The sequence below is a fragment of the Strix aluco genome, chromosome 10 (genome assembly GCF_031877795.1).
Source record: "Strix aluco isolate bStrAlu1 chromosome 10, bStrAlu1.hap1, whole genome shotgun sequence".
Lineage (NCBI taxonomy): Eukaryota > Metazoa > Chordata > Aves > Strigiformes > Strigidae > Strix > Strix aluco.
Genome location: NC_133940.1, coordinates 27,043,994 through 27,188,172, shown reverse-complemented (window position 1 = coordinate 27,188,172; position 144,179 = coordinate 27,043,994). Strand labels below are relative to the sequence as shown.

Here is a 144,179-nt window from a genome sequence, read left to right as displayed (position 1 = left end):
GCCCGTGGGCAGTGCTGCCACCAGCTCCACTGCCCGGGGCTTGATGTTCATTTTCTTGGCTGCCATTGAGAGGGTGAGGCTTTGTGCTGACTGGGATACAATTGTCTAATGTTTAGTTTTACAGCTAGGGTAATAACATTTTCCAGCTCCTCCACTGGCAAAACAACACAGCTTTCATACCCCTGCAGGTTAATTAGACAAATGCATGGAGATAATTTCTCAACCATGTATGAAACACTGGGAAAGGAGCTGGCACTTGTCACTGAGAAACGTGTTTCCTTCACCTCCATCCCCGCGTGCCTCACTAACCCACCCGTCTCCCCTTGGTGTGGTTTTTTGTGGCCAACTCAAGGTTTTGCACCTGGGTCTGTGTCCAGCAGAGCAGGGGTGGTGATGCTCTGGTCCCCACACAACCATCAGCCACCCACACCAGGGCCACCTCAGCTCTGCTCGCTGCTGGCTTCAGCCCAGTAATGCAGAGCAGGATGACACACCTCCGCTTTGGGGCTTCTCGGCTAATGCCAAAGGCTGTGTTGGTTCACAGAGAGACAAAGGAGCTGTGCAAGGGCAAGAGGGGTTCACCATGGGTGCATGGAAGAGTCCAAAAGGAGGGTATAGCTCGCTCTGTCTGGCTTTGCCATGCAGATCACTTGCCATTTCAGTGTGAAAATATAATTTACCTTCCAAAAAACCGCAGCAAGTTTGTCACGTCATAAAAAAAATATCGAAGACCAAACCAAAAAGAAGGGACAGGAATGGGGAGGCAGAGATGGGTGCAAATCCGTGGTTGAGCAGGATGTTAGCATGTGCCAGACAACAGATGGAGATTGTTCCCCTGACCCTCCTGCTTACTCCAACAGCCTCACTATGAAACTGAAACTCTTTTCCCCAAATATTTGAAATACTGTAAACTTACATCAATAATACAGGGCACAGTTTCTTGATGGTATTAACCAGAGTGTGGCTTTTCATGACTCCTTCGTTTTGCCACTGTAACTGCATTAAAATGAAGAACTTTCTGTTGTAATGCAAAGTGTCTTATGGAAACCAGGTGTTCTGCTGGTCCTTGCTGTCCTGCAAAGAAGGAGAAGTGCTTTCACAGTCACGAAGCAGGTCACGTTTTGCAAACTATTTTTTTCAAAGCAGCTCAGCTGACGTCTTTTGCTGAACACAGTGACCAAAACAACCTGTTTGTGAAGTCCAGTCACTATATCCATTAAATATGAAGAAACTGAAGGAACACAAATTTTACGTTATCTATTTACTCACATCTCCTTGGATGATTGTTTATTTTGGTGGGCTTCCAATGCCCTGGGCAGACAGATCATTTGAGCCACTAATAATATTTCTTTCTCCTCTGCTCAGTCTACAATGACTACCTCCCCCTCCCTCTTTATCTCTCCTTATTTTACCCTCTCTGTAGTAATAAAGATCTTATTCTTCAGTTGTACCTGAGGGTGTCCATCCTACAAGAGATACGCCCAAGGGGGTGAGCTGCCACCAAAGCACTTGACCTAAGCAGGATACATCTCCAGCTGAATTTTAATGGGATGTTGGCAAGTCAACAAGAAACCTGCTTTTTCTTGCTACTCAGATGGAAACTTCCAGGCACAAGGAGATCTTGCACAGTGAAATGGGAAAGCAGGAGTGCTGCTGCACGGGGAAATCCTCTGTGGGCACCAGTCGCTCGTGGGCTTTATGAAGTGAGAGGAGATGGACCACGCTGTCAAAGTCTCCCTGGCTCACACTTGCCACAGGGCTGACATTGTCCACATGCAAAGTGTATAGTGTGGCGATCACTGAAAATAGCTTTATATTGTCACGTTTTACTGTATTTAGCTGTGTAGTGTGGAACGCATTGAGAATACTTCCCTACTGGCTTGTTTTATCCCACTTTAACTGTGTCACCTTGTCATCAGATACCACTATTCAACCAGCTGTACACTACAATTCTTCAAGAAGCACCTTTTCCTCTCATCCAAAAGTCTCTCCAGCTCTCAGATCTCTGTGTTTGTGCAGGAACATCCTTGGAAAAGCCATCACTTCAGCTCAGCTCCCATTTTACTCAGCATCCAGTTCTGCGTTTTTTGGGAACTTGCCTTGTTTTGAGGCTGCCAGGTTTGGCTTTTGGTTATCCTGTGCTTTCTGAAATATGTTAAAAGCACCCGCCAAAATGATGATCAGGCCAGAGACACCCTGCGAAGAGGGCACCTTCCTTTTCTGGATCCTGGAGTACCACAGGCTGGCAATTTCAGTAGTGCCAGAGAGCTGAGGGCTTGTGCTTCATCACATTTCAACCCCTGGTGCTCCATAAAAACCCAGGTCTTGTTTGACCTTAAAACTTTGCAGTCAATACTTGATATCTCCTTGGATCTGTATTACACAGACAATAGATAAAATATTACAAAACTCAGAAGGATGTTTATCCTGAAGAAATTAGTGAAGGCCAAGTAGCTACTTTCATCTTTTTCTACTACTAGACAGATGTTAATCCTTAATGAATTACGTTTGCGTGAATCCAGTAGCACCATTTATATTATCTGACCTTTGTTGAGTTGACTTATGAAGTGTTATAAATAACTACTCTTAATATGCAGTCAGTGTACAAGTGGTTTGTATAATGATTCAGGAACAATCACAAACTAATTTCCCACAGATAATTCCTAAGATATTTGAATAAAAAGAAGACTGTATTTGCATATCTCCCCAGAAGGAAGTAATCTCCCTGAAAAATATTCTGGTTTGCAAACTGCATTAGTCAGTGACTTTAGAACAGTCACTTTCGCAAGACATTATGCTAATATATGTGGAAGATTTCACTTTCCTTAAAAAAATGTAAGCGCAGTAAGACACAGAACAGTCTGAACGACTGCAGAGAGATACACTGCCCTGAGTAATTCAAATTATTATCCATTCAAATATATCATGCTTTGTTAGGGAAAAAATTAGGCCAGTTAAAATCAGATATAGTTATAGCTTAATCTTCAATAAACAAATAGCATTCAGGATTTAATTAGAATATGCATGCCTTGTGTAACACACAACGTGCACGCGTTTAGGACTCGCTGCACCTAGCTACTGTAAAAATAAGCACTTTTGAAATACCCGAGATAGCTGGAATACAACTCAAAATCTCATGTACCATTAAAAATAGCAGCAGAGGAGACAGGCAGTGCTGCTACGCGTGGCTGAGCAGCCAAGGCACACGCCCTGGCTTCAGCTGCGGGGGTGGAGAAGGTACCCACCCCATAGCAGCGCGGGGCCAAGCCATCCCACGTACCCACACAAGCTGGACACAAGCAACGGGGCATGAAAATAATGTGATAACCTCCAGGTCACCCATATCAAAGCACTGTTGGGTTTTTTTTTTTTTCCTTTATGTGTAAGCATTTCTAGACTACTTAATTTTGTATTCAATGAGGGAGATGTGGAAAAAAGCTGTCCCCTGGGTGGCCGGTGCTGATGACCCATGAGCTGTGCATGGCCCCATCGCAAGGCATCTGGGGTGAGCTGCAGCACTTACATACAGTGTTTACTCCTTAGCAAGTGAGACAAACCCCAGTGCGAGCACAAAGTGTTGAATATTTCAGTAGTGGGCATGTGACGCCTTTGCCAAAATCCCAAGTTCTTAATTGCTGGTTTTGAAAGTCCTATCTGTTTGAATAACACCATCAAGCCATGCTTTAAACCAGCTTTTTAGTCAAAGGAAGATGCAAATATTCTCATGTCCACGAAGCATACCATTAACTAAAAAAAATCATGAGAAAGACTCTTGAATGAAGCCGATGGTCTGGTTTGTGAATCTTTAATATGCATTTCTGCAACTCGGTTCAACACTCAGCAAATTCATATTCCCTTTGACAGAGCAGACATTTTCATGAAGTATTTATAGCAGCCAAGCAAAATAACCATATATCTGGAGATCCTAATTCACAAGCATTGTTTCTAAAGTAATGGCTTTTCAACGGAGGTTTTTGGGTGTCTGTTCCAAAATCCCGATCTTCCTTATTTACACTATAAACAGTAAAGAGATCAAATAATAAAATGGAAGTGCAATTAAACTGTTTTTTCCAGTGGAGAATACCTGAATCTGTAAGAATATGTGTGTAAATTCTGACTGTTCTGTACAACTCAATTATTCACGAGCAAGGAGGATAACTGAGGACCGGGAAGGGCTAAGGCTGCCCAACCCTGCTGAGGCAGGAGGAAAGAGCAAACCCGAACACGCTCTTCGGTCGTTGAAATGCAGCCAATCCTCTGGGCACGTCCCCAATGTGGTGAGAATAGCTTGTTCTTCAGAGAAAATGCCTTTAATCCATCAATTGATAAAAATCACTACACGCCACAACTGACAGCCTTCTACTACACAGACATTTTTTCTACAGCTACATTTCTTTCGATAAGCCAGTAATACCTAAGTGAAAGAAAGCACTACAATAAAACACTATTAATCTATATTTTTTTGTTATCATACATTGTTTTCATTTGCTCATAACTCTCTTCACGTTTCCAAATGCAGGTTTCAGAGTGGAAATGGCAACTGAAAATAATGTTCAAAATCCTCTTTGCTGCTATGGTTTCTCTGCCTTGCCTGCACAGACCTTTGCAAGGCAGGTTGATGCTTCATTTCAGCCAAGCACCAGTTCCAGATGCTGGTTCCAAGTGGTCGCTTCCCTCCTCATCTTCCACCAAACCCACTTCACCCTGACACAAAAAGCAGGATCAAATATTATTGTCTCTGCACAAACTTCTGCAAATGCCAACACAGAATGGTTTGGGTCATTTGGTTTTTTGTTTTGCGTTGGTTTGTTGGGATTTTTTTCTCTTTCCTGACCCAAAGGTCTTTTCTAAAAATTTTTTTTTTTGGCCATTTTTGGCTTTATCAGTGATAAAGTCATGGGTGTCACCAGAGTTCCTTGTTTGATAGTCTTTGAACAGGGATGGAGAGATGCTTTTGAAAGAAGATGTTTTGCAATGAGTTATATTCCCTCTTTCCTCTAAAAGGAAAAGACTCCTGTGAAGTTAATGATAGGGCTTATATTCAAGGAAACATTATTTCACAGACTCTAACTTTCAAAAGTCCTTAGAAGGCTTGTTGTAGCACACTGGATGACGCCCCTTCTCCAGCTCTCAAAGGAAAGTCTTTGTCTCCCTGGTAAAGGTGAAATATTTCTCTTTTCTCCAGGATTGGGTGGCAGTGCCAGCCAGGGACACAGCTTCATGAGTCTTCTTTGGAGCCACCCTGCAAAAACAAGTGCTGAGAGCTTCTTCTCTGAGAGACTAACTCACATGCTAATGACTCATTAACACAGGGGGGGCATTTCAGAGCTAGTCCTGTAGCCATGGTGAACATTTTTCATCAGGTCTATGTTTATTTTCCACCTCTCGCCGATTGCATTACGGAAAGTTTAATTGAATACATGCCGATTCAGGTCAGACTTTGCGTTTCAAGCTAGCTGCTGTGCAGCATCCTCAAACGCAATGCCCCTTTGACATTTAGAAGTCAATAACCTCAGCATATATTTTTCTGCTACTCAAAGACTGTTATTCCCACCCCTCAAAAGGATGTTCCAATATAGACAACATAGATCTGTTTTTATTTCAGATGAGAATTACCATAATGGAGTACTTAAGGTCTGGTCCAGACTGCAGAGGCCACAAGTGAGATACTACAACTGATTTTGGTGGTGTGAATTTTTGCTCTCTTCCTCCCAGCTTAAGCTCCAGGTTAAGACCAGGGTGCAGCTGGTTTGTCTCCAGCACCGATTTCCAACAGCTCCCAAACCCTTCTTTTCTTCCATGGGGGTCTCAAGTTTCAGCTGATCTTCCAGACCAGGGTGTGTTCAGTAATCCTTAAATAATCCGTTTTCATTAGTGGTTTGCTCTTCAACGTCTTTTATCTGAGCATTTCAAAGACCTTTAATTAAGCCTCACAACCCTCCCAAGCTGGTGGCAGTATCCCTGTTTTACACAGGCTTCATTGAATCACAGGAGATTAAAAGGCTCAAAAAAATAAATAAAAAGACCTGTGAACACACATTGGTTTCTCTATTTACTCTTCCACCAAGGGCATGGAATAGCATCAAGGGAGCAACTGCAAGCTGGGACCAGAGGTACAATTTGGTTTTGTTCACTTTTCACTGGGATGCCTCATGAAACACCCAGCCCTGAAGCTGCCCCACCTTGGTCTGCTCTCTTGGTGCCCCAATATTGGGAATAATTAGCTTTCTCGTTAGCAGACTCAGAAAAGCAGGGGAGAGACAAGATTCTCCATCTTACAGATTATTTTATTTCCTTTTACTTGATGGAAAAAGTCCTGTTGGTTGGAGGATGAGACCCTTGGAGATGTGTGAAGGAGCAGGGCTGCTCCTTAACCCTTCCTTCTCCAGGGGCTCGGTGGTGACCGAGTCCTATTTTTGTCCTTCATAATACCACAGATATTTCAGGCTTCTGACCGATCGGCTCTGTCTGCTCTAAGCTCATAAGCTGCAGGGATATGATTTTCTGCCATTAAAGTTGTTGTTTTAACTTTGATTTCAGTGGCAGGAAGATGAAAATCTAACAAATGCAAAAGGCTCTGCCTGAGCATGTGCATTTTATAAGTCACTTGATATTTTTCATTTTAAATTACTCCAATAAATGCGGCTTGCTGGTCAATTTAGCAATATAAGTGCTTCTGATGAGCTCTCAGTGCAAGACAAATAAGCAGGTTTCAGCAATACGACTCTTAATGTTTCATAGAAATTATTAAAAAAATCATAAGTGAGTGTTGCTTCCCACTAATTGCCAGTTCACAGTCATGTTCCCATTGCTTCCTTAAGGAGTTTCACCATTCAGACCTTTGAAAAATACACAAGGAACTGAAAGGAGACATTTGTTATGATTGATTGGATGCAGACATCTATTTAAAAAAAAAATATAGGAAAATACAAGCAATATCTCTGAGTTTCTGTAAGTTTTATGGGCAGCAGAAGACTTGGCTGCCGTTGTTTCTGAAATACACTGCCTGTAGGCGAAGATTTCCATTACCAGCGTATCAGTCACATGGGCAGAGAATGAGATAAAAAATTGGTCCTTTGTACAATGTTCAGCAGAGGTAATTAATTGGGGATCGATTCAGAAGTAATCTAACTCCTTTTAAGTTTACCATGATAAAGTCTTGACGGATGGGATGGAGCAGGAGAAATTCCAGCCTGGCTGGACACAAAATGAGCTCTGTGTGCGGGAGCAGCCAGCCTGCCCAGAGACTTTCCCAAGTATTTCCAAACAGGGGTATTGGCGGTTATAGTAAGTTGTAGCAAGTTGTACTAAGTTGTAGTAAGTTGTAGCAGCCAAAATAAACGAGTCAGTGTTCTTCTTTCTTTCTGCAGGGCAGGGGCCATTTATTTTCTTTAAACTCTTTTTCTTCTTACAATAATACATACTTATGCTCTCATCCAAGCTCTCACTTCATAATAAGCAAACCAACACCTAGACAGTCATCAAACCTCTCTCCCATCAGACAGTTCCATCCACCTTAGCACAGCCTGGCAGTGTTTTAATCTCTCTTCCAAGGCCTGTTTCTCCTCAAAGCCTTTCTCCTTCTCCGGGCCTGCCCAGAGCAGAGCTGGCGCTTCTCCGAGCCAGCGCAGGACAGAGCTGACCTGAGCAGAGCTCTCCAGCCACTGTCGACTTGGCTCTTAAACTATTGAATCCCCCACAGCTGCGCAGGGCTGACCCTCCCACACCTCCCCCTGCTTTGTTTTACAACTGCACCTGCAAAGGCTTTAGCAATTAAGGTTTAGACCAACTTCAGATAACACAATATATATAAAATAATTACAAAATAAAGAAGATAACTCCTTGAGGGGCTCCTCACTCCAGTCACACAAGCAGTCTCTCAGCAGGTTACACACTTTATTAACATCCATGCATTTGCCACTTCTGCACTTGAATTTGCCAGGTCCAGAGCACTGAACGACACTGTGACAACTGGCTTCATCAGAGCCATCCAGCCAGTCTCTCACACCGCCATCACTGCCAGCACCACTGATGGGGATACACTCACGTGAGCTGCGTGACACCTCCATCACACTGCGGCTACCAGAGTCACCACATGTATTCACCGCCCAGGCCCTCCCCCAGGGGGCGCCGCCATTTTCTGCACCACCCAGGCCCTCCCCCAGGGGGCGCCGCCATTTTCTGCACCACCCAGGCCCTCCCCCAGGGGGCGCCGCCATTTTCTGCACCACCCAGGCCCTCCCCCAGGGGGCGCCGCCATTTTCTGCGCCGCCCAGGCAGTCTCATTTACCACAGATCCACAACTGCACGCTCCGCAGCTGGGCTGTGTCTCACACACACAAAACAATCACACAAGCACACAAAGAGACCCCTTACACTTATTACCCACACAACATAAAATGACAAATACTACAGTCTGCATTATAGACAAACTTCCTTAAGTTTCAGGACTTTTAAACATCAAAACACCATTAAGAATTACAGCAGCAACTTCTGGGGGGTGTCTCAACCACAACTATAGGATCCGTCTGAGACTCGAATCCACTAGGTGAGCTGGCATCGGCTGCAGCTGCCGCAGCAGTCCAATCACTTTTTAACTGTTTCAGGGAATCATTTACCAGTCGCCATGTAGTTAAAGATGATGCAGCAGGGACCCCATTCCTTTTGCACCAAATAAGCAAAGTACATATCACCTTTTCCTCATATTTGAGTCCCATCTTCTCCAGAGTTCTTATCAAAATATATAAAATGGACTTTTTCTCTGCAGAAACTTTCGCCCCCATCTTTAGTCCCCAGCTGCTCACCTTCTCTCCAGGTGCCTTCAGCTACTTGTCCGGACTAGTCGTCTCACCTCCGCTGATTGTAAAGTTCAGCTGGGCTCCGCTACCACCGCTCGGCTTCTGCGGTCCTTGCTCTGTCCCAAATCGAGTTGGGATTCGCATGTCGGGGTCACCAGTTATAGTAAGTTGTAGTGGCCAAAATAAACGAGTCACAGTATTCTTCTTTCTTTCTGCAGGGCAGGGGCCATTTATTTTCTTTAAACTCTCTTTTTCTTCTTACAATAATACATACTTATGCTCTCATCCAAGCTCTCACTTCATAATAAGCAAATCAACAACTAGACAGTCATCAAACCTCTCTCCCATCAGACAGTTCCATCAACCTTAGCACAGCCTGGCAGTGTTTTAATCTCTCTTCCAAGGCCTGCTTCTCCTCAAAGCATTTCTCCTTCTCCAGGCCTGCCCAGAGCAGAGCTGACCTGAGCAGAGCTCTCCAGCTGATGTTGACTTGGCTCTTAAACTATTGAATCTCCCACAGCTGCACAGGACTGACACTTCCACAGGTGGTAATTTTTTGTTTAACTCTCAGTGGGGGTACTTCTCTCTCCATTTCAGCTGTGGAGCCCACTGATGCTCTCACAGCATCGCAGTGAGCAGCGGTGGAGGGCTGAGGCTGCAGCCTCGTGCCTTGTTCTTTTGAGACAAGACTATTTAAAGCATGTAAATTGTAATTATTTATAAACTACCTTTATAAGCCACATCTGGTTTTCCATCTTCACATTTTCCCTGCCTCTGAAAGACAATCCAATTAATGCTGTTATATCACTAGACTGTCCCGTCCCTTCCCATAATACCTATGGAAAAATTGATGCCGTCTACTACTACTTTTTCAGCACAGCATCCCTGACTGCTGTCAACATAAGAATTACTTCAAAGGATTATTGCTGAGTGTCTGCTCTGCAATTTTAGCCTACTCCCTCTCTTTCCTCTTTGCCACACAGCTTTACCAACCTTGAGATTCCCTTAATTGGGAATTCCCCAATTAACAGTGTCCTCATTTCTTGTCCCAAGCCTCCCAGGGCCATGATTTCACCACCCTGAAATGTTCCCTTTGATATCCACTTTTGATCCAATTATACATCAAGAAACTCATCCAGCAGTGAAGCATCCCTGCGGCTGGTGATAGTCAGAGCAGGCACCAGTGTGGATCTGCACATGCGTTTGAAACCTGGGGATTGAAAGTAGATTAAAACCAGTCAATAAAGTCCCGCTGCAGAATTTAATATTCCCATTGCCAATTTTTGAGGTGTTGCTACAAAACAATAATTTTAAGTTCTGTTATTCCATAACGAAGAAGGCTCAAGCCTGAACAGGGACACGGTGAAGAACCAGACCGGAGTGACAGCCCAGGATCTGAAAGCAGAGCTTGGTTTTTGCATTAGCATGTCCCAGCTTGGCTGCTGAAAGCAGCATATTTCTTATGAGTTCAATAAAAAATAATAATGAAGTTTCTTGACGGCTCCTGGGGGAAATAGTGTTGGAAATAATGCATTCATGTATATTGGTTGTGTGCTGTAAAATAGTAAAGCAGTACTGAAGCAAATGAGATTTTTCAGCACAATAACTCTGCAGCAAACCTTTCCCAAACTTTCCTGTGAAAATTTCTCATTCCTTGAGCCCTCTGGATATCTGTGACAATACTAGCAAAAGTAATCCCGACTCTTGTGTTTTGTCTAACTGATGTTTCTTCTTTATATTCAGATGTTGGTTATAACTTGGTGCATCATCAACTCCCAAAGCCTAGTGGCTCAGAGCACGTACCTTAGGTTTTACCAGGATGCAGGACTGTGATGTATGGATAAAGGAAAATCTTTTAATTTTTTTTTTTTTCAAGTCTTAAGAAAAACACATTAAGATAAGAGTTCAGCCCCTGCATGACTGTTACAGTGTTGGTGGTGAGGGAGGCGGCTTCTATGCTATGTAAGCAAAAAGAGTCTTTTTCAGTTTTTATGTGTATTTCTGCATTTTGAATTGTACATGAAAATATAGAATATCAACCTATCTTTCAAATAATTACAATACTCCACTGTATGCTACCAAGCTAAAATGTAGCCATTTTTGCAAGTGTTTTGCAGCTATAGGTAATAAAAATGCGTCAGAGCTAACTGCCTCTCTCCAGAGACAACGGAGTCATTACAACCCTCTAACTTTATAGATTCTTATTTTCATTATTTTTTTTATTTAAAGAAAGAATAAAAACCACACACTTCAGTTGTACAGCATGCTCACACATAGTGCAGAAGCAAAGCCCCAGGAAAGTATTTTAAATAAGAAATCAATTTAATATTGTGGCACAACTCCCCTCCCCAGTCTTCCCAAAAATCTGCTCAGAATTATGAATTTCAGGCGGGACACTGCAGCTGTGAGCAATGCTGGGCAGAAGATACTATAAGTATAATGCATTATAATCCATATTATAATTATAATGCATTATAATTGATGCCTTATAATCTACAACTGGAGATAGACAGATGGATTACCCACCTAGCAGGTAATCCTTCACCTTCTCCCTGCTGAAGGGATTGGAAGCATCAGTGGTTTCTGTGTTTCCTCTGGGGAGGGTTTGAGCCCTTTTGATGGGGTGGAGCCGTGCCACTGATTTCCTTGACTCTCGTGTGCCGTTCGAGCTCTCCTGGATGCATCCCTGGATGCGCTACAGCCCTGCATCCCTCCTGGCAGCCCCCGCTGCTGCCTGGCTTAGTTAATGCCTTTTCTCCTTCCCTGACAGGCATAATACTAATTTTTATTTTTGTTTTCAGGTGGTGCTAGAATATGGGCTTTGCCTTGACACCCTGGCAGTTGTCCATGTGATAATGTCAGCGTAGTGTAAGGGACTTCCCAAACCTTTGCCTGACATAGGCGACCTTAGGACCTGGATTGCTTGGTAAAGGCATGAACAAAATTATTTTCCACTAATATCAAGGCTATTAGTAGCAAGAGGAAACATTTGTGCACTTTGAGTCAGCCTCTAATCTCATTTAATGGGCTGCGATGGGCTCCTTAAGTGGGAAGTAAATAGGAGAGCAGGGTCGAGTCTCTTCTCCTCCTCCTGATGCTCACAATGGGAGATCAGCACTGACTATGTTTCCACACCTATTAGTACTCTCTCAAATAGGAAATAATTACAAATATAACAGGTTGCAGGGAGCTCCTTCCTCTCTGATACCACAGAAGAAAGACAAAAGGTAGTTTTGAAGAAAAAATAAGCTTCATTTGTCCTAATAGTATAAAATTAATGAGAAAGCTTTCACCTATTGATTCAAGGCATGGCATAATGTGTTGCAATGATCCGTTTCCATGCTCTGAGGCTGTATGTTGAATTAAAGAAGCATTCAGCATGCTCACACTGAGTCTCTGAAACTCTCTTTTCTTTCAAACACGTGTTTTCTTTGGCTATTTGTATGAATTGTGTGCATTGTTTCCTTGCTAGCAGACTGTCGGAGCAAAATGCTTTTTAACATGGAAATTGTTTGCCGTTTTATGAATAAAATTATTCTATTGTACCCAGTGATGGATTTCAGAAAAAGGGCATTTGCTGCAGTTTTCATCATTCTCAGTTTTGCCTCTCTGAGTGCAGTTTCATGGCTTCTTTCCAGCATTAAGATAAAGGGAAACATTGCATGTGGTGTAAATACCAGCTCAACCTCTGCCCTTCTGCAGAAACAGAAGCACAAGCCCCCATGCTCAGGCTGCCCAGAAACAAACCTACCACAAAAATGCACATTTTTGCCCCTGTTATAAAGCTCCTGTTATGCTCCTGTTATAAAGCTATTTTCCAAAGAACGTGTGTTTAGCTGGGAGGAGCTTGAGCAGTTTTGCTCCTACCATCCTATGCTGAGGTCACACTGCCCACCCCGGCAGCCGCGTTTGGCTGCCCCCAGTTTCTGCTATTAAATGCACCCTGAAAAAACACATGCAGCGAGGACATCGCTGATGCTGAGGTTTGCATTCGCTCACCACTGGCTGCCAAACCGACCACGAGCTTCCCAGGGTGAAGGGGGGGTCAGCAAGCAAGAGATTAGGAAAGACAAGTCCATGGCATCCGCGATTACCAGCCACGATGCTTCTGAAGGGTGTAAAAAAGCACCTACCATCAGCAATATCAAACTTTTTATTTTCCTTTTGCCTTCCTAAAACTTAATGGTTCCTGCATCACTTTAAAGTTTCGAGGGAAAAAATTTCTTCCTAAGCAAAGACTTGGACCATCACAATTCTGAGTAAATCTTTATGACTGAGCTATAAAGTGGTGGTAATGGAAATGCTGATAATCCTTTAGCCACAGTGGTCCCAGCTGGCCCCTCTGATAATAAATTACATGAAATGAGGGGTAAACAGGACTTTCTGATTCACCAGGGCTATGTGCAACAGAGTGGTAAAAACAAGTTGGATTTTCAGCACTGCCACGTGGGGTTTTTTTCCCTCAGCTTCTATTTTGACCCAATGGCTGGAATGCTTTAAATTAATGTTGGGTGTGTGTTAAGATCTTATATTGTGAATATTTCAACATGTATGAATCTTTAATACACCGCTGCTCAGCTTAGCTCAGGAAATTTGAAAATTATCGTGTAGCAACGATACAGTTTTCATAAAAACATTGTTATATGATGTACCAGCAAAATAACAAGCTTAAATTTGTCATAGTACTGGCTGCATGCTTGCAATCAATTTAGCTTTGTACAAATGCAAAAATGTTCCCCTTGGGAATGTACTAGATATCACATTTTTCCAGTGCCTATGGAACACTATAAAAGGATCAAAAGTGACCCAAACCAGCATGCATATGGATGTTTCGCTGCACAGTCTATTAAAATGTTGCCTGTTTAAAATACTTCTGGCCAAACAAGTAAAAACACTGTCATACATTCAGCACAAAATGGAAAAAGATGGGGATCATCCAGCTTCAGAGCAGTGAATTTGCAGGTTACCTGGTAGAGTCCGCCACAGTCAGGCACCAGCGCTCAGCCACAAGCATCTCAGCTGCACAACATATGCTAATGAGTTTCATTACTTAATAATGAACAGCAATGTTTAATTAGTGCAACCATTAGTATGCATAAAATACTTTAATTACACTAAAGAGTGGTGGAAATAAGCCTGTTTGGGGTGAAGTTGAGTGGGAGGCTCAGCTCTCATCTGTGCACGGAAGCGTGGCTGTCAGCAAAGACAGGGACGGGTTTTGCCTTTGGTGCCTTCACTCACAGGTTAATTATACACTGAAATTGCATCAGTTTGGGTTTTAATTGGTAGGGGGGCATTCTCAACATTCTCTTGCTTGCTGTTGGGTGAGAAAGGGCGGCATTGGTGGCTGGATCCAGCCGTGCTCGTGCAAGTGTGCGAGTGCGCAAGCGTGCAAGGTGATGACAGAGGGCCCCTCTCTGTGTGACCACGGGCCCTCTTGGGTGGTGCAGAGAAAACAGAGTTCAAAGATTTTTAGCTCATGAAATGTCGAGACTGACGTTTCACCTATATTTTCAGGATATCACCACACTTTCCAACTATCTCCTGCCTTACTTGAGATTAAACCGCTCAGACAATTAGCAAAGGTGCATGCAAAAAAAGCAAAAGTAGTTGCAGTCGCAGCCATCGTTTTAAAACATGTTGGGTGAAGACAATCCACCACTCCCCATCCTTCAGCTCAGGAGGGGTCTAAGTGAGGGATTTGTAGCTTTCCAGAGCGGTCCGTCTGCCAGGGCTGTTCCAGGAGGAGCACATGTGAATCCACACATAAATAATACCTTGTGTCATCACCGGTGGAGACATTAGTCCCCGGTACCCACGCAGCAGATGGGCTGGAGGAGTCTCATCAGCATCCTCCATGTTGCCAAGAGGCTAAGTGGCTGCATGTGTTGTCACTACACAGGAGAGTAATTTTGGGACGCTGCATGTTGCCGGCTGAAAAAGCGATGAAGCGGTCAAACTGGAGTGAAATTACAGCTCAGGGTTTATCCTCAGCCAGATAAATTGAGGCAGGATGAGAACCCCAGGATGGAGCCCACCAGAAACCACCACTCAGGTTTTCCTTCATGCCGAAGCCTGTGCTTGTACATCCACCTGCCACAAAATTGGCTGCCCCCAGACCCAGAGGATGTTTTAGTGCACAAGAGTGAATCGTACCCTTCAGCTTTGCTAATGTTACACTTGCTCAGGGATATTTCAAAATTTTTTTATCAGTTAATTGAATATTTTATGGTTAATTTTATTTGTTATATTGCTTTTCTCAAGACAGTATTTTGAAATTGCTGAAAACTTTTATTTTAGCCTTTTCTAAATGAAAAGTAGCCTTTTAAAGAAAAAAATCCCACCCCCAAACCAACCAAAACCACATTTAGCAATAACAGACATATGAAAAAACAAATTACGATGAGAACACTTGAAAGAAATGGAACTTTTTAACTTTCTGATATGGGTCAGGGACATTTCAAGACCTTAAAAATGTTTGCGGAAGGAGAAAACTAGTGTTTGCTCAACTCCCTGATGATGCTGGTGTCTAGAAATGGGGGATATGGTGAGAAATGTCTATGGTAGCCGTGGCCCAACATGTCGGGTCCCAGAGTACCACCCGGCTGCGTGCTGGGCACGGTGCGAGCAGTGAGGTTTGTGTAACACCTCCCACCTACCCGGGAACCCCCAGCTTTGCTGGCAGATGTAAGAAGAGGTTCCACCAGCTCTTCTGGTTCCTGCCTGGATGGAGGCTGGAGAGGAGAGGACACGCATTGTTCATCATATTTTCATACCCATTAATTATGAACAGCTTTTGCCGCCCAGGCTACACATCCTGGCACAAAGACGTGCTGGGCTGAGTGACTTTGTGGAAGTCACCGTGGGCGGCCATGCCGGGAGCAGAGCGACAGTAGTGTCACCTTCTGCTCCTCCAGCCCAGGAGGAGATGTATGGCTGCTAAAACCAGGCTGGCATCCCAGAAAGGGGAATTTGCAGTTCCCAGCTGGCCACACTTGCCCCGTCTGCCCTCTGCTCAGCTGCAGGACCGGATCTGCAGAGCAGAGGAGAACTCAAAATATGAGGCTGTGCCTATGTCCTTTTCACCTTTGAGAAAAGAGCACATGTAGCTTGAATTTCTTCAAAGTCTTCCCTGCTCTCATGGTTGCATTCAGCTGTCCACATCGACTGAGAAGGGGGCATAAATGGCACTGGAAGAAAATCTGTTCTTTCCCTACTGACTCTGTTGTTAGCTGCCACATAAGTCACAAAAACATTAAAATAAATTATAAATGTCTGGTTTGATAACAAATTCATATTTTACAAGTTTGAAAACTTCGGTTTCTTGTGGAACATATTTTCTTCCTGGAACTTTGTGCTTCTGCCTTTATTCATCAGAAATGTTTTAGTCTTAATTTAACATTATTCTGTTGCTGCTTTATGGTTGAGAAACACATTGCTCTCTCCCCTGCTTGCATCTGCCGCGAAAACAAAAAGATGATATTCTGCACCTGTCCCTGCTTCACAACCAGCTGAAACGAAATTCGATTCAACAGTCGCTAAACAAAGTGCAAGCAATGACTCAGTATGGAAATAAGACTTATTTCTTTTTAACTCTATTATGCGACAGCACAAGAGAGCGGGCATGATTCCTTGTACGGCAGTATATATATGGTGTGCCTATTTCAAAATCTTCTTCCAATGCTTTCTCAACAACTATGAGACAAAAGGAAAAAATACTGTATTACTCTCCTGCACATGATACTGATGCACATCTGCTCTATTCGCTATTTACATTTTTTAAACTTTAACTAGGCATGGTTAAAATACAAGAAAATGGAACAAAACCAGAGGAAATGTCTCAAGTCCCAGCCTACAGCCAACCTGCACTTGAATTTTCCCAGTATCCACCAAACTTTTAATAGAAACTTGTTTAAATGACCCCCAGAGTGGCTTCCCCAGAGACAGTGGAGTCTCCATCCCTGAAGGTTGTCAGGACTTGGCTGAGGGAAGTCCCAGCTGACCTGGGCAGTAGCTGGGTGCTCAGTAGGATGCTGGTCTGGATGAGGCCCCAGGTCCCTTCCAATCAACACTGCTATGATTTTGATTTTCTACTGCTGCTATTATTAATAAGGTTGAATCAAAACCATTTCTAAGTGTGTGGATTATAAATACCATGGTCTTTGCATGCTGCTGATGGTTATAATCTACCAAATCCCATCTGCACTGCAGATGTGGCATGCTGAAGTGGCCTAGCCACTTAAGTCTAATTGCAGGTTGGAGCTTTAGGCTTTAGAAAGCCAAGGTTAATTTTCTTATGATGACCAGATGATGGTGTTGCCTGTTATTATCTGTGTTGTAAGAATATTCCAATGGTCCATTAAAAAGTGGGAGCCTGATGAGATGGGCACCTTCCAGACACACAGAATAAGTTTCTGCCTAAGGACACTCACAGGAAAAAGAACCAACCCTGAAACTACTCCTTGTCTTCAAAACCAGAGAAAGAGTGGAAGAAGCTAAAAAGTACATGGATACAGCAAACAGATCAGAGATAGGCATGGTGTAGGGTACTTCGGTGCTTTTGCATCTTCATTTGTCTCTGCTACAGAGTTTTCAGTGGAAAACAGCCTTACTTTAGAAAAGAAAATGTGAGAGAGAGACATTGCTGGAAGAGAAACTGATTGTGAGCAAAGATAAATCAGGGCAGAACTAGGGAAGACAGAAAGGAGAAGAGAGGGAAGGTAAGGAGCATCTACAGGGGGGTGTGCGTTGTGCTGGGGTCCATGGTGTAGGTGGGAGCCTGCAGAAGGAGAGAGTGGATCCCGCTGTTTCTGAGGAAACCCAACTACCGAGGGTGGGTGAAGGCTGAGTCCAGAGGACCACGCAGCTCACCCAGGGCCTGATGAAGAGTAGCAGAGATGCTCAGGGGCCTCCCTGCTCTCTCTGACTCGACATGCTTTGAGGAAGAAGCCGCTGGGAGATCAGCTTGCCACGTGTCTATTCATATGGCTTGTTTGGCCAAAAGAGTCGGGCCCTGGTCCTTTGGCCTTCCCGGGGGACCTTCAGTGACCGAGAGGCGAAGCACCGTGCTGCATTTTCACTTCTGTTCTGATTTTCAACCATATGTCGAGACACACTTAATATCTGCGTTTTGCCTTAACCATTCATATCTTCTTGACCTGAGTCTCGTGGGGGAGCTTTCTCAGGTGCTGTCTGGGAGTCATAAATGCTGTGTTATACCCACTGACTATATATAGTTATAGTAGGGAATGCACCTACATGTACAACACATCCACTACCTGTGAAATGAAGATGAGTGCAACATAGTGAAATAGTACCTCTGGGAACATTTAAACTCTGAGGATGCTGGGACAACAGCTTTGGAAATGAAAAAAATATGGAAATTTCTGTAGCAAACTTATTCATATCTGCTGTCCATCTTAACCAATCTAGTTTCCTTTTTCATTCGGATTTATATATTCACTAACTTTCAACAGAAGTTTGGGTTTCGAGTCTTTTATCTGTTCCCTGTCTTAAACAAAATCCATTTTGTTATAGTGAATAAAACTAATACATTCCCAACCGCAGTAAACACGGCAATTTTTTTTTGACTGCATAATATAGCTATTTAAAAAGTGCTAATTGCTTCTTTTGGAAAAAGTGCCTGAATGTTCTCGCTCCAGCACAGAACAAGCAGCATATGTACGGTGCTATCAAGATTGTTTATCTTCCCTGCTCTTCTATTCTTAATATTCTCCACTTCAGTTATTCTGAAGCCTGGCAGGCTCCGTATAAAAAATTGGGTAAATGATTTAAAAAGTAGTCCTTTCAGAGCTGAGCTGAGTGTAAAATAGCAAGCCAGATAGTCTTTTTACTGTACAGTTATGCCATCCCAGTGTGGAAAGCCATGGAAAACCTTCCCACTTGCTGCCATCGCTGACAGGTCATCTTCACCCCTCAGAGAGGCGCTGACATAATTATTTCTCTTCCCATTTGCACAATGTCAGAATTAAATGCAGAAGTATCCACCTTCTGAAGAATATAGCTTGGAGGCAAAAAAAATCAGTGAAGGTCTAAGGACCTGGCTTTGCTGAGGTCTACACGATGTCACCCAAGCGCACACACAAGGAGAAGGAGGATTGCTTTTGGAAACCACTCCTCCAGTTTTGCAACTTCGTGTTTGATTCACATCTCACAAGCTCCAAAATGCCTGTCAAAAATTAAATATAAGTAAAAAGTGTTCTTTGCGGCCCACAGAATTATGGACTTCAATAATCATGCTTTATGATATTGACCGCCCCTGTTTTGTTGTTTTCTGCCCACAATTTCATCTGAAAGCCACCAACAGAAGTTCAATAGCCATCAGCCAGTGCCTCCAAAGCTTTCTACAGGTCTCAGGTTTATTGCTGTCCTAACGTTTTGGAAATAGGATTCTCTATTGAGGAATATAAGGGAAATGATGGCACTTGCCCTAATTTTGTAAAGAATAAAAAGTACTGGGACTTTTCTGGGGGACAGAGAGGCCTCCTCCTTTTCCCATAAAATGCAAACGCCACAGGGCACCTCTCAGAGACAGACTCCTCCAGTCCAGACAGCACACTTGAGCTGTAAAATAGCCTCTCATGACAAATGGCTTTGTATCATTACAAATGGGAGGTAAAATTCACTCTAAAGTGTTTTTGTTACAACAAAGTTCAGCTTGACCCATTAGCTTTTTTTGCAGGGAAAAAATTATGCATATTTCTAAGTCAAAATGAAGACATGGAAATGGACCTGGACTTTTCAATAGAAAAGACCAAGGAAAAGTCTTCAAAGTTTTCCAGTCCAAATTCACAGACACACGGTGTGAAGCAGCCACTGGAGCAAACCAAGGAGTCCCAATAGCAAGCTCTCCCAGATGCGTCTCCCTTGGAGACCCCCTCAGTCCTAAAGACCTTGTATCAGGGTACGTTTCTGTGTGCTGCAAGGAGAGAAACTGCTAAAATAAGAAAACCTGAATTAACAGTTTCCCGTCTTGTGGCCAGGCCATGGACCATGGCGACAGGTCATGGACCCAGACCTCACCGTGGGGGACACAGGCACCAAGAGGAGGCAGCCCCCGCCCCCGGGGAGACCCCACATTCCATCGGTGCCTTTCCTCATGTGGGGAGAAGGTGAGTTGGATGGGGGGTGGTACAGGGATGCTCTCTGCCCCTGACCAAACTCTAGAGAGGGGCAATAACAAAAGGTGAATTTCTTTTATGTTTTGGGACAAGCATTAAAAGGCAACTCCAGCAGCTACGTCAGCTGTCACCACAACTCAGTGTTCAGGGCAAAAGCCCGTGTTTCACGGGGATGTGCGCACAGCTGGCGGGCATATCTGCAGACCCCTTGGAAATGCAGATGTTGAGCTCTGCCCGACCCACACGAACATGGTCTGTTGTGCTCAGAGAAGGCTGCAGGGGCTGTGCCCACTGGAGGGAGGACACGCTGCCTCCACCACCGACCGCGCTGCTGTTGTGTTCCCTCCCCACAAACAGGACACACAGGTATGAGTCAGGATGAATCAACTGCTGACAGCAGGGGACAACTCGCTCTGATTCCGACCACGCTGGCAGCTGGCCGAAGGGCCGGCAGGCTGAGGAGCAGGTCTGGCTGGAGGCAGTGCTCCCACATCACGGCTTTCTGTCGCTCGGGCAACACTGCGAGGATAAGCAAAAGCCATGAACAACCCTTGCTGCACATTTAATCCATAAAAGGGGTGACGGAGTCCCAGAAATTTATATTAGCACCCCTAAGCTACCCCTTCCCTCTTTAGCAGGGCACAAAACTGCACCGAGCCCATGGCTGCCTTTAAACTGTAAGTGAATGTCCAGATTTTTGCCTTCTGAAATAGCAATTAAAGTGACAACAAAGATATAGGAAGAGAGAGGAAAAAACCTGATATTTCAAGATGCAGAGGGCTCTCCTAACAGACGTGTTTTGACAATGAATGCTAATGTGCACATCTGTAAAAGCAAAAATAAGACTCCCCTAATAAAAACCCTGCAACATCCTGCTCACATTTGAATGTGCCAGGGATAAAAGAAAGTCCACACAAAAGTCAACCAAATTAATTTTGTTATAGTGGGTTTTAACCATTCTCCGTTTTGAAAAAATATTACAGAGGTGCCCTTGCCACTTCAATGTGGTTTTTAATATCAAGTTAAGTAGCTGGTAATTATTCTGTGCAATGAGACTACCTGCGGCTCAGGCTGAAAACCACATTGAGATGTCAGACTGATGCCGATACCCCCTCAACAACCCATACGTGGCAAGTCTGACAGCTCCCACCCAGTGCCCCTAGCGGAGTCAGGCCCCCGCCAGAAAGGCAATGCACCCGAAAGGATGCATACATCAAGGTATCAAGAAAGCTTGCAGCTGCTCCAGGTGTATTTTCTTTTAGTACACGGCTGTAAGTAGATGTTGGTAGCAAGAATAAATCATTGAAATGGGGCGCAAGTTGAAATGAGGGAGGAAGGCTCTTCCCTGCAGCCGAGGACAGCCTTGAATACGTGATGCTGCGGTACTGATGCATCCCCATCCCTGGGTCACCTGCTGCCTCAGCACAGCCTGAAATACTCACATTTCACACACAGGTACAGCAAATATTGTAGTTTTCTACCACAGCTTAGAGGGCATTTATAGTCGACACTTCTAGGTGGATATTTTTTTTAAATATCATTTGTTATGGCTTTGAAGTCAATGAAGCCTTGTTATTTCACGTTATGTTAGGATCTGAAAATACTACAGGAAAACTTTATTTATTCCTATCTCAACTGTATTTCTTGGGAAATGCATGTATTTAGGCTAATGGTTGGACTGGATGATCTTCAAGGTCTTTTCCAACCTAGACGATTCTGTGATTCTGTGATATTTAAAACAGCATAGCTAAGTAAAGTAACAATGATAGAAAAAAAACGGCCCAATACCAGGTACTTTTCTCCCACCCCGCTGGCCGGTAACTGTCCTCCTGCCCACCGGACGAAGTGACTCATGCCTTCGCTTGGCTCTATTTTAAGGCACCAGAATATCCAGCTGCTGCCTGAGATGGGGAATGGTTTTCTGTGATGTGGATCTTTTGTACCTGTCGGCTCCAGTCGCTTTCCTGTTTACTCTCACTAATAAAACGCTGACATCAGGAGTGAGTTGTTCTGGTACTTGGATTTCAACATACGCGCTCAACGGGACCTCCTTATTCAGGTTTTTGTCTGTTCCGCGTCTGCTGTACCTTGTTAGCCTCCTCCCTTAAATAAAATCTGCCTTTAAAGCTGCTGGTGATTTTTACAGTGAAAACCACCGTGGGACTTGATGTTCTCTTTCAGCTTCTGCCAACTGTATTTCCCATGCCTGTGCTCCTGCGAACCTGTTTTCCCATAAGCTATAGAAATAACTTATTCTGCATTATAAAACCGTGTAGAAAAATACATATTAAATGGACAGAAATCCTTAAGGATGAGCTGCAAGCCATTCCTATATACTTAAGAAAACAGCTCAGACAGAAAGCAGCTTTGATCCTCTGATTAAACCCCAAAAGCAGCTGATGAAATGCAGCTTCCCCAGCAAACATCGTGTGTTCAAGAGGCACAAGGAGCCATGCTGGGCACCAAACCCCCCTCTCCTCACACCGCTCCCGCACACAGCCTATGGTGAATAAACAGGAATTCTTTTCAACACTGTTTTGCAATGTGTTACAATGGCAAATCACTGAGGGGGTTCAGCCGAGAACGGTGGCATTTACTCTGCTTTGTCTGCGCTTGATTTATACCCATCAAAGACAAAAAGCAGGTTGTGTACAAACAGCGATGAGCAAAGCCAAGGAAGGTTTCAAGGAGAAATAAGCAGGGAGCAAAGCACTGAATCTGAATTCTGTTCAGAGCAGGCAAGAAGCCCAGGCAAAAATGGGGAGCTACTTAGAAAGGATAATTTCCAGAAGGCTGAAAGGCAACAAGTGCCTGGTACCATAGGAGGGAGCAAAACCACGGCCCCTCGAGCTGGGAGTGTCATGCATGAAGGGAATGTCATGGGCTGAGGCTGTTTTGCGGGTACCAGGGATGCAATTGCACTAACAAGATGATGTTTGCTGTTATTTTGCTCTGGCAAGTGGCATCCGAGTGCTGGGACAGGACACAGGGGCCCCAGGTTACCTCCCCAAACACTTGTGCAATAAATCATCAAATGTCAGGTAATGGGAACACAATTTGCTAAAGGAAATTCATAGTCGATTTTTTCCCTCTCACTGTTAATCCAACCTGAAAAATTATGTATTCAGAGTGAGTGAAAGTTTTATTTAAGACTTCCATTATTAATGGAGATTTTGTAGCGGTTGGCTACCCGGGCTGCATATGGATTGACAAAACTACAAAAACAAAACCCATTTTCAGAGAACCAGACATTAATCCAAATTACAAAGCCCAGAGGGTTTGCTTTGTCGTGAAAAGCCAATGAAAAACTACCTGTGAAGTCAGGCTTGCACCAGAACTTTAATTGAGGGACCACTTAAAGCCCTGGTTAATACTGTGCACTCCGTGGGCAGCAAAGGTGCCTCTGCACCCCATTTCAAAGAAAAGCCACGGCATCGCCATCGTGCGTGCGTCACACCACAGCCACTGTCCTGTCCCCTTGCGTGACTCACTCCCGAGCCTCCAAGTGCTTCATAATGCAGATTGCTGGCGACAATATGAAACTGTCCTCTGGATCTGTCTTGAAGCTTTAGAAATAGCAGTTAAGAACCAAATCATCCCCGGAGAAGCTATTATCTACTCGTCTCATCATCTGATGCTAATGTGAGATCCTGGCAGACCGCGACGCGCATCCGTCGTTTCCATTCAGAAGTGGTGTGATGAGAGAGTTGCGAGTACAATAAATTGTCATGAATCCCTTTTCTCTCTCTCCCATCATGAGTACTTTGCCCTCCCAGCCAAGCAGAGACAGTAAATCAGCCCCACTGTAGAACTTCTTAGGTCTCTGCTCAGAAAAACAAAGAGATTTGTGCAAACGAGGCTTCAAGCTCCGGTAAAGAGGAATTTGCAGCCTGAGCTGCCCATCGTACTGTTTGTGTGATGGTTGGATCCCGCCTGAGCCAAGCAGGGCAGCTCAGGGCTGTGCTGATGCAGGCATCTGGTCTTCCTTGGTTTCCACCTGTCCCCAGTACCGCATCGCCCCAGCAAAATCCCAGATTTGATTCATTCCCCTGATTTTGCAAAGAAGCAGAAGGATTGGAACAGGCTGTTAACATGCATATTTATGCCTTGCATTACTGCCTGTGGGAGAAAGCTTCTTGTTAACATAGGCAGCACCCTTCTAGATGAAGAAACACAAACCACAAAATTTTAAACATACACATTCCTATGAGAAGTATAGATCAAGTAATTTAAACAGAAGTCACTGCCCTCAGTATTAAAAAAAAAAATAGTCATCCTACTCACTGTTAATACAAGATTTTAGGGTTTTGCCTTACCTTAAACTGAATATAAGTCTTGCTGTAAATTCAAGACTTGTTTTTACTGCTTGAAATTGATCGGCGACACAGCCATTTCAAGACAGTGTAGGAAATTAAGCAAAAAATTTGTGTTCATTAGTGATCAGTTTGAAAGATTTCAGTTCATCATTTATGTCAGTGGAGTTGTGGAGATATTTTTCTCTAAGAATTATAAAAATGTATGTTCTTGACACAGCCTCGCTCAAGAAAATGGTAAAAAAACGTGCTTTGCATGCCAAGATCAACACACAAAAAAAAGATGTTCAACATGGAAGAAAACAAGAATAAAGAAAAATACCCCTATTCTGCTTTTGTAATAGCTAATAAATGGATTTATTGGGGAGCTCAGGAAGCACCAAGTGTCTCCCCGTGGGAACAACTGTATCTGAGCCTTGGAAATGGGCACGTTTGAGAGCACAGGGTGGGCAGGAACCTTAGAAGACCTCCTGAACTTGGGTAGAGGTAGGCTCAGCCCTTGGGTCCCCCATTCCCCACCCCGCACAGGGACCATCTCCTACAACCAGAGCTCACAGAGTGGGGCAACGCTCCCCTGGTTTTAGGGCTTAATTGCACAAGAGGGACCCGTGAGGACTCTGCTCTCTGCGTGTCTATTTTTTCCCAACCTGGAGAGTGAATTCAGCACACACAAGATGATTATTCCATGACTCCTCTCACAAAAGCTCATTGTGCATCTTTCTCATGCAAAGCTGCTCGGGCTCTGCCAGTGCAATTTTACCGAATGAATGGGAAGAGGTTCGTTGTTAATAAAAAAAAAGCTGAAAAGGCGCTGAATACAAAGAAAATCACAACAAATTACAATTATTTTGGTCTCACTGGGAAGAGGCAGAGGGTTGCTACCAGTCACCAGCACGTACTCCCATCACTACTATCACTGTTAACTCTGTGTGCCCCCAGGGGTGCTCAGGGTCCTGGGCATGTGGTGCTGTCATCTTTCAGGACTCAGAAAGGGCTTTCACCCCCAAACTGGAGAGACAATAAACAACAGGTGGCATCCCTGGGTCTGAGCTTTGCCAAATTCCCCCTCCATTCGCCCCATAACCCCCATTTAAACTTGACCTTTTGTCCAAAACCCCACAGCTGGAACATCGCCATAAGCATTATTGATTGTTGTGTTCTTTCCATTCCCCATTTCCCACTGAGGACATAGTCAGACACCGCCTTGGCAGGAGTTTAGTATCTCCCTTTCCTTAAGTCTTTTCAGATTTGCTCTTCTCTGGAAAACTGCTGCTCAGTCAAATTAATTTCATGCAAGGCCTAGCTTATTCCCTCAAACCTGGGTCTAAAATGCTGATACACACAGTGCTTCCCTCTACACCGGTACGTTGGAGCAACACCTCTGTGAAGACCCACTAGAAGGCAGTGTTGGAGAAAACTTCATAGAAACTTCTCATTCTGAAAGCTGCAGATCAACAAACCATGGACCCCTGTAAAAAATGTGAACTGCTTCGTCCTGAATTATTTCTGGTAGACTTTGCATGAGTTGACTGCAGTAAGAGGCATGGAGATCAAACTTCATCCCTGCCAGGGAAATCTAACAGCAATATTTTAACACTGGAAAACACAATTTATTTCATGCCAGTTAGAGAAACACCCTTAAAAAGGATCTAAAATTGAGATGTGACCACGCAGATCAGGCTGCTGGGACACTGAAGACATCCAGTTGAAATAAGCACCAAATAACACTGAAATGAGCCCAATTTGCCAATAAAAACCGAGAATGGAGTTTCCAACCTGTTGTTAGAAAGACAAGAAGTGGCTCCCCTGAATTTCTTGGCAGTGCTCCCTACTCCTGCAGAAAGGCTTGCGAGCCAGATCTCTGCATTTTTCAAAGACAGGCAGCAGCAGGAGATATTTGATGAGCTCTATGAATAGAGTTGTTGATTCACTGGAAAATACAGGAAAAACTGGGGAAAAACAAATCAAGCCAATTTAAACTGCTGACACATTTTTGTATTGGTGAATGAAATGTAAAAAGTGTTTTGAAGCATTGCAATAACTTGGTAGCCCACACAGAAGAATGAATTTCTGATTTGGCGCTAAATGTACTCAGAATAAAAATACCAAGTGTGATTTGGTATACAAAGCCTTTTTGAACAAAACCCCCACACACTTTTCAGAAAATCTCTGGAATTGGAAATATTGGGTGATGGTTTTCAATGGGAGTAGTCTGAGGAAAATGAAAATATAATTCATTAAATCTCTCATCTTGAATTAAAATATATAAATATTTTGAATTAAGAATTTATCCTTGCTCTCCTACCAGGGCCACTGGAGTACAGCACAATGGAATTACAGTCTTAAATACTAATGCAACTTTCCCCTCCAATTTTGCCAATGAACACGTATGTCTAGAGGTCTGGCCAAACAAATGCTGCAAACTGAACCAAATTCAGGGAACTTAGTTCCTATTCAACGTTCAGGAGGCTTTTAAAAAGCTGCATTTATGAGAAATTATTCTGTTTGGGGAGTATTTGTTGTGACATGAAAAATCAGCGGTGTTGAAGGGATAAAAATTCAGTGTTTGAATTGGAATGCACGAGTCCTCCCAGGGTCTCTGAGCAGGAACGACAGACTGTTAAGCTGTAATAATCTACTTTGCCTTAGAAAAAAAGTTCTATAGGGTAATTAAATTGTTCTGGAATTAATTTCTTGTCTAAATGTCAGGAAAAGGTTTTATACTCTTCAAAAAAATTCTTTTCAGTGACATTTCTTCAACTGAAAGACTTTGCGAGTGAAAACCAACGTGTGCTACCAGCACAGTTATAAAGGCTTTGTACTTTCAAGCCAGCTCCTTTTATCTCATTTTACTAAAGGGTTCCTCTTAATGAATCTCATTCTGAGCATGTCGTTACAGAACAGAGCTAAGGGGTTTGGGTAGCCTCATTTTAACTTAACATGTCTGGCTTTCTCTTAATTTTCCCCTTAAATGTGAACTTCCTAAATTTACGATGCTCATTTGGGAAATAATTAGAACAGCCCTCTCATGTATAATCTTTGAATCATTAAAGCAGGTCCTCCACCTTGGCTTCATCATCTCCAGGGATATCGATAAAGCAAACGTGCTCCAAATGAAGTCCCGACCTTTACTCAGAAGAGGAAGGAAACTTCCCCATCCTGTTGAATGTTCATGACCACATTACAATATTATTCATTACTTTGCTATACAGTAATCAGCCTCCATCTGAGGCCAATATTTAATGAAAGGCAACCAAGCATCAGAAGAAACCCTGATGAATAAACTCACAAAGTCTCATAAACCACTGAAGCCTTCAGTGGAAAGATCTCCTCTGAGGCGCAAAGCTTCTCATCTTTTTCTCCTACTTCTTCAGCTTCTCACGGGTCCTCGTAACACAAATCAGGGCTATTTTCCTGTTAATTCTGTACGCAAGAAAGAGCCACCAGCTGCTGCTGCCAGCAGAGAAAGCTGCAGCCCCACCAGCAAAGAGCCAGCACTCGGGGACCATCACTCAGGAGGAGGTTGGGAATACGCCCTGGCTGAAAGCACTGACGATAACATGGGTTTTTTTTTTCCTTCGCTTTACGGATAATCATTTACTGAGCAGCTCAACCAGTTCTGCAGGGCCGCTGGCACCGGGTGCTGCCTGGTGACCCAAGCCAGGGCTCAGCCAGGGCTCTCCCGAGGCTGGTGCTCACTCTCCAGAGAGGTTGTTATCCTGCATTTGGCTTTGCCGCCTTCCCTCCCTCACTGAGGATTTTTTTTTTCCCTTGTCTGTATGTCCTGGGAGTCTGTAAATAGGCTTCAGTGTTTCCCAGGAAGTTGCTTTTGCATCTGCACATAAAACGGGTTTTTTAAAATAAGACAGAGAGAGTGTTTCCCACGGTCTGGCCACAGGTGATGGGAGAGGGCAGGCGGTCCCTGCCCCACGCTGGAGAGGCTGGTTGGGAGCAGGAGCCACCGCGGCACAGCACCATAACACAGCAAGTGTGAATAAAGCTCGTCCTTCTGCTTCTTGCCTGTATTTGATTTCCACTTTGGGAAACTTCCTCTGGGGTTGTTGGATGAACAGGAGAGAAATGAACCAAGAGAAGGCCACTTCTCCCTGAAGCTTTGTTGACAAGGTTGTTACTCCCATCTTTGTCCCATCATACGACATTTGGGACGCTGAGCCCAAACGCAGTGCTTCGGAAATGGCATAATTAAGGCTGCATTTGCTCCCCTTGTACATTTGCATTTTCATGTCATCTTTAATTACATGATTGCCTCTAGTTTTTAGCAACTAACACAACCTCTGGCCCCCTTCAGTGCCCGTACGGCCCATCCTCACTTCACGAGCAGCTCCGCAGGGTTTTGTTTGCTTCACTTCCTGGGCTTCCCCCTCCTTCCCCACCGCGCGGTGCTCGGGGCGTGCTCCAGGCAGCGTGGATATGGGAGCTCAGCCCCGAGCCAAGCACATCCCCAGCTTCAGCACCGGGAACAAACACCAAAATTATGGTCCAACCACAAAACTCTACAGTTTTGGTGGGTTTCTTAGTGCTGCTTGGGAATGACGTGTTGGGGAAAAGGGGGCGCAGGTCTTGGGGTGCCTGGGCTGTGGAAGCATCCCGGGATGTGGTGATGTCTCAGCTACATCCTTCCATCACCCGTACATGTCCCTCCTGATGCTTGCCCAGCAGCGGTGCTGTTTGACTTGTGCTTTCTACAAATTCCAGAGAAGAAACACAAAATTCAGATGTTTAAACCACATACCTTTGTTGTGCTCACCATCCTGGATTTCCATTGTGGTCAATTTTCTATAGAAAAAAATATAATTTCTTCTCTCAGATAAAAAGTTGTGGGGTTTTTTAAATGAAAATGATATAAAAAGGTAAATTCCATTCATTAAGTGTTGAATGAAAAAGTAATACTCGTTTAGACCTCAAAAAAAACCCAAAAAAGAGAAAACAGGCAGGAGCGGAGACCACTCAGCCTGGCTCCCCAGGGTACCACTGCTCTTGCAAGGATGGACATTCTTGATGCTGGGAGTCTTCCAGGTCAACAGAAAATATCCAGATGGAGAAAAGAGGTGCATTCATCATCCTGAAAATTAAGTTTTCTAGATTCATAAGAATTCAGTCCAATAGATACACCAAGAAGTTGTTCCATTTCTGCTCTTCATTAGCTTAGGGCTCCCTGCTGCACAGAAATAACTCACCCATTCACACTCAAGAGGTTATTGAGAAATTGTTTTATTAAGGCTCAGTCAGAAAATGAAAATAAACCCAACGGTGACCAAGACAGGTGGGACCTGACCCCAGAAACTGCCAGGACACAAAGGGACCTTCCATGAAGGGTTCCCAAGAAATTCAACCAGGCCCTGATCTCTAATTTGAGTGACTTTGGGAAATTCTGGTGGTATCGCAGGGACCGGAGAAAAGGGTCACACGAATTTTCCAGCCCACACGTGATACTGGCTGGTTTGGCAACGTGCAAGTTGAAGTAAGGACCCGTCTCCTGCAGCCTCCCCAAAAACTGCATTGACTGCGTGAACCCCCTCCCGGTGTCACAGCACGGGTGAGCCATGCAGGACGCCTGGCCGCCCAGCCCAAACCTGTGTACAATTCAGCAATGACGAAAATGCAACGTTAATGCATGTAAAAAATGCCCAAGAAGTAGAAACTGGAGAAAGCAAGGAGAATAAAGATTCAGATGGGCTGGAGGAGCCTTCACGCTGCTCCATGGTAGCACCAAGCCACTGGGTCCCCTCGCATGTAACAAACAAATGTGCCAAAACTTCAACAGGCTTTTTTTTCCCCTTTCTCCTTTAAATTAAAAAAAAATAATAAAATTAAAGTTTTATGTTAGGTTTCATAGTATTAAAAGTGCTTTTCCTTGTTGGGTGCTACAGTGCTGCAGCTGCCTGTCCTGCAGTGCAAGTGTGGTCTCCATGCTGTAACATGAGGCGTGTGTGGTCCCCATGCTGCCGTACAAGGTGCGCGTGGTCTCTGCACCATCGTGTAAAGTGTGTGTGGTCCCTGCACTGTCATATAAAGTGTGTGTGGTCCCTGCACTGTTGTGTAAAGTGTGTATGGTCCCTGCACCATCATGTAATGTCTTCGTGGTCCCTGCACCGTTGTGTAACTTGTTCGTGGTCCCCACACCATCGTGTAAGGTGTGCGTGGTCCCTGCACTGTCGTGTAAAGTGTGTGCAGTTCCTGCACCATTGTGTAAGGTGTGCGTTGTCCCTGCACCGTTGTGTAATGTGTTCATGGTCCCTGCACCATCGTTCAAGGTGCGCGTGGTCCCTGCACCGCCGTGCAAGAAGTACAAGACAGCAGCAGCCTCTCACGACACCAATTCTTGCACAGACATGGGGAAACGCACGAAAGCTGCTGTAAAAGCCTCCCAGCGCGGGCCGGGCTCATCGCAGGGTCGGGTTGAGGCAGGGCAGGCAGGCGCAGCAGGCGCAGAGGCTGAGCGCGGCCGTCAGCAGGGCCGAGAGCCGTGATGGCCGCTGGTACTTGAAGGCTTTCTTCACCTCGCCACCGGTCTGGGCGACGTAGTCGAGGGTGCGCAGGACGTGGTGCTCCACACTGTCGGCGGCCCCGTGCCGCTCGGCCAGCAGCCCCTCCAGCTGCAGGAAGAGCCCGCGCAGCTCCGCCATCTGCGCTTCCAGGTCGAGGAGCTGCCGTTGGCGCACCTGGGCCGCGGCCAGCTGCTGTTTGGCCTTCACCTCCTCCAGCTCCCGGCCCACGATGCGGGGGGCTTCGGGGCTCTCAGCCAGGTGGTCCAGGTCCTCATCCCCCAGGTCGATGCCTGCCAGCTCCGCCTGCCTCTCGATTTGCTCCTTCAGCCGCTGCCGGTAGCAGCTCTCCCGGGCATAATGGCGGGCGAGGACGGCGCGGTAGCGCCGCAGCAGCAGCCACAGTTGGGTCTGGCGGACGCGGAGGCCCGCTCGCCCCGTCCCCCCCTCCAGCGCTGGCGGCAGGGCGGCCAACTGGGGCTGCAGGGTCACGGCCTCCTGGGCAAAGGCAGCTCTGGCGGCGTCGAGCCCCTGCTTCTCGCGGGCAACGCTCTCCCGGGAGGTGCAGCACAGCACCGTCTGCTGCGCCCTGTCGATGACCTCGGAGAGCTGCTCCAGCCGGTCCAGTGTCCGCCACAGCTCGGCCGCCTCCCGCAGAGCCTGACCGACAGGGCTGGCATCATCCCTGACGAACGCCGGGTTGTCAAAGCACAGGGTGTCCTCATGCGGGTCCCCCTCGGCCGCCGCTCGCTGCCGCAGCTCTGCCAGCCGGTCCCTCATGTTCCGCACCGGTTGCCGGCACCATCTGTGGGTCCAGCAGCACATCAGCCCAGGGAGGGGAGGTGCGAGGCTGCAGCTCCCTGCGTCAGCTGGAGCTGTTAAAACCTTCCCTTCCCAGTCCCTGAGCAAATATTGATGGAGGCGGGCAGGTTGGCCTGCGTCAGCTGCCGGGCCAGACCCCAGCGCCGGCGGGAGGGGAAAAGGGTTTCGGTGAGAGGCAGAGCAGGAGGAAGGTGGCCTGGGGCGGGAGGGCTGCCAGCACCGCCGGCGTCTGCGTCACCAGAGAGGCTCTCCTGGCTCAGCCGCTGATCCTCTGTGGCGTAAAACAAAGGGCTTTTATTCACCGAGAAACCCCAAAGTTCAGGGGACAGAGGAGGGGGCTGCCCGCCCGGTGCTCCCCCAGCCTCCCCTCCTGCCGCAGGGCCCCAGGGTAGCACCTCTGTCCTGCACCCCAAGAAAGGGCTTCAAAGGAGGGAAGGGCATGGACACACACACACACGCTGCTGTCTGCCTCCGACCTCTTAACGTGCCTCGAACAGCAGCTCCCGACGAGGATAGAACAACTGAAGGGAAGAGTACCCTATTTCAGGGCTTATTTTGAAGTTAAAAGTTGGGATGGAGGCAAAGTTTGGCTCCCCCTGTCCCACCGACGGCACCGGCAGCGCCCTGCACACGTGAAGCAGCTGATGGGTGGATGGAGGAGGGTGATCCCAGGCTGGAAAGGAGCCTTGGGATGACCCAGCCGTCCTGCACATCAGGGCAAGGTAGTATTTAGTCCACACTCTGCTGAAATGCATAAAAATCACAATTTATTTCTGAAACAGTGTGCAAAAGTTATCATTTAAAAATAATACTTCTATAAAATGCATTTCCAAAGCGCATTGGAAGAGTAATTGAATTGTTCTCTACCACATTATCATATACTGAATTATTACATCATATATTGAATTATTATATCATATCAAATTATTATATCTTATAGAATCATATATTTTATAATATCTATTATCATATATGACCTAAACATATGATGATATGAAGTATGTAACATCTATGATATAATATCTACGGGAGTGACAGCGAAGGGTGGTTTTATGGAGGTAAAGCAGCTCTGAAGAGAGCGTCATTTCTTCTCTCTAATGCCGGTTGATGGATGTACATAGCGGGGGGGCTTCAGCATCTCTGCAATACGAGTTTAATTTTGTTCACTGTAAGCAACAAGGCCAAGGAAAAAAAAGCTCTTCTGTTCCCTGGGCCTGGAGTACGAGTGTTGCATTAAAAAGAAGATATTCATTCACATCTGAAAGGAATGGCCATTGGGCCTGTTTGAATCAGTGCAGCAAAATGAAACTTCAATTAAATCAGGAGATTAATGAGGGGAAAAGGCAAAATATTGTGAGAGCAATACATGGCGAGATGGGCCCAAGAGCGAGCTGAATGGCAAAGAACAGGTTAACCATGGGGAGGCTTATCCTTACTTGAACACCTTTAATAGCAATTTTTGAGTATTAAAGCCTGACGGGATGCCGGGGCTCTGTGCACCTGGTGACAGTCCCCAGCCCCTCCCCGCTCGTGTTTGGGCCAGCGCCAGGTCAGCCTTATCCACTTCACTGTTGAACCGCTTGCAGGTGACAGTCAGCAGCTGCCTCAGCCAGGCCTGGAGGCCCCTGGGCCCACTGGCCACCCCTCAGCTTGCGCTGGCCACCACGCCAAGGCAGCTCTGAGCCAAAGTCCCGGCTGCGGGTGCTGCTCGCGTAGCTAGAAAAGCCCTGTTTAAAAAATATTATCGCTGCTATTTAACAAGAGGGCAAGAACAACGATGAAAAAGTAGTTTTTTGTTTAGCATTAAATACCCCTTAAAAATAGGTACGACCTCCTCCTCCAGCTGAATGTCACCGCCTGAACCAACCTGGCCCCCGCGCTGGCAGGAGGGACCTCACCCAGAAATCTCCTCCTCCTCCTCACCCGCTCTGGTGCTGCTTGGGGAGGCTCTGCACAGACCTATCGCCCCCGACAGCACTTCTCACAGTTTCCCAAGAAAGCATTAGCTGTCCCTCTCCTTTTCCCCAGGAAGATGGTATTTTGGAGCCAGGTCGGACGATAATTTGGGTGGCAGACCCCCAGCGAGTCCTCGCCCTTGGCCAAGGTGAGGGTCTCCAACATCTCCTGCTCAAGATGTGCACAGTTTATAAAAGTTTCTATATCCAGTTTATAAAAGTTTCCTTTTTTTATAAATATAAAATTATCCAGTTGAATCAAAAAGTTATTTTCTTTTTATGTTGAAAACTCAGATTAGCTTTTTTGGTCTTTTTAATGTCTAAACTATTTAGGAAGTAATGCAAAACCAAAGTAAGAGTTTATCTTTTTTTTATTAAGACAATCCCACAGCTGGAAAATGAAACATCCTAGATTACATAAGTGACTTCAAAAAAACTCTAGAAAAAAATCTTTACAAATTTACATTTGTACAATACAAAAACTAACAGCTCATTGCATATAAATATTACATTTGGTCTGCCAACAAGTGGCATCAAAATCCCTGAAGTATTCATTTAAAGGGACCTGAGATAGCAGATGTGAAGATATGGGCATAAATATCACCTGAAAAAAAAAAAAAATCAATATAGAAAGTAGACATAATTCTAATAGTTTTGTGCATTTTTGGAGTATTTTAAATCATCCAGAACATGAACTGTAGAGCCTAAATCACGTGAATTTTCTCACTCCAACATCAACTGATATTTCTAAATGAAGTCTGCTATAATGACTCATGGAGGAATAAATAGCCTGTATTAGTATTTCTACAGAAAAACAATCATCAGACTTTGATTTCTGAAGATACCCAAGCAGCCACCACTCTCCGAGGAGGCATTTTTAGGAAGAAAAACGGAGGATTTTGATTTTCTCTGCCCAAGAGCGGTGCGGCCGCGAGGCATGCGGGAACACCAACCCCTCCTGCGAGCACTCAGGCCGCTGGAGCAGCTCCTCTCGCCATCCTGCCTGCTTCTCACAGAGCCAGAAATCAGGAAGATATGCAGCGCTTGCCAATTAAAAAAAGCCAAAAACTGAGAAACTGCTCCTAATTGTCCACCGGTTTCAATATTTTTCCAAAGAGTTACACATTTGTCAGTTCCCAAACGTGGCTGCGGTTATCTGCCAGGAGCATTAACTCACAAGTGCAGCACTAAGCTGCTCGGTTTTACTTTAAATTCTCACAAACTCTTATCAGGTACCCACATCCATGCACATAAATGTATTTAAGCACCATTTTCATAATACTAGAGTTAAGGCTGTGACAGCAATTCCACTGGAAATCTAATTTTTCAGGGATTCATAGCACAGTTGTGTAAGTTTGCTGTGGGCTGAACATGACATATTAAAAATGTACAAGCTTCCAACAGGTCTTTGCATTTCTAATACTAAAAAAGACAACTTTTAGACTAAATTTTGCAGGCTGTTACTTACTGTACAGGAGGGTTTTTTTTTTTTTTCAATGTGTAAACCTCTGATATACTAATATTTGAAAATTATCTATCGCACATGCGCAGTAATTTTCTATAATACATACTTGTAAGAACACAATGACAGCTCCCTACAATACTAAATATAGATTTATCCTTGGATTGTTAACTGCTCCTTCAGTCTATCATGTAAATAATTAGCATTTTATAAAACTTTGCATGATGGTTTAAAAAAAATTAAAAAAAAATTAATCAAGCAATGTGAACACACAAATACATTTTTAAAACATTGAATTCATGACACAGACCAACAAAAGCGCAGGACACCCCGAGTCAGGGCTGACAAGATATCCTTAAACCTACAGCTATTCAGTTTTCCCTGTCATTCACCGCTCAGATTAAAGATGAAATTTTAATCAAGTTCTTATCAAAAATTAGTGATTTAAACTTATTTTCTCAAGTTAATACTGTGAGATTTTGAACGGTTGTCGAAAACATTCCAGAGACACTCAGGAGCTGCCTTTTCAAATGCTTGACAAGGTTCATCTTGCTGTTTGCAGTCAAGAGAGCCTCCAAACATTGTCAAAAGCAATACATCGTACTTAGTCTTTCCACATCTTTTAAATCACTTGAAAACTCTCTTCACTGTGCACCTGGTGTCAGTTCTTTTCAGTGCTCTATGTACTACACAGTCTTTCCGCTTTTGTGCAGGAGAAGCAGCTGAGGTGGACATTTACGAAAACATTCAGGGAAAATTAAAACACACAACAGGATGCACAATTTTAAGCAGTCAAAAATCCTCCATAAATTATTTCTTCATGATTATATTTAGCTTGTTTATCTGCAGGGTGGGGTTGGATTGGGGTAAGGGGGGTGGCCTCTGCTTAGTTTATGGAGGAAGGAGTGATAGAAAGAGAGAGAGGAGTGATAAAACCGCCCAGATCCATCTAACTTCAAGCACCAACATAAGAGTTTCACGGATTATTTAAAAGACAAGTATCTCGTGAGGCTGGAAGCCGACGATTTCTACAAGCGTTACGTTAGCTACAATTCACATAGCAAGGGGGGGGGGGGAAGGAGTAATTCAGTAGACACGGAGCCCACATGTTAGGGGATACCGGGTGCAATTAAGTGTTGTTTTATGTAGCTGTGTGTAAAGCAGCGCAACGGCTGCCCCGTCTGACCTGGCAGCATTTCCACTCGGGGTATGGGTGGGCACAGAGCAGCCCAGAAACCAGCCCATAAACTTTCCATCTTCATTAAATCCGCCCCCAGCAATTTGGGAATGCTGCTAGTAAAGTAAGGCAGATATAAAAAAATATGGAAAGTCTTGGGGTAAAAAGAGACATAAAAAGAATTAAAATTTATAGTCTAGCTGAAATACAATTCATCAAGATATCATAAGTTTCCAAAAGCATATCCTAAATAACCTACGGGGGCAATAAAGGGAAGCTAAAGAGAGGTGGAGCATGGCAAAAAGAAAATCGAAAGGTGATAAAGAAAATAAAAAGCAGGTGAAGTTTGGGCTGAACTAAGACAACAGCACATCACTTCTGCCCAATGAGCTTCTCCATTCACACCCTGGCTGGGAGGAAACGGGAGCGGGGCAGAGCGAGATCTGTGGCCAGGAGACAGCTGAGAACAGGCGCACCCGGGACCTTCAGCCCATCTCACAGAGGATGGAGCGCGTGGGGCTAACGCTCTGCTGCCAGTAAAGCCCCTCCGGGCATGGGCACGGTTTTTCAAGGGGTCTCCAAACACCCTCAAGCGCCCCGGTAACTCGGGAGAGGGATCTGCACATCTAGAGAAAACTCGGAAGCACTGATGAAGCCCGAGAATTAATCCTCCAGCAGCAGAGGAACCCCCGGCCTGCCTGCATGCCTTGTTAGCCTTCAGGGATCCGATACATAATCAGACCCTCAAACCCTTTTCTTAAGCAGAGTTCTGGAGTTTTTTGTTAAAAGTGCAAGGAGAGAGACTACGGTCCTGACTCTGCAACCCACCGGGCAGCACGGCCTCGGCAGCTTCAGGAGATGCTGGCTGGGCGCCCAGGGTTTGGATCAGGGAGCGAGACGGTACAAGGTTTAAATCATTTTACTGCTTCTGCTGCACCTGTTGGGTTGATATGAAGTTTTCTGCAGCCGTAAGTGGCTCCTGATACGATCTGGGTTTTGAGAGAAAGTGTCCAAGTTACTACGAAATGATAATTATCCCACAGAACGAGGCTATGAGAAATCAATTGCCTAACTCAGAGAAAGAATCCAGATACAAAACCAAGTAAAAATAACATCTCTAAAACCAAGTTATTTCTTTCATGCTTATAAAAGGTTCTCATGCACAAAAAAGCTGCTTTTTTTTTTTTTTACAATAAGCAATAATTCTGTTGTTCTAGCACACCCTGCTGTCTAGCTCTTAATCATGTAACACATTTGATTAATACTTACGCCACAGCAAAGTGATGCTTCACTGTTATCTTCACAGTACTTCATTACATAGAAAAGATACATTTAAGAACATATTTAATATTATTCTAATTGCTGCTAAAATACACAAACTTATAAAATGATTTCTCTGGAATCCGCGTGTTTTATCTCTCCCCAACCCCTACACAAAATAAATAAGTAAGTGGATCTTCGGCCAGTCAGAAATATAGGAAAAGCATTTCTTTTGCATTTCAAGATTTTCAGGCTTTAGAACAGAAACCATAGTGTTTACATTAGCTCAACAGGACTGATCTAAAAAGGGTATGATTCTGACTATGAACTGATGCATACATGCTATTTCTGGTTACCATATGTAGAAGGACCAATCAGTCAAAGAAATAATACATTTCTTATAAATATATATGTGTGTATATATATACATATATATGAGAGAGATGATAGGACACGTGTTTATATTTTAAAGCCCAATACAGAACTAGGAGAGCCTCTGCACCCTTTTTTTCCCCCATCAAAACACAACTGAATCAAGTCCAGAAATGGATTATGGCCGATTCAAAACACTCTTTAAAAAATTAAAAGTGTGATTTTGTACTGTACCATAAACTCATATTAATGCTCTGAGCAATTTAGGATATACTCTCCTCCATCACAAAACTAAACCTCTGCATTTTTTCAAGTCATTTTGCATCTAACTAGAATTTTTGGAAAGCGAGATAAAATAGCTAGTGCTTAATATAGAAAGTCAAAAATTAAATTCCTTCTGCATCTGAGAATATACATGGGTCACTCTTTGCTGCCTGAGGTTTTCCAGAATTATTGACCAAGCTGTGCACAGAAGAACTTAAGGATATTGGATGAAAGTTTATAAAAAAAAAAAAAAAAAGAAATCTTGAAAAACTCCATCAAAATTTTCTAATCTCTTTTTTCATTTGTTCTCTGTGTGTAATCTAACCTGCTCTCTTAACCAAGCTAGAGCTGTCAGGTTCGTTTAGACAACGGGAAAAAATTGAAGTCACTACGAAGTAAGAGGCTGCTCACCTCCAGCTCAGCCCACGCCAAACACCCCTTTCTGTTCACCGAGGAGCAAGACTACAAACGTCGTCACGTACTGTACTACCACTACCAAAATGATTTCTGTTTTCAAGTTAGCATTTCTCAGGATAACAAGAGTACAGTGCACCAGGAAATCTCTTCTGGAAGCTGGAGATACAAGAGCCCGTCTGGAGGACGTGAGCGGGAGCTCAGCCGTGCTGCCAGCCACCCGCGGTACCCCAGCTCCGCTCAGCTCCCTCATCACCTTCCAGGGGCAAATTAAACCAAATGCAGATTTGCACCGAGCAAGTGGCAGCAGAAATGTGTGGGAGACAGTCGGCCTATCTGCACAAACCAACCACCATCTGCTGAAAACATTATGCTTCTGAAAACTCTGATGATTACTTAGATTTGTTTTCATCGTGTCAACATAACGAAGAAACCGTTACTCTACACCTTCGCGAGCAATTCCATCCCTCTACGCTCCTTCTTGCCTCTTCTTCAACACGTACTGAATAATAGCATCTATTTTCTTTTAAGTTTCCAGTAGTTGTAAATAGAGGTAGCTGAGCTACAATTAAAAATCATGTTATGCTTTGAAGAGGAGGAACCTTTCAAATGTTGAAGTTACCCCTTAGCTGCACAATCTCTATTAATACTATAAAAATATGAGCGGACAAAAAGAAAATAGATGCAAGTAACTTTTGCATTTGGCACCTTTTGTCTAGATATTCATACTTCTCAAGTATTCTCTTTTTAATAAAGTTAATGCACACATAGGACACACCACATCAAAGGTTTGCTACATATTTACAAGGCACCAACCCTTTGTCACTTTTTACATGAATAAAGAACCGATAGAAAGCACATCAGGACCCCCGTAACTGTAGTATAGACATACTTCAGTTCAGCACAATTCATGAACGTTTGGCCTGGGAAGATTAAAATAATCCAGATCCTTCTTACAATATAGAAACTGTAAACATTTTATAGCTGCCTTTAGGATTGGTGTATTGTGCAAAAGTTATAATTATTACTGTGTATAAGGATTTATGGCAGAAACCACATAAAAACTCTGTAAGAAGGTGCTATTTCTATAATACAAAAACAAAACAAGGGAGAGAAGTCATAATCATGACTCAGAATGTCATGTTCTTATTGAGAAGCTGGAAGCCTCTTTAATGTGATGAACTTGTAGTGTGTGGGGGAGAATTTCTGTAATTTAAGGCCTAATGAATAAGGCTTGTTTTGACCAATGAAGTGTGGCGATCTGAAGTTTTAAAACAAATGCAAACTGACATAATGGAAAAGCACCACTGTGAAACGTGAGTGGAGTCCCCGCACAACTTGCTTGGTAGATTTTCTGGTAAAATCCCTGCAGTAGAAGGCCATTGAAGTTCTTTTAAAATTGTTCCAAAGTTTTTCATCTGTCAATAATTCCATCCCATGAGATGGCTGACCCTGGCTTTTTCTGTCATTTTCCGCACCCTGCCTGACCTGGAAGTACCAAGGTTCAAAGGATCCTCGGTGTGCACAAAATTGTCATTATCAGAATCGTCATTGTACAAGACAGTTCTCCTGCCCTCGTTCCTTGTTTTGATTCGAGGCGGTCTGCTGAATCGCCCTCCAAACACGTTTTCACCAAACTGTCCTCCAAACAGATTTTCGAATTCATCGTCTGTAATTCGGGCACGTTTTGCTCTGGTGGCTCCTCGTGAGGCTCCTCTGCCTCCCCGGCCTCTTCTTCCTCCCCTGCCGCCACCTCTTCCTCTGCCACAGCCTCTTCCGCCTCTACCACCTCTTCCCCCTCTACTCCATCTGCCCCACCTCCCCCATCTACCTCTCCTCCCTGTCCCTCTGCCCTGCCAATTCCGTTTCCCACCGGTGATTTTTCTTTTGAGTTTTCTTTTGGGTTTTTTGGATTGCACAACTTTGCTGTAGTCATGGTCTCCATCAATGTAATCCTGGTCTGTTCTAGATGTTGATTCAGAGTCTGAATCGGAACCACTTCTGCTTTCAGAACTTGAACTGGATCCCGATTCCCCACTTTCTGATGAAGATAAACGAGATTTTTCCTTTAACTCTCTCTTCTTCTTCTCCTCTTCCTCCACCTCCTCCAAATGCTCATCTTCTTCTGATGCACTTATTAACTTCCTCTTGACTCCTGTCCGTGGTTCTCTGCCATCGCCATTTGTAAGTGGTCCATCAGGAGAGTGATCTAAGCAAACACAGAATAACCCTGTTGGTTATCACCATCACACCCGAGCCAAATAGGATACAAAAAGTGGAATTCTCCTCATCTGCCTCTGTGCTCTGGGGATGATCCAGCTCTGAGCTACTCACCACAGATGACCTTTACGTGCTGTGGAGACAAACAAGGTGCTCTAAGGGGAAAACTCATCAGAGAAAGTAAACACAGTTCATCTTATCTGGAGGCAAGGACTGCAAACTCTCTTGACAAAGAGTTCAAGCGAAGATCCAGTCAATAAAAGGAGCCCAGAGTGACTAGGTTAGACACAAACATCTAACATTTCGTCAGGTGAATCCTACCTAGGATGCCAAGGCAGAAAAAACTCTAAAATCCATTTCAAACCCACATACATTAAAACAACACTCTGCAAGCAGTATTTCTTCCCCGTCAAATGCAAGTTCACAGAAGGCTTAGTCCAGGCAACGCTTGCGGCAAGCACAATTTTGAAACAGTAAATAACACAAAAACCTCACTAGGATTGCTGAACACCTTAACTTAAAAATATATAAAGTATCTGGCTGGCTGGGGACCCAGAATACTACATGTTTTCAGAGTTACAAGTCTGACAATGAAGATTAAATATCTTCTTTAACATGGGATACAAAAAGCTCACCTGCCCTGCTACAGCACAGCAGTATGGACTCGACAAAGGCTTCAGGGTTTCAGTTGATGCTCATTCAACGCCCACCTCAGTGGCAAGTCTGGTTACCACATCCCAGATACCACAGTTTTCACACAGTGTTTCCCTTCTAATCACGACAACTTATAGTCTTGATTATGATAAAAATATTTAAATTTTTTAAAACTTTTTTTTCATCTTTGGTTTCAACTTGATTAATAAAAGGACAAGGTTTTGGGGTGGGGATTCTTCTGGTTTGCTTTGCTTTTTGTAACTCCTGAAGGAACTGTAATTCTCAAGGATTTTAAGCGCAATCAAGCTTTTCCATCTGGAGAAATTTTGAAGGACCTCACTGAACTGCACATGGCACCACGTGCACACCACACTTCAGACAAGAGACCACAAAACTGTAAGACGTAAGGTAAATTCAGTTCTTTAGTATGGCTTGGGGATATAGCATAATGCTAGACTCAGGCAAGAATATCATAAGCATCAGACAGAAACAACATCTTTCATTTCTAGTGAAACCAGTCATTCAAAGAACAGAATACTTGCTATTTCTCACCTTGTTTCACTGGTGTAGATTTACTCCTGATTGGTCTACTTTTCCCTGGATCAATGGTACTTCCACTTCGGTTCTGTGCATTTGAGCCTGAGGAAGATGGCTGACCCTCCATCTCTTCACCAGTGGCTGAACCCAGAGGTTCTTCTGCTGTATCTGAAACTTTAGACAGGACACCACTAACGTGACAGAGTAATTTTTATCCTCTTGTTTATAATGCAAGGCATTCTGGGGAGGTTTTGTATCACCTGAGTTAACAGCCCAAGTCCGGAGGTTAATCTCACCAAGCTGCCTCTGCAGTCATAAACACAGATTCCTCCAGGGTGCAATCCAAAGTAAGCTTAACATATTTGTAATGGCTGTATAAGAGAAGCCTGTAGGAAGTCTGGGCTCTTGCCGTTAGATTAATTCTTAGCAAGGACAACCCCAGGTTCCCTGTTCTCTGACTCTTACCAATAACGTACCAACAGCTGGAGGGCCAAGTTCAACTAACACAACCTACAGACAACAGATTTCCATGACCTTGCTACTTGCCCTTTCAAACAGGTGGGTTTTGCATGTGTCTCATGAATTTAAGCTTTAATCTACACGTACAAGTTGCTGCAAGAGAAAGGATGCAGTTTAGAAAATTTCTCCTCACCATGAGATGAAACTGAAGAACTAGTCCTAGTCAAAGGCAGTGAGGTATTCTGGTTGGGTTTAGGTTGAATCTTCATTTGCTTCTGTTTCCCTTTTGGGCTGAAAGCACAAAATATCCCAAAGAGATAAAACTGTTAGTAGCAAAAGATTCAAACACAACACCAATTTCCCCTGCAAAGTGCCTTGTTTTTTGCAACAAATGCATAACACAAGTGATCTCTATTTCCCAGTGCTTGCCCAGGTGTAGTAAAACTAAAAATACTTACAGTATCATTCTGTTTGCTAAAAGCGTTAGGAGTTTGCAAGAACAAGATTTTATCTCACCTTTTAAAACAAATACTCAGTTTACTTAGACAAGGTATCACACAGAAGTCAGAGAAAGTGTTATACAACACTTTTTTCAACAGTTACTAAACAAAGGCAGAAGGAAGCTTGGTCTTCCATTTCCTCCAGACAGAATATTTCTAATCGTACAGTCTCTCACTCGCTAGAATTATGCACAAACTACAAACTGAGCATGGCCTTTGAACTCATGATTTTATCACTCAAAAGAGCAACTGCATCAGGAAATGAGCAGGGCTGCTACTGACTGCTTATTCCGGAAGGCCTGTCTGCCACTGCCATCTCAAACGACACTGATGGTTACGTTACCTAGATGCTCTGCTAGTCGAGGGTGAACTGCTACTGCTTCTTAGCCGTTTTCGGTACCGTGGCCTTTTCCTCTTCTGACATTGCATTGCTGACTTGTACTCAGAGATTATATTTTTCATATGATTTTCAAATAAGGCAGATAGTCTAAGTGTCATGCTGTAAATCTGGAGTGAGAAAGCATGGTCATATTGATTAGAAGTGGAATAACTAGAAGACCAGGGGAAAAAAAAAAAAAATTAAAAAAAATCACAAAGATGCCCAGATTGTAGCGCAAAAGAAAAATGCATGGTGACATTCAACTACAAGGTTCTTTATAGATAATTTCCTTCCATGGAATTTCCTTCCATAATTTCCACAGAAAGCGTTTTCATAAAAGGATTTACTTACTTACAGTGCGAAATATTTACAGAGTTAAAGGAAAATGGGTATCTAGATTACTGAAATATAGCCCCCTTTTCTAACCTCCATAAAGCAGGGAAGCACGCCGCAAGACAACCTGAAGTACCAAGGAAAAAACAATTGAATTTTGCTGCCCCCTCACCTTTGTTTTTTGCTTTAATTCCCTAGTGATGAGTCCTTACACCACCCCTACAGAGCTGCACAGAGAAGCCACCTAGAATGTCCTCATTTCTAATTTCTGTAAACCAGATGTTTAAATCTTTAAACCATTTTCCTGTTCTCTTTCTAGGCCTTGCCTCTCCATAGCCTCATCCACAAATTCACTCGTCGTTTCTCCATATTTCAGACTGTATTTACTTCTGTTCACAATTTTACCTTGGATGTGTTTTGAGTTATGACAAATGGTTCAAACTCAGCATAAAGAAAACAAAGATCTTGATTCCTTCCTCATACCTATAACCCTTCTGCTGCATCCAGTCTTCTGAAAACTGTGTAAACACCATCAAGATGTTATCATCATCTTATGCTCAGCCTTCTTCCCATTTCTTGCAGTCTGAATATAAAATCTCTTTGATGTAGAGTTTTCTTTACATTCATATAACTTAATTTTTGCCCAGACCCTTACATTTTAGCAACGTCTCCTTCTTTAGCTCTGGTATGTCGTACCCTGCCCTTCTTGCCTCCATTCAGAATGCTGTTGTAAAGATGGGAAAACGGGCTAGAAAACCTCAGCATGTTGGCACACATTTGGCAGCAGACGAACCTGCAGTGGCAGAAGGCCCAGCTGTGTGCTCCAGCCCTCCAGCAAGGATCACCTCACCGAGGCACTTCACAGTATTTAAGCAAATGGATATTGATGGGCCACTCTATTAAAGTAATTTGGGAGTTGACTCACAAGCTGTTCCGTTATTAACACACAGGGAAGTTCCCAGGGAGTGCGCAGCAGTAAATAACTCACCGAGATTACTCTGATGTCAACATGCATAAAACACCCTCAAATCACTTGTCTTCTAGCAATCCTCTACTGATTTCCCTGCTATTAAAGTGAGCAAAAGTTACTGCTCTTTACCTGCAGAGCCTGCCCGCAGCCCTCCTTTCAGCACCAGCAGTTCAACCCACCTTCAGCGACAGCAACTCTGTGCTTTCTCTCACACTCACTAACACTGGGCTGGAGTTCCCCTCTCCCACAGTATCATCCTACTTCAAGCTTACTCTCACCATCCTGACTACAAAAAACACAGTTATTTCGCTGACGAGCTAAGACTATTACTCTTCAAGTGATGAGGTCACACAACCTCCTGCTTCCTCCCATCCAGCACTGAGAGCTCTCTGCAGCACACTCTGCTCCTCCTCCTCCTTGACAGTGCCTAGCGTAACAAAACCTTGTGTCACACCAAAATTTTACAGTAATATTAAATTCTATGTATTATTGTGCTTTAAGTAATAGTCTCTCAGTCTAGTCCCAAATGGCATGCATTTCTTAGAAATTTATATGTGCTCCTGTTTCTACACAAGAAATATTAGGCAACTTTGTGACCAGCAATCTTATGTGTGCTAAATGACATGTTTCAGAGATGTGATTTTGTCACAACTTAAGCATCTTGTTGAATATACAGCTTTTCTTTATAATAACATTACGATTTAATGTCAGGAAACACAGTCAGAATTCTGTCTGCTTTATATTATGAAGACATCAACCACTCAAATTATATTTTGCATCAACAGTGGTGAAAAATGCATGCGTGTCGTCGTGCCAACTTGTGATTTTTTGAGCACAAACAATACATCATTAAAACATTTGAAAATTTTAGAATCATTTGATCATTTAGCAGCTTAAGAAAAGTTGACAGGCAATGTACTGCACAGGAACATGTATCAAACATAGCCATGTTTACATGCCAAACATTGCATACACTTCACTGTCATTTTACCTAGCTCATATAAAATATCTATATTTTAACATTTTGATCCCCCCCTTTCCCTCTTGCCATATCATTCAGGGCTCTAATCCAATACATTTTTTCTGCCTAAGTAGATTCATATTCCTGCACGCAGAAAAAAGCAAGGTTAATACCTGAGAAACACAGGCAACACTGCGTGAGTCTTGCCAAGTATACTAAGTACACTAGAAACAGATTAAATATTATAATGCTCTCATCTCCTCCAGTAGTGGAAATATTGCACAATACTTACATTAGCAGTAGATTAAAAAAAGATCCTTTCATATATATATATATATATGCATGCAGTTATCAGGCTGATAACCTTGTTTCCAGGAATAAATGATTGAAAAAATAAAAGCAACTGGTGATCACTTCTCTGCTACAAATATTCAAAGAAATAGTTGCAAAAGTAATCACACAATTTCTCAGAAGCTTTAAGTTCAGAAAGTTCAGATGAAAATGAAATTCAGAAGTGATCTGCATGAGCAGAACAAAGCAAATTTATAACCACAGATTCCAGAATTGACACATACTACTTATTTTTATTTCACAATGCAGTGTTTTGCTCTTCAGATACAGACCTTACTTCATGCACTGTATTCATGTAGGGCCAGGGTCTTTGTAAGGAAGGCATTAAAATTTATTACTTACTCGAGACTTTTTATTAGGAGTGTAAGCTTTAGAGTTGCAGAATATTAAACGAATATCCTTGTAGAATTCCAAGGGACTAGTGTAGTTTCCTGCTTCCAAGGTTTCTTTCACAGTGCTGAAGTCCATAGGAGTATCTACAATATCTCGATAATCCTGTAAGAATACACAAGAAAATAATAAAGGCTGTCAAATCCTACAGCAATAAAAACATCTAAGTGTTCATCCACCACACTGGCATTCAAATAATTATTTCTACTTGAGAGTTACTGCAGATAATTCCCTGAAAACATCAGTACACAGAACATGCTGCATTCCAACTCATAAAGGGAGAGGTTAGAAACAGGCCCAGAGTGGATGTTTTGCCAAAAGATGAACAAGAGGCTTTTTTAATTTTTAATATGGAAGTTGTACTTACAGGATAGGAGAAGAGATCAACGGGCTGTCTAAAAGGCTCAGAGTCCTCTCTTTCATAAATCAGGTTTAACAACTGCTTGCATTGCTCTTTCCAAGCATCAGGACTTGCTTTCATGGGCTGCCTTTTTATTCGTCGTCTTACCTGCAGGGAAACAGATGTATGTATTTCGTAATTTTTCAGAATATTCAAGTTTTTCACTTTAAGTTCCTATTAATTTACCAGTGTCAGAGCAGATTTCCACAATTAAAACCAGAATTGCAGTAAGATTAAAGCATAGCTGATGGCACAACAATATGCAGTATGTGAATTGCAGAAATATGCCTTTTCTGGTAATATACAGACACTCAAACTCATGAGAGCTATGCAATATTTCAGACCCAGCCTTGCTATTTTCATCAGCTTTCACTCAAATTTGACTGAAAATTGAATCTGTTCTAGCTGTCTTTCAAATCAAATGAAAAAAAAGATATCAGCAATTAAGTAAATTTTCCTGCACAATAACTTCCTTAGGCTGCCAACACTTACAGATACATGCAATCGAATTCACACAGTTAGTCCCTTAGACTACTGGCTATGACAATTTAAAGCATTCCAGCCCTAAATGAGTGTTTCAGTACCTGGTCTACCTCCCTTCACAAGCCAGACCAAGCACAAATGTTTACTCACTCGTCTTTTTCCAGAGGAAGTTCCTGGAGCATCTGAATCTACATCTACTTCTGCCACCTAAAGGCAAAGGTAATGATTACACACTTGTACGCACCCTCAGCGATGGAAAAAGGGTTAAAAACCACACAGCCAACAACAACAAACACAACTTTAAAACTACTCAAAAGCAATGAATGGTTCAAGCAAAACAGAAGTTAGTTTCAAACTAGAACTTACATAAATTAAAAATAATCAGGTGGATAAGCTGTTTCATCTCTTTTCCAAATTTGCTTCCATAAAAATTATATATAAACATGTGAGAAATATGAATGGCTTATTTTCAGCTAAGTCCCAGTCTTGCAGAGCTGTACTCCCCCTGCCTAAACGCTCATGCCCTGAGCATCTGTAGTGAGTTTATTCAGGTTTCACATAGTGCCTTCCTTACATCAAGTGTATGTAATATTCTTTTCAGAATCTGGATTGAGAAATTACAACAAAAACTCCTTTGTACACAGCTTTCTACCAGTAATTACAAATAAATAATTTTGAGAGGACTAGAAAGTTCCTACAAAGAATCTGAAAGTAATTTCTTTCTTATTTTAAAACATATTATAAACCAAAACATATTAAAAACCAGCCCTTTGAAAGGCTGGAGAGAAAGGAAGGCGATATAGTAGCAATTCTGGATGCTTCTGAGCACTGCTTGACATGGAACGGATGAGATTCACAACTGACACAAGAAGGTTGATTTGGGAAGGAGGGACTGTTATTTAAGTCATGGAAATCCCTCATTTTCTTCAAAAGTCTGTGAAAATAGATGCCGTTATTCTATCTCTAGGGAGGAGGGAAGAAACCTCCTCACTAAATCTTACACTAGCTCATGTATTAGAAAGCAACACTGCAAAAGTGCAACAACCCAAGTGACTTAGGTTCTAACAGGTCACTTCTTTGTAATGGAAACTACAGCACGTTTCAAATTGTTTACAAACTGCATTGAAGGGGAGAAGGTGTAAGGAGAGAGAAAAAGGTTAAAGGAAGTGATAGCTACGCCGGTTTCTACCTGTCATTTCACTCCGTGGTAGAACTGACAGGAAATGACACAGAATTACGTAAGAAAAACCAGCCCTGCTGCCTCACTGACAAGGGGAGAGCTGTTGCCCTTCTGGGTCAGCAGACTGAGTAACAGCTCCAGTTCATACTTCCTCTACTTACTAATACTTCCTCACACAATAAAACATCATGTACTGAGAGAAGATTAAAGACAGGCAGTTCCAAGAATAATTTTTACTTAAGGGAGCTTATTGCCCCAGGTGAGTAACACAAATGGCCTAAATAGGCTCATCTCAAAAACTCAGTGCAAATACCCATAAAATAAAAACTCAACAAAAATCTTCCCAGTGCTGAATTTAAAAAGGCAAGGCAAGAAGTTCTGATGATTGGACTTAACAGTCTTACCTCCTCTTCTTCATCAGTACTGCTGAGGTCTTCTGCTTTCACCTTGTTGTATATTTCTAATATATCAGTACAACTCTGATCCCTGCAGACAGCAACAAAAGCCGAAATACATAATCAAATAGCTCAGAAACTCAAGATGTCGGGTCTACAAAGTAAAAAACATGCCTACCCAATGAAGCGAAGTAAGACATCTGTTACAATTTTGGCTGCTTTGACTATAGGACTGTCTGGCTCGTTGAAAGTCCTGGCGTTATGTTCAATGTATCGTACCTCCCACATCAGTGCAGAGATTCTCCTAAAAAAAAAAAAAAAAGAGGGGGGGGGAAGGGATGGGGTGGAGAGGAAGGTGTGTATTATTTTCCTTCTGAGTTCAGTAGGATTCCTCAGTAATAAAAAGAATCAGGTAATTCAGATCCAGGAGAAAGAGGTTGCTAGAGACCAAGGTAAGTGGTTTCTGTCCCCATACTGCTGGCTGCCCCAAGGTGCCAGGCTGTGTGGAAAAAACATGTCCCTTGTCAAGCCAGCAATGAATGGAATGAAAAGAGGAAACAAACCTACTGAAGAAGACCGCTGACTGCTCCCACTTAGAGATAAAGTGGTCCTCTGATGGAATAAAACAGAGCAGGACACTATTTATCCCCAAGTTAATCAGAAAAACTGAGATTTCCAGTTTGCAGCACTATTTAACCCACTTCTGGCAACTGCAATAGAAGCAAAGCATCTGCTTCAAAGGCAGTGGAGATCCAGATGAAGCAAACATGCTCTGCTCGCACTGCATCCAGAGAGTAAAACTGAGTATGTTAAACAAGAAAGACACTCCAGATCCAGCTACACCAGCTTTTGCCTTAATGTGGCCAAAAGAAATTATTATTCAGGAAGACTCACTTTGTCCAAGGCCAAACAGAATCTGATCTTACACTGTTGGCTCATGAAGAAATATATTGAAGTGGCACTATCTAATATTCAGCTAAACATCTTGTCCTCGATGGGGCTATAGTAAATGTAGATTACAGACAAATAAAAATCCAACTAACCTATAAAACCTGTTTTCAAGCCTCCTCCTGATCGTGGTGAGGTCAGTTGGATAAGCAACAACAGTGCAATACATGGGATAGGCACTAAGGTCCACCGGAACAGCAAAGGGATTAGAAATGTCTGAAAGACAGAAGAGCAGAATAATTTAGATGCCTCAGAAGATACCAGAAGGGAAGTTATAAGATAACTAGATTCCTTATAACAGTTTCTGGGTTTTCTTTCTAAGAATTCAGCAAAACCAATGCAGATCTACAGCTGGATATGTCATTACCCAAAGGGCAGGATTCTTCCTGTTGTACCGTCTGTTAACTACTCTTGAAAAAGCATTTTTTAAGTATTGCATCTGAGATTTGCATGCCAGCAGTCAACCGTACTGCTAAAGAGCAACGTGGCATATCCACTTACAACAGGAATACTCCAACAAGCAACATAAACTAAGAATACAGACATGCCCTGTGTATAAATATAGGATAGAATTTAAATCATAGCATGTTGTTAAACGGCTCCAAACTAGTTACAAGGTATTTGTTGGTGAGGATGTTTGGTGAGGATTTGTTGGTTGTTTTTTGAGGGGTTTAATTCAATGTTTCGCTTGTTCATATTTAGATACGACCCACTGAGAATCCCCATTAACTTGAAAGGAAGCAAGCCAAGCCCCAGAAAAAAGGGACTATAACCAAAAAGGACATCATGTGAAATTTAAAAGCCTCTTTTCAATGATTTAGTTGATCCCATTTCAAATACTCTACACCAACTCCCAACACTCCATCCTATCTACTCCTCAGTCATGGGCCACCACACTGATATTGTCAATCCTTCCACCTTTTCTCTCCAAACATACCAAGGGAAAGAAGTTGCTCAATCCCCCGGATTACTCGCTCACATTCTTCATCTCTGGAATGGGCCCCCCATTCTCCTTCCTGGGGTTTGTAGAGAAGAGCTGTCAGCTCATCTGGAGTCACAGGAACTCCAGCACCAACCTCCTCTGGATAAGCAGCTAAATATGAAGAATTCAACAGTAAGTACTAGCAGTGGCAAAAAGCTATTTATTTTGTATATAGACATGAATTCAACACACACTTACTTCCTTCTGGAATTGGTTCCATGTCCCATGGACTCATCCTCTCTCTTTCATTATTGTCCCAGCTATTAAAAAAAAAAAAAACCAAACATTCAAACACATAAGTTAGAGCTGCATATAACAATACACCTTTTCTCCACCAGACTTAAACCAAAAAGCTCATGCCTATTAGAAACAAGATATGTTACTAGCTACATTCCAACTCCTTATTTTTCTCTTGCATCTCCTATATATTCACTGCACTGTTGTTTACACCAGAAGTGTTGGTTTCTGAATAAGTTAATAATTAAATAAATAAAACCAAAGTGGCTGATTATGTATTTAAATGGAAAAAAGGATCCTAGCTCTTGAGGTACACATTAAAGTTGCATGTAAACGTCTAGAAGACCCAGAGCATGTAAACACGCGTGATACATCACAGCTGTGTAAACACTTACTGCACACAGTAGCACTGGAAGGAGCTATCGGGATATTCTGCCTGGAAAGGCTGCTGACTCTCCACAGTTCCAAACCACCAAGCATCATCTATTATACTGCGAAATCTATCCCCTGTAAGGAAAAAGATTGCATTCAGCAAAAGAACAACATAAATAATTGTTAAATACTTCCTTTTAAAGAACCAACTTCATCTTTCATAAAAGCACTACTTCAATTCTTACATTTTGCACTACAGGAATCAAGCTCTTCCCCTAAAGGGAGGACTTTCACATCTCTAGTAATTAGTCACAGCCGCCTCCATGCCTCAAATCACAATATAACAGCAGGTTCTTCTGCTGTCACAGGCCCCATAACAGTTTCTCTCATTTCTCTTTTTTTTTTTTTTTTTCTGCTACAGGAATTGCAGCAAACGTCAAATAAAGTTTCCAGTGATCACTATAGTATCATGTGTGGTATAGTCCTTTACACCGTGTAACAGAGACACTGTATCACATTAACCAGCTGCAGAAATGTTGCAAAACATAAGGAAGTGGAAAAAAAGTAGTCACCTATTTGCCAGTTCCTTTCTTTGGCTTCATTATAAAACTGATGCAGCACAAGGAAGTCAATAACATCTGGCATATCATGGTACCTTAATAGAAATAGAAAAAACATTGCTTCTATTACCCATAAACATAGTTCCACATGTACAACACAGACACAAAACACCAATTTCATGCATTTTGTTTTCAAATTTGGCATAATTAATGCTGTCATCATGCCTTGCAAGAGAAAAAAGAAAGAGGGGGAAGCTTCTAAACTGCAACAAAATCTCCTGAAGAATATCATCAGCATTTCAGTTACTTACTTTATGGAAAATGATTCTCCTGTCATTTTGCCTGTGATTGGATCTAGGAATGCAAGCTTCAAGCAACAGAGTGTAGGAGGCCCAACTTCGTATTTAATTCCTACAGTCTTCACAAATTCTTGTTCCTATTTATCAATAGGTAGTGTTATTTTAATTTTCTAACAATAAAAACATCCATGTTAAAGTACCAAAAATATTAATAAAATCCAAGTATGTTTTCACTATACAGCCCAGGTAATTTCACCCATAAAAGTTTTCTTTTCAAAATACTAAAAATCAATTAAAAAGAAAGAGGAAAAATATATTCCCTTGGTAGATTTGTGATCAGGATACCCACAAATTATTTAACTTTTCTAATAATGTTCTAAGGAACATACTCGCTCTGGTTTTAACCACACTGACGGCACCAAAGGTTATACCTGACCAAACCCAGGCCCTCTCACACTTGAACAGCAACATACAGGGGTAATAAAAGGAAATCCTTCCTCTCAAAGCGGAAATTCCACAATAGCCTTTTACGTTCATGTCCTGTCAAACATCAGCTGGTGGTAAGATCTCTATCCTGAGTGAAATGCTATTTCCTTTTCCTTACATGATGATGCCTTTGAAGATTACAGCTGGAATCACTGAATAACTAGGACTAGTAACTGGATATTTTTCCAGTAAAGCAATTATTTTCATTAATAGAATGACTGGCATACACATATATGAGTATTAGAACATACATGTGCTCTTCTCTTGATATGAAATCTGAGTAAAGCAAAAAAAAATACGGCAACACTGTGGATTAAGTATTAATGGACTCAGTGGTTCAAAGCCAAAGGGTAAGAAAAATCAGTATAACTATGGAAACCTACTATCTACCCCAGCAATCCATAATACTTTTATTTTGTAAAAATATGTTGTAAGATGTTGTCTTGCCCCTCCAAGAACTTAGGCACATACACAACTATATGCTTAGATAGATCCACTGTTTAACAGAGCTTGCACATCCATTTAGGTCTTCACACCATGATGTCCTACTTCTTTCCACAGCATTAAAAACAATAAATAGAACCTAGATGTTCAGGTCATTGCAGAGTGTTGAGAGAAATATAAACAGCCTCTGAGTGGGGGGGGGGGGGGTTCTGAATGAATTAGTGTTAAGAAAAAAAACCAACAGAGTCATAGAATAATTGGGGTTGAAAGTGACCCCTGAGAATCATCAAGTCCAAAATCCTGCTTACGGCAGGGCTAACTTAGATCAAGTTACTCAGAGCTTGCCCTGTTGAGCTTTGAGAAGTCTTTGAGGATGGAGATTCCATACCCTCCCTGGGAAACCTGTTCCAGTGCTTAACTACTCTCACTCTTTTCTTTTTTATTTATTTAATATTCTACATTTTTTTAATCTATCAGGCAAGAACACCACAGTAGATAAACTTTCACATTCTTCAATATCCTTCTGGCTTCCTATTATCAGGAACTGAACAGATGTAAAGGCTTTGTGTTAATAAAAACACTGATTTTTAATTTACAATTTTAATTTTGACATTAACATTTTAAAGTAATGCTTTCTACATTTTTTTCATACTGGTTTTTAATGTCAATTTAACATTACAGAGACACTCAGCTCTCTGAATTACTTGTTTAACTTACCCTGAGTTCCATTTTGTTCCATGGTTGTTTTTGCATGTTAATAGTGTAAATTTTTGCTTTCCTTACTGCCCGCACATAAGCTTCATGGCCTTGCCTAAAGTATATGATCTTGAAAGAAAATTAAAAAAAAAAAAAAGATTATTTTACTGATAGTTCTCTTCCTGTTTAAATTTCTATGAACACATCAGGCATCATCCCTTTAAGAACATACTGTACACTTCTTTATTTCATTATAAAGTACTCTTCTCCTTAAAAATATTTATATCAGCCCCCAAAGTGGCACCTGCTATACTTGGGATCATTAAGTAGTGTGCAGGTTTGTCTGAAGATGCACAATCAATTCTTCCTGCTATTCATAAGTCACGTGTGCGCAAAAGGAGACACAGGACAGCTATGTGAAAACAACTGCCTGAGAATAAAAAAAGGTATCACAACTCAGCCTATTTTGAGCATGATTCACTAAAAATATTGCTAGATATTACAGTCCTGACCAAAACAAGCTCATCAGCCTTGATGGGAATTTCAGAATTGCTACACTCATTACCTCATCTCCCATTTGCGGGACAAAAGGTGAGCGGCGGGGTATAGTATCCAAGATCCACTGCGGGGCAAGCCATTCCTCGCTGGGTTCACCTTCCATCGAAAGCAGTCCACTTGGTTTCTTAAATATATGACATTAAATTTAGAATGCAAGCTGTAATTACTATGGCAGAACACAAGAAAAACTGCATCATACAGTGCTTGCTGAAGATAACTAGATACAAGGGTAAAGCAAATGCTGGAATGTCAACCTTCCAAAAACCTCAACTAAATAGCAGGAAATAAGACATGTTCATTATAAATATAATAGAAGATTAAAATGTTCATAAATAAAGATATTTCTTTAGAAAGATTCTAAAGATCTTCTTTAGAAAATACTAGGAAAAAGAAATCTGACAATGTAGATACAATACAGATGCATTATAATTTTACAACAAAACCACCTTGGAGTAAATCCAGCTGCAATGAAGAGCACAAATCTGAGAGGAAACACGCCATCTGTAATGGAGAACTACCTGCATGTAACACGGAAGTACATCTATGTCACACAGCAGCAAAACAAACAAAAAAATTATAGGTAGCAAAATTAGGGATAGCAATTACTGTGCTATCTATAGGTTCTTTCTTACTACATACTTATTTGTGAAAAATCTTACTTTCAAATCAACCACTCCAAAAAAATTATATTCATAAAGTAAGAAAGACACTAAAAAATTAAAAATGCTGACCTTTTTTCTAGGCTGTTTAAGTTTCCTTCGTTTTGGCTCCAGTCCTTTTGTTCCCTTCATATTTTCATCTTCAGAACTACTACAGATTTTCCGAGCTGCCTGCCTGGTTTGTCTCTTTGGAGGCTGGAGATTAATTCCAGCATCTGCTGTCCAGTCAGAATATTCACTTGATGAATCACTGTAGATAATAAAAAGTTGTAAGAAAGAAAACAGCACTTCAGTCTTCACACAACGGAGTGAACAGTCCAACCATTCAACCTCATCTTCTGGTGATGTGGAACAGATGTCAGGATTAGCACAAAATTTCATTCTCATGTGAATTTAAAGAAAACCTAAGTGCCCTCTAATTTGTGTATTTCAGCAAATTGTTTTATCAATTGCAATCTCATGGTAAAACTACAGTTATGGCTGATACCTATTTTCATACTAATTATCCCACTGACTCAGAGATGGGTTTCATAAGAACTGACTGCACAAAATGCATGAAAAATTTATAAAACTAGAAAACTCTTCTAAAAATACAGTTCTGACTTCTTTAATATCTGAATAACACACATACAGTATTTGTATTAGCTCATGGCCCTTCCAGCCATAAAAGCATAACATTAAGAGACTGTAGAAATTGTACACAAATACATACTCACAACAGAAAAATTACGAAATACTGACGTATGAAGAGAAGATACGCATGCACTCATATCAATATTTCTATTGCACATGACTAATTGGCACTGATTTTTCTCAAGCAGTTCTTAAAGACAACATTTTCTTACAAATTCAAAAGTGTTCTTGACTTTAAAAAAAAACAACAAAAAACAATAAAAAATGCTTCATGAAGAATTGGAAAAAAGTCAGTCTTCAAAATGAAGAAATTTTCACAGTGGTTTTCTGTTAAATATTGTTATAAAATCTTCTACAATTACTTAGTACTCAAATAGATAAAAGTATTTGTTCACAGACTCCACAAATTTTGTTGGTTACTGCTTTAAACTACTTAAGTGTACTAAACACTTTGCTTCAGTCCATCACAAGATGTAACGAATCTGTACTGACTTGTAGCCATAGTATCACAATATCAACTGTCTTAAATGATATAATAAACTAATGTTAACAACTAAGAGACCAGTAAAGCTACCTGGAACTGCTTTCACTTTGCCATGCTGCCACAGGATCATCCATAGACGCATCACTTGTGCCTACAGTCTCATCTTCCTGTATTAAAAACAAAAGGTTTCACTTTTGGGCCATGTTTAAAAAGTCTCATTTTTGTTTGCAAGCAAGTTATACCAGTTGTCTCACCTGAGGAAAGCTTTGTATTCAAGGGCTGGTTTAGCTTTAAATAAGTCCACAATTCCTTTCTGTATCTTAATTAAATTATACTATATACCTATATAACTTCTATAGAAAGAAATGTGAATTTTAATGGTATTAGAACTATCGAATGAGTTCTTATTTAAATGTTTGATTAATAAATTTTAGTGTCAATTGACCAACTTTATAGCTATTCTGTAGGTCCAATGCATTCACAAAGTGACAATGTTCAGCCTCTTTTTACTTTGCATGCTTCCTTAATGAGAACAAGTTATATTTAATCTGGTATATTTTAAGTTCTTCCCTTGCCAATATCAATGATTAATACCAATACTCAATCTCTTTCAACAGCAGTCTGCAGATGTAGAGGAAATCAAAGTACTGAATATGACCTAGAATATATGTGCTGTATGAAATCCCAAAATAGCAAGTGGTTTAACGCAACCCAGTTAAATTTACTTGAAAATGTTTCAGATTTCTAAAAATACCCAACCTGTTTTAAGCTAGTTTTGAACACTCTACTGGAAATGGTAAACGATCCTTCACTCTCCAGGATCAACATACAACAGTAACACCACAAATCCAAAAGACTCAATGATCGGAGTGTTTCTTCCTACGTGGAGAAACTTGGAGCCTTGATGGTAAGAGTGCTCTCAGCACATCTCTTGTCAAACCACGCTATTTGTGAAGAGGGAACCTAGTGAAAGAACGGCCCGCTGTGCCAGACCTCTGAGGAGCTGTCCGATTCCTCCCGTGCACGTGCGTTCTGGCTGGCTCCTGGCTGGCTGTGCTCGATGGTGGAGCGCGTTTGGTAGGCGTGCTGGCGCTTGCGTTGGTTTCTTCTCAAAGACCTTCCACTTCCTGGTTGGTAATCGTTCTTTTATCACAGGGCAGGAGGGACAAGAAGAAAAAGAGCAGAGATTTAATGATGAATTACGCAGTTAAAAGATGCCTCATTAAAGTGACTGTATGTTGGATCCCATTTACAAATGACAACTAGGGAATTTAGATTTTAAAATGAAAATATATCTTCTACACACTTGTGGTTTGTTGCAGTGCACATGCAGGAGTGGTTTTTTTAGTTCAGTATCAATTTTACTTTTTAAAGTAACAGTCCTTAGAAAGGGAGTTATGGAGAAATAGATTTTTTTTCTAAAAAATACCTGCAGTCTCTGGATAAGATAAAAGCCAACCACTTAAAAAAGTGTGGCACCTCCAATATTTCTCCTACTTTCCACCAATCAGACTGAACACCCACTGTGGCTCTGCTCTTTTCCTTTCCCAGCATCTTCCCACTACTGAAGCCTTAGGGATAGAGATTTACTACCACTATTTGCATATCAGAGTATAAAGACAGACAAATTACAGTTACAGAAGGAAGACAGAGAGCCAGAAAAACAATTAGTACTACTGATCTTCTAAGTCGTTTCATAAAATTGGTTTGGGGTTTTGTCTTTTTTTTGCTCAGTGCACAGAACTCCTTCACACCCAGGTTCTCTCTTCTAGTGAATTAACTCACCCGTTGTAAGGTGTGGGATGGCTTTCTCTTCTTTTCAACGGTGTATAAATTAATTTCAATTTCACCTTTGGCAGCTCGACATTCTTCCTGGACCCTAGTTATACATAGCAAACATCCCTTTTACTCAATAAATCATCATATAACTTGACAATCTCATTAATATATGCATTCAAATACTTTTGGTTCCCTTGCTATAAGAAATCTGTGCACAAGTCCTCCTAGCAGCATCCACACAAACTTCACTCCTGGAATCACAAGTTAAGGAAGCAAACTTGTTAGTTGAGCATGCATAATTATTTTCAAGCAAACTGAAATGTATTGAAATTATTTTCAGGGTTTTTTTTTAAATAAAGCTTCAGGAAAACGTGGGTTTTGAACTACTGAAGAAAGATTCAATTGTGAATTACTATTCTCAACTCTCCAGCTACCACCTAATACTAATATCTGAAATCCAAAACAAATAAAATAAAAGCCAACACATTTCTGAAAAATCAATTTTTAAAACTTGTAACAGATGTATGGAAGGATCATTAAACACTGCACAATTTAATGTTTTTCCTCTGTCTCACTTAGCATCTTACTTGCTGATGCCTGGAGGAAGCTCATTCACCACTACTCTCCTGCTCCACGCCATCAGGTCTCTCTCGGTGGCCATCTGACTTCGGGGAGCATTGTGATGCATTTGCCGGACCCCTTCAATCTGACCACTTCTCCGGAGACCAACGTTTGGTGGAGATGTAACATCCAAACCCGGACTTCGAAGAGCTAAGGAAGAAAAAGATTTTTCTTCACTTCTGTAAACCATCAATAAAATCTAGAATTTCAAGCCTAAGGACTGCACAGAGATTCTTTTTGGCAATTAACAATATTTATTCTACGTTAAGTGGCTTTGTCTTTTACTTCAGATGAACAGTTTTGTGCATTGGCCTTGGACTACTGGAGATGCATACGCTACTGTAACATCACTGTGGCTTGCTGTATCTTAAGAGATAACTGAGGCAAGAAAAGAATATAACCTACGAGGAGAGTTTTAAAGGCCCTTAAGTGACCTTCAAATCAGTCTTGACAACTGCTTAAAGTCTCTGAAACCATGAATCTTAAATTCTGTGGTGCAAAAAAAGCTGAGGTTGACATCTAAAATAATAGACTGTTGCCAGGTTTAAGGTTTCTGTTGTACCTCCCATTTGTTCTGTACTTGTAACACTTATCTACTGGGCCACAAGCACCACTCCTGCTCTGGGCTCTTCATTGGGTGGCACAACGTGGTGTGACATACCCAGGAGAAAACAGACACTTTGGGTAGCAAAGTGAGGCAAAAAGGCTGATAATACCAGAATCACTGTCATGACTGCCTTAATTTATCTCATCATTTAGAAATGCATCAACACAACTTCCACATGCTTAAATATAGTTAACTGCATGAATAAACTGCATTCATGGTTGTGCAAACCTACATAAAAATATTCAGCTATTTAAATATCAGGTACTTCTATACATACTCTAATTAACTCACACAAATGGACAGTTCCTGTAGCAAAGTCACTGATCAATGCAAGTTCTGTAAGGTAGCTGATTTCTATACCACTCGTATCTGGAAATTCCCTTTCACACAACTACAGGGACATACAAATAAAATTGAGAACCAGGACTGCACAACACACCCAGCTATCATAAGAAGCCCAAAAGATTTCTTGTGGTTTGAAGCCAGCTTCTAGGCCACCTTCTTGACAATAGCAATTTAGATCAAAGCAAAAGTGTATTTTCAGCATTCTTCACTAATATTTTTCCTATTCCTTCTTGAATTTAAAAGACAAGCAACTCCAAATCTAGCAACCCTAATGAGCTTTGCCAGGAAATCTAATTCAAACATGTGCAATCAGTCATTTAACCCAGAACTAATTTATTAGCGGATGTAAATTTTTTAAAAGCTCTGGATGACTTGCAGCACAAGTCCACAGCATCTGCTCTCTTACATCAACTGCACTCAGTCAGCTGCTTCACAGTCAGCTGTGCACATCTGATTGAGTTTGTTTTAAAATTTTAATCACTTTGTGTATTAAAAATAAAATCACAATAGCAGAACACTTAGCAGGAGAATAATCTCAGGCTTTCTAAGGAAACACGAAGACAGAGCAGACATGTTTATTTTATAAACACTGATGCTCAGCCTTAGCATTTATGCTGCAACAGGAAGCCATTAGTCTGTCACAACACTGTATTCCACTGACATTCTCTAATTATATGCTGTTATCTTGACATTATGCAGTTACAAAGTATCATCTCTGCAGTGACTGACATCAAGATAATACCAGTGAACTTAATTTTTTTAGGAAAGGTTTATAAGAGGAATAATTACAGTCTAGTAGTCCTAGGTAATCAGATACAGCCCAGTTAGACCACTGTGTGCCCTCAGCTGTACCTTAAACTTTTAATTCCTCCGCTGGCACCAGAACGTCCAACTGCTCCACGCAGGTTAACAATGTGCGTAAGACCAAGAGAGAAAAGCGTCCTCAAAGACATGATCTCAGAACTTATATTAACACATTTTGATTAGTACCTTATTGTGCTTTAGGAAAAGAAATGATGGAAGTGAAGAAGGGACGCTTACCTCCATTAACAGAGTGGGATCTATTGAGTGGAGGGTTTGGAAGAGTTTCTCCTTCATTAATTAGCCTCAGATCCTGTTCCCTCTGTAGCTCTCTGATCATTCCATCAAGGATACTCTCATCCTGGTCATTAGTTTGCTGACCGATGACTTGTTCAACTACTTCACCATCACCTTGACAAGAACAAAGCCACAACTGCTTATAAAATGATTAATTTCTGCTTTACTAACCACCATAGACAATCAAACTTAAAATTGTGCACAGTTTTTTGTCTGCTCTGCAAAACATCTGATCACCAGCTGGCCTTCTGCTCTCATGTAATAAATGGAGGCAAAGTTTAAAAGAGAAGTTACAATAAAAACCTAAAATTACAGACCACACAAAATATAAACACGAACCCTTAGAAACAGCAGAAAAAAATTACGCTTCAGTAGGTAATAATGGAAGACCTCTTCTCAAGATCAGCATTTCGCAGAAGTTTGTATCTACATGAAAGAAATCTGTTTCAAAAAATAAAAACTATTTTTTCAATGTCTTTCTTACCTTCCTTCTTCCTTACTCACATACATAGTTACACTGAGGTGTATGGGACAATTCTTTAAGCATGCTGTCATATACCTGGTAGAAGCCCACAGATTTTGGAATACCACAGTCTCCTCCTCTTGCCTCCACTCAAGTTGATTCCATACACTTCCTTTATGTCAGAAAGCCACCCCATCTCCTCTTCTACCCCTACACTGAATTTAAACCACTAGTTTCAGAAGACAACTGAAACAAATCCTTATAGTACCATCCTGCTGAGCTGGTGCTCAATACATGTATTATGCACGAGTCTTAGACAGCATACCATTAGCTACATATCCCAGCTGAGGAATAAGTTGTTCATCCTTGCAATTTTCCCTTCCTGGTACCAGCCGCTGGAATCTCGTGGGATGAGGATTTCCATCAACATCCACCAAGAATGGAGGAGGCATAAGATGTGGAGCCTGTTGAGTCTGTTCATCCAACACATAGTTATTTGCATCACGGATCAGTGGTCGATAATCCGTATGGAAGAACATCTGATCTGGAATCTGCAAGAAAAGCAATTTAGTAAATAAATCAGTGGCCATTTGCAGCTGTCTTGCTGCTTTGGAATGGCTCCCATATGCATAAACCACAAGTCCTACGCTTAGGATCAGCAAAAGAAATGTTATGACAGACAACAGATTCCTACCACAAATGTGTTTTATTACCAAGGCCTGATGCAAAAATTCAATAGGGAAATATGCCAACAGAGGTGAATAGACAGAAGTTAATGCTTTGTTCCCCTGTCTAGAGATTCTCTTGTCTAAACCTTTTTCATTTAGGTAAACAGCAACTGCTTCATGATCTAATTACTACTTTGTTTGGGGCAGGGTGAGGGAATAAACTGTAACACAGATAATTCTAAGACAAAATCAAGTCAGGCACAGAAGAGTTTAAAATTCATTCAACCCACCTTTTCATAATATTTATTGCATCCAAAACCAAATAGCAGCAGATGTCCGTGAGAGTCTGTGCAGGCAAAATGCTGTCCATCTGGTGAGAACTTGCAATCAAAAACAGCTCCATGGCCTTGGCCCTCAATCTGTACACAAGCACAGAGCATTCCTTTCACAATCATGCATTCTCTGTAAGAGCATTTTTACAAAAATATCACCTGTGCTTAAACAGGTATTTCATCCTAATGCTGTGTAATTTCTCATCTCGCTCAAGACTGATTTACGCTTTTTTTCCCCCCGCTTGATTATTAAAGCTTCACTGAACAACAAAGTAAAACCTTGCATTATCTCTTTGTCCTGGAATTTCAGTACAACTTGTAATGTACGTTCTGAAACAACTAGCTAGAAGTCTACATTTTATGTTAGTGGCAGACACAGGGCAAGCCTGCACCAAAGATCTGCTGTGTCTTGGCTCCGTACAAGCCGGTTTCACAGCCCCACGTGCCAGGAGGCTAGCTCGGGTCCTGAAGCAGTACAGCTGCATTTGCTCAGCACTGGAACCACACCAACAAACCCGGCACTGGGCGCACGAAGATAAATGCAGCACAGAGCCAACCGTACGTTTCCCAGACCACGGCATTGTGCTACAACACACAGGCTTCATTGCTCTACCTTGGAAATCACTATAATCTTTAGCATGGTATAACCGTGCCTATACACATGAATACTACTCAGATGTAACAGATCCCCTGAAAGACTTGCTGCTACACCTACAATATGCAAAAACATCCTTTGGTATTGCTTACTGAAGAGTTTTCTTTTTCATATGTAGAAGTTTTCCCCTAATCCTGTTGTGACATTGGGCACAATAGGTGTATCACGAAATCTGCTTTTGCCTCAAGATCAGTTTTACACAAATGTGAAAAAAAAAAAAAACAAAAACAACCCACCTTGCCTGATCATTCTTACCATGTTAAAGTAATTGCGAATTTTTGTTCCTTTGTCTATATCCCAAACAAAAATATTTCCATCGTGACCCGCTGAAAGTACAATCCTTTGGTCAAACGGATGGGCCTCCAGGACAAAAACTTCATCATCGTGACCCTGCAATGAAAGCAGGGTGAAAAAGAAAGTAGTATTTCTCCATGTAGTATCTCCAAACATGCTAGCCTTTAGTGTGAGGACATCTCAGTTCAGGTAGTCATCCATGACCTCTACTTAATCAACATTTCTGCCAGAGGCTTGGCATTATCACTGCTCACTTCGTAAGTGCCTCGGCCTGCAGCTCAGCACAGCTGCGAGGGACAGGCATGGGGAGGAAGGAGAAGTCAGCAGCGAGGACAGCTGCAACCCTCTAATCTGGGCACAAATGGTGGCCTTCAAAGAGCTCCCTGCTCAGCCAGCACTCACCACGGTCTGGCAGCATTTTGGTCCTCAGCTCCTCTCCCCATGATACATGCCTCTCCCAAAAAGTGTAAGACAGGTCACATACTTCAAGACAAAACACTCCTCATCAGAGGGAATGATGATGCTGATTAGCCTCAAATCACTTTCAGAGTTGAACCGTATCCATTTGGGATTTACCCACTTGAATTTTACTCACAGATAAACTATGAAGAAGCTGCCCTGTGGACGAGTTCCACACTTTGAGAAGGAAATTGTTGACTGCAGTGATGACAGTGGCATCGTATCTATCCCAAGCCACCATAGTAACCTTCAGTTTAGTCACCTTGTCCTCCCCAGATGCTACATTGTTTCTACAGAAATTAATAATTTAAAGAAGAAATAAATCAGTAACTACATACGGAAACATTTAACAGTGCTAATTCAGTATGAAATCAGGGAGAGCACAGCTGCCACCACTGTGGTTATTGGCTAAGGCAGGAGAACGAAGGATGGCTTCTGCAGTGGTAAAAACTGGATACAGGAAATATTCAGTGCCACTAAGATTTACAGAGTTTTATTTCCTTAAAAAGGACAAGTTTCTCTTCTGTTCTTCTTATACAATCATCCTTGCCTACCCCAATTTCAAGCCTTTCTTTCAAGCTATTCAGTTCCATTAAGTTTTTTCCTACGAGGCATTTTTCTTATCAGTCATCAATATGAGTAAACACTATAATGAGCAAGAACCTGCTAAATAAATCCAAATCATACTTCGACAGCTAACTTATTAAAAATATAACCATATGAAATATAAAGAATTCTGCAAAGAAAAATGCCTAATGGATTTCTCCATTTCTGCCTTTTGTTATTGCACATACTCAATTACAAGGCCATTTACAGAAGTCACTTGAGGATCCCAAACAGAAAAACTCAAAACCCTAACTGAACCTGAAAATCAAATCACCACATCTCACCTCTTACTTGAAAACTTAAGGAAAAATACAATGTTAAGACACATGCTAGATATATATATTAGCATATCCCTATATGATCAGTGAGGTTCTACTAAAACCTCTTTCCGTGAGAAGAACTCTATCTGACATTCTTACTTCATACATAAAATACTAAATATTCCCCAATCATTAGAGTAAGGAACTATCAGTGTATTAATATTTTCTTTTGGGGGCTAAATAACTGTGTAACTTAACAGAGCATTTTCAATACACAAAAAAATGCACCAGAATTAACTCAAAACGGAAGTAGATAGTTTACAGTATGACGGAAGACTTTGGTTTGCATGTAAACGTGGCTATGAAGTGTGTGCTGGTTTGGTTTGTTTTACCCTGTCATTTTAGTAGCCATATCCAGGACCACACTCTTCCAATCTTGCTGCTGGTAGTGCCATATTCTTGCTGTTCCATCTCTGCTTCCACTGACAAATCTTAAACTATGGGGAAAAAAAAAAAAAAAAGAAAAGAAGTCATGAAATTCTGAATAAGCGTACATCACTGCTGGTTTTGGTCTAATACCCACATGCCCATCTTAGGATCTTGTTTTCTCACTATTCAGTAGCTTCGCTATGGAGTTTTCCATCCTCAGCAACGATGTGGGCATGCTAAATCAATCCTGTGGCAAGAATATTTAGGAGCTTGGCAGAGGACTGTCATTCACCTTAGGAAAGGTTGCTACAAGCACTTTTATGTTATTCTACAAGCACACACGCACACAAGTGCATATACACTTGGACGTGTATACTTGTATATATATACTTGTCTTACTCTATATATGCCCACACACAGGCGTGTTTAACAACTCATAAAACATCCATGAACTACTGCCACAGGAAACAGGCAGCTACAAAATGCTGGCAAGCCAAGAGGACACCCATTCGCGCCAGCACAGAAGCTAGAACATATTTAATCTTTTTTCAACACTTCTTCTTTATATTGTTTGTGCATCTCTGATCTAGAGAATGTAATTAAAAGACAGTGAGGTTACAATTTTCATATCAGATATTTGTACGGTACAAAAGAGTTTATATCCCACAACATTAATTACATTTGGCTACAGCTAGCAGATGGCCTTGGAATGACTTCAATGTCGTAATTCATACAAGCTGCACATTCCCTTTTTAATGACATCAGCAAATCTCTTGAGCAGTTCATAGTGGCAGCGAAGAAAAAGAAACTGCATGCCAGGAGTCTAGCATAAATTATAATATATTAACTTGGGGAGAGGGTGAAGATGGGGAAGGGAAATACCCAAGTTGAACACAAACAGGTAGACCTGCCTGTGAAGTTGAACACGAGTATTTTCATTTTTAAACTCCTCTTTGTTTAAAAAATTCAAGCATCCAGCAAATGCATTTATCTACATCATGCTACTTTGGCTATCATTGTCTCAGAAATAATTTTTGTTGAGAATTTTTCGAAAAGCTCCCCAAGTAATACATTTTCACAGGACAGCCAACACCTTTAAAAGTATATTCCATTTATATATAGAATTACATGTAAAAAGGCAAGCCTATGCAATTTTATTTTAGTAAGTGATTGTTTCACCTTTTCAGTTTCCCTGATCTGAATTTTTTCATCATGATGCTCATGACATTCATTTTATTTTTACTTTTTTTTTATTAAAACAGAAAGGAAGCTATCACTCTTCCATTAAAAGCATCACCGTAGCACATAACTTTCAGTGACTGTGTGACCTAATACCCCCAGTGAGACCTGTGCTCTCACTGCTTGGAAGGAACTGTTAGTACAATCATACCAGTACATTCCCACATAATTTTACATGACAAAGATCTCGAGTACAGGTGCAGTTCCACGGGCAAAGCTACAGTTTTGCTTGGAAGGCTCCTGCTCGCACACATCCCTTAAACTTCCTGCCAAGCACAATAAGGAATATGAGCAAAAGCTGGTATAAAACCATTTACACGAAGATGCTGATCGCTAATCAAAGCTTGTCACGCCACTCTCCAACGCAGCTGTGCTGCAGAAGTTTGATGCACACACATGCCTACAGGCACCTTTACACGTTTTACCACGACCATCCTGACTTTCATCGCTACAGAAACACCATCCTGACTTAGGACAGTTTTAAAAACTGAAAGCTCTGCAGGTTGGAATGGTTCACTTGATAAATTTTAAGACCGCAAGATTACTGTTATCATCTAAAGTAATCAGCTGGAAATTCACATATTTGCCAGGTATGTTGTCAGAGATAAGTAAATTATTACGAATAATAAATCAGACCAACTAAATGATCATCAAGATCCAAAGGTTTTAAGACTGTGTCTCTGTAACTGGTTCTGGACAGGCAGCAGCAACCAAGGGCTGCGAGTTCAGAGTGTGTGATGTGCGTGTAGAATAACTGTCCCATATACTCAGTTCCAGCAACCGGTGAAAGTAAGGACTGTAGTTCATCAGTAGTCACATAAATGAACACAGACTCACAGTCTTCACTCCAGGAAATGTAAAGATTAGCCCATTTAGTATCACACTTGGTGATGTTAAGCTATCCAGACGTACTGGTGACTCAGTGAAGACTAAAGATAGCGGGTTGCAAGGAGACACCACAAAAATATGGTAGGACACTACTGAAGTATTACATAAAACATCCAAATCCTTGTGAAAAACTAAACAGTTGTAATGAGAACATGTGTAAAAGAAAGTTTCAATCTCAAATGCAGACAAATTAAGCAGGCGAGTCTTATCTACTAAGTAGAGTGGATCCAAATTTGGGGTGTGAGGATCAACCACACCTTTACACCCCGCTGAAGAGCTGTCCTTTGCTTACTCCCCCTTGGAAATAAATCAGGGGTTTGGGGGTTGTTTTTTCTCCTGGCAATTTCAGAGTTATAAAAATACAAGATGAGGAATGAGGGCCTGGTTATTCATCAACTCACATTTATCACTCTAGAACCTCACAGAAGTTGAGCTCTTATGAATTTTGAGTGTTTTTATGAAAACAAACACTCCTCCCATATTTTTCAGAACTCTGAGCACCAGAAGAGACAACTTCCTTATTCACTGTGCCCAGAGAGGGACTGGCAGAAGAAATCATTCACCAAGGAATTAAATGAGACAGATAGCAAAGGCTGGATGGCGTTCTGTTTCAGCAACATATCAGCAATGACATATTATTTGGAAAATGTTTTCAAATTATGCTAATCACTGGCTGCTTTCTGATCCCTAGCTGGTATAAATGATACAGATAACATATGCAAGAGAAGTAAATCTTAACAAAAAACCCAACATATAGATAATCTATCAACAACACTCTCAGCTTCAACACGATTCTCACACGGATCATAAATAAGAGCACAGTGAAGTAATGAAAAAAATCAAAACCAAGATAAAAATAGTTCTACAGTTCCTTGTTTTCATTATGCAAGATGCTCGTCATTTAGATGCCATTATTTCCTTGATTTCCTTCCATCTCACTTCTGACCACACACCAAGTCTTATTCCCCCCTTCATGTTTATTTTCTTTTCATAGACAACTGCACTGAGTTTGTACATCGTTTCGGTCAGTGCAGACAGCGTTGCTCAGATGCTGACCTAACATCATCATTCTTTAGAAGTCAGGGTGTTACATTCCCATACTACTTACTACAGAGAGGACAGAGCAAGAGCAGTGGAAAAAAGAAGTGGCCTTCTGATCTGTACCCTAGTACAGAAACAAGGGAAATATATCTCTTCTGAACGCAACAGCTACCGAAAGTGCTACTGTCATGGGTAGCTTGGCCTCTAACTTGGCCATCAGCTCTGGCTGCAGCTCCAGAAAAAAGGGTGCCTAAAAGTCACTAACTCAAACAAGAGTCACACAGATAACTAAATATGTATATGCGCTTGTTTTCCATCTGGCTCTAACAGGGCTGAAATGATAAAGCCGAGCTTTTCCCCGCTCCCCCACATTTAACCTGATATTCTAGTTAAGAAAAAAATAAGAAAAGCGATTGAGAAACCAAATCCCTGATCCCATTATGAACAATGAATATACTCAGACGTTATTGCCACCTTACCAGGTAAAAGCACCTTGCAAGAGAGGCTCCTTTAATGAAGATCAGACCACAGCTTCTTGCAGAACTACTTGTCTGACCATCTGTGTCTGTGTAACAGTTCTAACTTTTGCTTAGAACTACATTTATTACAATGCTCCTACTCCTGCAGTAAGAGCACTCCTGCTGTACTTAACAAGGCTACCTATGAAGCCACTCTTGCACACAAAGGATACAAAATTTGGTTTCCAATTTGCTGTTTAGAAAAATACAAAGCAAAAGCATAGTTCCAGAATATTTTTGTTGTTACAGCAGAGGACAGCAAGTCCAGGCTCAGGGACATAACACACATCTTGTTACATACTTCAAATAATTTCTCTAAGATTAATCAGAGCCCATGTGCAGTCTCCCTGTTGTATTAAATTTTCTCTGAAATGTTATTTGGAAAATTGAATACCATACTTCTCATGTCAAAACCCTAGGACAGCCACTCACCTGTCTCCATTGTTACAGAACTGGACTGCAACCACTTTGTCCTAAATAGGAGGGAGGAAAAAAATAGTAGTAAGTGCTTTGTAAGCTGAAACACTCATCCAAAAAGATCTTAATGATGAGCTTCTATTTAGCAAATTGCATCTTCCCATGCATCTCCTACAACATGCTATCTTACACATTCAAGTGCAGAAAAGTCACATTTGAAGTTAAAACTTCCCCAGACATATTGTGTTAGACACTGAAATACAAAACTTGAGAGGTGATGGTTTCGTGTTGCTCCAGAAGTAGCTCAGAGACAGAAATGATTTCCAACTCAGCCTCCCTGACACTGAGACGTGCAGGAGGAGGAAGCTGCAGCAGCTCTACTCTTGCCCGAGCAGAGGCTTCCTGCCCAATGCCACGGGACCAAACATCACCCCCCCCCGGGTAAGCTCTGCCTGGGAACCCTGCGCCTTTCAGACTCCACAGAGTTAACAGGAATAAGGGATCCCTGGAGCTCACAAGTCCTGGCAGGTACTGCACTCCGTAAGACCAAATAAATGAGCACAGCAGGTTTGCAATTTTTAGACCTAACATTAAAGCGCATCAAAATATTTCATCACAAAAATGCAAACCTTGGCCTTATTTCCACTTTTAAACTGTTGAGAAACAAACGTTACGTTTTAGTCGTGATTTTCCCTTTTATTATTTTGCCAAATACTTGTGTTGCCTACATGCACTTGCTATCTTTACTCCCACTGACATCTCTACCTCCTGATAACCAAGTGTCCAATTTGGGATTTTTCTCAGGGGCGGGCTGACAGCAGTCTGTAGCATTAAGAAAAGCAGACTTAAAAAAAAATTAAAGGAATTAGTTTCTTCCAAACCTGAACTGCTGAATATAGAAAACCTTTTTTCTTTTGTGAGCAAAATACTTGTTAGATTTGTTGGCTTGGAGCTCTGAGACTTAAATGTGAGACCCATGACTCCCACTGAAGTTCAGTGAATCAATTTAGACCTCAGCCTTAATCCATAAAATATTGCTAAGGCGGGCAGCTGGGCTATTAAGGTTCAAAGATAAATGCTCCAAACTCCTCACAAGTGACAGCCCTATCAGTGTTGCTATAAGCTTGCCTTTCTGATATATTGTTTACCATGCACATAATAAATAATGCAATCATCACCTGCTCTCGGTAACAACTAAGAAATGAAGAAAAATTTGATACTGTTTTAGTGACGCTTCTTTATGGGATTTCATTGAAACTGAGACATTCAGTGGTTTTAATAAAAGCTATCAAAAATCAAACTTGAAAACTAACATCATTGTACAGATATTTAAACTAGTTTGAATTTTTATGAGAACCCTTCTGCATTACCTGAGAAAGGATGCTTTTAGGCATGCTTTATTTTCTAAATGAAATTACCATGATGATCCAAAGTTTGACTGCACACTCTAAAACCAGAATTACTTTGTTTTTTCTTGTTATGTGGATTTGTGGTCACAACTAAAGTTAAATACTCAACAGTAAATTTAATAAGAAAAATGACACTGTGCATGAAAACTGCTTTAATTCCTCATTCCAACACAGACTTTCTTCAAAAATACGGGAAAATTACCTGATCCCTCAGTTTTCTGGGGGAATGAAACACATAAAGCGTATTTTGCACGCATCTCCTGCCTCAGAGGAATTTAAAAATAAACATACCACAAATTTCCAGGCATTTAAATACCACAGTGTTGAGAGCCAGCTAAACTCTAAAGACAGAAAATAAGTCAAATAGGATGTACAAAACCTAAGTTCCTTAAATAAGCTCAAGTGGTGAAAAAAAAAAAAAAAGATTTGCTTTCTGATTTGTCTCTTACCGTATGAGATTCTAATTCAGCCATTTTCTCTGGAGATTCTGAGCCCAAATAATAAATTCTTATCACGTGGTCAGTACTACCTGTTGCAATGAACATGCCACCTAAGAAAGACAGTGTTTTCTGTGAGAAAAGCCATCCTAGGAACAACTTACTTTAATTACTGCTTTATTGTCAAAGCAGCAAACTATGGTTTTAAACAGAAAACTTCAATGCAATCAAAACATATGTCCTGAACAAAGAAGTTAACTCTGAGAGCTTTTACTTTGATCTGTATTTCCTCAAACGGTATCAGCTTTAGCATAACTATGAGCTCTACAATATTTTCCAGCTGCAAACCTTTATGACCAAAGGAAGAGAATACTGCAAGTTACAACACTCATCCAACAAACTACTCTGCCTTCCCCTCAGAAATTACCACAGCACTCTCCATCAGCCTATGTGGAAAATTACATGGGGAATAGTTTCATATTCTCACTGGTAAATATCAGAGAAAATACTTAAGTGCATCTTCAATATCTATTTGACACACATCAGAAATTATTGCTGAATCAGGACTTGGTGATTAGGCTATTTTCTTGTAATGTTTGTTCTGTTTACAATGTTGCACAAAAAGGGCACTATTTTGTAGTTTACTGCACTGAAATGGTTTTAGTTATTTCAGGATTTCTGGTTTTAAAAAAGGAACGTGGGCAAGGCTCACACAGCTCTAGAATAGCTCTCCATTTCAGATAGCAAAAATTCATGAGAAATTACATAATTTTGTTTGCAAAAATCACTATTTTTGAGAATTCAAAGCTACAACAAAGGATGTCAGTTAAACTGATATTTTCAAACACGTTGAATTGATCCTCCTAGAACTTAGCCAAATTTGGAAGATTAGCAGAAGCGTAACCTTTGAACAGAGACCACCTGTCTGCCAGATTTCAAGAACTTTTCATTCAAAAACTTTACAGGATAAAACCTTAAAAGGATGTTACAAAGAAAAATCTCTGATGTGCAAAATAACAGACTGAAAGCGCAGTCTTCTTGGAAGTGGTCAAGACATTTTAGCTTAAATTAGAGAAAAAAAAAGAGAAAAAGAAGCTTGAGGCAGACGCTTAGTATGGAAAATGTCAAACAATCACAGTTTGACAGTGCTATAATTAACTGAAAAAGAGTTTAATACCATTTGTATCTCAACAGAAGTAACAGCCCTGTCACAAAAGGAATTACAGTCCATAAAATACTTTCAGCTACTTTACAATGCATACATACCCGAACTGAAAGATGAACATGATATCTGAACACCAGGTCTGGACCTCTCTGCAAATTTTACAGGGCGATCCCTATATACAACAACACAACATTTTCACTTTTCATTACTTTATTCCAATGCCATTCACCAAGAACACTGCACTGCAGCTCAGCGGGTTAAGGTCAATATGCCCATCCTAAATTTCTTTATTTGTGAATTCTCACCTAAATTTGCTAGAACTTATTTTACATTTTAGTATTTTTCTTCCTTAGTTTAGTAAGAAAACCACCATTTTCTAAACTGAAAAGACTACTTAACTTATTTATCATGATAACTCACCAATTCAAATCTATTTAAAACAGAACCTGGCACACCATTAGTCTAACAGCATTTACTCCCTATTAAATATGAGTTTGATGCCATCTACATATGTGTGTTCTTCTGATGAAAAGCAAATAAATTCTTCTGCCTGACCATTTTGGACAAGGATTTAGTCCTAAACGTAAAAGCTGAAAGTTCTTCCACAACACTGCCTTGCAAAGCACATAATGCAGAACTAATAGCCCTGATCTCTGCCTCCCCTCTGGGTTGTAAGACCACAGACCCCCCCACACACATCAGAAAGCACGCCCTGCCCCACACACTCATGCACAGCCTGTCTACGAGAGAACATATCCCAAGAAACTTGTTTACTGAGGAAGAACACGTCCTTATTTAATTATCTCAGCGTTCCTCTCCACAGTAAAAACTCAAAAACAAATTTGTCCTTTATTTAAGATAATTATCTAAACAGGCTTACTTAAATTTCATGGTGTTAGCGTGCCACTGCCAGAAACAGATTGTTCCGTCAGCACCAGTAGAAGTGAGGTATCGTGTTGTTCCTTTCCTTGCTGGAGAGAACTAAAAATAAAGTTGTTAACAGTTAAACCAGCTAATTTCTTTTTCCCCTTACACGCTGGAAACTTGTAAATGGACGTTGACAAGAAGCTTTTTCACAAGCATATTAGCTTGCTCCCAGGGAGAACAGAGAGCACTATCAAGAATAACCACAGAATAGGAACTTCCATAAAAATAAAGCTAAAGAAATGAAAAACACCTACATTTTGACTAGCAAGTCTTTGTTTCTACCACACAAAAGTTAGTAAATTGGAGAAATGAAACAAGCCTAGACCCTTTTAATGGGGCAACAAGATGAGGAAATACTTCCTTCTAGAACAGAACTGGATCAAACGTGGTAACAAAGACAAAAATGATTCCTGCATCCAACCCCAACGAGAACCAGCAGTGCAGTAGGACCCCCACTCCCTCCCTCTTCCTGAACCTCTCCTCTGCCTCTCTAAGGAGTAGGAAGTCTTTTCATTCTAAAGTCTCTTACTTTAATTTCATAACTGCAGCAATCCTTTTAATCCTCTGGCTACCCGGTAATATGATAAAGTAATCAAGCATTGTTTCCTCAAAAAGCCACGACTGATTGTGATTATTCTCTGAATTACCAGAGATTTACAATAAGCTTGTGAGGGATGCATATATACATTAACAAATAATATACAAAACACAAAACCAGGTTGTAAAATACATCTCCAAAACAATCTCCTTTAAGTAACTAACTTAGTTAAACATAGTTAAAATCAGACGAAATTGGAAGTGTAGGCAAGAGGGGGATAAATGAGACCCCCAGGGACTACTGGCATGTTGGAGAAGACTGTGATGAATCAAAGGCAGCAAGGCTCCAGCAGAGAGGGATTCTGAGCCAAACATCCCCACTCATTCTCCCCCCTGCACATAACCTGCCAGATTGCAGGGATTGTCTTTTTTATCCTGGAATTTTGTTTTGTTGAAGGTTTCTGCCTGGCAGTTATTTTTTTTTTTAAAGCAAATAAACTGCAAATTACTAGCCATTATTGACTGTGCCACCACTAGAGAACTGACTGCTGGCAGTTTAGTCTTTTTTTTTTTTCTTCCCGCTCTGCTATTGCTCGCTAGGCACTTGCCACACATCTGAAACTGCACGGGCACAAGCACAGATTGTCTGCAAAGCCTCATCTGTGCTGTACTGTAGCTGCTGCAGCATCTACGTGTGCTACAATATCCAGAACAGCTCCTTACGGCACAGGGTAAGATAACGAGCAAGAAATGTGGAGTAAGGAATTTTAGCTGACAGTATTCTTCTGAAAAATAAATATTCTCCATGAACACACGGCTGTTGGGTCAGCTGCTGGGCCAGGACTACCACCAAAGGTGCCAACCTCGTCTGCCTGGCTCAGCTAGTTGATCTGATGCTCTCAGTGCTAGATCTAAGGAAGCAGCAATGGAATCACATAGTTAAAGGCAGCTGGAAGAAGCAGGATCATCCCCTCAGGCAGTGGTTGGCTGCTGCGCAGGAGTGAGTTTGCCAGGAAACAACACTCTTGAGTTGGGGCAAATCTACGCTGCCAAGCAGAGATGGAAAGATAAGTTTTATCCCTGATTGCTAATCCACATCTCCTATTTTAATTCAAGGATTTAGGAGGGGAAAAAAAAAAAAGTCATTCCTTACCTGTATGGAAGTAATGGAAGCTGAATGGCCCTGCAGCACTGCGACTGGGGCGCAGGTTCGGAGACACCATACCCGGACTACTTTATCACAGCTGCCTGCAGCAAGCAGCGTGTTCTCGTAGTTAACAGCCATGTCAGAGATTTCAGCCGAATGTCCTCGCAATGTTGAGAGCAGGCGCCCATCATCTGTAGCCCAGATTTTGACCAAACAATCATCTGACCCCTAATGCCACACAAAAATTTCCAAAGATTATATAAAATAACATACACGGTTTATGTGCACATAATACACAGGCACACTGTAGAAGAACAAGTATCTAAAGCACCGCTGCACCATGAACCTGCCACAAGAACAACTTCAGTGGGATTTGGGAATCATCTTGGGAATCTCAGAGTTTGGGAATCACCTTGTGGGGTCAGGGATGTAGATATTTATAAAACAGAAGCCACTGTCTTATGTCTCATGCTCAGATATGATTACCGCAGTTAATATAACTCCTCTCAGTTCAGTTCAGTAATAATTAAGGTAAATTTAAACAGATAAAATGTTTCATTACATACTACCATAAGACATATTTATCTGTGTGGGCTGGATCTAGCCAGTAGTCAAATCAAAGCGATCATAAGACTTAAGGTCTAAGGGAAAAGAGCACTTAAGCATCTGCAGGATCTCGGAGCCTCTGCCATGCTCCTGGAGCTGTGAGGCAGCTGCACCACAGGCTTCAATTTCTGATAACAGAAGAAAGCTGGACCACTCAGAGAGAAATCGTGCAGCATCACATGCAACTGAAATACTGTGTCAGTGAGATTTCAGTTCCAGACAGGACACAATTCAAAAGCATATCAACATCGATCACTGTAAAATACTTTTACCTACCATGGCAGCTATATAATTTCATACTCAATGCCAATATTGCCAAGAATTTTTAGACAGTTCACAGACGTTTCCACTATTGAGATACTACAGAGAATACTAATACTAGTGGCTGGGATTGCCACTATGTATTCAGAAACATAACACAATAAAACTAACCGCAATACCAACATCATTTGACTTCAAATTACGTTTTATTAACTGCAGCTAAATTCGAACACAGATCACTTTCAGTTCTTCATATAGTTGCAGATGAGAAAGATTTCTTTATGGCGTAAACAAAAATGTAAAGGCCCTCACTATGACCCAGAATAATTATCATTAACAACATCTCTATTTGGCCAATTTATAATGAGTGGTGAAGCTAGCAAAAACACAAAGACAACCATTAGCCTGCCAGGTAACCTGTTTCTAAACTCCTATTAGTAAGAGACAAGGGCAAAGACAAGACAGGGATTAACATTAACAGTTAAAAGATGCATTATTATTAGAGAATTCTGTGAATTTTTAAATATGCAAAAACGCAAGGGCAGTATCACAGAAATGTATGTTAATATATTCTAGAGAAAAACTTAAAATAATATTCATATATTCACCGACATACTACAAATTCTAGAAAGAAAATTTAGTAGAGAAGTAAATTGCAGACGAAGTAATGAGGCTTTCTATTTATCATCAAGTTTTTACTGAAATGTAAGGAAAGGATTGCCAGCATTTCCAAGGTTATCAAAAGGTAAAATGTTTTTTTAAAAAAAGTGTTAGGATTTAACCCAGCAAGCAGCATGCAAATTAACTCCAAATCCCAGAATATTGCAGGTGCCATTCAGCAAGGAAGATGATAAATAAAGAAAAATGAGCACGTGTTTCTAGTGAGAGTTGCAAGCTCTGGACCGGAACAACCCTGCTGTAAGGTTCTACATGGGGAAGCAAACAGCTGACTAAGTTTCAGTCTGCTGGAGCCGTGAGCAATTTTAAAATACCAAGTCAAGTGAAAAGTGAAAATTAGCATAGAAAGAGATGGGTTTTCCATACATTTCAGGATTTTTCTTCCCTTCTTTTTCTGGAAGCCACGTCTGCATCTCAATCAGTGACTAAGAGGCTGTTGCAGGACTCAAGAAAGAAAGAAATCAAACCAAGCAAAGCAATCTTCCACGAAAAGTATAATTTTTAAGCTTACTGTAAAAATTCTTCTTCCACTGCGATCAAAGGCTATACAATAAACAGATGATAGATGTCCCAAAATCCTCTTATGCATTTTCATATGTTGGTAGGTGGATGTTGGAAACAAGTGGCTGAAACGTCCACATCCAGTTAATTGCCTGGCAGAAATTATATTTACTGGGAGAGAAAAACAGAAAAGAGGAACACTAAGACATGAATTTTGTCCAGAACTCAAAGTAAATAAATATTAAATCAAATATAATGTATGGTAACAGCTTTATTATAATAATCCGTAAATCTGAGCCTCTTCCACCTTATCAGAACATTCTGTACAGTCTTGTAAAAAGAAAGCCCACTCCTGATCAAGCCTTTCAATACCTACCTACCACACCACACATGCACCTGCTTTCTTACACAAAAATTAAAGCAAAATAAAGAGTTCTCATCGCAACTAGAAGTTACTCCAAGTGTTCAATTCATGAACAGGCAACAGATACACCTATTCCATATGGATTTGGAAAACTCCTTGTTAGTAACATATAATTTCCTTAAAACAATTTCAAGAAATTTACTTTTGGTGTATAATAATAGTTTTTTTTAAGTGCTTTTTCGGTGATAAAAATCTGTCTTTGGAATGGGTTCCAGATCATATGTGAGGGTCAATTGTCTTCCACATGTTCCTCACAAAACCTCTCTCATCATAAGCAGCAGCAGCATCGCATTTCTATGCAATGTAGTTGAAGAATAAGAAATATGTAGCACCAGTGGAAAAAGCCCCAGTCAGAAGAATAGCAGGTACAAGAAAAAACTGCAACAACCATGAATTATTTCATATTGCTAAACCTAGGAGCCCTTATAAGAACAGCCTGACATCTAAACACACAAAACCCGCCCTGTTAGCAGTTTTACTGGTGGTAACTATGAATCTTTCCACTAGACAAGAAAAGGAGGAAACAGGCACATACGTGCCTTTGCTGGGACACACCACCAAATGAAGGTCACGGCGGCTGTAGAATACAGAAAGATCCTAATGTTAAATTTTGATTTGACGCATAATTTGAGATCATTTGGGGTATGTAATTTTTACCTATCCTAATTTATACCGCTTGAACTTTCGATTTGAAAGTTTTGAGAGTTTTTTGCAATGGCACTTAAAGATCTAACGTTGCTATATTGGTGGGTTTTGTTGAGTCCTTGCGATAGCGGGCTCCCTTATCTCGCCTACTGCACATTGAAGTAGGCAGGGCTTCGCAGGAGCAGCATGAAGCTCTTTAGTGCCTTTCAATCCTTTAGTTTAAACGTATAGTGAACACCTTGACCCATTTTCTTAATTGTATCATCATATCATTGCCTACACACACAAAAAAAGATTACAGAATATGTTTAAAAAAAACTACAAAGAAGCATCATTTCAAAGGGTTACTAACCCATAACACACTTCTATAAATTTATAAGATTCAAGTATTTAAACACAAGCAGAGGGATAAATGGGCGAGGAAAAGAAATTGTTTCCAGATTTACAGAAAGTATTTTGGTTTCTTATGCTCTGAAATTTGGACTATTTTTAAGCACTCAATGGGACTGAAACATTACATACAAGAAAAAAAAAGTTGCATAAAATGTGTAGATGCTTGCAAAAGTCACAGGCTCCCACTGTGACCTCACCTTCAGTCAATATTTGTTTTTCATGTAAAAACACATATTCAGCAGTACTAAAAAGCAAAACACACTAAACCAAATTAATTTACCATCTACCTACTATTCAATGGATACTTGATATTATACAGGAACTGTTAAATGAAACTGTCTCCCCTAGCAAAGTAAAAATGAAATCTTTAACCCTTTTTCCCAACCTCTTACAGGGGGGCACAGAGATCCTGTAGGGCTAAATGCTGCACAAAGGTATCGTCAGGTTTGCCCACACACTATTTTATTTACTATTAAAATACACCAGCTTAAAAGCCAAGTTCTTAAAAATATTACACCTCCCTTTCCCCCACACTGTGGACACTGTTATGCCAACACAGAGATGTAGTAATTTAGCGATATGGTAATTCTGCTGTGCTTTTCAAGGCTTAAATCATTTAAATACATAATAACAGTGTATCTGCCTTTAAACAATTTCAAATGGCTTTGAACATTTTTTTTTTTAATCACACAAAGAACTGCATGAATCAAAAAGGTATACTCGTAGTTCAAAATATTCCCAACAACCACAATACCTTCTGTGTACTCCAGTGTTCCCATGCAATCCTGCTGAAAATTTACCAGTGCTGTTTGTTGTAAATCACATGAAGGAAACACTAAAAGGTATAAGGAATAGTCAGGCACCTAACTCCCACAGCCTTTCATCTGGCACTTGGCACCTAACTTTTCCGGTCAATTCCCAGACTTGCAATCAGCTCAGCTTCAGAGGATGTGAAAGTAATTTCACTTTTTTCTGTGTCTATTTCCCTCTTTGCACAATGGGGACAAGACTCCTCAATCTCCCATGGCTAATTAAAAAAATAAAAAGCAGCGCTTAGGAAATGCTTCAATCACAAGTTTCAGAGAAATACAGAACTATTGTTGCGCCGTAAGGAGTACCACCTTTATCAAAGCAACAGCATCTTTGAACAAAAAGTAGCAACTATTCAATGTATCTGATCCTCACTATAAAAAGGCTTAGGGTATCCCAGAAACGCGTGCCACACACACAGAGCTGTGATTGAGATTTTTGTCTTCCCACACTTTATAAACTATCACTGCCTTCAAAGGAAGTGCAAAGTAAAACCCCCCCCAAGAAACAAAACAAACATCCCGAATTCCAGTTCTCATAGTTTTTGTAGAGCATTAATACACAATACCTAAATAGGGAATTACCCACATATGACAAAAATCCCTGTAAAGTTTGCTTTCTTCAGTGCAATGAAGGCATTGTGCTTGTAAGGCCTAAAAAAATCACAATCCATTCTACTAGAGAGAAGACCACAAACGTAAAAACCCTTGCAAGAAAGCTCACCTAGGAAGGATAGGACCAAACCCCTACATCAATAACCCATCAGTGAAAACAAAATTTCAAAAACAATCAGCAGACATCACAAATTTCAAAGTTACATCACAGCTTTGGAAGGAATTAAAACATTTCAGCGTAGACAAGGTCAGCTATCTGCAGCCAACTTCCAAACTGCTTGAATTCTTCCTCTCCCTATAAACCCTTGCCTCACTCCACTTTTTGCAAGCAAAAGTAGAAAACAGAATACTGGTAGAAAAATTTGCTTTTAAAAGAGTTTCTCTAGTATTAAGGGGGATGATTTCACATCATACTATTTTACCCTCTGAAATAAGCACTGTAACTTTGCAATGGGGACAGAACATTTTACACAGCCGGGATGTGTGGTGAGTAAGCTGTGAGCTCATCGCAGGCCCTGGTCATGAAGATGGGTATCACTCACAGTGTGCAGAAGAAACACGAGTCTGGATTTCTTAAGAAAGCTGGGAAACAAACACAGTTGGCTCCCACATGCAAAATATTTTTTCAGAGAGTGGATGTGTGGCCACAAAGACAGCTAGACCCAGTAAAAGCACCAAAAGAACAAAGTGTTCCAGCTTTCATAGCTGCTGACCTCATGGAACTCATTTACAGCAGAGAAACATCATTGATCTCTGAGCTCATCGCAGCCCTGCTGTTTGGCAGGCCTAAGGTAGCTGCATCACCTTGACTGTAAATTTCCATGCTCGTTCACTGAGACTTGGCTACAAACTTTCTGGTTCCAAATTTTGTGCTATTTTCACTAACAGTTACCCACACAAAGATTTTCACGCTCAGGTTAGCTCTAGTAATCAATTAAAGAGGGAAAACAACCTTCTCTCTAATCTGCTTTGTGTTGCCTGCAAAAGAAAAAGAGTCCTGACAAAATCAAAGCAGTTTTGAAAAGCAGGTTTATCATATGTGAATAACTCCCCTTGCTGAGGTACCGTACAACCAATCTTTCAACTTTCTGACTGGAAAAGCACAAAGGGAATCCTAAGCCTACCACTACTGCAAAACCTGCAGAGAAACGATCTAAAAGACCATCCTCCTCAGTGCATTCACCACGTCAGCCTGCCAGCAGCAAGCTGCGACAGCGTTTTCCCTTCCTCTCCTCCCCCAGCGGATCACCACAGGCCTCCAAGACTCGACACACAAACACCACGGTCCCGAGCACCACGTCCACCGGTCAGCCCTTCCTCGGGGACTCCCCCAGCCACACGATTCCCAGCTCTGCACAGACATGCTGGGAGAAGGCAACACTGATTTCTTGCTCCAGTTTCGCTGTGCATGACTTTTTCTTTTGGAGTACAGATCACAAAGTCCCACCCCAGCAAAAGGACAAACCACTGCAGCTACCGACTCTTCCAGCCAGGAGGACAACCACAAGCAACCCCATTCTCGCAGCAGAAAAACACACTTACAGTGGCAAGCTTAAATCTTTATCACTGGAAGGGCAACGATATAAGAATACTTTTAGATGCTAGTTCTATACCTTATTTACTTGTCTACACAGACAATTACACAATCATTTCATCTCACTCACGGACACACGTTATTATGGGTGTCTATTACTTCGGCCAACTACTTCAGCAAGTAATTCCAGAAAACTCAATCTAAGCCAGCACAGTATGGGAATTCACAATTGTGCCAAAATATTAAAGAGGTTGGGCATACTTCTTCATCCTGTATTTTAAAACAAGACACACAGACACACTGCAGCATCTGTGGCTGTCACTGCTCATCAGAAAAAAAACCACAACATTTTGCACAAATATCCACAGAAGAATTGTGACTTCCACTTCAAGATTAACAATGGGGAATCTCAAAACCAAACTCCTGCCTCCAGTACAGCTTAAGTACAGCCAACTTCTTATTTCAATCTTTATACACATTTTCTTCTCTTACTAGGAGGACTGCATTCTTCCAGGAACCAATACTTATAAAAATGAATTCCTGGCTATAAAGAACCCTTTTCCATATAGCACCTTTGCATTTCTTAAAAAACGATTCACAAGAAAACACCAAAACCAAAATATCATTCTGTTCTCTAAATCACTAAATAGTCACCAAGCAAGCAGCACAGACTTTTGTCATGAAAGCATGACAAATGCTTAAGTCCAATCTGCTAGTATGGTTCATTAATAACACTGCATATTCCAAAAACAGACAGTCTGATTCCCCTCCTATGAAAGAATTGATCCAAGAGTCCTTACAGAAATACAGCTACACAAGTTGAGTGTGTGCAATAAATCTATAATCCAGCCTACCAGCAATCCCTCAGCCCAACTGCTAACAATAAAGTAACTGCAGAACCAGCCTAAAAGAATAAATACACTGATATATGGAGAAGTAACCATACTAATATATGGAAATAGTTTTCTTTTTTTTAGTGTCCGCAGTATGACTCATAAATTATCCGACAAAAGCAGGAAAGGTACTAATGCAATAGTTCCCTGTGCACTAGTTCGAGGCAAATAGCCATTTCTTTTCCACACAGAACACCCATAATTAACTTTGCTATTCCGTCACACTGCTGCCACACCACCACAGAGCTTATGCAAAGCGTGCTATCGATTTCAGCCACAAACAGCCCAGGCTTGGTCACTTCCGTGTCTGACAAACATTAATTTTTAGTAATGAGAGAGAAAGTGCAGAAGCATAAATAAAGGAACAGACATGGTAGAACTGAAGACTGCCCTCATCACCCCTACACCTCCAAAGGGATGGGAGAAACATATGTGAATGGATTCCCTAACAAACCAGGAAAAGCCTATCCATTTGCACAAACAAATGGTAAATACAAATGAAATATCCTAATAAGAAACAAATCATGACCGACAGGACTTATATTTATGCCTGAAAGAATCAAATTTGTTTGCTATAAAAGTAGTTAATGAACATTCAGACCATACAAGGAAAATACTTTTCAATTTAAGCAAAACAGAGCAGCTCTTTGACGATATGTAATCTGAATGCCTACATATACCTGAGTTTTATACAAGTTCTTTATCTAACTGTATGGACAACTAAAACTGAAGTAACCCAAATGTTGGGTTTGGTGATTATTTTGTTTTTGGAGAGGGATGTTGCAAGCAGTCTGTTTTCTGTCATAACCGAACTAAAATGAATTCTTGAGTCAAAAAAGTTCCCTGGGAGCTAGGCAGGCGCTTTGTTCTGGCTAAGATTCCTGAATGAAAAGATCGTCTACCCGCTCCTGTCACCATGCTTGTTCAATCTTCTAAGCATACGTACACATTATGTAGGTGTATAATAAAAAAAAAAAAAATACTCAAGCACATTGGCCTCCAAACAAGAAGTTGATGTGCAAAGCTTTTCAACGTGGCCACAACTTTTAACGTGTGTACACGTTATGGAAGATCCAAGCCTGAGTAACACAAAAAGGGTTATTTTATTGTCACTGAGAAACCTTTTTTAGACTAATTCACGGTGAAACGTTAAAAAAGCCATTAATGCAAACCCATAGTAGCATTTCAGTCAGTAAGAGTAACTTTCAGCTGAAACAGTAATAAAAATACAGAGAAATAAAAAAAACATCTTATGTGTATTTCAAAACTCACCCACGTTTGGTGGTTTCCCATAATTTACAGGCAGTTCGGGAGGCCGGCCTCTGTGAAGAGCTGCAAACGCAGATCCTTTCCATAGCGTATGTCTGAAGTCTGTACCGGCAAGATTAACAGCGGATTAGTGAAACAATCAGCCAAACCATGTCCAACTGACCTATTCTTCTGAGAATCAAGAGCATCAAGCACCACTCCCAGCATCCCGAAATAAAAATCTGTCTTTTTGAACAGTTTGTCAGAGATCTAACACTTAAAGGAGATTGCTACTCTGATTTCTAGTTCCTAAGCGATATGACTGTAAATGGTTTCAGCTTGTTTTTGCTTCATTTTGGTGAGCAGGGAGTCTAAATTGATGGGAAGAAAAAGAGAATGAAAAAAGTGGGTGCACTTCATATTGAGGCAGGACAGAACTTCAGTACGTTTTATCCTTCTGCAATCCCAACACATACAGGACCTCTTCTTATGAACTGTGCATTTGAGAATACACATACGCGCACATTTGCTCCCTGAAAGTGGGAAAAGTGAGAATTTTTTTTTCCAATAAATCTGTTTTCCTGCATTGGTGGCAATATGCCCTCCTTTCAGATCCTCCTCGGCACCCCACCCCCCAAAAATCATTGTTTTTAAAATGAAGACTGTTTTCTTTAAAGACACTCCAGCTATCTGCTGCCAACTGGCCTCAGAGAGCCTTCTCTCCAGAACAATAGTGATTTTTCTGAGGCTGTTCAGAGTGCCTCAGAAATTAGACCTGGACTCCTTCCATTTCTGGCCATCTGGAAGGAGAGAAATGAGCTTCCACGGTGCATAAGTACTGAAACAGAAGGACAGTGCCACAGATTGGTGGATCTGTGTATCACCCTTCAGCTATCTGAGTATGAAGTGCACAAGCTTACACGACCCAAAGAGACTCCCAAGAGCACCTTCGGATTAAAATTCAAACTGTACCACAGAGTCTTACAATGATACACATTACAAACAGCACTCATATTTTCTAAAACAGACCAAACTAGCTATAAATACTAATGGTAAATGGAAACTTCATACTGATGCACAACTAGGGGGAGCAGAAATCCAGGTATGTCCACTTTGAAAAAGGCAAGCTGTTTCATATTAGTGAGTGTGGTTTACACACCAAATGGTACAATGTCACAGCACCTTTTTCTGAAGGGGAGAAAAAACGCACCATAGATCTAGTAGAAGTCTCTTGGCAATAAATTTATCACATGGCTTAGGAAGCACTTCATCTTTCAGTGATTCATCTAGCCTCTGTCCCCTAATTCACCTAAGAAACTTCTTCGTTTCTTAGCACTAAAATGTTTATTTTCTCTTTCCATTTTGTTGCTGTTTTCTTCTAAGATGCAAACCAAACATGGAATGAAGGAATGTCACTCTGCAGGCCTCCCTGCAAACCTGAAATTCTCCACCCAATTATAGCAAGGCATAGGCAAAACAAGACTCCATCCCAGAACTTCGAGTAAGGGAATGTGTTTGCAAGCAGCACATCCCTCCAGGTGATATACAGTGGATCAGCAGAATGCTACAGTCCTCATTAGCATCAGAGTGTGACTTCACAGGATGCAGTAAATTAAGTGCTCAACTGCCACTGAAACAGGAAGGTCCTGCTCTCCCATCCCTCTCCCAGAAGGATGCTCCCGCTGCCTGTCACCTCCAGCACTGATCCTTCCATGAGCTAATTTAATTCACTACAACCAGCAATAACAAATTTTGCAACATATTAGCTCTCTGAATCAGCACATCACAGGATCAAATAAGTTCTGGCTCCTATGGGGAAGAAGTGGCAGGGACATGGAGTGAGGAGGGAAGGGAGGAACCACTCTCTTCAATAGCAGATGGCTCTCAGATCTGTTTAGTCATAACACAAAACTGTGCTCTCTGGATCATTATTTCAGAGCAGTTTTTCAAAAAGAATAGGACTGGTGCTCTATTCATGAAAGGAATGGGGGCTTTCATTCAAATTAACTTTCAGCAAGGACAAACAGGAATTATCACTGAAGAATCAGTCTCACCTTCTCCCACCCTCTAAATGCTGCCCAAATGCCACCCTGCCCTTCAAGCTGACATCTGCCTGCACGGCCAGGGAATTAAATAATGGTACAAATCAGCCTGAAAAACAGTCCCTCAAAATATATAGACTGCTGGGTAATTTTAGATACAGGTATGTCTATATGTATATGAAAAAAAAGGGTTATTTTTCAGACAGATCCAATCTCTAATCCAGTTCATCACATCATTTACACAAAGACCCGTCCAGCATGCTGGGGAGGGGAGGTAGAGGAAGCAAGTATCAAGATCAAGCAGCTGTAGGCAAGAGCTGCCTAAAATGGTATTTTCAACCAAAGAAACACATATGGAACAGAGCCAGCCATAACTGCATTTTAGCAAGACTGCAACAAGAAAGCTGACGAGCACAGGAGTTCATGCAAAACACACGTAGATACCACAAGATGAATCAAAACAAAAGGGTTTTGATCATTAAAATAAAATTCAATAACATATAAATTGAGAGTCTTACCTTTTGCTGCTCTTAATAGAGACTGGCGCCCGACACCTAGCAAGGTCTGCACACCTAGGACACTCTGTGGGATTTCCTTGTCTAAAAGGGGTCCAAGTCTCTCACAGATCCTAAGAAGATAATCCGGAGGGATGTGTGCATTGACAGCCACCTAAACAAATAATGCAGACGTGTGAAAATGGCTTTACTCTTGCTTCTATTGGTATTTCTTTCTTCGGTTCATATTCAAGTGTTAAAGTCACTGAAATCAAGTCAAAAACCCCTGAAAACCCCCCCAAAATTAATTATACCAAAGATGTCTTTTAAAGTGACATGGAGTGTTGAAAAAGCCAGACCAGAAATTCCAGGTGGTAGTAGCTACAGTTGTTAATTTAGGGTGTCACTTAACAACAAACAAAAATCCCTAAAACTCAAGAGTTCCCAGTGCAGTGCTCTGATCAAACAAAGCATTGCCTGGGGACTTTTTTTAAGCCTTTTTTACCCTTCAGTTCATTTCTTTTACAGACAGTATTTCTTGCTTAGCTGAAACATGCTTGCCAGACACTCATATTACTGTAAGAAGCACATGTACTAAAGCCTAAAAACCCTAAATGTTATCCTAAAAGCAACACCCAGTCTCTGATTTTTAGCTACTGCGAGTAAGTATCATTAAGACCCACATGTGCAGGCTCCACTCCTAATTTGTCATCTTGAGAAAACATTCTTTTTTTTTTTTTCCTCCTTTAGAGACTGTTTTCTATGGAGAGACAATAGTTTTTCCAACAGTCTATTCAAACAGCAAATAAATTGTGCCTCATTATCCAGAAAGTCCTGCACTTGCCCGACTTCTACTATATTTACTAGCTGGCAGCACAATCTCAACATCAGAGCTTATTTAGCTCCTTCAACACAGGACACACAGCTACATCCATGTCCTTTTTAAAGATCAACAGGTCACTCAGCTCTTACATACCTGTGATTGAAGATGGAAAAAATAATTATATTAGAACTATTTATAACTTTTGTATCTGTTGCAATATTATGGAGAAAGAGATTGCCATAAACCAGGTTTTTTGTTTTACCAAGCCACAAACTAATGCCAAATAATACTAAAGCTGACCTGAAAGGGCCAGAAGAATGCTCATTGTAAAGAAATAATAGCAGGCATGTGCCTGTGCACACTCCTCTCCCCTACATGACCACTTCAAATGCATCCAGTCACAGGCCAATGCCAGTGATATGGCAGTTCCCTCCCGGTGGGGCAGGACAAGTGGTTGTGCAGCTGCAGTGAGCCAGAATGATCCCCCAGTCTGGCTAAAACCACCAGCTCTGGTGCTCACCTACTGCGGAGGGAGCCCTTTCAGCTCCCCTGGCTAGGAATGCTCACCCCACAAAAGAAGGAAAAGGTTTTCTGCCAGGTTTAGCAAAGCTGATTGTGATTCAGAGAAGCTGAGCTGGTGGAAAGCAAGGAGCAGGACCACTTCTTTCAACAGCAGAGCATCATCAGACAGCCCCAGCTCTCCTGCCTAGCCAGACCCCAGGGATATGCTCAGCTCCTGCCCCAGCACACCGGGGGGAGCGGCACGCATCGGGAAGGAGGAAAAGGTAAGCACTTCACTCAGACCTGCTGCCAAAACATTGTTCACTGAACTATGTCATCAAACAGATGATTACTCCATGTCATTGGGAAACTGTTCATTCCAATTGGGCAACAGCAGTGGTGCTATGGGGCTCAGCACAGTGAGTCACTGCTGTAAATCGCCTGCATCACAAGCAGGATCGGCACCATCCCACAAATAAGATTTTAACCAAGAAAAAACAAAACAAGGAAAGGCTTTTCTAATGATATAGACAACTAAACCCAACCAAAAACTCTTCCAATCTGAATGGAAACTCTTACAGAACAGAGACAGGCTTTTCCACACATCCTATCAGTCATGGAACCAGAAGAATCCTACCTCTGCAGGAAAAATAACCCTGATGGCTCCACTGACATGGTCCCATTTCATGACTTTTCACACTATGCGCATCAAGAAATGACCCCACGAATGCTCTCTTGCACTGATGGGGTTCTCCAGCCATTCTAACTTTTTTTTTCCTCCCCCAAATCACAGAATCACAGAATCAACTAGGTTGGAAAGGACCTTGAAGATCATCTAGTCCAACCATTAACCAAACACTGCCAGTTCCCATCTACACCATATCTCTCAGCGCTATGTCAACCCTACTCTTAAACACCTCCAGGGATGGGGACTCCACCACCTTCCTGGGCAATCCATTCCACTGCCTAATAACCCGTTCTGTAAAGAAATACTTCCTGACATCTAGTCTAAACCTTCCCTGGCGCAACTTGAGGCCATTCCCTCTTGTCCTAAATCATAGAGTTCCAAAATTATATCGGTACCTTCCCAGTTGTAAAGCCAGTGAGGTTTAGTGTATAAGCATGAATTGTCTTCCATTGTAAATTACATGATACAACAGAAGTCAAAATGAGATGAAAGGATTATCTGAACTTTTTTATTTGCCTATCGTTCTTACTCATTCCTGAAATATTATAAATGCGTTAATGCTACAAAATATTTTATTATCCTGTGCTAGTCTCCCTTCAGTATGAAAGGCATCTGAAAGGATCTGAAACTAAGGCAATTCTAAAGAGAGAATCTGCAATTTAATAAAATCTGAGTATGAAATTCTTTTTTACATCTCTGATAATTAGTAACATGCTTCTCAGTCAACAATTGCCAATTCTAACCACTGATCAAGCTTAAGATTAAAAGATTAGAAAGGAAAAGAGTAAGCAATCCAGAAGCTGTGGAATTTTACATTTTAATTCTAAGGCAGGAAAAAAAAAAACAAAACACCATACCTCTCTCTCTGGAAATAGAAAATTTCACAGAAAAGTCCAAACCATTCTCCTAGTGTAATGCAGCAAAACACTTCCCTTTTCACTCAGGAGCTCGCTGTTTTTGAAGTATCGCCACTATTCTATGTCTAGAGAGAGGTGCTGAATTAAGCCTGGCAGCAAATATCCTACTGTGGAGACAGAGCACAAGTTATTCAACAAGCAGCCCCAATTAACTCAGTGCATCTACTCAGAAATGGAAAGGGACTTTGTTGCTTAAAGATCCGCAGATTAAGCCACAGTTTTATAAAGAACAGCCAAGAGAGCGAACATCAACACACGTGCGGACCAGGATGAAAGCTGGATGCGCCGGACTCGCGGAGCATGTGGCAGTTATCTGCACAGGCCTGGCGGTAATTTCCCTGGGACATCCAGACGTTAAGCAGCTCAGGATACCAGACATCTGCTTGATCGCTGCCCAGACCAGAAAAGTTGGCAAATCCATCATGGAGCCAGAGTTAAATCGGCACAACTGAGCTGCTGAAGCATCTAGATTTTAGTGCACAGCTTTATTAGACTGTAAACTTTTCTAAACAACATTTAACGTGGAGCATATTGCACAGACCAGGCACATATCAAAGTGACCGTTCACTTCATTAACACGTCCTACTCACCAGGTTTGCCACCTGCAATCAGAACCATGCCATACTACAGAAGAAAGGCTGTACCACATTTCTTTCCCTGCACATTTTCATGTTTCTACAAGCCAGAAGAGCCCAAATAAGTGGCCCTTAATCTGAATATTATCACTGCTGCTATTACCAAACAGCTACGTAGCCAGGCAGCAATAGCAGCAAATTCTCCCGGCGATTTTTTTTCCATAACAACTTCCAGATAAAATGCTTAAACCGCAGCCCAGAGCAAAACAAGCAATTCTATTTTCAGGTTCCCAATAGAACTTGAAACAAAACCCCTTCCTTTCACCTCTGCGTGAGATAGCTGTAAATGGATTTTAAGTATCTTTCCAAAACATGAAGCTGGAAACATACAGCTGAAAAAAAATAAGTCTCCCAAATCAGATTTTCATTAAACAAAGGATGGAAAAAGGCAACTCTGAGCACCAGTTATAGCCACACCTCTTAGTGTGTGTTAGTCCAAACTCCATACGGCAAAATTAAACAACGGCAAGGATATTATCACCTCCTCAAATATATTAGAAAATATTTTTAGAATATTAGAAAGTATTTTAGAAAATAATAAGAAAATGAGAAAAAAATAGAGATGAGTCATACAGGCCAATAACGTGCTTAACAAGATCTTTTAAAAGAGCATGCTAAAATAACACAGAAGAGCTGAAAACGTGCTAAGTGAGAGCAAGTTCTGCACGCTGGGATAAAAATGTTTTGTTGCCTTAAGATGTGAAAGACCCTATAAAGGTTAAAATGTGAGAGCACAAGAATGCCGCAGTACCACGGAAGAGTTCTCTGACACAATAACCATACTGGTCTTGAGGATCTAAAAACTTTCAAGAATTGGGTGAAATGAATCCGTTCTTGTAAAAAAAAAAATCTACGTAAACAACCACAGGTGAATGTTAACGCAGTCACGACTGCTTGAACCAGTATGCAAATAAGTGGCTACAGTGATAAGCAGCTACAAGTAAAGAACTATTAGTGAAGTCACACTGGGGCTGGGAGAAAGTCATAGCCCTAAACCTGGTCATGCTTCTGTTGTTGGATGCATTACCCCGTAATCTCAAAGACTGCAGAGCAAAGGGTCCTCACCGACAGGTAAGAAGACAGGCAAGAAGCTTGTTGATCCCTGAAACAAACAAAATCCCCTGGTGCCGCTGCTGACAGTATTTCCTCCAAGGAAGGCTTCAATAAACAGGAAACAAACAACCAAAAAAAGACTCTTTGTGATTACTACTTATAATAAGATGTCTGTCTTCCCAAGGATGGGAACCAGACAGCTCTGAAACATCTCTTTTGGGAAGCCCAGTGAAACATTGCTGCAAAGCACAGACTAAATTTGACACAAGAGCAAGGCAAGGCAGACCTTGGGAGGCTCCTTCGTACCTGGTCCCTGTGGGCAGGTGGGCAGGCAGTGGTGCATCAGCAGCAGAGTTCTAACCTCGAGGCAGTCGTACGACACTTCTCTCGTTTGCCAAAATAACCATCCGTTAAGAATCAATTGACAACTGTATCAAAAAGCAGCAGAGGAGACCAAGAGGACCAAGGCAGCTGAGCAAGCAGGAAATTACTCAAGACATCAAATATGGAATCTCAGCAAAAGGAAGCTCAGATACTGGACTTGCACAAGATGTCAACAGTATGCAAATACAGATGAATTTAAAAAGCCATAATCCACTCGCTTTCCCCGGAGAGAACGGGTTGGAACTACCATGCTACCAGATGACATTTTCCTGAGGTGACAAAACCATAACATCTCTCAGCTGCTAATGCTGGGATTGGTGGTATCTATAAATAACAGCACCTCAGACTCATCGCTAGTTTTAAATCAATGCAGATGGACAAGGAAGAAACTCAAAGCCAAATCCCATAAGCTGTTCCATACCAGCACAGCCGCTCACAGATGCAAACTCTCCACTCTGCAGCAATAGCCGATTTCCCATTTTTCCTGGAATTACACATATCTTCAGCACAAAGATCATAACGGACTGAGCCAGAAGAGACAGCCCATCAGAAAGTTCTTGAACACCAGACCACAGCCAGTCATCTTTATCAGGGATAAACAAAGATCATTTCAACCAGCAGTCCACTGGAGACTGTCCTGATAATCTGAAGCGGCTCAGCTTGACTCGTCTGCACAACAGCTGACTCCAAACTGAACTGCTACAGTTAATTTAAAACAGGAGTACTAATTACATGCAAGTTTGACACACTTCAGGCCTTCATAAGGAGAGTGAGGACCCTCCCCTTTACAAACACGTTTCATGTCTCCAGCAGTCAATAACAAAGCAAAAACCACTCTGGAGTACACCTGGACGATTACCTAGACAGGCAGCCACATGTTGCACAGAAAAAGTATTCCAAAGTGGAAATAAGCAGAAAAGACAAAGTGAACACAAATGCATGTAAGCTAGTATTCTCTGTGTGGTTTTGCTCGCTAGGTACAATTCTTATTAGTGGGTCTTAAATTACTCTTCTGCCTTGTGGTACCTGGCATTTAAAGTAAAAGACCAAGTTCAAATAAAAAAAGAATTCTCAACAGAGAGTTTTCAGATCTTGACTAAAAGCTCAAGTGAAGTGGGAGTAAACATTCCCTAGATAAAAGTCACCTAGTAGGCGATTTGGTTGTTACATCTTTATTGTTTCCAAAAGGCCTAAGAGCAATAACAACACACTCAATGGCAAGAGTATCGGCATGTTTTCTGGAAAATACCAATGTTTAACTGAGAATGGAAAACAAAGTTGAAACATCAGCAATTAGAACAAGAAATATCTTAGGTTTGCCAAAGCAGAATATTGGGCAAACACACAAACTAAAAAAAAAAAATCAGACTTCTCTGGCTTTGCAAACTCTCATTGGGTTCGATTATCTCAGGCCTGCCTGAGCAGCAGTTGGAACACGGGGCAGAGATCGTAACTGAATTTGGTTTTCTGTCTGCAAGTGTTCAAAAAGGAGAGACAGGTAGGAAAAACTTTACCTCCAGTTGCTAGCATCTGTAATTTGTTTTTGGTTCATTATGTGACTGAGATAATTAAAATGAAGGTCAGAGTGATTTGCGTTCTTTGCAACCCTGGCTTTGTTCTGAACATAACATTCAGACATCTCGCTAACCCTTGAAGTCGAGTAGTTCAGGTTAATATACAATCATATGCAACCCAAGGTCCAAATTCCAAACACCGCAGACCCCAAGCAATGCGAGGAAAAAAAGGCCTTTCTTTGACATCCTCAACAGTGAAAGCTTCAGCCTGAGGATTGATAGAGAGAAGCTCCGCTCATCCTACCTAGCACCAGCCTCTCCCACTGTAATGATTCATTTATAGTTCTGTTTCTTACTGTAAATCATGATACACAGTTAAGTAATACTAGATAAAAAGGCAATCTAAAAGGACTGATTACTGTTGATTAGTCTGAGCTAGGGGAAAAAAATTTATGCTTAATTTTGATAATTCTATACAGCGAGAAGCAATTTCCCATTAATTCCAAGCCTCACTTTACACCGTTTTGTTTCCTGTTTCTGAAACGTTAAAGAAAAGGGCACGGTTACAACAGTGCCATCTAATACACAAAAAGAGGGTTTTAAGGCTTTTCTATTCATGCCCCATAGAATGAAAGGAAAAAATGTATGTTAATGTAACTGATTGAGCAAAACCAGTACGTCTGAAATCAGACTTCATCCTGCCACTGTTAATATTCCTCTCGGGTACTGGGTGCAGTCACAAGCTAAACCTGAGACAGCCTATAGCTCAATTTCAGGTTCTCTAGGAAGACTGTACAGCATTAAAATTTATTGAATGCAGTACTTACTCCGTGTCTGTTCACTCAGTACAGAGTCCTGGAATTATCCACAAGAGGTATGATGAATCATAATATTCATCTTAAATTCTTAATACGTTTTGGAAAGGGAAAGCCAGCAGGTACAAACGCCTCATCCCGACGCAAGGAGCTCTCCTATCTGCATCTGCCCTTCTATCTACAGTATTGCTAAAGTGGAAAATGAACTCTTGAGCAAGCTACAAAGTAGTTTGAGCAACAGTCATGTCAAAATCCCACAGCCCCATTGTGCTGGGTGAGACAGGAAAGGCAAGGACGTACTCTCAATTCCTTCCAGGTGAGGAGACAGCGACGATCACACGGATGCAGTTGATCAATATTATAAAAGCTATTAGTAAAGTTTACAGCACTCCAACTGCGAAGTGCTGTATCAGCACCGCACATTATTACCCAGAGCTCCCAGAAATGAAAACAAGGCCACTTGCACCCTTCGGAAACAAATCACAATGACTTTTGGGTTCTGCTGCTTCCATGCGGAGGCCGGTACGAACACGCGTCCACAGCCCCAGCCCCCCGGCAGCACAGGGGGAGCTGACCTTTCTCAATGACAGATATTCATACGGTTTACATCCAGCAAAAGCAGCCACTCCATGTATTTCATCGGCATTTAACAGTTTCAACACATTTCCTAAAAAAAAAAAAATCCCTTTTTTCTTTTTCCCCTATTAAAACAGGCCCGGCCGCCCCGTGCAGAGCAGCGCTGCAGCACCACAGGCCGGGGATCCCTCAACCGGGCCGGCAGCACGTCGACTTGTCTCCCCGCCCGGCCCCCCCCCCGACCCCCCGATGCCGGGAACTCGCTACCGACGGCCTCCTCCAGCCCACGGATGCCCGCGGGTCGCTGGGTTTTGGCCACGCTGACGCTTTTCCCCGGTGGTGGGGGTGCGAGGCCCGGTCAGCCCCGCTCGCCGGTAGCCCGGGAAGGGGGGCGGGGGGGTGAGGGTGTGTGTCAAGCCGCAGCCCCGTGAGGCGGCGGGGGCACGGGGAGCGCAGCCACCGGGATCCCCAAAACCGGCCAAAGCGCCCCAACCTCCCCGGGCGGGGGAGGCCCGACAGGCCGCGGGGGAGCCGCCCCCGCCCCGGCGGAGGAGCGGCGGCCGGGGAGGGGAGCGCAGGGCGGCGCGGGGGGGGGTTTGGGGGACACACACACAGCGTCACCCCGCGCCCCCCGCCCCATCCCGCCCTCCCTGCCAGTTCCTCCGCGGCGCCGCAGCCAATCAGCTGCCGCCTTCCATCGCCCGCCGCCGCTTTCCGGCTTGTAAAACGCGGCGCCATTCGCCGGGCCGGGGCCCCCGGTACGTGCCCTCAGATAACCCTCCCGGCCCCACAATAGCACGTCGCAGTCAGACGGCACCGAACAGCCCCCCCGCCGCACCAGGGGGGGGTGTGTGGGATGTGTGTGTGTCCCCGGCCCGGCCGAACCTCCGCTTCCCTCCCCTCCGCACCCCCCCGGCCTCGGCGGGGCGCAGCCCCGTGAGGGAGGACGGGGAGGGGAGGGAGGGGAGGGGGGGGACACGCGACGGGGAGCGGCGCCCGGGGAGGGGGGAAGTGGCGGGGGGGCGAAATTTGTCGGGGAAGTCAGGAGTGAAACTTGGCTCACCAGGTCCTCGAAGCTCCGGCGGTGCTCCCTGCCCTGCCAGTCCAGGCGCCGGGGGATCAGCTGCGGGAGGGAGACGGGGAGGAGGAGGAGGAGGAGGAGGAGGGACGGGGACGGCCGTCAGCCCCGCGCGGAGCGACCCCTCCCCGGGAGGGCGAGGGGAGCCCCCGCCGGTGCCAGCCCGCCCCGGGGAGGAGCCCCCCTCCGCCGCTGCCCCACCGCCCGCAGCGGGGGCACCCGCGCCTCCCGCAGGGTCTCCCACAGCCCCGGGAGGAGCGGGGCTGGGTTAGACGGGATAAGGCAACCCCCGACCCCCCCGACCCCCGTCTCTCCCCAGTTCCCGTCCCCAGGGCTTCCCCCCCGCCCCGTCCCGCCGGGACAGGCGCTTTACCTGGTGCTCCTCCAGCTCCTCCACCAGCACCTGGGGACAGACGGACACACGGACACACACACACACACACAAAGGACGTGAGTCCGGCGGCCGCAGCGCAGCGGCTCCCCCGCCCGCCGCCCTCCTGCCCCGGCCCGGCCCTGGCCCGTCCCCGCCCGCCGCGGAGCCCCCGGCTCCCCGCTCACCTGGGCGGATTTCTTGCAGGGTCCGGACTGCAGGAACCGGGCGATCAGGTAGTAGAGCTCTGCGGAGGGGCGGAAGGGGAACGGGGGGGTGGGGGAGGAGGAGAAGGGGACACGGTTACAACGCGGAAGGAGTGGGGGGGGGGGGGGGGGGGGTGCCGGCGGGGCGGAGGGCAACCCCCGCCGCCAGCGATACCCACCGGCTTCGAGCTGGGTCGGGGCGGCCGCCGTCGCCATCCTCCTCAGGAGGCCCGAGGGGGAGGGGAGGTGGCGGATCGCGCCCCGGGGAGACGCCGCTCACTACTGCGGCCGAACCCCCATGGAGGAACCCCGCTGCCCGTGCGCGGCGCTGGCCCCGGTCCGGCTCCCGCCCGGGCTCATCGCCTCGCCGGTCGCCCCATAGATATCCCGGCCCGAGAGGCGGCCGCCGAGCGGGGTGCAGCGCGCGCCGCCGGCCGCACGGGGGCGGTGCGCGGCTTCGCGCGAGGGGGGAAGCGGCGGCGACGCCGGGGCGGAAGCGCCCGGCCGGAAAAGGGGGCGGGGCCGCCGGTGACGCACGGCGGGGAGGGGCGGGGCGGGGCTCGCGCGGCAGGAGGCACTTCCGGGCGGCTCGCGCCTGGGCGTTGAGGCCGCCGTGAGGGAAGCGGTCCCATTTCGGCCTTAGACCCCCCCGCTTCGGTCTCAGCGCCCCCTCCTCGGCCTCAGGCCCCCTCCTTCGGTCTCAGGCCCCCCCCACTTCAGTCTCAGGACCCCTCCTTCGGCCTCAGACCCCCTCACTTCGACCTCAGGATCTCCCCCTTCGGCGTCAGCACCCCCCCCCTTCGGCCTCAGGACCCCCCCCCTTAGGCCTCAGAACCCCCCTTTCGACCTCAGGACCCCCCCCCTTCAGCCTCAGCCTCCCCCCACCCCAGTCTCCACATCGGAGGCGCAAGGCCTTGGGGCAGCTCCCTGGCCCGGTAGCGGTTGGGAAATGGGAGACCTCAGCAGAGACCCAGAAAATGATTAGTTTTGAAAAGAAAGCGCAGGGTTTCGAGCATCTTCAGCCCACGGAGCCCCCGTGTGTTTTGTGGAGGAGGAGGGACACACAGGGGTGGAAGGCAAAGGCGGAGAGCTGGCAACAACAGAAGGGCCTGGCTGAGGGGAAAGGCCTATGGGGCAGCTCTAGGATGATGTATTGTGGGCACAGAAAAATACATTTATTTGCGTTGTTGCAATTGTTTAATTCACCATAAACAGGTGCTCAAGACAGCGTTGAGATGCAGGTACCTGGTGTCAGGCAGCTGGAGAGCTGTCGCAATATTTAGAGGAACCTTGTGCAAAGTGGGCTGTTACCCGCGTGTCCGCCTCAGCACGGACAGCGATGCACCCCCCAGGGACACAGTTCTGCCAAGGATGCGGAATGGAGGGTGCCGGCTGGCTTCAGCAGACAAATTAAAATTGTTCGCCCCCGCCCAGTGTCCAGGAAATGAAAATATGATTTGATACGGCACCTGTTCTCGTCAACAAGGGTTCAGTATCAGTCACTGTAGATATTCTTAAGGGAAACAAGTGTTTTTTCCATGGGAAGCGTCCTGTCAAAGCTCCAGAAATTGATGTCACTTTACCAGTAAGTTGCTAAAACATATTAAGTGAATTGACAGCATTCTTTAGTGTAAAATTGTGTTTTGCCACCATAAATACCTAACAATTGGTATTAAAACTCCCTGAGCATTGGCAGTGTAACAATCACTGTCATAACTGGAAAATAAAAAAAGACAACTCATCTTCATGCTTTGAATACCAAGAGCTGAATCATCGTAAATCGATGCTGTTGAAACATTAAGAATAAATTCATTTTAAGCATATATTTATAGCAGCTACTCATGACTCGGCTTTCTGTGAAGTGCTGTTTCAGAGTTCTTCCTGCTGTTACGGTCAGGATGCGGTCCTTCCTGCTGGCAGCCTCTTCTCGGGATGCTTCAAGGTACCCGACAAAGCGCCAGGAACTCTGGAGAAGGAGTTGAGTACTTGACATTCAGCTGCTCTGCACAGTACGCCTCTATTCACCTACACCAAGGTGTTTATTTTGTGCCAGGAGCTCGGATTAACTGGGCAATGTGTGGACCTCTGTTCTTCTTCATCCTCTAAAGCTCTCAAGCTGCTAACGAGAGTTTAAATATTAAAAAAAATCACTCACCTGGTAGCTCTTGGAATCTTTCTGAAGGCAGGTTTGTTGATCAGCTCATCACTAGCAGAGACATGAGGTGCCACCTTACCAAGATGCAAACCCTGGTTCTAGTGGCTTTTCGATAGTAACAACTCTCCCACCTTTCCAGCCTTAAACTGGAGCCTCTGAAGTTACAGCCTGGCTGCTTCCTGTGAGAGATACAGTGTAAAACTGCAATTCTCAAAATAAATTACCAGCTAGGAGAAGAGCATGCCGATATTCACTATCCTTAGAGGTAATGTTTCTCCCACCTGTCTCCAGAACTGAGAATTGCAAGCTCATAGTTTTATGCATGACGGGAACACAAAGAAAAAAAATACGGGTGTTTTATAATATGCCCTGAAAATACATCTCAGTGTTTCTGAGCTAAATAGAATTCTACGTCAAGAGAAAACACAGCGTTGCACATGTATAGTGCTACGTCCTGGTGCGTTCCAGTGCTAACAGTCACCTAATATATTTATTTATGCATATGGTGTGTTTCCTTGGCACCTTTTGGTTGGTGCCTTACTGGATCTCTCTACTCACAATTTACTTTTATTTGAGCTTGGGGGTGGCAACATGTGAAGCTGCACCACCACAAAAGGCAGGATTATTCTTTTAGGGCTTATCTAGAGCCCGTGGGAATATCTATGGTCGCTAAAATGGGCTCTCAAATGGGAAGTCTGGGATAGAAAATACTCCCAAAGCAAACTCATCCGTCCCTCGCCTGTGTCCTTCCCACGCCACAGTGCTTAGAAACACCCGACCTCGCAGCCCCAAGCCGGGAGGGCTCCATGTTGCGCCCTCGCCGCAGCTCAGCCACCTTCAGGCATCAACACGACAGGAGGCGTGTTCGTAATCCCCCAGCTATTTGTTCCGCCTGTGTTGCGGCGCGCAGGTACGCAGGCCGCGGCGTCCTGCGTTCGGCTCAAGTACAAACAGAGCATTAGTCATGCCCGAAACAGCCGTTGCGTAACTTTTCCCTTGGCCAGGCTCCACCGGCGCGATCTTGGCTCGGCTTTACTGCTCTGCAGTGACTCCCAAGCCTCTTCCCATGCTGCTGGTTCCCTGGCACCTCAGCTTCCTAGCGCTAATGTTCTCCCAGTTGCTTTATTATTCCCCAAGGCTGCTACGAGGGCTGTGATCGAGACCTCTTCCCTCTTCTCCCGGGTTTTCCTCTCCAGGACTCATCTCTCTGGTGAGTAATGCCCATCCTCGAGCGTAGCTTTCCTTCCCCGGGCGCCCCATGTCCACAGCACGCTGCAGCCACATGCGGATCTTGAAGCTTCCGTGACTCATCTCTTTCTGGATCCTCTGCATCCAAGAAGCAGCGTGCTGGGGGATGATAGTAAATCTCCCAGCGAAAGCAAGATTTTATGGTTGTGCTTATTCATCTTTCTCCAAAGCAGAACTCCATCATGTAAATGCCAACAGAAGCAGTGGCACCGAGTAGTGAAGGATGTACTCACTGGCGTAATCTTCCCCAATGAACAGCAGAGGTATTCAGAAGCAGAGATGCTTTAAGGAGGAAGCTGGATTGTAACAGTTTCTTTCCATACTGCTCTTTAAAAAATAAATAAAAATGAAAACCCTTAAAGGATCTTCAGGAGTAGAAACTGGTAATACTCAAATACCATCGCTTCCACCGGTTTGGTGTGGTGGAAACCTCTCAGCACTTAGCAATAAGCCATTTTTCAGCTTTTTGCCTCTTTCTGGTTCACTCAGGGCTGCACTAGTGCTTGCACTCAGGGCACTTTTCATACCTTGGTCACTGGCAGCCTGTACCTCCTCTGCAAAATGCTCCATCACATCCTATGGCTGTTATTGGGAGGAAGCGCAAGCCAGCAGTTTATCCCTGTTTAATTTGACTACAAAATTAAATGAACTTCCCCATAGTCAGCTTGAAACACCAGGTAAATGCGTCTCTCTCTTATTTATCATTATAGCGTCATGATGAGTCAAATTCTGACTTCTGCTTTAACATAGTGTGGAAACATGATTGCAGTTTTTCACAACCAGGCAGAAATTGCAGTTGGGAATTAAAAAAAACAAAGTTTAGAGTGGATTCGTGTAGGTGTGCGGGCTTGTACCTGGGTTGTACCTTCCCTTTTCAGTAAATGTACATGGGAGTGTGTGTCTGAATCTGTTTGGATTTTAACACTAGAGCAAGTTAAGCATTTTCAGCTTTTTTTTTTTTTTAATATTTTCCATGCACATTTCCATGTACATCCTGCTCATCTTGGGCCTTTCATATGCAGCTAAATGGTATCCAAGGGTATTAATTGTTGCAGAAGTTAAATCCAAGGTTTAACTGATACCAAAGTAAGTGTTATTTAGAGGGAACCTGGGGAATGGTGCCTTGTACTATGCAGTTCTAAGCAAATATGGATATTGAAAAGTCAAGGTTGACTTTAAGATGATCTCTAAATGCAGCAACCTTGAAATTAAATTTGGTATCATAGATTATTTTTTCTAAAAAAAAATAGGAGGTGCAAAGTAACTATCAATAATTACAGTCATGGGTTTTGCTTGACTGCAGAGGTCCTGTGTGCAAATCAACATCCTGTCTTGTGGGACAAGTCTCCAAATTTCCACTCCTTCGTATGGCTTTCTCCCTGGATAAGAGCTGCTAAAGAATAATTCAGTAGCTGTTAGATATTATACAAGACCTGCTCGAGGATTTTTGCTATTTTTAAAAATTTCATATTTAATTTCCCTGCTGCATCGTACCAATCTTTCCTCTAGATGGTGCCCGATGCCCGAGAGTTGGGTGTAACACTATCCCATATGAAAGGCTGTTGAGAAATAGTCAGGACGCCACTCTCCTTTGTTTCTAAATTCTATCTTCTAATCATCTAAGTTGATAGATTACTTGTTCTGCGTGATGTAAATATGGTGTTTCTTCCTCTTGAGAATCTTAAAATCCCTTCACTAGAGCCTAAAATGCCACCTGCCTGGAACAGTATCATCTGTTACTCCGTGGACTGATCCATATCTCATATTTCTTATGGCAGCCATTAACTGGTGTTAGCTGTTGATCGGCTAGACGGTATGTACAGCACTGCTGCGACTGGGGGAACTTATTATTTGCTTAGTTTTCAAATTAATTCTCTCTGAATCTTATGGAAACATTTGTCTATGTCTTTATTTTACATCGAAATGCAAAATTTCAGATAAGGATGAAATGTATGTGCAAATGGGCAGCAGTGATCTGTGTACCTGTGTGCTCGTAGCTCTGTAAGGGGAAGGACCAGGTAAATAATGTCAGTATTCCAGTATATATTCAGCATCGCTGAATTTCAACATTATACCTGAAAGTGCTTGTAACCCTGCGAGTTTCATAAGCAGGAAAATTCCTGTTAGTTGTAAGTAACAAGGTAGTTTTTGTTCTTGTTGGTATTACAATTGCAATTGGCTACATCTGTGTCGAAGGGCCCAATTCTGGCTCTGTGTCCCCAGGAGCCCCTTGTCCCCAACATTTCCAGCTGCCTGGCACAGCCCTTCTCGTGAAAAGGCCACAGCCGCTGCGTGTCTGCGGGGTCACGGCGCACAAAGGGGCTCTCGCCCCAGAAATACCACCTGGTACTACCTGGTGGGGCTAATTCAGCAACTTCAAATCTTGCTAATTTTTTTTTTAAATAATCCTTTGATGTTTGGTTTGTGATTTGGGGTTTTTTTAGGGCCCAATCCTCCATTTTTTGATTTCTGGAAGCGTCCAGGAGCCTTACAGCCTGGGCACACAGCGTCCGACTGCAACTGGGAATTACCACCTCTCTCCCCGCATAGCTGGACATGCAAATTTTACTAAACTCCCTCAGCTGAGTATGTCATTTAAACAGAATTATATCACCGTGTATCCCGTGCCCTTTCTCTGTTGTGAGGATTTTTATATGTTTTAATTCTGCTTGTCAGTTTTACAGAAATATTAGCAATTTTTGTGAAGGAGTGCACAGGGTTCACAAGAGTTTTTAAAAGTGCTGCTTTTATTGAAATAAAAAATGTTTTGAGGTAGTTTGTATATTTATTGATAACCATAATGTGTAGACACTGTAAATAAACTCATTAATACTCTTTAAATAGTCTTACGAAAATCAGAAATTAAATATGAATTACAAGGTGATGGATTAGAAAACTGTCTTGTGTAAGTTTGCCCACAGGAGTATGAGTTGATAACGAACTTTCTAAGTCGCTAATAAAACTAATGCACCAGTTTGGTGATGAGGAAAATGAAAGGGGCTCTGTGAGTCGCGCAGTAACACCAAGAGGACAAAACTAAAAGCAAATCAAGGAACAGCCATCCCCTTTCACCAGGGTCTTTATGTACCCCTGTCATATTCTCTTTATAAATAAGAAAGCCCTACTCTATTTAACCCCACAAGGTGATTTTTACAGACCGCTACTCCCTCCCCTTGTGTTTTTCCACCTTCTCAGGGTATCCATCCTGCGAAGAGAGGGCTGAAACACGTGGGCCCACCACGGGCTCGCACAGCGCCATAACAACACTCGGTTTTATTTGTTCTCCGTGTCCTCCCCAATAATTCCTCACGGTCCGTTTGCCTCCCGACTGCCTCGGCGCTGTGTGTAGCTCTGTGAAGATGTCAGCGCAGCGATGCCAAGATCTCCTCAGGGTCAGAGCCCGTTCCTGCGTGTTTGTAGTTATTTGCATGAATTTGCATCCATCAAAGTTTAGTTTCATTTGTCGTTCTAGGCCTTAAATCTCAGGTCTGATTTAGACAAGGGGTTTCAAACTAGGGTTAAGTAGTCTGACAATTTCATATTTCAGCACTTTTATGGAACTGTCAAGATTCCAGATACAGGAATTTTGTTCCCGTTATTTTTATTTATTAATTTTAAAGCCTCCTCTAGTGATCTTCAGTTTGAGATGACTTCTCCATCTTACCCCTCATAAAGAAAGGCTTTAACGTAGAAATCTCCACAAATTCGTCTGTAATAAACAGTGACCCACATATTTCATTTAGTCCTTGTACTTCCATCATTTAGTGGACATATACGTTCTCGTGTAGCCTTCCAGCTTCTTATCTTTGGGAAAAGTCTTTCCACTGATATCCTCAGGAATTCAGTTTTCAAAATCTCCCTTTCTTAATTTTTTGGGCCTTAACTTATTAGGGCTTGAGATATAGCCCACTAGAATATGTTTCCTCTGTCATCTCCATTTGGAGATGACTTAATTCTTGGAAGGTCCTTTAAAGGTTTTCTTGACAGAAGGACTAATTTAATTTAATCTCTGGTGAAGTGTTTTCCAACACCTGCAAGTACTGCCCTTTTGGCTGTTCCCTTTCATTTCTTTGACACCAATAAAAGAGTTTTCCTTCAGAGTTTGTGAAGTCCTGGAGTTCTGTGTGGCTGAGAGCTGGGCTGGTATCTGATGGAAAACAACACGCAGGGCCGGCAGATATGGGGTGAAGCTCTGAAGGCAAATGGTGGCCATAAAGACAGAATTCTGTTATTGGTCTTTATTTTCCTGAGGTGTTTCATTCTTATCGCTGGATTATAATGAGATAAGCATGGAAGGCAACTGCACAGACTGTAGGGGGGAAAAAAACCCCACCTCCTCTGTAGTCTCCGTGTTCTCCATTAAGTGTAAAGGATCCTGCTGTTTTCCTGTTACGGATCCTCTTCTCTCTGCGTGTTTTCTGATGTCCCTCTGGACTGCTCTCTTTCTTCTTTTTCTGTGCCAGTCTAGTTGATCTCAGTCTTAATTTTTTTTCCTTTCTTTGCTCCTTTCTCCTGTCGGGGTGACTTAGTTTGCTACAGGTAACATCTTTCAGACCTTAATCTTTCTTCCAAACCCTCATTCCCAGCTGGACTGTGTTGCTGCTGCCTATCGACTGTACCAGCCCCCCATGCCCTCGTATTTGTGCTTTTTGTCTTTGCTGTGACTCTTCCTGCGATGCTTCTAGAACGGCCGAGGAACGTTTCCTTGGGAGATACAGTGCACCCTGAAATGGAGCATCGAAAAAAATCCCATCGAGAGCAATGCTAACCTCTTGGCACAGGTTTTTATTCACTGCTGGCTGAATGCATCAGGTTCAAGCAAGCATCAGAGAGAAATGCTGGGAGCTGAGCACCAGCGAATGAATTTAAGGAGAACAGAGGCTCAGGAGATGCTTCAATACTCTTTAATGAGTCTTGACTTTCTGATGAGCATGGAGAGAAAAACAGCCCACGCTGCAGCACTCCCTCCCTGTCGGGAGGAACAAGCAACAGGACAAAAACTCTTGCTGGAACTTTCCTCCTGCAGCACTTTCATCCCGGCCACCCTGAGGGAGATGGCGGGAGCTGCGGTCGTGTCTGGGGAGTGGGGAGGACCCGTCCTGCTGCAGCAGCTCCGTCCCGGGGGGACGCAGGCATCCCCGAGCTGGGGACATTGCTTTGTTCCCTGCAGCCCCACCCGCCTCCTCAGTCAAAAATGAGATTTCTCATCAACCGCATAAGTCTCCTGCTCGTGCTTTAATATTCATTTTGGCGATTTGTACCCAGACTCTGAGCTACCTTATCCAGGAAGCAGAACGGCAGCCCTGAGGTCCAGCCCCATCTGGGGTGACAGAGTTTGTTTCATTTGACAATATGGATTTAATGAACAGGCTGCCCGGCACTGGGAACCATTTCCCTCCAATAGCTGCAAAATAAATGATGGGACGTTTTCCAGTGTAATGCTGCAACCACCCAAAATACCACTATAAAATTCACAGACACAAACCAGAGTGACTGCATTAAGCAAGGCTTAGGGGGATTATCGCATTAAATTGGTTGCCCCTTCCACCCTTCCCCCAGTCAAAGACATTAGAAATCTGAATACAAAAAAGGGGTGTTAAAACAACACAATGGGCTTTGCTAAAACCTATAAAAGCAAAGAAACTCATTGTTAAGGCTGTTGCTTTATTCTGGACGGCTATTGTGTTTAGGCACAGCGTTGTGTTGTGGAGGGTTTTCTATCAGGGAGCGGCAGAGCCATGGGTAATCTTATGAACCACAGAAACTGCAGCGGCTCTAACGCTCCCGGAATGGCTCTGCCTCGGCGATTCCCCCTGCGAAAGAGAAATGCAACAGAACGGCGTAGAGCGCAGCACCGCCGCTGCACGCCGCCGCCACCGAATCCTCCTGCCTGACTTGGGCACTCGGTGTTCGCTGCCCGCTATTCCCGGCTCCGTCCTCCTCCCGGCGACGGCAGCGTCACCAGCATCCTGCTCCTTTCGGGGAGAGTTTGTGCAGTGAGAGCTTTGCTTTAATCTGTGCTGGATTTATCCAGATGCATCAATCTCTGGAAGGCTCACATGGGTCTTCTACGTGCACGTAGGCTTGGTTTGTTAATCTGGAAATGGTTTATTCAAAATTTAAAAAAAAAAAATAAAAAAGAAACCCTTTCAAACTGCTTTGCTTGAACTGCTTTTGACTGTGCAGTGGAACAAGCGGCCAGGCTCTCAGTCATGTATATGGTCTGGCACCCTTGTAATAGGTTTTAAACTAATATGTGTCACGCTGTGCCTGCCTTAATTAAATGAATTATAGCAAAAAAAGCATTTCCAATTTAAATGTAAATAGCTTAATATCTTAATGATACTATTTCTTTAAATATTTACTATATAAATATATAAAATTAAATATTAATTTCCAATACATTTACAGGACCTGTTTCCCCCGACCAACCACAGTAATATTTCCTTTCCAGGGAATCCCTTTTCTTTGCATCTTGCTTAACGTCACCACAGACCCTCGTATTTAAAGTCTTTATTTTAGTACAGTTCTCTTAGTAATGAAATAAATTCATTAGGCTTGGGGTAAAGAAATGAGACACCTGTGTAGCCACAAATAGGATTTACAGAGATTTTAAGCTCTTTGGGGCAAACATGGGTTTGTTCTTGCCCATGTCAGAGCCTGGAGGAGGACGGCCGCGCACAACAGCACCACAGCCAGATGAGTGGTGTTAATAAGTGCTAATTAGTAAAGCCACCAGGTTATCTTTGACCTTCTCAAAGTCTTATTGCAAGGGCTGGGGAAAAAGGATAAGAAATGAGCAGAAGAATATTTTTTTGGTCCGAGTTTTGCCCCGGCCATCCTCGCCCCACGCGGCTCTCCTGTCTGACTGCTGGGGGTCCTGTGCCTTAGCAGAGAGCAGTGATGCTTCGTCGTGCAGATTGGAGCTGAAGTTTTGAGGTATTTTGCACCACGGTGGGAAGCTGCTGTCCGGGAAGGGCCTTGGGATGCTGACGGTTTGTGACAAGTCTAGCCTGGAAGAAAACCAAAATGGCAGCGGTTCAAAACCTGAATGATATTACTATGGCAACAAAATAACTCACCTTAAAATAAAATGTGCATTGGAAAGCAACCTTAGATGCTCAGGGAAGAGATAAAGAAAGATCCTATGTTTTCTTGTATTTTTTTTACCTTCCTGAACTCTTGACCTATTGCCAGACGCTGATGCAGATATAAAAAAAGAATTCAATTTTTATCAGCAATGAAATGAAGCTGAACACAACCAGATCTCCAGCGCTACAGGAAACTCCCCAAGGGATGCCAGCAGTGTTATAAACCAGGTTAGTTTATAACCCCCCGATGCCTGAGCTGCCCTTTAGCTTTACGATAAGGGGGTGAGGGGGGTCCCACCTCGTCTCGGCTCCATCGCAGAGTGGGTCTGGGCATGAGACCCGGGCACCCCCGAAGGAAAAAAGTAGTAGAAAATCCTCGGTTAGATCTTCTAATAACGCACATACGAGGGCGTTTCTGTGGGAGGTGGTTGATGGCCTGAGGTCACCACTGTACAATTAGCAGGAGTAGGTGTTCTGGGCTGAAATAAAGCCAGAACAAGAGCAAACCCGCTAATGAGCTGTGCAGGCCTTTTCCTCCCAGGCTGGGGTAGAAGATCCCCTCACTGGCTGATGTGGATGATTTTCACAGATGAAATGAAGAAAATCTCTATTTTTAAAAAAATAAATGCATGCAAGAGTGTACCTGAGCACTTCCTTTTTTGTCTTTAATTAAAGTTTCCTTGCATACAGAGAAGGATAATATCTACTTCCCTCTAGCAATGTTGGCCATGGAACTTTCTTCTTGCTCCTTCCTTCATCTGAGGTTTTAAGGAGGTAACGGGGGGGATGACAGTGTCATAGCAGGAGGGGAAGGACTCTCCTGTGCAGGACAGAGAACGGCCTCCGCTCATCTCCTGCGCTGAGCTGAGCCCCAGGGTCCCACCACAGGCGGGAGAGCCACCAGCCTTCCCTGGGTGCACCCTCGTGTCAGTGCTGCGAACCAAACCATAGCCTCCCACGGATAATGTGCAGGAGATGTTTGGAGGATAGACAAAGCAAACTTGTGTTCTCCAATGAACTTTGCCAGTAAGAAAGAAAGCCAAAATCAAATGAAGTTTCTATCATTTCATATTTCATTTCAATGGATTAAATGTAGCATGTGGAAATTCATGGAACAATCTGATTCCCCTTGTTTTCTTGGGTAGAGTTAAAATGTCTCAAAACCTCTCTGGGAAACTCATGTGGTACGAAGGCTCATCAGCACAGATCTTTGTAATGACAGAGAGAGAGTAGGGACAGATGTGCCAATGCAACAGCCATAATTATTGTACCAACCCAAAATATGAGCGTCTGAGCACACTCGGTGAGAGCCACAGTTAACAAGGAAGATGAGAGCAGGAGACAGACATTTGGCACTGCAAGAAATAGCATTTTCCTGTGTTGAGCGGATGCACAAACTCCTGGCCGTACCTCACCGCGTGGCCTTGTTACATTATCTTAACTCTGAAGTGAAAAGGGCTATTTCTGAGGGTGAAATCGTGACCCCCCTGATGAAAGACGTGGCCCCACCAGGGAGGTGCTCAGGCAGACGGTGCTGAGGACGCACAGCTGATGGGGGCTAACATCCCCCTCCCCAAAGGCCACTGAGCAGCCCGTGTTGTATTAAATTCAACTCGTATGATAGAGCAGGCCTTGACTGTTTTAAAAATACCAGGTGTACAGTTTGTATGACAAGGTGTAACTCTTCCAAACCCGAAACAACTGCACCAAAGTCCCATCCTGGCATCTAGTTCAACCCTAGATTTGTGCTCAGGAATTTTGGTGTTTGACACGTCGTCGCGATTTGGTATCAATCTTACTTGCGTAGAGCATGCGCAAAGCCAACTTGCCAAAGATACCTGATAAGCCAGGGAATACAGAAGTGCAGTTGTAAGGGGGTTTTGTGAGTTTACTGCAAACGCAGAGTTCCCAGCCCGGAGTACAACTGAGAGGTGCGCTTCTCTGCTCTGGGGTCATTTGGGTTGGTTGGATGCCCAGAACAGATATCTTCATCTGCTGGAAACTTTAGCCCAAACATTCCCCTCCCGAGTCCTGCACGCTGTATTCCACCACCCCAGCATCACCCCAGCGTTACCCCAGCGTCACCGCAATGTCACCCCAGCGTCACCGTGCCCGTTGCGTTTCTTCCCCCTCAGAGGAGCATGTTGCGCAGCCTTCAGTGATTTTCTCCTTCTTGACCTGTCACCTCTATACGCTCTATGTATTTATAAGATATGCCCCGTACATTTATATATAAATATATGCTCTGTCTTTACTTTGCTTATCAGAATGCTGCATAAGATGCTGTCAGAAACTGTTCAAAAGACGCAATTGCTTCTCCCTTCTCTACTGGGCTACTATCTTGTCAAAAAACAAATTAGTTTGCTTTGACAGTATTTGTTCTTGACAAATCCACACTGGCTGCTTTTTTATCACTTTATTGATCTCCAGAATCTCTGTAACTTGACTGTTTAATATTTTTTTCCCACTCCCTTCCCAAGTATCAGAGTTAGGCTGACTGCTCTGTAATTCCCTGCTCCTCGTTTTTGAAGACGGGTGCTGTGTCCAAGCTGAGATTTTAATCTCCCTCGTGGGACTTTTCCCATCCCAGCTTGGGAAGCCTCCCCTGCATTCCTCCTGGAAAGCAGCCGGCACATGCTTTCCCGGCCACGCTCAGCTCAATTCCAGCCAAACCTGACCTCGGTGTGAGCTGGTCCCGTAGAGAAACCCAATTACTATTTTGTGCCTTTCCTAAAGGAAAGGTGAGTGGCAGAAGCACCGTGTTCAACAAAAAAATTAATATAATTGTTAGGAATTTAGTGGGGAGCTGCCTCTGATCTCTAAACCCAAAAAGGGGATGATTAAGCTAATTGCTCTCCTGGCTTTGCTGATGCAACTGCCAGAAGACAGGAGAGCCAGGAAGGAGTCGTGGGTCCTCCCCGGCCACAGCATCCCCAGCTGCCCCCATGGAAGGTTTTTTCTCTTTAACAGCCATTTCTGTGGCAGATGCTGCCCGTGTCCGTTGTGGAGCGCACCGGACCTGACTCCAAGGGCAAGGCTGGCAGCTGAGCTCTGCCTCAGTCTTCTGGGTCTTTTCTTACTTGTTTGGATTTTAAAAAAATAACCTCGTGGACATTACAATTACAGGGCAGGATTTTTCAATGTAAGGAGAGAAAAAAAAAATCAGTGACTTAGACTCCCAATGCATTTTATACCCATTTCTTAATAGCATGATGCTAGCACCATTTTCATGTTTAGCGTTAGCCTTAAATTACGCTTGAAATTTGGAGTTAAATCCCCTTTGTATAGTAAATAGGCTTAGTGCGGTGGTGCCAATCACCCTGCCTGCCCCCTCCTTTTTTGGGGGGGGGGGGGGACGACGGGTATTTTTCAGGAAAAGAAAGAGCCCACTCATCTGACATAATTTACTAAGATTCCCTACTCCAGTAACTGAAATAAATCGGGCTATTAAAACCGTCATTAGGAGCAGATGTTGGCTGCTTTGGGGACAGCGAGGAGCTGCCGCTGGCTCCCCCATCTGCCGTGCCACGCTCCGCCCCGGCCCGCGGTGCCGCTGCCCCTCAGCTCTGTCTTTATTCTCTTGTATTAAAAAGTCACCAACAGCATTTAAGACAGAAGTTAATATGCATTTGCTAGGGAGCAGGAAGACCCTGTAGTTGCTGATACCTAGAAGTTATTCTGACAGTTGTGAGATCCAGATTATTAGTATCTGAAGCTTAAGGCAATGAGCGGGGACTAATTATAGAGAAATATTTTTTCATGGACATAGTGTTAATCTCTTTCAAACAGTCCCAAACACCGTTTCTGGGTTTGTTCCCTCCAGCCAGGTTTGTTTTGCCATTGTTTCCACATTAAATAGGAGCAACGGGTGGAAATTCAGTGGTTTATCTGGGAATGCCAAACTCTCCCAGTGTCTTTTCATCCCACGAGCAGCCCAGCTGGGTTGGGACCACGGTGGTTTAGCCACAGCTCTGCTGGTGAAATGTTCCCAAGTTTTCTCATAATCCTGGCTGCTTTTTAAACTGAAGCAAATATCTTTGACTGTCTCTATGTCAGGGAAACCTTGGTGGGAAACACGCCGTGGTGCGGGCAAGGCTGCACACTGTGCTGAGCTAGAGCAGCACCGGCAGCTCCTTCGTGGGTCAAACCCTGGCAACAAGGAGTTTTCCTGTCGGGCTCCTCTTCTGCTTGTCAAAGGCATTTATGGGGTAAAGTGTAAGGCCACGGGAAAGCACAGCACCCCTGTTTCTGCCCTGCAGCAAGCCTTGAGTAATCCAGTACGAAAAAAGAAAGAAAAATTGTCCGGCCTTTTCAGTTAGGAAGCAGAAATCTGGTGACATTTGATTTTGAGATCATCCGGATGATACTCTGCAAGAGGTGGATGTTATTCTGAAAATCACACTCATCCCTGGGGACTTTGATAATGATTCAGATGGAGAAATGTACCTGGTGCTGCAGCGGGTGATGGGAGATCCAGAGCCGGAGCTATTTTAAGCCAAGCAAAAAGGCAGCCGGCGTTCTGCAGAACCCAACCGTTCTGTGTGTGTTGGGTACAGAGCAGCTGACTGCGAATGCGTAAATAAGTGCTGAAGGCTCCGCAGAGCCGTGATTTTTCCCATTTGTTGGCAAAGTTCAGCCCGTTCATAAAAACCGAGGAAACCCCAGCACACCCCGGCAGGAACCGCCGGCAGATGCGGCTGTGTAAGCAAGTCTGGACTTCTGGTTTTTGCAGTGATGAGCTGCTGCAAAAATAAATACATTTAAAATAATAAAGCGCTTCCTCAATGCTTTACTTAGCTCCTCCCAGGGGGCAATAAGGAGACTCCTACCATCACCTCTCCCTCTCCAAAAAGCCATCGCCCTTCCCCACTCTCCTGTCCTGCTCCCAAGGTAAATCCTTTAGCAGAGCTCGCTGCGATCCTTCTCCCTCGTCGCAGCCCCTCCACCGTCCTCCCGTCCCGCCTCGGCAGCTCCCCTGGCATGAGTGTGGCCGGGCCGGTGCAGGATGTGTCCCATCACCCTGAGCACCCGGGAATTTCCAACCCCACGGCTGCTCCTGGTTTTGGATGCTGGGTGTGAACTACGGGCAGGAGCATCTCCCAGGGCCAGACTGCGATGGTGGGGAAACCAGGACTAACCCAAAGTGGGAAATCGGAGCTTCAGGCTTTTTCCCAGTTGGCGTTTAAGTCTCTCAAACAAGTCCTTCCTTTTTTTTTTTTTCCCCATCTGTTTGGTTCAGCCCCAAGGCTCGAGGAAGGGCAGCAGGGATGGAGGGGCTGCTGCAGAATTTTGGTGCGTCCAAGGTGGCTACCACAGCAACATGACGAGCCCCCTGAGCAGTGGCCAGGGTCAGTGCCAGCAGCCCCACGGCCATGCCGGGACACCCAGCTTCCCCCACTGTGCTCCAGGTGCTTTAGGAAAGAGATTTTTCCAAATGAACTGGTTTGATTTCTCAGGATTTCTCCCAGCCGGCTTGCCTCAAGTTAGCACTCAGGGCGCCGGGGCTGCAGACAAGCTCTTCTCCTTTGACTCCTATACCACAATTCACACTTTTATTCTAGAATAAAAATGGCTCTATTCCCCAGCACCTACCCCACTTTCAAAGCACAGCAATAATTTCTGTAGAAAAGCCCTTCCCCCCCCCCCACCCCAGACTGGGGGATGCACAGGCTGCAGTGGTCCCAGCAGGATGTGGCCGCGGAGCACAGCTGGGTCAGGACCTGCCCCTCCGCCAGCCCAGCCCAGCGTTCAGAGCCAAAACACCCTCCAATCATGGATTTTAAGCCATGCTTTGGAAGAAGAAAAAAAAAAAATAGTCAAATTCCTTTTTATCTTTGCTTCCTGAACTTTGGGTGTACGCCATGGTCAGAGTTGCCCCTGAAAACAACTATAATCATGTTTTCTTTTTTAAATGGAACCAGAAATCCTTCAGCAAGAACCTCCCTGAGCTTCAGCAGGTGGTACAGGACCAGGGGTGAGGGAGCTGCCCCCAGGCCCTTTGCAGCATTGATGCCCTGTCCCCAGCTGGGTGCAGCTGCACCCGCATCCCCGCTGCCACCCACCCCAGCCACCCTCGCCCGCGCCATGTCCTCGGGGCTGCACGGAGCCCTTGCTCCATCCAGGGCACAGCCGCTGCAAAAAAAGCCTCTTCCCAAGGATGGCACTGGAGAAAGTACTCTGCTGGGCCTGGCAGGGGACCGTGTCGCTTGTCCACCCTGCTCTGGGGTCACCACGAGCACCCCCCCTCGCTGTGGGATGTGTGCGGTGATGCTCCGGGCTCAGCACCGAGCAAAACGGGGGATGGAACCATCAAACTGTGGGTGGGGGACCCCCAGCCCCGGGCTGGAGCCCCCAGCTTCTGCTTCTCACCGGGAGGGCGTCCTGCTGCCCGTAACTGCATTTTTGGAGGTGAAATCTAAAAGCAGTGGGGATATCCAGCGACATGCAGCTATTGACTTATGGATTTTTCCCCGAGTGCTCTTTTGATTACAGTGAATGAAGAACTTAAATATTTTTTACATAGCGCTCTGTGAGCATTTCACTCTATAAATCCCGCTTTGTGAGAGCTTCCCACCCATTTCGACAGCAACAAAAATAATTTACTCCCAACTGCTTCTTTCATAGCAAACCGAAGAAAGTGGATTAAAAGGAATGAGGTTAGATGGCATAACAAAATACTCCAAAACAACTGAGGAGGAGGAAAGAAAAGGTACGGCTCTGACATTGGGCTAGTTCAAGGAGGTGCATTGAATAATTAGGTGCTAAATAATTGAGTATGTCACGTTTTAATGCCATCAGCACGGAGTCCAGACGCTGCCTCTCTCCTTTCCATCGGTATTTCCTTGCAACGCCACATTTTATTTCATTTTATGCAGCCTGTGGTCATCTGGAGAACAAGAAGGAGTAGCTGGTGTAGTTTCCCTGCTCCCAGGCAGCGCAGGAGGGGCTGAGCCGAGATTAAAATCATTTCCCAGCGTTGGTGTGGGGCCAGCCCCAGCTCCGGCCGGCCCCGGGGGCAGCCCTGCTCCCGCACCCCATCCCTGCCCGTCCCTGCCCGCTCTCCCCTGCAAGCGCCCGCCGAGGAAAAGTAATCACTTGCCTTACCTCCGGGTTTAATTACTCTCTGCTCCAGAGCTAATTAGGAGCGCGGTCCGTCCGGAGGTCGGGGACGGAGCCCTCCCTCCCGCTTCGTGCCATCTGCCATTGCCATGACACTGGCTTTGCTTTTCACGCCTGGCTGGGCGCGCTGGATGCGCGGGGTAATGGGGCTATTTCCCCCCCCACCCCCCCAGTCCCCCCCCACCCCAGGTCTTTGGAAAGGCAATAATAAAAAAAAAATGAATGGTTCAAACTGCTGCGCACTGCCCTTTTCCTTTCCACTTTTTAAGCCTTTTAGCATACAGTTTTCCAGCAATTGGAAGGAAAATTGCCCTGAAAGAAAGAAACAAAAATCTGTCTTATTTTTTAAACAAAACCCCCGCGCCACACAAGCAGCTGCAGAGAATTTCTCTTCCAAATGGATGATGTAATGGGCTTTGTCAGCCAATGCTGTAATGAATAAAAACCTAGACCCTAAAATCATCCAAGCTTTTGATGAAACTCGTAAGGTTCCCGGTGCAAGCGATCACCAAATTGAGCTCGAGCCGGTGGTTTTGTCATGCAGATCTTGACCGAAGCGAGACAGAGAGTCGAGGGCTCCAACCAGGCAATAACCAAAACCATCGGGTTTTGCACCCACTGGCCTCACCGAGGGAGAGGGGAGCCGGGGTGGGGGAGATGCCAAGGCTGTGGGGGCACCTGGGGGCACCCACCGAGGGGGTGCAGAGCCCCAGGGGCAACTGGGTGCTGGGACACCAAACAGGGCTTTCAGCATCCACCATGGAGTCACTCCTGTTTTAAAAAACGTCACCTACAACCACATTTTTTTATATATATGTATATTTAATATATTATATAGATAATATTATATATATTTTACATATAAATAAGCCATAAATAAAATATTGTAGCTACCAGCCATTGCTGCTGTACTGATGGGCACCCTGGTGCATCCCGGGACACTGAAGTCAGGAGACGCTGCAGCTCAGCTCGGGTGCCAGCGGGGAAGGGGACGGGTGCCAGCGAGTCCCTGCAGGCCATTAGGGACAGGCCTGGGAATGAGAACCAGGGCCCGGAGCCTGCGTGGCTTTGGGGAGGGTTTGCTGCTCCCGCAGGGCTGATGGGATGAGCCGAGGCCACGCAGGGAACACAGAAACGTGATGCTCTGCAACAAGGAGGGGGAAATGGAAAAGGCCATTTTTTTTCCCCACTAAGAATTCTGCCCTAAATAAATTCGATGGAAAATGGTCAGAGAGTGCTGAAGTCCCAGGCACTGCCCAGGATGATGTGCAGCCCCTGCAAATCCCTGGGAACAGGCACATCCCTCCCGGCCAGCAGCTCCCGACTTCTCCTGTGTCAAAACCAGGGGTGATAGCACTGAATCATGATTATAAAGTAACTTTAAGTTGTGACCGGAGCTTTCTGTGGATAAAAGGCAAAGCACTGCCAATCTACACACCACCAAGGCTCTCCAGGCTGAAGACATGGCTCCATCCCCAGCATAAACCCCGCTGCAAAGCCGCAGCCACTGGAAATGAGGCATATTGCCCCTGTAGATAACCACTGCTCGCTCTAATGAACACGTGCACTAATTGGGGAGCTTCTGCAGCACATATTCCTCCTCGTCTGATGTCCTGCAATGACTCAACGCCAATTCGCGCTGCTGACTGTTGAAACACACGTTTGGATCATTTTTAAGACATGCATAGCCTACCCCACGGCTCGTAAAAGTTATATGGAGCGATTATTATCCACTCCATAAAATATATTTGACATTAGAAAACGTATTGGTGAGGTACCTTCGCAGACCCGTTTTAATTTATCGATTGGCACCGTGGCCATCGCCAACGTCCCCAGGAGCTGACCATGGCACGGAGAAACTGCCACCGACCTCTACACAAAACGGGGCCCCTTCTGCAAACACCAAACCAGACGTCTCCCAGTCCTCAGCACGCGTCTCCCAACACCGTTAAAACAGTTGTTTCTGCATAATATTTCTACACCTTGTCTGTACAGATGGCAGCGGTGGGTCGGACCTGGCTCATGGCAGCCCAGTGCTGGCAATACACCATCTGCCCCGAATTCACCACCAGGCTCGTAGCCACGCACTGAGAGAGAGTTATGAAAGAAAGATCACAGAATCCCAGAATCATTCAGGTTGGAAAAGACCCTCGGGATCATCGAGTCCAACCCTCAGCCCGACTCTACAAAGTTCTCCCCTACACCACATCCCCCAACAGCTCATCTAAACGACCCTTAAACACACCCAGGGATGGGGACTCCACCCCCTCCCTGGGCAGCCTATTCCACTCTCTGACCACTCTTTCTAGGAAACATTTTTTCTTAATGTCCAGTCTGAACCTCCCCTGTTGCAGTTTAAAGCCGTTCCCTCTTGTTCTGTCACTAATCACCTGTGAGAAGAGACCAGCACCAACCTCTCTACAATGTCCTTTCAGGGAGCTGTAGAGAGTGATGAGGTCTCCCCTCAGCCTTCTCCTCCTCACACTGAACAGTCCCAGCTCCTTCAATCGCTCCTCACAGGATTTATTCTCCAGGCCCTTCACCAGCTTCGTTGCCCTCCTCTGCACTCGCTCCAGCACCTCGAGATCTCTCTCGTATTGAGGTGCCCAAAACTGGACACAATACTCAAGGTATTTTGTTTTGGTTGGTTTTTTTGGTTGTTCGTAGCTAACTGCACCAGGACTCCCAGCGCTTACTGCTCTGGGTTTCCTTAGGCTGTTCATGCAGGATCTCATGGTATTTCAGAGCAGATCATTTCCAGCCCAGTTTACGTAAGGTCAGGCTCTTCTTGGTGCAAGAAAACCCATTAATTACAGCTTTGGATGCTCAGATGCCAGACTGCACACCTCCAGTTACGGCGCTGAGTGCCCACATACTCATCCGTGTCCCGACGATTCACTGTGGACATGGAAATAGAGGCTCTTTCTCCAGAAAGCGGGACAAAGTTGACTCCCAAAATCAAAGGACAGCTCGGCAAGTTGGCACCTGCAGTTCATTTAAGGCCAAGATAGGGATCTCTAAAATAAATTTCTAATGAAAGATGAGCTATAATCTCTCCTTTACATGAATCCAACCCTGTTTTCATGTCAGAAGGACAAAGTTCCCATGACACACGAGGCAGCGGGGCTGGACATGCAAGAGCCCTTTCGACAACAGCCTTTATTCTTACATTTTTCTCTCTCAGCTCCTGTACAGTCCCTCTGTTCTATTAAAGAAAGTTTCTTTTATGCAAATCCTAGACGATATACCAAATAAAAATGAATCAGTGAGTGCTATAATGGCTGTGCTATAATGAACTGGTCCATGGCTCTGCAGCCAGAGCCCCGGGGATGGCAGAGGGTATGGTGCTACCAAAGTTTGACCAGCCAGAGCAGGACCAAGTTTTCTGCCTTGACCTCATCGGTTCCAGCTGCCCATTGACTGAAAAGTCCAAGGAAGAAATTAAAAGAAAACACACCTGAGAGCTGGACCATAGGGAGGTGTTAGATTTCCATCCAAAAAGGCAGCTGAGCTGAACTGCCACACCCAGGGCAGAACTGGTAGATCTGGGATGATGCCGTATGCTGCTGCCTGGATTTCAACTTGCAGCAAGTTATAGGTGCTGCATGGAAAACCTCTGCGGAAGAGCAGGTCACCAGGAGGGCTTTGCTAAGCTTTAACTTCCATAGCCTCCATGGATGACCCTGCTGCCCCACTGGTCAGCTGGCCTGGTTCTCCATTACGAATTATAACTATCACCATTTATCCAGCATGTTAAATTTATACCAAGATTTACAGAATGAAATCCTCACCTTAATAAGCCTGATGGAGAAACTTTTGACTGAAACAGAGCGATGACCTCATCTTCGTATCCACTTGGATTTCTTCAAACTGCTGTTTCTTTTCCTCCAAGCTCACATACTTCAGTAAGTAGGACGTGCAGAATGAAACAAGAGTGCTCTCTTGCTTCTTATCCGCTGCAGGACTGGCACAAGCCACTGGGGCAGCAGGAAAGCGTGGGCATCCCACCGGGTACCCGCTAGCCATCCCAGCAGGTTCTGCTGCCGGCCCATTGCCCAGCCTCTGGTCCCTGCCAGTGGGGACCGAGGATGGGGACAGGCAGGCCCCAGGTTTTGACACTGAAGAGGCTGCAGGGCAGGCAGAGAGGACCTGTGGTACATGCTCCTGCTCCCTGTGCTGTCACCCCCCCAACAGCTGATTAACCTCAAACTCTCAGGGTCCTCCTTGATTATCAAGTTACATTTGCGGTGCTCTGAAAATACTCAGACATGACCACCACCTAGAGGCTAGAGCACTAAATGAAGCTGGAAAGATTTATAGTCAAGATGGGCCAAAAAGGGGGTTGGAAATATTTTATGAGCCCAAATCGAGCAACAACGAGAGCGGGGTATCTGGACCACCTTCCTCCAAGGCAGTGGTGGCCCTCACCTCAACCTCAGCCTTTGCAACAGCAGCCAAGGGCAGCACCCTGTGGGGACGCACTGAAGAGCAGAAGAATACGGTGTCCTTTTCCTCCCGTGCTTCCTCCCCTGCATGAGGGAGTTAAGGAGGAGCCCGTGGTTCAGCTCCGATGGAGAACAATTCCTGGGCACGTGCAGAGCAGCAGCTGCGCTCCTCGACTTCAGCTGCGGAGAAGCCAAGGTCCGTCAGCGCAGGGCTCAGCAGGGATGCATGCAGCAGCTCACCGGCCTACGGTACCTCGGTTATGTCACCGCTGGGTTTCTGTCCCCACCAGCAGCCAGAGTTTGGCAGTGAGCAAGTTTTTTCTCCTTTTGAGGTGCTGGAGTGTGGCCAGAGGGGCTCAGACCAAAGGTGTGTACAGGCCTGTGTCCCCTTGCCTCTGGCATGAGGTGTGTAAGGAACTGAAAGAAGTAATGCCTCAACCATTCATCGACACAGAAAACCTCAAGGACAAGCTGTGGCCTTTGGATTAGTCTAAGGAATGTCCCGCAAGGAAGCGGGAGTGTATGGAAGTCTGCACCCCCCACTCCCTTGCAGTTGCATTGACAAACTCCTTAGATAAGCCTGGAAGGGGGGAAAATGGACTGAGTGAAACCAGGTGTTTCCCCTCGAGTATCACTGAGATATTTTGTGGCTCTGTTGTGTAAGCCAGACACCATGCTTGCCTTGCTAATGACTTCACACCTTCACCACTGAAGTGGTAATAAGAGCTGGTAAGAGAGGATCACCTCTGGGATGACAGATAAGAAGCATGAAGTCAGCAAAAATCTCTGGGAATGGAGGAAAAACCAAAGCTGGGCAGGGTGAGTATGACCACTGACTCAATTGGAACCCCCGCTCCACCTTTTTCCTCGTCCCTCATGGAAATGAGTTCGTGGAATACCTCCCTAGTATGCAAATCAGCTGATAAAATGAACTTAAAAGGTGATAGAAACTTTGCTGGGTGTGCACCCACCACCCAAGATCACCAGACCTGAGACAACGCTGGATCCAGGAGTGGTGATCTGGATTTCTTTGACTCTCTTCCTCTCCTTTCTTTTTCTTTTCTTTCCTTTCTTTTCTTTCTTACAGATTTATAAGAGACCACATTACTCATTATCCTTTTCCAAGTTTAAATTGTTTTCTCCCGCAAGTAAAACATTTTAACCAGTTGTTTGGCATCGTTTCACCTTAATTCAACCCAAGGGGATCACAGAAATGTTGCGACTCTCTGGGCATCTAGTCCAGGTCGTGACGAGGTGACGGGGAAGGGCAGAGCCAGGGGACAGCTCCAGGTCCCCTCCCAGCCTCCCACAGTTTACAACTTCAGCTCGTCCTGCGCTGGGGACGCGTCTTTGTGCTCGCCAGCCCCACTGGGTCGTCTTCCAAGAATTTGTCTAATCGCTTGCTAAACCATTACAGTTTTGGGGATCCATTTGGGCAGTGCGTTCCGCGGCTTAATTACACACTGTGTGAAATATGTTCGTTTTGCATCTGCCACTTGGTAATTTCATTTGGTGCCTCTTTGTTTGCTTTGTCTTCCAACACAAGAGCCATCGACCCCTATTCACTTTCTCCGTGCCACTGCATGAGTCTATACATCTCCCTCCTCCTTTTTTCCCCTGTCTGTCAATTATTTGCAAGACAAAAAGGGTAATTTATTTAATTGTTGCTGATATAATGTGCTAAAACTCTCCTTTACCCTCAAACAGTTAATTACACTTGTTAATTATTTTAATTACTCCCAGGGTAATGCTCCAGGTACAGAGGAGGACCCCACCGGGCTACATAGGCATAAACACAGAGCAGAAAAGTCAGGGTTTACTCCAAAGAGCTATGTTGATAGAGCCGGTCTGCAACAGCATGGGTGGTGAAACCAGAGCGGGGAAAGCTTGGCCTAGATTTGCAAAATTCTGTTTGCAGCATGGAAAGATTTACAGGAGGCAGCCTTAGGGGAAGGCAGATCCTGCTGGATTTCCCTTGGACCGGGCTGTTGAGGCTTGGAGAGGCGACTCCAGCCTTTCCCTCCTCAGCAAAGACGATGCTTCCCGTGCGAAATGGAACAGCGACTTGGCGATGTCGCTGCGGCCAGCACCTCTGTGACGGTAGATAACGAAGGAAGAAATCAAAGCAAGGAAACTTTCTGCCCGGCTGGAAAGCCCGGGCTCAGTCCTACCTCTAATGACAAGGCGTGTGCTTGGGGAATGGCGGCCCCCGTATCAGTGCAACAAAAAAGATCATTTGTGGTCTCGCAGAGCAGCATCTGCCAGCAACCTTGTAGCCAGGATGAAACCCGAGAGTTCCCGCAATCTAAACCTTCTCTGCAGTTACTTTTATCTTACTGGGGGAAAAACAAACAGAAGAGAACCAGAAAGCTTTGTGGCTAAGATGTCTCACATCTGGTTTTAGCTCCAAGAAATGTACTTCCACCCCCTCCCCGAATTGTTAAACAAATAAAACCCCGGCAATTTTTCTAGATTTTGGCTCTCAGATAACTTACAAGCAGCTTTGACCGTGAATTCCACGCTACCCTCCATCCCGAATGGAAGCAGCGCACCTCGCTTGGCGGGAGGGAGCCATTTCCAAAGGACAGGGCAAAAAGCCGTGTCCTGGGGTGCACAGGGGTGCTGGCACCCACCGGCTGCGCGCTGGGGACGCCGACACCGCGAGGGAGAAACTGTCTTGACCACTCTATTTTTAGGTTTCAATACAGCATTTTTGCCTGTGTTATTTATGCTTCCCCCACCCCTTTTTTAAGAACGTCTGGAAATGTTTAAGATGTGTCCAATTGTATTAACGTGCCTTTGAGAGCTTTATGGTGTCAATTTGATTACTGCTCTTTTAGAAACAGAGCTTTCTAATTTGTGATTTTATTCCTTTTATATCACATAAGCACCTACTTCATTTCACTGCTTTCAGGTGTTACACCAATCCGAAGTTCACGCGAATGCATTGGGACATCACTTACATATTTCCATTTGACGTGTTTCGAGCAATTCCCTCGCTGGTGCCACCGGAGGAAGGCAGCATTTCATTCCTCCAAGATCCTCTCCCGACAGCCCCCCCGGCCCCTTCCAGCACCGTTGGCAGCTAAATTGGGGCAGAGGAAGGGTGGGGGACTCCTTTCCCCATCCCCTCCTCGAGCCACCCCATGCCCAATCCTCATCACACTCCTTCAAAAGCAGGGGAACAGTGGCCAGATGAGACCCCACCGACTTCTGTCACCCACCTCCACGCTCGGTTGTGACCAGCTCCCCTCTCTTTTGGGCGCTGGGACGGTCTCTGGCCAGAAGCCACGTTAACATTGTTCTCTCAAAATGAGAGAGGCTCCTCGAAAGCCACACAGCGGCGGGGCCCGAGGGGTGTTTTCGGCTCTCTGGAGCCTGTCCAGGGCATCAGGTTTCAGAGCAGGGGCTCCCACGCCAGCTGCATGGGGAAGGAACATCACCACTGGGACAATTAGAAAGAAGAGCCATCCGTTTCTATTCAGGGGATTCAATTTTCTTTCTACTTTATCAGATTAACACCAATGTAACTCCATTAACTACCAGGGAAGTTGATCTGAAAATCAGACTCGTCGGATTTTCTGGCTTTTGCGTGCAGTCACTTCACTCAAAGGAGCGGAGGTGGATGTAGGATGTACCTACAAATGTATGTGGTTTGGCGGGGCGGTTGGTTTTTTCTTCTCTTTCCCTCATTTACCCCTCTTTTTTTAAATCCCAAGGACCTCACTGTGATTTCCACTTTCTGCTGACTGACAGCAGCCATGCCTTTTCCCTCCCATCCTTCCCCCTGTGCTGCTCCAGCTGATGATGGACGTCAGGAAGAAGTCTAGAGGTGCTTCCTCTTACTTCAAACCCCACTTTCCAGGACGGTGAGCAGTGTTTTTCTAAGCCTTTCATTGTTCTGACAAAACAAGAAGCAAATGCTTGCCCAAAATCTGTTGAAGATCCTCTAAAAACAGGCATTATTGCATGGAATGGGACGTCTCAGTACTTTCTCTCACATTTCCTGAAGTTACCTCAGCCCCGTGCTGTGTTAAGAGCCCACACCAAAAGTTACACCATTAGTCCTATCAACGCACCAAGCCTGGCAAGAGTGACAAAACAAAAATCCTAGTGAAGAGCCTTGTTTTGTCCAACGATTGCTACTAAATAAAATCATTATGATGAACATCTGGAGCACAGGTCTGATGGGGAGCGGCTGAGGGAACTGGGGGGGTTTAGTCTGGAGAAGAGGAGGCTGAGGGGAGACCTCATGGCCCTCTACAACTCCCTGACAGGAGGGTGCAGAGAGGGGGGATGAGTCTCTTGAGCCAAGGAACCAGCGCCAGGACAAGAGGGAATGGCCTCAAGCTGCGCCAGGGCAGGGTCAGACTGGCTCTTAGGAAGGATTTCTTTGCAGAAGGGGTTGTTGGGCGTTGGAATGGGCTGCCCAGGGCAGGGGGGGAGTCCCCATCCCTGGAGGGGTTGAAGAGTCGGGTTGACCCAGCGCTGAGGGATCTGGTGGAGTTGAGAACGGTCAGTGTGAGGTTCATGGTTGGACTGGAGGAGCTTCAAGGGCTTTTCCAACCGAGATGATTCTGGGATTCTGTGAACCTCCTTCAGCAGGAAGACGGGGCTGAAGCATTAACACAATCCCTCCCACGCTGCACTAAAATCGGGAGGTTGTTCAGTGTCACCTCCCTGTGTTAACCTTGACACTGTCAGTGTTTCTATTCAGATGGGATCACGTGGCCCCAGGCCCCAATTCCCACCCAAAGCGCTGCTGTCCCCTCCCCGCTGTCACATCACCCTCGGGCCTGGCACTGGTCACTCCCATGGCCAACCCTACTGAGCACAGCGGGACATGCCCACGGACCGCATCACCTTGACACATGCGTCTTTTCTACCTGTAAGATCAAACGACTTGCAGGGCTCCTGCTCAGCAGGTAACCCCAGCAGTAGTGCTCGCTGCCTGCTTGTTAAACAGCACGTAAGGTTTGTCAGACTACCTCAAACAACAACAAATATCTACATTATGACCAGCGGTATTGCCTCCTTTCACCAGGTTTCACTGCAAAATCCAAGTCCACAGTTGTATGTGTGTCTTGTCCAGTAACTGATGAGCTATTCGGGCATCTCACCACCGCAAGTTGTTGCCAACCTCCCTTTAAATCCCTGTCCCTAGTTAAAAATACCATCATGCCACCTCAGAACCATCACTACCTTTAGACTCATGAATCTGTTCGCCACATCACGTCTTCTAAGGCCCGTAATTGTTATGATTAATAATGATAATCAAACTCCCGCAGCCGATTTTTCCTGCCTGGCAGTTCTATGAATCTTTCCTAACCAGCAGCAGAACAGGCAAACACGCCCTGCTTGCGCCCCGAGCCCTGCCGACCTGCCAGCCGAGGAGCTCCGTGAAGGTAATTTCTCCACGTAGTCCAACTAAACCTGAAGGCAGGTACACCCAACTGCCTGGCCACTTGAAAGTTTTCTCCCTTCGAAAGCTCTGCTTTTCAGACAACCATAAACAAAGCTTGTGAGCTGACATGGATATAGCTTTTGGTTCAGCATCTAGACATCAGGACCAAGAGATGAGGAGGATTTGTCAGGAGGCAGGCAATCTATTTAGTTGTGGAACTCGTTCAATACCCCATTGCTCAGAAAAGTTCTGAATTTGAGTGAGGAGGTTTGTCTGAAAAGTTCTTAAGCAATTTTCTGTATTTATTTGAAACAGGAATCTGATTATAACAATAGTTATAGAATTAAGAACAACTCTCGCCCTGGCACTAAAAGAGGAAGAAATAAACAAAACCAAACACTCGATTGTATGTTTCTGTAGAACAACCTCCATATTAAAATGGAGAAACATGACTTGACATACAGAATGACCTCAATTAGCGTATGATGGGCTGATTATACCTTGGCCTGTGGATAAGCCCTTTGCTAAGAAGAAAATATCAACCATATTCATATGGCTGCTGTTATTTAAATAACAATGCTTGAAACGCTCAGTGACTAGAGGCCAACGCCAAAGAGAAATGCTTTAATGGCACCAAGATTTGGAGAAGGAGCTCACCTTCCTTGCACAACCAGATTTGCTATTTTAAGCCCTTTCAGAGAAACCACTGGGGGCAGGAGGAATATGCAAGTATAAAACATTCCAATATGCATTTTCTCCCTGAAGCAGTACAGGCCCATTGGTATTCCTCATCCACTTCAAGCAACATTCAGTCAGACCCTAAAAACGATTGCAGCATGTGTCCAAAGCACGCTGCTGAGCCTCTCAGTGGTCTCTTACTATTCAAAAGCAGGCTAAATTCAGTAAATAACGTTTATGTGTAAAAGTATCAGGATGGTATCTGAACTACTGTTGGGTCCTCTTCAACTTGGGACATTCAGAATTTCCCTAGTTTTATTAAGTTACCCTAGTTTTTTTCAGGTACTGGTACGTACATCTTGTAGAAAAAAATCCCAGGAGGCAAAAATGCCAACTGAACGTGTGCAACTCAGCCCAGCTGCGCTGTGATACTGCTCTGATCGTATTCATGGCAAAAGCCCACAGAAAGATGTGCAGGACACAGAGAAAAAATCCTGGCAGCATGGAAAACACCCACACCTCAGCACATTCCCACCAGGCAGGGGATCCCTGATACTTTTTCTCTGCAGGAGAGACTAGAGTATGCCTGAATGCCACCCACCCCATCGAGGCTGCGCTGGATTAAGGCAATATACTGCGAAGGACAAGGCTCCAAAACTCTCTCACCTTTACTGCTGAGGAAGATCTAGCTCAGTTAACCCTGACGCTTTTATAGAGCAGCTCGACAGAATGAAAGGTGGTGCAGCAGGAATAAAAATCCCCAGTGCTTTAGGCCTCGAAAATTAAATCCACATTAAACATCATCTGGTAGCCAGCGCCCTGGGGTACCGATCCTGGGACACACATTTCATACAAGCCACTATGTGTTGAGATGCTGAGCTCGGTTTTGGGTATGAGATAAAATATGCGAGCTCTTGGAATTTCACATTTCTAGGCTGCGAAATGATTTAATGCCAAAGATAAGGTTTCTGCATTGCAGACATTTTTCTTCTTATTAAATATATTATATATTTGATCATCAATGTGAAGAGACTTTATATAAAAGGAGGCTTTAAGAGGAAAATTTGAAGTGTCCTTGAAAAAGTTGCATAGAATAGCTGTAGCAAAATGAGGCCAGGTAAAACTACTGCTAAAGCCCCACTGAACTCCTGTCTAGGCCAGCTGTCATCTCCTGCAGTAACAAAGCTTGCATTATGGAAAGCACTTCTGCACACATACGTGTTGTCATGCGAGGGAGAAGGCGAGTCCAAGAAAACATTTTGTGAGTAATACATGTTTAAAGAAGAAAAGTATACACAGGTTGTGGAAGTATGCACCTTAACCAGGACTAGGAACGTTCCTACATCAACAGAAACCTGGTTTATGCTAGGAAGGGTTTGGTGAGAACGTGGTAGTCACTAAGTTTCTGCAGTATTTCTAAGAGGGAAAAACCCCGCTCTAAATCGTAATTAATAGGCACATGAAACTAGAGGTACCCTTCAGAGTTACAACACCGTCTACAGCGCTTAAGGCGTACCGGAGAACACCAAGCATCCCACCTTTGCTCGAGGAAGCGACAGGAGTTGCCCGTTTCCTGGGCACTGCCCTGCTCCCGCGGCGGGTGCGGAGGCTGGGCCGGTCAGGGTGGTGCCGAGGGGGCCCAAGGCCTCGTCACGCTGCGGCCCAACCGCTTCCCAGCTGCGCGGGGTCCCTCAGCCCTGCGCTACCGCAGCTCTCCCGGCCTTCGGCGGCCTTCCAGCACTACATCTGCGGCACAAGCGACAAACCACAATCAGCTTTTGAGGAGTCTTTTTTATTAAGATAAATCCAGCAAAATTCCTAACAGTGGGTACATACAACCAACCTGCCCTTTTAAAAGAAATGTTTGTATTTCATTTAAAAACATGATTACACTTTTTATTTATTTATTTTTTCAAAACTGACAAAATAAAATTACATTTGGGAAACAACAGATTTCCAGCTCTTAGGTTTTTCATGAAAATAGCTCACCTTCTTTATAAAAGCAACCCACAGAACCACTGGAATGTTTAACACGGTTATTTGTTTTGAGACCTCCCCACTTTAAGAAACCATACAACACATACAAGGGAAAAATTAAAATCTGAAGTCTGTAAGCATGACTTACACAAAAAGGGACACACTGACAGAAGTCAAAAGCTACCACCACTTATTCTTTCCATGTACCATACAAACTATTACAATCACAAAATTTAAAAACAATGATTTTTTTTTTTTGTTTTGTTTTGTTTGTTAGGGATTTAATTCCCAAGTAACCGAGATGAAGATGTTCCATAATTAAATTCATGCTAAAAAAACCTGCATTTATAAAATAGTTGATAAAAATATTCCTCTCTGTTAACAATACAGCATGGAGGTACGGATACCAAATGATGGAGATATAGGGCAGGGTTAACATTACTCGGACTTGGCTTCCTTATCATCAGATGCTTCAGCAGCTGGTGCCTATAAAAGTGTTTGGGAAGAATAGAAATATTATTCGTAATGCTAATCGGATTCCATTCTAACAAGCATCAAAGAGATACTAGTTCGTTAGCACACACATGGACAACATTTTGTGTAGATAGACAAGAATGCACAGCTACTACAGGAAATATCAACACGACGTGTCGGCTGAGAACTCTATAAATTAAAACACAGATGAGTATTAAATAATTATCAAGCTGATTTTGGAATGTAAAGTGCCTCCAAAGAGGCAGAGGTTTAGAACATGCTTTCAATTAGGATCAATGCCAGGGAAAGTTCAAGTCCTCATCTCCGTAAGTCATGGGGAAGTGTGAGAATTACACATAAAGCCATGATACTTGTCTATCGTCCAATCTTTGGGGAAATTGTTTCTCACCTGGTTTCTGTAAAAATATCTGCTATTACTTTTTATATCAACACACCAAAATTGCAAAGCTCCTACCAAAGATCCTGCGAAGTACATTAGCCCCATATTAATTTTTAGCAAAGAAGCTCCTGAATTAAGTTTTAAAAATGGAAGAATAAACAACCCATTAACTGGATAATGATACTCAACACGTGAAGAGAGATCACTGTCAATCAAACGCAAGAGAGAACACAACAGGCTGGTCTGTGCCTACAGGGGCAAAGGGAGCCCGTGGCAAACGTTGCGCTTCTACTATCAGTAAGAAATCTGCTAGGAAAAGGCCATCGGGAGCTGGCTGAAGCTGGCGGCTAGTCCTAGCAAATGGCAGCTCTTAGGGAAGTGGCTGATGCAGTAAGAACCTGTAAGAAAGAGGCTTGCAGATCAAGAGACAAGACCGCGTTTATTTTGCAGATCTCTGGTTGAATTGTTCTGAGGCGAAGAATTGTTTTTAAAGAATTGTGTAAAACTGAAAACCAGATTTCTGGCCCAGTCCCAACCCGTGCTGAGCAGAAGAGGCAATCCAGCAGTCCAGAGAGGATATGCAAAGTCAGCTCAGGGTTGGATAGCGATCTTACTGAGCCCTATTGTTCCCCAAATATTCTGCATTGCTCTTGTGCCGACCCCGCCAGGGACCCTACGACAGCACAGACCACCTGCGGAAGGGCTCTATCGCACAGCGGGAGCGGGTCTGAAGGAGAATGCCATGTTTTCAGGCTCTCCCTGGGAGCTGCCCCGTGCAGATACTGCTGCTGGTCGGCAGTGAAACACACCACCTTCTGACAAGGAGGCCAATCCTTAGCTCCTGCAGAGGTAAAACCAACACATCTCTGTTTATTCCCGTGTTTACTGTAGCTAAAGTACCTCATTAGTTTTGGTATCTCCGTTTTCAGAGTGGTTTTCTTCTTTAGCATCCTCTTGTTTAGTTTCATCTTTGCCTTTGGCTCCTTTCTTCCCTTTTGTTGCTGCTTTTTTGTCCTCCTTTTTATCATTTGCCGCCTTTTCTTTCTGTTAAGAAAACAGACCGTGATATGGTAAAGGCCGATTTCCACCTCGTCCATCTGCACAGGCACATTCTCCACTCTAAAACCATCGACACAACCTGCTCCTACACCCTGAACTTCCTATTGACAAAGATGAGATGGAAGTTTCCACGGAGAAATGCTTTTCCTCTATTCTGTCCTGAATGTGCTACTGGGAAATGCATGATATAAAAGCAGCCATGGCCGGGGTTAAAAGAATTCCTATTTTAAATAGGCATTCAATTAAATTAGCTAAAAAATGTTGGAGTTGAACTGGCCTGTATTTCTGCTGTGCCGCTGAAAGGCATACCACAGAACAAAAAGAACATGTACAACTAGTGGAAATACCAGAATACTTCAGATGTGCTATTAATGCCTATTTAGAAAACTGTAACAAAGCTGTAGTCAAGGGACTTTCCCCCTTCCCTGCCAGAAATATTCCTTACTATAATAAACCATTTGTGTGAGACAGACAAGTTGGGGGCTCAACAGCATCACTTCAATAACAACAAGAACTTTGAATTTATTATTTAAGTGCAGTTTCTTATATGTGGATCAGGCTACATCAAAACAAAACTTGAGGCTACAACTCCTGTAGCAAGTTTTCTATATGGCAAGGTCAGATCCCGACCCCAATACTCTAACAAGCACGACTCTCATTAGTTTCAGTTCTGAGGACCTGCCTCTTGCTGCCAGTAAGTAACTGCACTAAGCAAACTACCTTAGTTCCTCGCTTGATTAACCTAGTTCCAACAAAGGAACCATAAATATCTGCAGAATTACTACTCACAGGGAAGTGAAGATAAACAGATAATTGCTGAAAATATCTATCCACTCAGAAGATGGGAGTTGTCACGGTGACTAGAAGGTACAAAAAGTATACTTTCTTATTTCAACACCTCACTTACTAGCGTACAAAATTAATTCACATTGAAAATGAGCTGCTTGGTAGGGGTAAACTCAGACACAGAGTACGAGGAGCAAAGGCACCTGATTCTTCAGTGATGCTGATGATTACAAACTCACCAAAATTAACACCAACTCCTACAATAATGCAGAAAATTTCAGATGGGAGGTTAGTAGCACTCACATGGGTGAGGGTCTCTTTCCTCTCTAACCTCCCAGTCCCCGGTCTGACCTTGCTGAGGGATTCCAGCCCATGTGGGAAATTCTACTACAACACAGTGGTAGGAGCCCCCTTCTCCCGGGCTGTGCCCACCCTCAGCAAGCCTCTCCTCCTCTCTGGGGACCCACTTCTCAGCGATGGGCAGTGGCTCTTTCCAAGAGACGGAAGAGAGTCACCAGAGGAGCAAGAAGAGTATACCTCCACTCCCTTTTTCCCCTCCGCTGGCTGAAGAGTCCTCCAACTTTCAAGAGAGGCAGAAAAAAGAGAGATATCACAGTAATATCAGCACCCAAGTATTCCAGTACTGTCTGGCAGTAAGATTTAGAATTGCAGTGCTGCTGTGGTACTGGTTTGCTCTCACGGACCTCATCAGCCCTTTGAAGCACAGCCCAGTAGTGCACTGTGACAGGTTCCTCCAGCAGCACCAGCGTGCGCCAAACCCACGAGCATGGGCGTGTTAAGTCACTCTCTCTTCTAAAGTCAGCCGTAAAGGATTTTTAAAGACTTGGGGTTGTTTGAAGAAGGGTATCTTTTCCTGTACCCCATTAAAAAAAGACAACAAAGTATTAACAGAGCTAAAAGTGGAATTCTCTGTAGCCCACTCTTTGCTGGCCAAGCCCCTCTTAAGAAAGCATTTGAGGAGGATCCACAGAAACTGGTTTCCACGGCTGGACTGACTGGGGAGAAAGTGCCTGGCAGCACACAGCTGTGAGTGAGGATCCCCGGATCTCTGCTCTGTGGCTTCTGGGGACAAGCTGACGGCTCTTCTGTAAGGGATCAAGGCCCCTTCCACAACCCAGTGAGTCCAGGAAAAGAAGTACCCAAGGAGACAATGTTATCTTTCCATTTCCAAGCTTCTTCCCTCCTCTTGGTTAGTTCTGAGCTAATACCATTGTATTAATTTTCCTATACAGATGTCAACATCAATTCAGAGTAAGGTCACGTGTTTTACAAAGTGATAAAACTTTTTTCCCAGGTCTATGTTTTTCAAGATGGCTAAGTTTAAAAGGTGAAATCTATTCTGATGCACAGAAAAACATTCAAAGAACCCAAAAGTTGTGAAGTTAAGCATTTGGGGGGGAACAAAAATGAAAGATGCCTGCACAAGTCTTATTACATCCCGCTTCACACAGATACTGATCCAGTATTAGGAGCTCTAGAGAGCCAAAAATGCAGCTCAAGTATCCCGGGTACAAAGCAGCACCTTAGAAGGGAGAGGATCAATGCTGTCCCAATCCAACTGGGGGGCAACACGCGGGGCAATGACCGAGGCACCACTCCCAGAACTGAGCTGTACGCGGTCCCAGAAGGAGGCTGCGCCAGTAAGCCAGTAAGGGACCAAACCTAAGTTTTGACAGTCCTCAGCCTAGTTTCACAACTTTTAATGCAGCTTTTGTGTATAAACCCTGAGATGTCTCCATAAAAATGAAAAAGCAAACTTGCAAAAAAAAAAAATACCAACAATGTGCATCGTTTGCTACTGCACTGACCTCTGCACGGGTCACCAGCAGAGGCTGAAGCCAGGACTTCTAGATGCCCAAGCCAGCTCCCTGTCACTGGGGCTGAAGAGCAGCCACCAGCAGTAGGCTCTCCTCTTCCTGGGGACCAGCCACTAGACGCAATCCAGTGTGTGCCAGCCGCTTGCGCCACAGGAATGCGGAGCAGCAGGGTCCTTGGGTTCCCCTGCCGCTCCGGAATGGGATCTCGAAATCCGGCCGCACCACCAAGATGCAGATGTGAAAAACTCGCTCTGCCCACCACCGCCATTACAGAGCTGAGACGTGGGGTCCCCGAAACGACAAGCGGGGTTCTCCTCCTTGTCCATTTCTCATGACAGCTCTGCTGCTCCGTGTAGCAGGACTTGAGAGGTAGAACAGTTCTCAACATCTGGAAGTCTGCTGTGCCGTAGGCAGTCACGAGGCCTTTTAAATGTACAGAAAAGAGCTCCTGGTTCCCAGCCCGTCATCCCCTTCTGCAACTAAAGCGTCTCTCGCACCTGCGCTTTGCCCCTACGACCATCCAAAACCACAACGGAAAATGTACGATGGGAACAGGTTAAAAAGAATACAAAAGTTTTGTTGTCTTTCCCCCCCCCCCCAGCTGCAAAATCCTAATACAATCTGAATATTTACAGATAGATCTATAAAAAGCACTGCAACTGTGATCCACTGGGGGATTTTGTGACAGGAAGGGGGTATCAAAAAATACCTCATGGATTGCAGAAGTGTCCCCTTTTAAATTTCAAACTGTTGCAAAGCAAAAAGGAGGTTTAATTAGTTTCTTTTTTAACTATACTGTCAGATATGCCAATATTTTTGCCATTTCAAAAAATATCCAGCTTAAGGAAACCAGTATGTAGAACTTTATCTTCAGTGACTAGAATTTGACAAACTGATAACTAACCGAAAAGGGTGCCTTTGAATAAAACCATAAGAAATGGTAATTAAAAGCATGATTTTCAATGCCTTCTCTAATTGAGTCTCTGATCTCTATTCAAAGCATGGTTTTCCCAACAAGGCATTGTAAGAAGCTTCAGAACAGCCTTGCAAGGCAAGCAGTAAAGCTTCACCACAACTGATTTAAAATCTGTTCAGTTTACCGCGTTCCTTCACTAGGAGTTGGATAAAACTATCTTTACCTCTTCCACATTCTTTTAACTCCCATCATTCAATCTTAAATCTTTAAAGAAAATGATGAAAACCAAAAATGGTTAGTTGTGGATGTTCCCGCCCCCCTAAACACCTTCAAGAAAGAAAAGTGCAACTTCAGTTGAAGAGATCTCAAAGACTTACCTTAGGTGCTGCCTTTTTGGGCTTCGGCTCCGGTTTAGGTGGAGCAGGTTTCTGTACAAAACATACATAAGAAACAGAGTCAGATGAATGTTATAAATGTTTTAGCAATATGTTGGTAACTTTGAAAACTATTCAAACAAAAAATAGTTTAGAGATGTCTGCTTCATTCCATACTATAAAGGAGAAAAGGTCAGAGACAGATCAGTATGTTTTGTCCAAATCCACGTTTCCTCACGGCGGTTACGGCACAGATGCTGACAGTAGTAGTAAGTGGATCGTTACAGTGTCTGGGTGTTGCTGTCTGCTGTGAAGGCAAGTGTGTGTCAAAAATGAAAGGTATTAACATTTGGACATAACTCTATGTATGAACATACATCTTGGCGTTCACTAAAATTAAGTACTTTCTTTTTTAAATAGCAACTGTTATCCACTTGGCATTTCCAAGATGGCTTTAAAAAGGGCTGGGTGTGCTAAGCGTCTGTAGAAAAGGATGTCAAGAGCCTGTTTAAGGCTGTGACTTTGGGCTGAACCTTACCGCATGACACAGATTTACACCCTCTAGGTCTCAGTTTACCCAACAGTTGGGCCCTCAAAATCAATGGGCAAATTACAAGTATGAGGAGAGAGCAGGTAGTCTGCAAAGCTATAAGCAGGATTCTGTACAGAGAAGACCTACAGAGAACAAATCCATCTTGGAACCAGTATTCCTTGACTCTGGATACTCATGCATCCAGATGGGATGTGAGCTAACACAGGTGTTGCATCTCATGTGAAATGTCTACAAGTAAGTCTGTCATGTGTTGATACTCCGGGACTGGAAACATAGAATAGGAATTTTACTTTTAAATATTGCAATACTCTAACCACGCCTTTCAGAATACCAATGGAAAAAACCAAATAGTTTCTCTATAACTATCCCCTAGAACTTAGCATCCCACGTGACGTCATATTAAGAGAGTAAATAAAGATACTTACAGCGGATAGTCTAGCTGACCTTCTCTTTGGCTGCATAAAGAAAGACGTGTCAATAAAATTCAGAGAGCACATAAAGCAGCGCTTCCTCACAACTGCAACCCAGAATAACATGGCACATCCATGAAACCCCATACAAATCCTAGGATTTATGAAATTACGGGCATTATGGCAATGACTTCCGATAGCTCTCACTCTATGCCGCTGCCCTTCTACCCCACTGAGGTGGTGATAAAGTTTCTTTACTTCCAGGAGCTGTGCCATGAAGGCTGTGTCACCGAGCTGTTCGCAAGGCTGAAGGGGACACGTTCCCACTGGAACCGGTGGCCTCTGGCCTCAGCTCGGCGGAGCTGCTGGCAGCAGCCGGGCCGCCCTGCACCCACCTCAGGCGACAGGCCAAGGGATGGGCCTGGGCACCCCAAACTTGAGCCTGCACCCACCCCCGGGAGCCGCAGACCCTCAGGCCTCGTAATTTATGTGGAGCACGACACAAATTCTTGGAGGAGTGGGGACCCGCACCGAAGAAGCAGCTCCTACCTCCTCCTTTGCCTCGCCTTCAGCTGGAGCCTGCAAGGAAAGCGAGAGACTGAGGTGAGAAGGCGGCAGCTCGGCCCTGAGGGGAGCTCTGAGGTGGGAGGGGGGACGACGAACCCCCACACCCCCCTCCGGGGTGACCCCCCCGCCTTCGGGAGCCAGGAGCGTGTGAGGGGGATAAAGAGGCCCCCCTCTCCGCAACCCACCTTCACGGCCTACAACTCCCACAATGCCTCGGGGGCCACCGAGGCGACGTCATCACGCCGAGGCGTCCCCGCGTTTAAAAAGTTCCCGCCAAATTACCTGCCACAACAAGGTCGTCGCCGGTCCCGCGCCAAGGACAATGTCGGCCACTCGGCCCCGCCGCGATCGCGCCCGCCCGCGGGGTTTCGGCCCGGCCCCGCCGCCCCCGGCTCCCGGGGCCGGGGGCGGCGGGGCCGGGCCGAAGCCCCTGCGGGCGGGTGATGGTCCCCGTGTGTGTGTGGGGGGCGGCCCCGGTGCCCGCTGTGGGGGGGTGAGGGGGGGGGGGGTGTCGGGGCGTTGTGGCCCACTGAGCCAAAGTTACTAATTATGGTGGTGAATCCCTTCCCCGTTTTTCCTTCAAGGACAGTTTCAAATTCTGCGCCGCCTAATGGCTCCAAATTACCATTGCACAACCATCTGGTATGACAAGAAGTGGGAGAGGAGGAAAAAAAAAAAAAAAAAAAAAAAAAAAGGAGAACAAAGGCAAACGCAGGAGAAAGAGGCACCGTTTAAACCCAAATCCTCCCGGGGAATGGCCCCGATCCGCACTAAAATGCTCCGGGAGGGCTGGGGCCGTTCGGCCCCGGGGTTTTGGGCGCTGGGCGAGCGGCAGAGCCCTCCGTGCCTGGCGCTGCCTGCCTGTGTTCTCCATAGGGGCAGCAGCAGCACTATGGCTGTTTGTAATCCAGCATGGAGACACTGCTCAGCCTTCTCCTTGCAAACAAAACAGCCCAAAGTGAACTCACAGGCTCCCCTGCCCGCGCCGAGCAGCCCCCCAACACACGCCCTAGCCCTCTCCCTCCGGTCCCAGCTCCACTTTAGGACATCCACAAAAAATTAAAAATGCGAAAACTCCACATAACACACACACGCGCGCGCGCAAGAATCTACGGATAATTTTGCAAACGCCGCTTTAATCTCTCCCCTTCGTTCCCCATCTGTCTCCCCTATTTTTTTTTTGTACTTACCTTTCTTTTGGGCATAGTTGCACCTTAATAGTTGATTGCAAAATATATAGATATAGATATATATAAAAAATAAATGTAACCACCAAAAAACTGTTTCAACCGTTCTGCAAAATTGCAAAAAAAAAAAAAAAAAAAAAAAAAAGAAAGATGTATAAGGGACCAAGAGTTAATTGCAGCAGAAACTGAACAAAAAAAAATCCCCCCCTCTTTATTGCAAACAGTAAAATACACCAACACGCAACCAAACTGCATGAATGGGGAGCGCGAGATGGGCCCAGCCGCCGAGTGACGGCCGCGGCGGCCAATGGGAGCGCGGGCAGCGGCCCGGGAGGCGGGGCGGAGGCAGGGAGGCGGGGCGGCGGCCGTAGCGCGAGAGACGCTCGCAGGCGGAGGGACGGCGGCGCTACGCTGTCTGCGCAGCGGGGCCGCCTAAAGCGCGCGGTGAATACGGCGCCGCCGCCGCTGTGGCGGGGAGGGCGCCGCCGGCAGCCCGAGCGCGGCGGGCGGGCGGGCCGGGAGGCGATGCGGGGCCGGGGCAGCCCCCGGGGCCGCCGCCTCCTCTTCCTCCGAGCGCCTCCGCGCACGCCGCGTCCTGCCCCGGCGGCCGCAGATTTCGCCCCCCCCCCGCCCCCGCCTCCTCCTCCTCCTTCCCCGCGTTCCCCCCAGAGGCCGGGAAAGAAACTTCCCCGAAAGTTACCACAGGCCGCAGGACGACAACATGGCCGCCTCGGCGGCGGCGGCGCCGGCCCTCCCGCCGCGCCCGGGCTGCGGGGGGCCGCCATGCCGCGGGGCGCTGCGGCCTGGCAGCCGAGGGCGGGCGGCGGCGGAGGCCGGGGCGGCGCGGGCGGGGGGAGCTGGGCCGGCCGGCGGCGGCCGCCACGTCCCGCCTTTGCGGTACCTGTTGGAAAGGGCTGTCAGACCCCCCCCTCCCCACCCCTCGGGTTACCTCAGCCGGCGGAGCGGGCTGCGGCCTTTGTCCGCCCCGGCCCCGCGGGGTGAAAATGTTGTGGCCGTGGGGTGTAACTGCCTCAGGGGCTGGGCGACAGCTGGGCAGGGGGTTTTCGGGACCAGTTGGAGCTCTTAAGTTGCCTTTTGGTCTGTTGCATCTCGGCTGAAGCGTGCGAGATCTTTGCTGGAGCTGGGCCTGTGAGTTTGAGGTAGGCCGTAAGGTGAAGGCTCACCTTCCGCACGGATTAAGGAAAATTTGCCCTTGTTTCCATCATAGCTAACTGCAATTTCTGTCAGGGTTTCAGCCAGCTGTTTTGTGTATTTCTTTGCGGAAAGCACAAGGCATGTATTATTACCACCTTTAGGACCAAAGCGCTTTGCAACGAAGACTTAAAAAGCAGGAGCTGCTGCTCTGAGGTGTGACTGTTCCTGCCAAAAGCTCTTTCTAAAAATCTACAATTAAGGAGATTTCTCTAGTCCTCCCAGATAACCACTTTCAGCACTCAGCTGTCCTTAAAACCACAAAGTTTTCCCCAGCATCTAAACTGTTTGTGAATTTAAGTTTCTTTGCTTGGTGTCTAGCAGATAAAAAAAACCAATAAGCATCAATTCACAGTAGCATTTTAGATACCATATCATTTCACATAATACTATCATAGTCTCCCTTAAACTTAATTTTTCTAGACTAAACAAATTCTGGTAGGTCTCATGACCTTGTAGGCCATATTTTCTAAATCTTTTGTCATTCCTAGGCTGCTCCAGACTCTTTTCAGCTTTGCATTCTTCCTTACATCTATATCCAATAATCAGGTTAATGAGGTAACCTATCTCAGTGTGGCATTTGCCGACTTTGCAATAGCATCACCATGTTGGTTCAGATTCTTTTTCTGATCCCCTGTAATCCCAGGATCCCTTTCAGTGCCGCTCTCTGAACAGCTGTTCCCCCTATTCTTGACAAATTCATGGTGATTTTTTGATTTGTCACTTTTTTACATTGCCTCAAAGTGCTTATATGTCAGTAGTTTATTATCTTCCTGGACTTTAGAGTTAAGCTGAGCAGTTTTCCATCCATAATCCACCTTTCTCCTCCTTCCTCCAGTCAGTGTAGAATTATCCAATGCCATGATTTTTTGGTTGATAAACACCCAACTACTCACAAATGTCTATGACTGGCCTCCTAAATGCTGGGGAATGCATTTCCAGGCACTGCCAACCTCAGTGTAGCCACATAACCAAATACAATTTAGTCTGCTCTTTCCTGCTGCTACCTGTTGCTGTCATCTTCTTAAAAAGGCTGTGTTTAGGAACTGGTGGCGATTCACTTTATTTGAAGGCTGAAGCAAAGAAGGCACAGCGCTTTTTTTTTTTTGGTGCCTTCCTTTATTTGTTCTCCTTTTCTGTCAGTAATAAGATTTTTGTTTTGCTCTTACTTCCAATGTGTATAAATAGAATGTGTTCCTGTAGCAATGTGTTTCTTTCTCTCTCATTACCTGTTAATCATGCCACCTCCAAGTTTTCCTGTATTAATCAAGATTTTAAATAGTGTTTCCAATAGTTTTCCCCACCTTCTGAACTAAAAATTGTCTGAAACACATTTCAAGAGCTCTTGGTCTTCTTTCAAGAGTCTGTGTCCGATAGCAGAAGTTCTCCATTACCAGCAAGGTTTGTGCTTCAGTTGCTTTTGTCAGTTGCCTTGAAAGGTTTCGCCTCTCTCCCTGCAGTTATTGTTTTGCTCTTTCTATATTCTGTGAGAAGTCTTTGTACATTTGTGGAAAAGGAACAGGAATTTGTTTGAAGAGTCTGTCAACATCTCCTGAACAACTCGCATGACAAGCAGTTTCGTTGAAACCTTGGATCAAAACGTGCACTGCAATAAGCACAAATTTAAAATTCACTAGTAATTTGTGATTTCTATTTGCTATGCCTTCTTTTTCACATATTTTTTCAAACATTTTGACTTTTCTAAAAATGTTCCTTAAACTGCAAACTGACCTAAATAATCATTAGTTAAAAGATCACGTCCCTCTGAATAGATGGGATAAACTGCTCCGGGATGCTGTTATGCTGAAACTATAAATGGCTGTTACTGTGCAAACCTGTAGAAAATTACAGACCTGGCTGTAACCTATGGAGATTCTAAACACCCTTCCTTCAGGCCAAGTGGAAGGAGCAATTAAATATTCCTGTATGCAATAATAAGTGGAAAGACTAGGAAGTCACCTGTCAAATCAATGGGGAGGTGGCCACGGCTGGTTGAATTTTCTTCTAAATCACAGAAGTAGCCCTTATGTTTATCTGTGACCAAAACCAAGCAGCTGGTAAAGGAGGTATTGACGTTCATGGCCGTGCGATGAAGACCTTCCGTCCTTGCTGTTCGCCTCCAGTGTTAAAGCAAAGGAGACCATGGTTCCACCGTCGTTAATGTGGCAGCACGAATGTGATCCGGGCAGGGAGCAGGCTCACAGCACCCGGGATGGAGCTTACAGTGGCTTTATGACTGTACAGGAGCTTTACGTTGGGCGTGGAAAGACAAAAAGGATTTGATGACACGTTGGAATGGCACGGACTGATACACCTAATCCGGCACACAGACTGCCGGTACAAAACTAATCAGTTAAACCTTTTTGATAAATTAGGCCTAGGAGAGTTAAGTTTATTCGGGATTGTTACTTTGTACCGTGTGACCTTTTTTGGTATTTTTGCCCAAACTGGCACTTTTTACTCAGTACAAAAAGACCTAAACCTAAATTTATGATACCATGTTGCCGGAATATGTCGAGAGTAAATCAAAGCAACAAACCAGAAATTAATCTTTTTTGTGCTACTGTTTCCACGACAAAACTTCATGCTAAACTTTAAATTCTGCTTCTATAACTAGGTTATTAACTCCAGAGGTAAAACCAACCAGTCTACAAACAGAACAAAACACAACTAACCAACACAGCCAGCGCTCTGAACAGTCGGTCTGAACAGCCCACACTAAACTTGCAGAGCAATGCTCAAATGTTGAGAAAGTTTTAGAAAACTGGGAAACAGCAGACAACTTAAGTGCAAGGAAATGCCTTCAGGCTGAAACTATCACAACTCGGTTTAGGTTTTGCCCCCTAATCTTTGCAAAATAGGGCAAGACTAAGGTCAACTTGATTTTGATCCCCCAGTGGTCTGACTGCTGGTTGCTTGCTCTGGGTCTGTTAACCAGTCGTCTCAGGGATCCACGTCTCTCCAACACCCTCCAAGGTGCTGTTAACCACATCTGGAATGTTGGGTGGTTTTCCAGGTGTTTGCTGGTTCACAATATCTCACATAGATATTCCTGCTGTTGCCCAAGGCAGGACTGTCCTGCAGAGGAGGAAAGCCCATTCCTGATGTCAAGAGTTCTGTAATACTTGACGGATGTTTTCCTAGATCACCTTCTTGAACTGAAGCAGATCAAGATATTCCCGAATAAAGGCAAAATACACCAAAATCACTCTTGGGTGACTGACTTCTAGCCTTCCCCAAACAGGCGGTTAGATACATGTTGCTTTCTCATTCCTTTGTGCTAAAATCCATGTGAGTTTTCAACATCAGCAGATTCCTTTCCACCACGGGACCTCAGTAGTCTTGCAGCTCTCACTGGGGTCACGCTGTTCAGACCCCAGGCATTTTATTCCTCAATTCATTTGTCTCTAGCACGTAAAGACTTGGTCTTACTGAAGGTACAGTCATTATGTCGTTCTTCAAGACCACTCTCTGGCATTGGAAGGGTGGATGAGACGCGCCGCAGGCGCTGCCAGCACAGCTGGTGGCATGGCGAGGCTGTCCTCGCTGCGCTGATGTCTGCCCTCGTGACTCTCACTTTAACTGTTGGACTAGATGATCTTCAAGGTCTTTTCCAACTGAGATGATTCTGTGACTCCTCTTAAAACAGGAGCAAGTATGGCACAGGCTCGGGACACACTCTGCCCAGCCTGGTTCATCTAACTGGGCCTTAACCACGAGTCCAGAGGCAAGGGAAATCACGATTCTCTATGTGCCCATAGTCATGGTACATGTGACAAGTAATATTAACACCTCCATCGTTTTGTGGCAAAATATCACAAAACACGTTTTCATGTTAGGTACTTGGCATTTAAGTGTCCGTTGGCCTTGTTTTATTTAACTTTTGGCATGAGTGAATTACCAATCTATAGAAGATGTTTGTGTTTTGTTAATTATATAGTTTGTCCTGGGTAATTTTATGGTTTGTCCTGGGTAAAAATTGATTTATGTGTCAAATTCAGTATCGATTGCGATGAAACATTTAGTACTTATTAATTTCAGAACATGAGGGTGTAACTCGGTTGGTTTAGGATTCACAATGGGTCTATTTGTTCATTTTTACTTAAGTAAAACCTTTGGCTTAGCTACAGCTTCCTACCTAGTCCCCAGTAGTAAAGGGGATGACTGCAAGCAGCAAAGTAAATGCAGACGTTTATTAAACACGAAATACAGATAAGAAGAAATTTGAATCCATTGCAGTCAGATGAGCTGACTGTCAGCAGCAAGTTTGTCTTTTAGTTCTTTTCTTTCTTCCAGTTTTGGTTCTTTAAAGAAGATGTAATTTGGAAAAGCAGTCAAAACTAAGACTAGGGCTAAAATGAAGCCAGAAAAAGCACAAAAGAAAAATGAGTAGTTTCATCAGCAGATCAGTTGCCAACACTGTCTCTTATTTGCCTTTTCCTCCACAATTCTCACATGGTGTGCACTGCTGTACAGGTCTTGGACGCATGATGACTGCCATTACAGTAATGATTCTCTCAAAAATATGAGGTTATGGCAGCACACGTGAGAAGAGAAAGGCAAGTCTGAAGAGCGTCAGGAGCCACGTACGTGGGTGAAGTGTTGCCAGTTCCTGGCCTTGCATGAAGCACTGCGTGGAGTCCTGTCCCCAAAACTGGGATACACCCTTCTTGCAAAGTCACATGGTGGCAAAAAATACAAATGCCATACCAGGATGCATCAATAATATAGTCTGCAAAACAAGAACAACTTCCAGGGAGCTACAGGCAGGATTCATCTGTCCAAAAGGAGATGCTCACACTTGGGTTAGTTGTCTGGACTCCCTCCGTAGTCAGCAGAGAAAAGCACCTTTGGGGGCTGGTGCACTCCACTCTAGAACAGATGTGCAATCTGGCATTATAAACCAGAAAATGTATTTCCTCACCTAACACAGGGGAGATTATTAAGAGGGTTGGTGACTTCTCAACATAGAAATAAGTGGAAATGCCTACTACCCTTGTAATATCGGATTAACTCCATCAGATAACAGAGATGATGAAAACAAGGGAGGTGGCAAGGGTGGAAAACACAACTGCAATGGGAAATACCCAGTGTCTCGATGTAGACCACGTAGGTGTTATGTCTCAGGGTGAATAATTAGATACTACTAATGACTTTTTACAGAGCAGCTGGTCAGGGAAGCCAAGAAAGGAGAAGCAACTCTTAATTTGGTTGAGGGTAGAGAACAGGACCTAACTATTCAGTCTTTGAATCAGTGATCTTTATGTATTTAGGAGTCACCACTCCGATCAGAACAACAAAAACCAAAGAAATGCCCCGTTGTTCTTAATTTTGGAAAAGGGGGCTCTGTAACAGTGAGAAGGCTTCTTGAAAAAAAATAAAAGGGGTAGCTAAAAGAATAAAAGGGTTGTATGCAGCATGGAGACTACTGAAAGACATCACATTGGAAACTCTGACCAAATGTGTATGACCTGTCAAAAAAGCATGTAGGAGGATCAAACGTGGCTAAAAAAATGGCTAAAAAAATCAAACATGGCTAAACGGCGGGACAGGGGAGGCCATAGGAAGCAAGAAGGCATCCTTGAAAAAGTTGGATTTGTGTTTTAATGAGGAAAACAAAAAAGATTCTAAATAAGTGAAATGTAAAAATGGTTGTGTAAAAAACAGAGTTTGACACACACCTAGCAAAAAGACTTAAAAATCATAAGAAGTCATCTTTCAGTCTTGTCAGGAGCAGGAAGTGTGAAAGACATTTTCTAGAACGAATTGGCTATTGAGATATAAAAGGAATACGTAGAAAAGACAATATTGGAACAGAAAACCCAAATGAGTGTTTTGCATCTGCGTTTATTGTGGAGGAGGCTGGGGAAGTTCCCAGACAGGAACTCACAAGCTCGCCTGAGGATCTGTCTTGCACTGAAGCATCGGTGAGGGTTAGAATAAATCGACAAAGCGAATAATAACAAACTAACCATTGCCAGATGGTCCTCACCGCACCCGCAGAAGTGTGTAAGCCTGCCTTTAAAACTGCTTCCACACACAGCCTTAGGAGATAGCCGATGCCACCAGGTTTTAAAATCTGTTCCTGGGGAGACTCAGCACCTGAGAGGGTTGTGACCAAGTAAGCACAGAGAAGCTTTACAAGGTCACGCTACCTTTAGGGCTTTTTCTTTTTAACAACTCTTTCCAGCAGCCATTTGAAGATGCCCAGAACACAAGGAGAGGGAAGGGGGAGAGCCAGCCTATGAGCCAACCCTTTGACCAAACTGGCTTGGTCCTGGGAAACCCCAAGCCCTCTTCAACTGCGAATGTACTGAATATCTCCCAAGTCTGTAAAAACTTCTCTTCCAACAGTGGCATGGCAGGCATCACGTACTGATTTGCAGCTCCACTTCCCTTTCTTTCAGCTCGCTCTGAGCTCACAGCAAGCACGAACTGCAGATTTTTCACTGGACGGGCTCAGGGAAGGCAGGATTTAGTGTTCAGAGCACAAAAATGTGTTCTGCCCAGCCTGAGTCAGTGGGAGCCAGGGACCAGGCAAGAGTGTTGGCAAATGTCTGCATTGTGCCTTCTGCCTTTCAGGGCAGCAACCCTCTGTGAACGCCCAGTTGAACAAACTGGGCTAAAATGGCATTAAAAGAATGACTCTTCCTGTTATTCTGGCTGAAATCCTGCTATCTGTAGTATCCCTTTCCATGTACTTCCCTCAGGTACTTGAAGGTAACTAAGTGCACTTTGGGAGCATGCGCAGGGCTTGTCCGAGCCAGGGCCGGCTGGTGGCTTGAAGGCAGGAGGATGGACGGCCACTCTGGACGACAAAGGAGAGATTAAACCCGAGCACAGCCAGCCCCTCTCTGGACAGAAGTCAGCAGAGGGACGGGAGGGTGTCAGGCACAGGGAGTGATGACAATCCCCACGCCGGCTGCTGTCAGCCCCGTACCGCTGCTGTCCGTAACGGTGTTGCAGGGAGGATCTGGGGTCTGGCTGCTGGCACCCCGCACTGGGCGAGCAGGTGGTCCTGGCGAGAGCGGAGCCTCTGTTGTGGCCTTACTGCCAGCGTTAACCTACTGCTGGCCAGAAATGCAGAACCTCCAGCCCTTGGACTAGTTGGCACCTCTGGCTTCAGTTTAGTTTGGGGGTTTTTTTATGCATAATGTGTACTTCGTCAAAAATATTTGAAAGGGCTGTCCAGCCTTCGTCTTGGATAAGGCTTGGCAAACCTGCCCAGATCGATTCTGGCAGGTAGTGGGGTGCAATAGGGAAAAACCTGTAAAGCGAAACAGCCGGTGCAGAGGATCCTGCAGAGAGAGTTGGGGGGTTCAGCTGGAGAAGAGAAGGCTCCGGGGAGACCTTAGAGCAGCCTCTCAGGACTTAAAGGGGCCACAGTGGTTTTAAACTGACAGAGCGGAGATTTAGATGAGATCTAAAGAAGAAATTCTTCCCTGTGAGGGGGGTGAGGCCCTGGCACAGGTTGCCCAGAGAAGCTGTGGCTGCCCCCTCCCTGGAAGGGTTCAAGGCCAGGTTGGACGGGGCTTTGGGCAACCTGGGCTAGTGGAAGGTGTCCCTGCCCGAGGCAGGGGGTGGGACTGGGTGGGCTTTAAGGTCCCTTCCAACCCAAACCACTCTGTGATTCCATGCCCCACACAACACACGTTTCGCAGCAGCTACAGCGCAGTACGTGTGTACCTGGAGCCAGCCCCCAGCTTCCTTTCATCCAGATGCCACTGATGAGCCCCGACACCGTCCCCTCACTGGCTGCTGGGGGCTTCTCTTTGTGGATCCCAACCCAAGCACGCAGGCAGGTGCTCCCAGCCCCCAGAGTGGAGTTATATAGTTCAGCATTTACAGAGCCCCAGGTAACAGTCGGCACAATACCACGTTATTAAAAACTTTAAACCCGCCCGTTCCGCTCGTGTTTGCGAGCTGAGAACCAAACGTAAAGTTCCAGGCCGCATCCCCTGCTCACAGGCCACTCCTCCGGCGTGTGCTCCCTTTCGCCCCAACCAAAACCCAGCCGTGACGACGGGGTCGGTAAACGCAGGGGAAGCGGCTGGGTGTCCCTGTAACCTGCCGTTCACCGCGGGGTTCCCCAGTTAACCGGTGGTCGTGTCCCGCCCCCCCCCAGCCCAGGACCGGGGCGCGGGCGGCGCCGCCGAGCGCCAGCAGGGGGCGCGTCCCAGCAGGCACCGGCGGGCCCGGCCGCCTCTTCCCGCCTCTTCCCGCCCTGAGGCGGTGGCGGGGTGAGGAGGGGGGGGCCGGGCTGCCCCCCACAGCGGTACCGGGGGGAGCATCCCTGACGCGTTCAGCCTTGCTCTGGCCCCCCTCGTACCGGTGATATTCGTGGTGGTGCAGAGGGGTGTGCTGGCGCAAGCCATCAGCGGTGCAGGCGTTAAGCCGGGAGCGTCCTGTTGTGGTTTGTGGTGTACAGGTGCACTTCTTGGTATTATGAGGGATTCAGCAGCGCTCCATTAGTTATTGTTAATATTATTATTAGGATTCGGCAGCACTCCATCACCTCCACTGAGGTAATCAACGGACAAAAAGCAGCAACACTGAGCGCCACGTTCGGTACACTGGGGTTCACTTCCTCATGCCGCCAGCTGCCATGTGTCTTGCTCAATTCCAGACGAAAACACGGAAAGCCGGCCTTGCTCCCTTTCCAAATGAGACGGAGGAGGAGAAGCAGATCTCCTGGGCTTCCCCACCCTCTTCCACAAACACGCTGGAGCAGGGGAGCGGCGTTGCCACCCCCCGCAAACCAGAGGCGCGCAGCGGAGGTGGCAGCGGGACGAGGCTCTTGCAGGGCATGGGTGAGGTCGGGGGACATGCTCCGAGTCACAGCTTGCCTTCTGGCCTTCCTGGCAAGCTTGGGAGGCTGCGATTGGAAGTGAAAAACATTTATTTCCTGTGGAGAGCTCTGAGCTGACACCTCTTACCGATCACACCTTCCTCCGTTTCGAGAGTTCAGGCGGATCCAGATCGCCTTCTGTACCATAGCACAACAGTCAGAGAATGAAACCTGGCGCAGTCTCAGGTTACTAGCCAAATATTTGCAGTTGAATTCTGGATGTATTTCTCTCCGTGGTTACAAAGAAACCATGGAGCACTTGGAGCACATGTGCTTCCTGACCTTTTGTACAAGAGGGATTTTGCGGTTGATTACTGTAATACCTTTCATTGTGAGATTC

The 144,179-nt window shown here is 44.1% G+C and overlaps 2 protein-coding genes and 1 long non-coding RNA gene across 5 annotated transcripts; 1 reads left to right on the top strand and 2 right to left on the bottom strand.

Annotated features, from left to right (window-relative positions):
- Window positions 1-33,888: 33,888 nt before the first annotated feature.
- BRWD3 (bromodomain and WD repeat domain containing 3) lies at window positions 33,889-95,542 on the bottom strand. 3 transcript variants are annotated; one of them, XM_074834821.1, is made up of 40 exons: window positions 95,278-95,541; window positions 95,081-95,139; window positions 94,896-94,925; window positions 94,508-94,567; window positions 85,563-85,713; window positions 83,027-83,125; window positions 76,452-76,612; window positions 74,402-74,623; window positions 72,665-72,765; window positions 71,886-71,956; window positions 70,632-70,732; window positions 68,789-68,829; window positions 64,634-64,738; window positions 63,512-63,665; window positions 62,878-63,012; window positions 61,926-62,054; window positions 61,293-61,518; window positions 60,448-60,618; window positions 58,421-58,604; window positions 57,840-57,933; window positions 57,048-57,197; window positions 56,145-56,221; window positions 55,010-55,187; window positions 54,286-54,402; window positions 53,742-53,849; window positions 52,107-52,231; window positions 51,808-51,890; window positions 51,259-51,370; window positions 50,825-50,886; window positions 50,582-50,737; window positions 49,740-49,860; window positions 48,875-49,000; window positions 48,706-48,787; window positions 47,272-47,328; window positions 46,606-46,746; window positions 46,191-46,343; window positions 43,198-43,361; window positions 42,548-42,645; window positions 41,911-42,069; window positions 33,889-40,693 (listed from the first exon to the last, which is right to left on the bottom strand). In XM_074834821.1, exons 1-40 carry the CDS (start codon window positions 95,312-95,314, stop codon window positions 39,906-39,908), a joined length of 5,388 nt encoding a protein of 1,795 aa, XP_074690922.1. In that variant the 5' UTR covers window positions 95,315-95,541; the 3' UTR covers window positions 33,889-39,905. The 3 variants fall into 3 exon arrangements, with proteins under 3 accessions (XP_074690922.1, XP_074690923.1, XP_074690924.1); XM_074834822.1 differs by lacking the exon at window positions 94,508-94,567 and having other exon boundaries at window positions 95,278-95,542; XM_074834823.1 differs by lacking the exons at window positions 94,508-94,567; window positions 94,896-94,925; window positions 95,081-95,139; window positions 95,278-95,541 and adding an exon at window positions 93,444-93,499.
- On the top strand, window positions 95,056-101,342 carry LOC141927636 (uncharacterized). The gene is made up of 2 exons (XR_012624547.1): window positions 95,056-95,128; window positions 96,961-101,342. It is a non-coding gene; the product is annotated as an uncharacterized LOC141927636 (long non-coding RNA).
- Window positions 101,343-125,014: 23,672 nt separating this feature from the next.
- Window positions 125,015-134,326, bottom strand: HMGN5 (high mobility group nucleosome binding domain 5). Its single transcript, XM_074834819.1, has 6 exons — window positions 133,783-134,326; window positions 132,575-132,604; window positions 132,041-132,070; window positions 131,066-131,116; window positions 126,990-127,133; window positions 125,015-125,701 (listed from the first exon to the last, which is right to left on the bottom strand). Exons 1-6 carry the CDS (start codon window positions 133,795-133,797, stop codon window positions 125,654-125,656), a joined length of 318 nt encoding a protein of 105 aa, XP_074690920.1. The 5' UTR covers window positions 133,798-134,326; the 3' UTR covers window positions 125,015-125,653.
- Window positions 134,327-144,179: the final 9,853 nt, after the last annotated feature.

Bases quoted from the DNA above. Each gene is read 5' to 3' on its own strand.
- BRWD3 (XM_074834821.1), bottom strand. From the start codon at position 95,314: ATGGCGACGGCGGCCGCCCCGACCCAGCTCGAAGCCG. The intron at 64,739-68,788 runs GTGAGTGGCTGT...TTTTCCCCATAG, and splicing joins TTCTGTAACAATGGAGACAG to TTTAAGATTTGTCAGTGGAA. The intron at 40,694-41,910 runs GTGAGAAATAGC...GTGTTTGCTTAG, and splicing joins ATCTACACCAGTGAAACAAG to ATCACTCTCCTGATGGACCA.
- HMGN5 (XM_074834819.1), bottom strand. The intron at 127,134-131,065 runs GTAAGTCTTTGA...TTTTCTTAACAG, and splicing joins CCAAAAAGGCAGCACCTAAG to AAAGAAAAGGCGGCAAATGA. The intron at 125,702-126,989 runs GTACTTTAGCTA...ACACTTTTATAG, and splicing joins GAGATACCAAAACTAATGAG to GCACCAGCTGCTGAAGCATC.